A 121,896-nucleotide genomic window follows, 5' to 3' on the forward strand; every position below is an offset into this window, starting at 1 on the left:
TTGTTGTTGTTGTTGTTGTTGTTGTTGTTGTTGTTGTTGTTGTTACGAAAAAAGTTTTGTAACTTTTAAGCGTATTGTGATTATTGGCTACATAGCATTTCTTCATACTTACTTCTGCGACATATATTCTTTCGGCTACTCTTTTCCTTCATTTCTTTTTTTTTTTCTTTCTATTTTTTCCATTTATGCACGAAGGAACTGGTCGTTCTTTTTAACCTAAAAAAAAAAAAAAAAAAAAAAGACATTCGCCGTATTTACAGGAAAGTTCTCCATTTTCATCCGCTTTTCTTCTTCGCCCTTTCTATGCACTTGATCCTCCTTGTGCGTGGAGGCACAAATCTGTTTCATCATCAGTGAATAGAGAAAGCTCAGCAGGTAAGCCTTATTTTACGCCTTATGGGCTAAACAAGGAGGCAGCTTCTTCTCTTATTTCTTTCTTTTGTGCTCGCTCCGTTACACCCTATCTTACACCTGACGCTCCCCAGGCATCAAAACAAGAGGGAGATAACCAGTGACAGGCCCGTTGGTTTATTCCCCTTTTCGCGACAGTGAGTTCGACTTGTTATCGCGGAGGCCAAGCAGTTGCGGGCGACAATCTGAGCGGAAAACATTTCGGCAAGGGAGCATCGAAAAACATGTTACCGGCCCTGTGTTCTGAGATCTCCGATCCTCAATTATTCCACACACACACACACCCCTTCCCTCCTCATACCCCATTATCTTCTTCTTTCTCCCCTCTCTCTCTTTTTTTCTCATTTACTCATTCACTGACTCACGGCCGTCCCTACAGAGGTCGCTGCTCTGCATCCCTCCGAGCTCCAGATCGCCCCAAAGCCACCCCTCCGGCCCAGGTTCCTGCCTCCCTGACACCCCCATCCTTTCTCACTTTTCAGGTCCATTCTTGCAAGACGTGTGAGAACTGCACCAGCGGCACTGCTGCATTCGAATAAAAAGGGCAAAATTAATGGAAGGGAAACTTCAAAGATATGAGCCTTGAGAAGAAGCAAAATGGTGAACTTTCTCTGTCAAATTTGGTTTGGGAACAATTATGTTTTTCATCTTTAAATTTTTACCCCTCTAGAATGAAAGCACGGCATCTTTTTTTCCAATTTTCCTTCTTTTTCTCCTCGATGATAGCCTCGGTATCGTCTCACGAAATCAGTTTTGAGTGTTGTGCTGCAGTTCTACTCAGAGCACCTTCAGTGAGCACAGCCACTTGAGCCGCCAGAGGGTTTACACTCATTGGACGAAACCGAGTTGTAAAGTTTGGTGTGGTGTGTAAAACTCGAGACATTAACCGGGTAATCTCCAGCACAGGGAGGTTAATTTTCTGTCTTGTCCAAGGAAAGTTAAGTGAACCAGAAAACACTATTATCGGTGATTTGCAACCGTTCACAAATTTTCTTCTCAAAAAAACATAACTGACAATTAATCATGGTTTTGAAACTTCGGCATGGGAGACAAAACAAAAATTAAAGGGTGTGGAGGAAGCTTGTGAGAATTGAGGACTGGAGAACTGAGGGAAACATCCACGCGTGTTCGTGCTGTGTGTATATGCGTGGGTGGTGTGTAAAATATATGTCTGTAAGGAAAGAGACTGAGTTTAAGTCAAAGAAAACAATTAAAAGAGAGGGAACAGAAAGTAGATTACATGGCATGGTGGGTGAATAGACAAAATGGTATTTTTGAAGACACAGGAAACTATTATATTGAGTATGCATTGATTGAAAAAGTTTTATCTGGTTCCGTATACCATATGACACAACGAAACTGTCACTGAAAGGTTTGGTCTCATAAAGACAATTCTTGGAAACTGTTTTTCTCAAAATTTTTGGTTGATTATTGCAGCTTTCCCCTTGTTGGCACCTTTTCTAGTCGGTCCTACTTTTTGCAAGAACTACAAACGGTTAGCGACATGAAAGTGTCAAACATGAACCTAGGATGGAAGGTCCAAATGAACATGAAAGGGAAGGAACTGGCTGAAAGAAGGACATAAAATGCAATCAGTTAGCCGGGATGGGGAAACACTGTAACCTATTTGAGTGCCTGCTCTTCCAGTTCGCCACCCATCTGCAGACAGAAGAGAACCTTTGCGATGGTGACTAGTTTTTGCTGATGTCCTGATCCTGTTATGCTTTCATTTGATAATTCGTTCAGTCTGTGTCTGAAGGTCTTTCCCCTTGAACGGCTGGGGCCTTGCTTTGCATTAGAATTGGACCGCCAGCTCGACCAGTGCTTGTGAGACCATTACTGTCACGAATCCTTCTGATTTCTTGTGTGTGGGTGAGGGTCTGCAATGGCTATCGAAGACTGAAGCTCCGTGATTTCAAGCGATGGATTAACTTTAGTGAAATTTCTACTGTAGGTAAAAGCAGCTGGGCATGAAGATCCAAATACATGGAGAGCGAAGGATAACCAAATAAAAGATTCGCTACTATTCAGACAATTTAAGTGGACTAGACGCTTCTTGAAAGACTGCCAGGATGTCTGGCTACCTTCAGCTTCAATAAAACCTTTACTGTAAAGAACTAACATTAAAGCGATAAATGAAGGAAAGACAGTGAAATGTATCCAATGATTTAAGAGAATGCAAAGAAAGAGAGAAGAGGCAGGCGGTTCGACCTGACAAATCGCGATCAAAAGCGTGGCGACATTCCCCCATCCCACCAAAAAAAGGCTTCGAGGCATGCGAGTTCATGCCAGTCTCATCATCAAGACATAAAAATGTCAGCAAGGCTCCTTTACTGTTGGAGTTTATAGTGTGTATGAAAAAAAATCCTCTACCCTTTCCACGCCCACAAATTTTAAGGACAGTAATTTCGCACGTTTATTTAAACTCAGAGGACGGTGCGGCATCTTGCTCAAGATGTTGGATCCAATTCCATTTTCTCTAAAAACTGTGCATCGAGATAAACGAATAAGACGAAAGGGTGTGTCTATGTTGCAGCCAGTGGAACAACAGTCTGGTGCACGAATCCCTTTTCGTTGTCCAATCTCGCTTTAGGAAATTTAATTGCAGAATCCACTTTTGGTACGGGAGGATGGACGAAAAACATGGAGTTGGACAGGGGCCTTCATGCCAGCCTGCCGGCCTGTCGTTATAAAGTCCAACTGCCGCGGGATGATAAAGAGCTTACGTCCCCTTCTGGACTGGATCTGGTACTGTATGTGTAAGAAAGAGAGAGGGAGAGAAAAAGGGAGGGGGAGTAGGGAGTGTAGGTGGTGGCTTGACGTAGAAAAAATGTTTTTAGTCAGATGATTAGTGGGGAAAACCCGTCATCTATATAATGTGTAATTATTTATCTTTATCTATCTACTTAACCAAAGGGAGACAATAAACAGTTTAATATATGGATTCGTGTATTTAAAAAAAAACTTATATTAATAAACATACATCTATAAAATAGTAATGGAACTATGAAACAAACGACAAACAAGAGAAAACTCTTCAACATTCTAGAAAGGTTTTGGGGAGAGAAAAAACATTTGAAAATTTTAGCAAAATCTGTTGGAAACGTGGGAGGAGGTCACCCTAGAAAGAGTCTGAAACATTGAGACTTTCTTTCTGGACCTATGTCCTTTTTGTTTAAACTGCTCACTATGCGCTCTTCTCGAGGGGTAAACCAAAAACAATAATCGATCAACATTTGTGTCAATAATAATAATAATAATAATTAACAACAACAATAACAATGGGAAACCTTGTTGCCTATTAATTACCTGAGTCTTTGAGCTCGTGTTCTCAAACTTTTCATGGGGCCGGCCAAATTACTCATTATAGTTTTTCACTCGAGGAGTTGAACATCTGTGAATATCAGCTCGGGAGGCCGACTGTCGCACAGTCACGTGCCGATGGCCTCGCGTGGGAACGAGGGATGCTTTGCGCATGACTGCACGCGTGCCGTGACTGGAATCGTTAACTCACTCCTTGCTTGTTCACGAGTTTAACAAAGCGTGTACTTTCGGAGGGGCTGTCACGAAAATCAATGTAAAGACACGGAAAGCAACAGGGTGTAGCTGCTCCCTCCCCTGTGATGCAACAACTTTCTAGTGTGTCACAGGTGGCAACATACTTCCACACTGTTCTTTCTTTCTTCCCTTCTTTCTCCTCAGTCTTTTTCTCTTCCTCGTTTTTTTTTATTTCATTATTTGAGGTATGAAACAGCCCTAATCTACCCGATTTGTCAGGGCTCTTCTCGTCCTTTCTTGATACTTTTGTTTAAAGACTAAAGTGAGCCAAAAATTAAATTAACATTAACGTTCACAAACATGACCCTGTCATTATTTCTTACAAAAATGATTAAGGAATTTTCATTATTTCTTTAAAGAAAAACACGTTGGCGGACCTAAAGTCTAACTGAACACTTCAGCCATTCTAGAGCTTCTCATATGTTAATGAGCACCACCCTACTTTTGAGACATTGCTTCCAAAAACCAGGGTTCAATTTTCAAATGTAAAACACTTGCGCCTCTTACAAAAGAAACAGTTTCTCGCTCAGGTTTTAAAAATAATTATATTAAAATGAGTAAAGCGCACTTCTGTAAAAAAAAAAATTGCACTTGGGTTAGGCTTTAAGATGTAGCGAAGAAAATAATTGTTAAGTTTCGATTTCGACAGCTCCAGGTCTTCCAGTAATCCCTTCTCAAAGAATTGTACTTTTGTTTTTGGTAACGGCAGCAGTTTCGTAAAACATATAATTTGTTTTCCTGCTCCACAGTGAAATTTGTTTTTATCAGATGATCAGGGATGGTTTAAATAACTAAGTCCTATGCGATGCGTTAACATGCAAGACCTGATAACAGTACGGGATAGGCCGCTCACAACAGAAAAAAGAGAATGGAGGAGAAAGGGAAAGAACTTTTGGGGCTTGCTAAAATTACCCTTGGAGCTGCAGTGTATACATGCGGATGTAAGAGAAACCTCTCGATGTTGCTTTTTCCCCTCTGGGTAAAGACCTGCACAGCACCCAGCTCAGCCACCAAAAGGAATCGAGACCTCTAGGATTTGTTTTTCTATTTTGTTTTGTATGTGCGTTTCTATTTTGCAGTTGTTTCTCAATATTGCGACTGGCTGTTATGGAACAATTCTTGAGTTTGTTAACTGTGAATGGTCACTAAAGATTTCTACAGTAAACTATCTCGCTCGAATCCAGAGAGAGAGAGAGAAAAAAAAATAAATGTTGGAGATTCGAGGTTTTACGACAACCGAGCAACCATTATTGTATCGTGGTAGAGCAGCCGGACCTGTAGACAGGTGCCATGTGAGGAAAAAAGAAAAGATTGCCTGAAAAGATATATAAACCAAAAAATACTTTATTCGTGTAGGTGAAAAAGGGCGACCACTTCGCCGTCTCACTGCCCAGGATAGAGAAAGAAAGGGAGGTAAATGCGCGAGGTCTGGTAGAAGAAAATGCGAAATCTTCAAAGCAATCTTGATAAACAAAATGACTTCACTGTTGCGGATAATGATTGACTATATTTAGAATATCACACGAGGATTTAAGTTTCCCTGACCACTGTAAAAGCTGGTGTTTACTAATTGTAGAAAACATCAGGAATGGGCGAGAAGGCAACGATGACCTTTTCGTATTCAGAGGCAAACTTTTGTTGGTGAAGACGATGTTCATTCCTTCTGTTCTGTGCTCTTCTTCTGGTGCCTGGCCTTAGGCATTGCTGTTATCACATCAGACAAAACCGCTCCACGGTCCAGCCGCCGTTCACAGGTAAATGGCGAGAAGGTGGGATTGTTACGAGGTGTTTAAGCCAGCTGCTTGTTAGAGTTTTCTCCAATATTAGTCCAAACACTTACACGGCAAACCCGGTGAAATGACCATTTCTTCACAGGTTTGCGGAGAAAGAGTCCTGAAAGAGAATCAGTCAGGTCGAAATGGCGGTTTCAGGACTGACACTCAAAGAAACCACGCTCAGTCCTATGTGTGGAGGAGAGGTACAGCCAGACTGCAAACTGAAGGACGAAGCCGGTTACAAGTGCGACTCTTCTGTGAATAGAACGAGCATCCGAAATGAAACGCCATTCAGCCACGCCGGACTCCAGCTCGGATGTTCAAGCCACACATGTGCGCTGGCCGGTCTGTCATTCCATTCCGGGGGGAAAGAGTCGGTAAATCAGAAGAAAAAAAGTCTCAACCGCTTTCTCCTTTCCATTTTTTTGTCCAGACAACATTCTCGCCTCTCTTTAATCAGGCCCACGTCCAGAGACACCGGGGTATGGGTGTCCGATGTCTGCAGCATGTCCGATACCATCAAGTGACATGTCTGCTTTCGGCGCGGGGAAGAGAGACACGTGACATGGGGGACAGTCTGACGTATTACTGCCTCTTTTTGAACAAAGCGCATGCGCAGTGCGCAAAAAGCAATTTTTTTCCCTTTGTTGAGTAACAGCTTAAAGCGTACTCCTAACCACCGGCTTGTTGCCATAGTTTCTGTTTCATTTGTGCTACAAAATATTTTTTCAGAACCTGCTGTCCATCATTGAGGACTTTATATAGAATGATTGCATGAAGGGGTCAGGAAAACAAGTATCCGAGTAAAATAGACCATGCCCGCTACTTCAGATTGTGAAACAGTTTATATGACAATATTTTCTAAAACATTTTTATTTATAAAACAAAAATTTATTATTCGTGATTTTTAAAATATCATATATGTGACATTTTCAGTCACTGTCTCTAACACATTCTTAAATATTTTTGTATATGGTGTTTATTATCATCCACAGTTTGTCTTGTATACCATTCTTCCTTGCTGTTGAAAGTGAGAAGGACAAGGAAAGAGAAAAAAAGGAATGAATAATGAGAGAAAACGACGAGAAAGAATAGAAAAATATAGGAATAAATATTGAAAAAGAGAAGGAAAAAAGGCGAATAAAAAAAGAGTAGAACAAAAATGAAAAAAATCAGAAAAAATGAAAAAAATTAAAAAGGAAGAGACAAAGATAAACAAAAGAAACGAGAGAAGGAAGAAAGAAAGAGAAAAAAAGGAAGAATAGATGGCAAAGAAAGACAAAGACAGCAAAGAGGGAAGACATAGAAAGAAAAAGAGGTACAGAAAGAAAGAAACAAAAATGCGAACAAGAAGAAATAGCAATCAGGAAATGAGCGTCAGACGCCGTTACAGCGACGCCAAATAATCTATTAGAGACAAGAGGACGAGGCAGGAGTCAGCGAGAGAGTGCACCAGCCTGCTGACGTGGGCGTAGAGGTAGTCGTGGGCACGTGACTGTAATTCCAAGGGACGACTACACTTGTGCTGATGGAAACAGTTCATCGTCTGCTGGCCAACTTCCTGCCGTCTGTTTTACTGCCATTAGCCCACTCTACCAGACCCGCCCGACCAGAACGAGAGACTATTATTTATACACAACTTTGTCGAACACTGTTACATACAGACAGGAAAATATCATTATATACTCGCAAACATTGATTGCAGTAATTTGGTACAGATAAAACCAGATAAAAATAGTGAGTGAATCAAGTTCAGTCGCTTCTTCTGGAAAAGATTAAAATACCCAGAATATGTCCACCTCTTCAATTTTTTTTTCTTTCCCATCATCTTTCAAGATTTTGTTGACGACACTCCACAATGTCCTAATAACTGTCGTAATAAAATGTCGCCATCTTGGCTTTCTAGTCAGCACAGACGTCTGTTCGTTTTCTGCCAATCCCTCAAAGGGAAAATCTGACCTTTAAGGTCTATTTCTGCAGACGCAAGGAAGTCCGGAACGTTTAGAAAGAGCTCTCATTGTCAAAGGGAAACCACTCTAAAAGAACTACCCCACTGTAAGCTGTAGGGAAGCGGGCTTTTCCTCTCTTTTTTTTGAGTGGCAGTTATTTGATTCAGACAAACAGTTTTATAAATATTTCACAGCCGAGAGAAGCAATCTTTCAGATAAAAATGTCACAGACAAAGAATAGCTACTTTCTCTGATTTCTTAAGGTCATTTTTATCCACTCGTGAAATCTCGTGCAGCACGCATGCGCAGAACGGCCCTAATAAATGATTTTTTTTCACGTCAGAAATTGCCATAGCAAATATAATTTCAAAAAAGACGGACAGTTTTTTTTTCTGTCGTTATTTTTTAAACAATGATTGTCCCGTGGATGGACTTCATTTTATTTGAAGTCTTGGCGTCAGTGTTTTAATGAGCCCACGGATTGCTTCAGTAGGCAGGCCTCGTTCGAAAAGATGAAGTGGAAGCCACTCAGCAGACACCAGCGCATATTTGCCCACAAGGCCTTGCGAGAAGTGAAGCAACGTTGTAGAGAACTGAGACATTTTCAAACTCTCCAATTGAGAATTAAAGCCCTTTGGAAATATCTGACATCCTTTTCGACAGACATCGACCCCGTGTTTTCTATTTCTGACTATTGCCTTGACCTCCGCTCCTCATACCACTTCTCCCTTCTTCACGAATCTTGCAGAGACAAACATAGAAACAGTTGGTTTTTTTCAAGAAAAGAAAGCACTTGAATTATTTTTTTTTTTATGTAGACTGAGAATGCGATGCTAAGTGAACTGAGATCTCATTGGTTGCCGTGGGACCAACCAAAAAGCCCGTAGCAAAAAGGAGCAAAGGTGATAACATGTCCTCTCACTCTTCTTCCTTCTTCAACACCCCCTCGTCTCCTTTACTCTCCCCCGCTATTACCTCCCATGGTCTCTTGTCGAGGGTTCATTCAGCGTTTGAATGTCTGATAAAGGCCAAGGGACAATAATTCTCAAGGTTCGCAAAAGTTAAGGAATTCTGACGTTTTGCCTGAAAATTTTTATTTAATTTAGAAATCTCATATAAACTCATGAATAATTTTACCGACTAAAAGCTAAAAGAGATTATACATTAACCCGACAAAGTTTTTGATTAAAAGGCACAAAGCATTAATCGCTATTACTCCCTTAAAATAAGAAACTAGTCTACTTCAATATATGTTAACTTTGCAAATCGTAAATCATGCTTCGGGTTTATCTGGCAATTCTCTGAAAAACCAGAAAACTACACTGTGATTTGGAAAATGCTGACTAATTTGCAAAATATTAGCCTCGACGCAATTTTCTAGGTTTGCAGAACATGCTGTCAATAATTTGACACATTCTATTCATCAGAAATTGGATAAACTGAACAAGACTAGCTTTTCGTGCAGAGCTACAATTTTTTTTTTATGCGTTCACTGAGCAATCTGACAGCCATGTTGAAAGGGCGGAGGTCACATTTATGTCTTCCTGCGTTTTGTCTGACCAATGGCTAAAACATGATTGTTCCAACATTCACAGGTTTCGCTCTAGTGAACGATTATTTTTTTTGAAAATGAATTTCTTAACTAGGGCGAGAATTTTTTTTTCAGTTCACTCCCCCTGTTGTGCGGGATTATATATATATAGCATATATAAAGCATCTATTATATGTATGTACTATCAGTTAAAAGGGACTGAGCTGCTTTACCGAACATAAATTTATCCTGTAAGTCTCTTTGCTTTGAAACCCTTGAGTGAGTCATACATCGTCAAGGCCTCATTTTTGTCTTGCCATTGGAATACTGAGGTTACAGTGGGTCTGGAAAATGTGGAAGTGTTGAACTTGAGGTGGAGATGTTGGTACATCCCTGTGAAGTCTGCAGCTAACTGTCTAACAAGACTCGTGCGCCAGTCAAAAGACCAGGCCGAGCCTGTCCGAGCCTGTCCTGCGGATCTGTTTGTTTTGGAGCTGGACGACTGAGGGCGCACGTCGCAGCACGTTTACCTTCCACCGTCTCTCGCTCTCACGCCGCCTATCTCGTCTGTTTCTTTCATCGAGCTTTCTTGATTTCCGAATAATAGTAATTGAAGGAAAAATGGCATTCCGGTTACCCTCGCAGATCTTACAGCGGCTGAACCGCGTGCGATTACATTTGTTCTGAAGTTGGCGTAGCTTGGAAGAGGAAGTCATTGGCTGTGTGCTTCCATATTTGATTCTGATTGGGAGCTTGGGAAGGAGGGAAGTCGAGAGCGGGACATTTGCATGCGTTTGTCTGTGTGTGTGTGTGTGGCGGTGATATTTTTCTCGTTTTTCACCTTCTCCTATCTTTGATCATTGCAAGAGAGAGACAGAGAGACACACAAAGAGTTGAACGGGTGGCGTTTGACAGATGCAAACGTATTGCCGTTCATTATCTGCAGGCAACGAAAAAAAAAATGCAAATATATAGCCCTCGACATTAGGACCGTGCAGTCAATTCAAAAGTTGACGGAAATTTAGCAATTTTCAATGCCCTGGATTCTGTCCAGGTTTTTCAGGAAAATCATTTGCCTCCAACCGCACGTCAATAAACCCGGGTACTTTCAAGCGGCCTGTTAGACGGGTGTTTCTACGAGCGAGCATCACGTATCATTATGGGATTCAAACCAGCTTTTGTTGATGAGAGACGGGTTTTGCGGGAGTCAGACATTATACCCTGATATATCTTGTGCCCTTTACATCAAAGTTATCAGAGCTTGGTATGGGTTCTGCGTCTGCGCGCAATCGGTTTATAAAAAATACTATCCTTCAAATATAACTAACGACATCAATGTCATTCCTTCATCATGTGAGCATTTATTGGAATAAAGCTATTTTTAAAATATTTTATTTTATCATCATCATCATGATCATCATCATCAAGGTCTCTACATTCTCTGCTACGCATGGTCGTGAGCGGAGAACATCAAAGAGTGAGAATAAAAGCATATTGATTTGAAATAATATACTATGTATTGTAACTAATAAAAAAATAACGGAATACCATATAGATCAACAGTAAACCATTATCTTGTTAATTTTGTACGTGCGAGCGCTGGAATGTAAAGCTGGTCTAGTTTCATGTAACTTATTCTGGAAGTATAAAATAAAATAAATCAGTGTAACCTGGGCTTAAGTGCACAATGTTAAAATTCAAAACATTTTTTTCTTTTCGCCACTCATACTTCAAGCCAGTCGCAAATAACCTCTCTCTTCTCTTTCTCTCCATCCTCCTCTCCTCCCTAGGGCAATACTCTGACTGATAAATTTTGCAAAGATGGCCATACCGCAGGAATTTATGCAGACGTGAGAATGTGTCTGTGAGGCCACGTGATATGTTTAGTGCGCGAGTTGCCAAAGGTCATCTAATATCAGTCGCTGGACTTGGGGCAGCGCTCGTTGTCATGACGAGACACACGGCAGAAGCACTCGCCTGTTGATAATACTAATAACATCCATTCTCGCTTGTTTACTGGGAAATAACTGTTAGAACGTTTCGAACGTTGGCTCAGTTTCAAACATACATAATAACTTTTATCATTTATGATCCTGGGGACGAAATGTAAGTGGCTCATATGGTTTAATACAGGGCAGATCTTTTCCTTTATATTCTTTACATTCACTGATAACCAGGCACCTATCTGTACGGTGACCAAGGAGTTTAACGGTGACATACCCTGGATGCAGCATTTACCCGCCATTTCCGTCCTCTCTTGCTTCAACCGGGTATATACTAACAAACAATAGATGGGAGGAGCTCGGGGAGAAAACACGTTTGTTGCGAAGCGTTAATATTTCAAACGGTTTCGTTTCAACCGGATACAATAACCTAAAGGTCATTCTGTGTACTGTTTTGTTTGCTTTTGTTCACAAATGCTTGCATGTCTTGTGGGGGATGGTTTCAGTGAGAGAGAAGTACAAAGAGACAGAAATGCTTTTGTCTGCATGTTCAAAACTGTGTAAGGTAAAGGTCGTTTTTTATTCTTTTCAGTCGAACTTTTTGTCGGGCAGGTGTCCATCTTCTCCCTCTCTCTGCTTACCTTCCACAACTCTCTATACAGTCAGGTACCAGTTCCTACCAGGTAGGTCGACTGGGGAAAGCTGGCTTGCTTACTCGGATATCGAACCAGGATACCTCTCAGTTCCGTCCCCAGCGCTCTAACTTCTCAGCTATTCCCTTCCCCGAAGCTATGGCAACCCGTTGAAATCCGTTGACAGGTAATCAACACAATCTCTAATCATCAGCAATCATTTATGAATCTCCAATCCAAAAGTGTACCGGCATTCGAAACACCAGGAGACACAAAGGCAAAATCGTTTTAACCACCTGTTTTCAAGTCCGCACATTAGGTAAAAAAATAAATAAACCTGATTACTCGAAGCGCAGGACTCGCTGGATGAACGAAGTGACCACAGAAGATTATTTTTATTTTTGCTGGAAATAACTGGCTTGTTTACAAGTTCACACAATTGTTCAAAAGCTCGTTTGTGTCGGTTGACAAATACCGCATGACTCATTCATCGCAGCTGTATTATTATTATTTTTCTCTGTTGCAGGCTTTGCCAATCTCTTGAGGAAGACAAAGACGGGAGCGCCGTATAATGGTCGTGCACAGAAAATTTCAAATGAATGGCAGACAAAGACCTGGAACAAAATCGTGCGTTTAAAGGAAGTTACAAAATACCTTCCCTGCCGGTTGCCATGGTGATCGTTCATATTTTATGTGTGTCCTCTGCTTTCGGTGCATAGTTTCAGAAGACTAAGCAAGCGTGTTTTTTTTTTTTATTCTCAAAGAGAATAAGTCCTGACGCATGCGCAGTTCGCAGTCGAAACGTCCAGCGTGACGATGACCAAAGAGGAAACAGAAAGTCACGTGGGGTTTGATTGCTTAAAGTGGATGAATTTTTTGCCCCTCAAGTTTCTGCTCGATCTTATTGTTTCCTCTATGTGGCCCCATGTGCCTGACTGATGCCAGCTGTTTGTGGTTTATGCCCAAGTCAGCAACTAACCCTACAGGCAAGTCACGTGAGCTGGAAGTGAGGACAATCCTCAACCTACGATAATCACTTTGTGACAAAGACAACTGATGGGGGTAGAGAGAGATAGAAGTAGGGGAAGCTTTCGAAGATATGAACATAGAGATACAAACAATTACTGAACTATTTATCTGCGTCTCAACAGCATCTGATGATGTGTTCACGGCAGTAACAGGCACAAAGAAAGGTGAGTATCACTTCATTTATTTATTTGATGACATTGCTGCATCAAGGGACTAAACGATGGAGGCCTTCCTTGGATCTGATCCTTCATCCTTTTGGGTAAGCGGATAGCCGAGAAGTCGAAACACTGGCGTTCGAATCCAAGTGTGGTATACCACACTGCCTCCTATCTATCAGACAGACAGGAATGGATACCTTACTCCATAAAATGTTGGAAAAAGTAAAGTCGGGAGAGAGACACAGGGATGGATTCAGCCCTCACAAAAATCTGACCCGAAGAAAAACATGGTCTATCATCACCTCACATCCCTCCCCCAAACGACCGAAAATGAAGACAATCTTTCTCTTATCATCAACGTGTTCCTTATTTTATTCCTTCCTGACTTATCTTTTAATCTAATACATACATAATTTAATTACCTGCAATAATTGTAGTCTCAACTTATTTGCCATACGTTTTGTCCTACTAAAATTTTTCCTGCCTATCTTGGTTTCATGGGGAACCGGAAAGGTGAGCTGAGCAGTTAGATAACTAGGGAGCCCAGAGTTGTGCCCAATGGCCGATCTGATACCTGGATGTTCTCTGACATGAGCCCCATCTCCAACTGTTGAATGGATTGATACCTGACCCCGAATAGGGGTCAAGCTTAATACGAACTTCAGTAAGGCTCAATCCATTGACAGTCTTTGCAAACAGAAACCTGGCCCCAAGATAAGTGAAGTCTCTGACATCTTACCTTGATGACCACTTTCATCTTCTCGCCTTCTGAAGTCGCTTACTGCTATATCTTAAAACCCTAAACCCTTCATGCTAATGATTTGTCTATTTTTATTATTATTATTTTCTGAAGTGAGGCTAATGTGTTCACAAGATTCCAACAATGCGTCCGACTGTTTGCCGTGAAGGAAGAAAAATAAAATCAGTTTGAAATGAAAAAAGTAGCAGACTTCTCCTCGCGCCTAATTGGCAACGCTGGGTGTTTGGACACTGAGTCATTAACACAATGATGCCTCAGTGACACATCAAAGGTCGTTGGTAAGCTGGCAAAGTGCCAATGTATGTAACATTCACAGTCCCAGTGTGGTGTAAGATGGATTGCCAGACAAGATTGTGCTTAGCTGAGCATGTTAACCAAAGTTTCAATGTCTCAGACCTTCTTCCCAAAGCCGTTGCTTTCTTGTGACCTTTGCACAAAACTTTTTTTCAAACATGTGAAACCTTTGATTAAGAGCAGCTGTAACTAAATTTTTATTTAACTTAGTTCCATAACATCCGTAAAATTGTATTAAAAACTAAATTTGGAAACAGATTTTTTTCCCCGTATGCAGAAATTCACAACTTATGTTTAGTATTTTGGGAAGGCATCAATCCCGTCGGCCACATGAGGCGCAAAATCCTCTGTAACGGTCTGAAATATCTCCCAGCCAGTTGTCACAGGTAGTTGTGAAAAGGTAACCGAGTGTTGGCCCATTGCAAAGTAGGATTACACCAGCAAGACGGGTATCCGGCCTGCAACAGGACCTTGACAAATATCTCAACACCATCGGCTTTGCTTTAATCTTCACGTCCGTTAAGACGGGAAACAGATTGGTTTAGGTGAATGAAAACAAAGTGGAGAACAACTGGATTTATTTCACTTGCTCTTTTGTTTCCTTTCTAGTAAAAGAAAAACAAGTCTTGGGTTCAGATTACAAGTTCCATCGCTCCAGCCCAGTGCCGACATTAAAGAAATAACAGCCAGAACCTTGGTCCACCTGCAATCACACTCGATTTCAGATTAACGGGGATCTGTGATGACCATGATTATAGCTATTTTTAGTTCTACCCGCGCACAGCCAGTTCCAGCCGACGCCAGGGACCGCTACTTCGTTTTTCAATTGCAGATCAGCCCAAGCATAAACAAACAAACAGTCCGCCCTCGCCACAATATCTCGGGATCGATGAAGGTAAGCAGCATTCGTGCGTGGAAAACGGCTACCGGTCACCCTGGATGTTTTATTCCGAACTTGCATGTAAAGCAAAATGAATATTTAATAATTTTTTGTTACAAAAGCGATTTCTTTTTAATGAGTACTTTTCCAAGCTATGAGACCCCGTCATTTTAAACATTTGCTTAGAACGATTCTAGAACTATTTTATGGTTTGTATTTGTTTGTGTTTGTTTGTTTGTTTGTTTGTTTGTTTGTTTGTTTGTTTGTTTGTTTGTTTGTTTGTTTGTTTTGGTTGGTTGGTTGGTTGGTTGGTTGGTTGTTTGTTTGTTTGTTTGTTTGTTTTGGTTGGTTGGTTGGTTGGTTGGTTGGTTGGTTGGTTGGTTGGTTGGTTGGTTGGTTGGTTGGTTGGTTGGTTGGTTGGTTGGTTGGTTGGTTGGTTTTTGGGGAGAGAGATTCTGATTTTTATTTTGAGATAAACTTTCTGTGAATGTTGTAGGAACTGTGAAAAACCCATCTAAGTATAGACTTGTTCAGATCAGATTCATTTTGGGAAGTAGCAAACCTTATTTGAAGACATGACAAAATTGGAAGTCTTTGAAATAATATTTTAGAAATATTTCAAACTGTTTTTACTAAGTTTAAAATTAAACCTGCCTATAAGTACTGTTATTCCATAAGCCTCAAGATTACACATGAGCATTTAAGTTACCTGTACACTGTATACTTATTGCAAAGGAGGTGAAAAAAGATATGAAGGTTGCAGTGATTCTTTCATTCTCTGCAAAATAATAGCCCTACATCTGTGGTCTGTATTTAACCATCGCAGTGAACAAATTCTTTGCTAAACGTGTTTTACTTTTCAGTGATTGTATCAGTGTGGTTGTCTTGAAAGAATTTTCGATGAAAGAGGTTTCGAAGAAAGAATCTCAATAAACTTTTATCTGGTTTCGAGGAAAGCATCTTTCCCAGGCGTGCAAGCTTGGTCTTTGTTCTGATACTCTCCCAATCGCTCGTACTTTGCATGCGTGTTTCTTTGTTTTCTATCCAGCTCCGTACAACTGGCAAACAGGACACGATGGTACACAGAATCTTCCTCATAACTTAACAACTTAAAAATTAAAGATAACGAATAAGAGATAAGAGCAAAAGTTTCTTAAAGTGTTTCTAGGTGCAAGAAAAAGACACAAAGAAACAGTATGAAAATTAAATTAAAAGTAATTATTTTGTGAAGAAAACAATTTATTTATTATCATTTTGAGAATGAATGGCTGAGAAAAACAGCCAATGAAAAGACGCCGAACAATTCTATGCCGATGCTTTCATAAACTTTTAAGCCGGAGGTTACGTAGCACTAATTAGCAAAAAGAACCAATCAGAATGCACTACACATTTCTTCAAAATCATATGACAGCGAAGCTGGATAAGTGTATTTAAATCCTAAATTAAATGCACAAAGAAAAACATTGGAACAAAGATACAGCCGTTCATTAGATGGAAAATACAATGATTGGTCAAAATAATAAATATTAATTAAATCTACGGAAAATTATTGAAACATCTTAAAGGATGAAAAAAACTGATTGACGAGAGAAAACTACACGTGGCTTAAAATTTATTAATTTGTTCTTTAAGTACTTCGTTTCAAACATACAACTTTTCTTTTTACCTATAACGACAAAATATGACCGTTTGCAGCCTTAAAGGTCAGTAACACTTTTCTTGCCTTTTAGATAATATATTTATAAACAGCAATATTTTAAACGATGGAATAGTCCAGCTAATGTCATGTACCACTTACCTTCCCGAACAAAAAATTTCTTCTACGAAGCCTCAGAGTGCTGACGTCGGGTTTCAAGAAAAGTGAAGCTTTAGGTCTAACTTGTTCCTTTTTTCTTTCTTTCCTGCACCTTGTCAGAGAACGAACTACTGCTGGTGGGGCAACAACTCGAAGTCGTTGGGGGACCAAAGTGGTTGCCGTTGTGGGGACAGGTCTTTAAGTTTTGAGAAGTTGGCGAGTGAGGTTTGAACGGCTCACGTCTGGCGGCGGACGAGGCGCACGGCCAGCATAGCTCTGCAGCCCCCTGAAGCAAGCAAGGACCGCCAGCGGCGACAGCGGCAGCGGACACGATGATGCGGCGGCCGTCGTCGTGCGTCGCATAAATAACGCGGCGGCTCGCAGCGCGGCGCTTGCAGGGGAGGGACAGCGCGGCAGGCGATTAGACGGTGCGCCACGGCCGACAACAATGTGCGAGAGGGCGCTGACCACCCTTTTACCTTATATGGGTATCTTGCGCATGCGCCCTTCTTCCGCCCACGACGGTCAACGGTATGGAGGGCCCCCACCGACCAGTCCTCCGTCCGTCCACCATCACCGTCTTCACGGTGTTTCGTTTGTTCTTTTATTTTTTATTATCTTATCCTAATTTCTTCCCCATCTTCCATCTTTTGCAAAACACTATTTAGTTTTGTATCATCAGAGCACGGCCTATGAAACAGTCACGAGACAAAAGGAAACTAATATCCACCCCTCCTAGTCACGCAATAATAGAATTGGCATCGTGCGATCACGTAAGTCAGTCCTAAGTCAATCCTAAATAAAATCAAGCAATTGTTTGATAAAAAGTGAGAGCGTGGGATGGAGGATGTTTTGAGCTGCGATTAGGAGAGACTAGGGCATGATCGTCGTCTCCCGTTATTCGGCGGAGGTCTTCAGCAAATGATTTCGCCGCACTTTAGTAATTCAGAGACAAAGCGGATGAAATGACCAGTTGCTTTGGCGGGGTCACAAAGGTGATCTCGGGTCACTAAGTGAACTAGAACTGGAAGAGGTCAGATAGCCAGGATTTGGAAGGACAGAAACCCATGAAGGCCACAAGCTGTGGTACAGTGGGGAGGACACCAAACACGAGCATGACATGGGCTTCCTTGTACACAGGGAAGTGGTCCAAGCGACCATCAGCTGTACATTAGTTTTAGGCAGGCTGGTCTCCATTCACATCTGTGCCACGCCTCACAATGTTAGCTCCCCTCCACTTGCGAAGACCACGAAGTGGAAGAATCCCATGAATAGTTAGAAAGAATCCTAAAGGCAGCACTGAAAAGAATATCCTTGTCAAGCTTGGCGACTGGAACGCCAAGATAGGTCCAGCAAGAGGGAGGAACAATAGACAAATTCAGTCTAGGAGAAATAAACGACATTGGCTTAAGGCTCCTTGAGTTCGCTCAGAGCTACGGGCCATGGTTAACACCCACATCCCCACAAAGAGTCTAGGAACTAGTACTATCCAGTTTTATAACCTGATAAAATACCTTCTACTGCCAGTATCAACAAGGCTAAAGCGAACACAGCCTGTTACCAAAACTTTGTTTTAACGAAGCTGGAGTTGAAGCTTGAAGCCGAAGTCGAAATGCTGGACATCTGCTTTTAAATCGCGAGACTCAAGCGTCGCGAAAATCTTCTGGACCAAAGTTGGAGACATATTCGCCATCCTTAGCATGGTCGGATGTGGTGTAGACATCCTTGCTGGAAACATCAAAGCAGTGCTGAGGAGGCAAAAGAATTGTCTTTAAAGCTGATCATGAAACTCTGCAGCTCTGTGGCCAAAGTCGGGTCTTGAAGAACGAGAGGAAGAGCGGCGCTGAAGAGCAGCTGCCAAGAAGGTCAACAGCGACTTCATGAATAGCTGGGACACTGGATCGAGGAACAATGTCGAGAACTAAGGAGAGGAGTGACATGGTTCCACTTTCTACTCTTAAGTACGAGACACTCAGCGGAGTTTTGTACTTTCGGCAGTTTCTGAGTAAGGTATTCAGAGCAGCCTGAGAGCAAGGATTATGTCAAGCCTAGACAACAAACCTCTGGAACAAAGGCACAAACAAGAGAGTTGGAGAGAGAACGAGGCGGATGGTGCTGATCTTTCGTAGTTATTTATGTAACGGACAGACTGGCAAACAGCTGACGGTCTATCAAGTGTCAAGTCAGCAGTGGCAATGAATCCAAGATTTCTGACCGAGGGTGCAAGAGTAATATTGTCTTCATCCACTTATTCAAGCGGACTGACGAGATTTTTAATTTGAGCATTTTAAAAAGACAGCTATGTCTGATGATTAATGTGTATGAAGCGAAATTTATCAAGTAATGTAATGGAAAGAGGTTTTTTTACCCTTTTGTATACTGCTGATAAATCAACTCTCTAGTAAGGAAGACTCGAGCGCCTCCTGTTTTGGATGTAATTGATGGGATAGTGCTCCTATTGACATCCTCCATTCTGTTCCTCAGTGGATCACTATGTAATGGATGCTTTGTTCTAGTCAGGAGAAGTAACTCTCTTTATACCTTCAATGGAATATATATGATTGGTAAATGTTCCTGTACGGAGTTTATGTCAGCATGGAGGACATCATAAAACGTACAGTTTGAAGGGAGATTACCTGTTTGCTGTTTGTTAAAACCTGCCTTCTTATGACTTTTATTTTTAAAAAAGATTAAGAAAAGAAAAATAATAGTTTAGGATTAGCGTGGACGCCTTGTATGCACCTGTGCTTCTGTGTCCCTGACAGTGCCACCCAACCTTTAATGTCACAGGCTTCTATAGTACTGATGGCATAGTCGCAGTCATCGGCGTGTGACTGATGACCAACATAGTGATACTGCATGCATATTGACAATGGTTCGTGTACAAAATGAACTAAATGGACCCAAGCTCTGAGCCTTGAGGGACCATAAAAAAGCGGAGCAGGATGTGATGTTTGACCGTCGACTAACACAGTCTGAGTTTTATCAGGCAGATAGGAGTCGAACCATGCTCGTGCGGATCCATAAAGTCTGTAGAAGGTGTTAAGTCTTTGAAGAAGCATGGAGAGGTCGATAATGTCCAGTGCAGCAGACAGGTCAAAGAGAGATAAGGTAGCAACATCGCCACTGTCGAGGGCAGATAGTATGTCGGTGGCTACGTTGACGATAGTTATTTTGATACTGTGAAAACATCTACATGCCAGCTGAGGGAGAGGGGATGAGTGATGTGCTTGTAAGACCATTCAAAACTACTTTCTTATCTTATAGAAAAAGACAAGTTGAAAACTAGGTGGTAGTTGTTTAACACATTAACATCAAGCGTGAACTTCTTAAAACAAGTGGCCTGACCAGGGCACATTAAATAAAGATGGAAAATATCTGTCGACAAGGGCTGACATTATCAATATTTGTGATGGCAGGAAGTGAAACGTCTCGGCACTCAAGAAGGTGGGTGGGCGATGGTTCTAGCTGGCAACTTGTTTTGGCCCTGAGAATGATCACCTTTAAGTCGCATCCTGACAGAAAAACACAACATCAAAGAGGGCCTCATTGAAACCATCGAAGCAAGTGCAAAGAGAGCGCTAGTAGCAACCAAGGGGGAGAATTCTTTCACACAGTAGTTTGTATTCCCCTTTTTACCTGTGCTGCTCAACATCTTGGAAAATATCTTAGGAGGGACTCTACTTAACCACACCTCAATTTCCTTCGGTGGTAGACCACAATGAAATGTGCTTTACAGAGGACATTGGCTTGATGGATGGCAGTATCAGTGACTGGCATGACCTGACAACAAACAGCACGAGGGCTTATGGGATGGAGACCAGCATTGACAAGAGCTGGGTCTTCCACCAACGACTGTCAATGATAAGTATGGTCCGGTTCTACCATTAGATGAACTAGGCAGTCGCCCAAGCGCAGTCACGGATGAGTGGAGGGGCCCAAAATATTGCCTGCTGGGTTTTTTTAAAAAGATGAGCCATTTATTACATGCATTGTAGACTATACGGTCCATGACTTGCATCCAGTGAAGAGAGCCAATGATGATATATGGTCGTATCTAGATGGTCCACAGATGAGGTGAGCAGCGTTGTTCCGGATCCTTTGTCCAGAAGATACTTGGGAATAATCAGAGCATTAAATCTTTTAGCAAACAAATGTAAAGGTAGAAAAATTATGGAATTAGTTGGAAGGGTGCCTGTGTGTATGTGTATGTGTATTTGTGGGGGGGGGGTGTGGGTGTGCTTTTTTGGGTTTTTTTTCTAGTTGATTACTCCTGTGTGAGCCAGTGGTCCGCGGACCACACTTTGAGGACCACTGGTCTATATGCTAGAGGTTGTGATACCTGAAGGTTTAACCAGTACAAAACAAGACCAGAGGAAGATGCCGGTTCTGGCCCCACCCACCCTTCACCACCACTACCAATCTTTACTTATTTCTCGATGTTTTGTTTGTTCAGTCTTTTTCTCATGATCTCCCCCCTAATCCCTTCCCCGTTTTCCATCTTTTTTCAAAACTCTGTTCAGCTGTGTAGCATCAGAGAACAGCCCATAATTGACCAGCGAAGAAGAAAGAAACCCCAATAGTCAACCATCACTGTCACTAAATAACAGGAAGGTAAAGCAATATAGATTGGTGTCGCACTAATGCCGGAGGTAAGTCCGGGTCCACATAAGTCCGTAACCGTTCACATAGGTAGATTCTAATAAAACCAATTCAGTCGTTCATAAAGGTATACAATTATAAATGAAGGGTGAGAGTGTGGTCAGGGGGATGTTTAGATAATTGCTTATTAAAGGACACGGTGTTAGCGACGGCTACGATTGGAGGGAATGGGGCATGCGCACCTCGTCCCTGTCGGCGTAGGTGTTTTCACAGGTGACAAATCCGAGAGTTCGCCGCGCTTTAATAATTCAGGGATAAAGAGAAATAAATGATCAGCTGCTTTTGTAGGGTCTGATAAATTTGATCTCGGGTAGCTAACGGATGCTAAAGGCTTGTACTGACTACGAACTTTCATCAGCACGTGGAACATCTGCTCGTGACAAAAATGAGGCAAGGGGAAACAACTCACCTATATATGCTCAACCAATAAAGATGGGGCTTCGTGGAACTTGTCCTGTCTTTGGAGATACAGAAACTGATGCAGGACGCAAGCTCTGGTAGTAGTCATGAAACTAAACACGAGCATGGAATGAGCTTCCTCTTTGCTGGGAAGTTGCCAGGGCAACCATCAGCTTCACAGTAATCTTTGGGAGGCTTATCGCCACTCGCATCTCTGCCAGGCCTCACAATATCACCATTATCCATGTTTATGCTCTGACCTTCACGAGCAAAGACCACGAAGTGGAAGAATTCCATGAACAGCCAGAAAGAATTCTCAAGGCAGCACCGAAACATATCCTTGTCGTGCTCGGCGACTAGAACGACAACAAAGGCCCAGACCCATACATACCCACCATGAACAGGAACAGTAGACGAGGTGTACGAGAAACTGATGACAGAGGCTAAAGGTTCTGGACTTTGCTCAGATCCACAGGCTTACCATGACCAACATCCTTATCCTCCCAAAAAAATGAGTTGAGGACAGCAACTTTGCTCGCCTCAGATGTTTTTTGATTTATAACCAGATCGACTTTCTTCAACCTCCAAGCAGCTCCAGCATCAACAAGGCTAAGACGAAAGGATATCCAGGCACGAACATAGACGGCAACTATAATCTGGTCTTAACAAACCGGAAGTTGACGCTGGATGTGAAACATAGCACTGTAAATTCCAGAACTCACTTTGAATTGGCAGAGGCTGTCTTCCGAGAAAGTTGGTTATTTTTACCCTGGAGTTAATTTTATCCTGGAGTATTTTGCCCAGGAATATTGTGGTCGCTCGTGTCTCCAAGAGGCAGCACCCGTGTGTTCTAGAGTCTGTCCACTAGTGGAGGCGTCAGTGATTTCTTTCTTTAGACAATTTGTGGAAAATATTTATATAATTTGTTAAATAAATGCAACATCAGGCTCCAGTGACTATAATTAACTTATTGTAAAATAACATTATCAAGTATGGGTATTAAAAAGTGACCTTGTGCTGGACTGTAAACTTTAGTATTCGTTGTTAACAATCAAACTGAGAAAAAGAAACTTTCTTTTAGAATATTTGATAATTAGAGTTGTTAAGTAATTAGTAACTTGCGGGATGTATTTTGAGAATTAGTTTTCCTCAACAATTATTGTAGAATTTTATTAAATATTTTACGGCTGATCACTGTGACTTACTACTGCCCACTACACTCACCTCTGCTCCCCTCCACCCTTCACTTACCAAGGAAGCACCCTGAGAGAAAGAGGCGCCACAAGGTCGGGGCTTCTATCCACTACCTGTACCCGACTTGGTGGCAATACAATCGAACGTGATTGTCCCACGTTAGCTACCCATTTACCTTACAATAAACAGACACAAACGGTCAGCGGTTCCCAGCCTCGCCCGATCTTCGGGAAGATAAGGGTAGCGAGACATTCCTGGTCCTTGTCCATCCCGACGGTCTGGCACCGCCAAAGGACGACCGCTGTGTTCACCGACGGAAGGCCACCAGTTATCACAGCCACCCCTCCTACTTTGTGACCCTCCGTTTACCCGCGCGTTCGCTCGACTCCTGTAGGAAGTGCAGCACCATCGCTAGAGTTATCTCATGACAGTGTGGCCATTGTTAGTCTACACTTGAATTGTGGGAGATGTTCCTGTCTCATGTGACCACAGTTCGGTGGCGCAGCGGTTAGCGCCTGTCACCTAGACCGTGAGGATTGTCTGCCCGGGGTTATCCGGGGTTATGTGGTATCTACAAGGCTGGGTACAGTGTCCTGATATTATCTTAGCTGCTGGCTCAATTTCTTCCTTCTTCCACCTCTTAAGTCACCACATGACACAACACAAATACTATATATATATATAACATATACTTTTAGAACAATTTGGAAATACAAAAACGAAATCTTCTCTGATGATTAGAGTAGCAAACTTATTGACTTAATCTTGGAGTCGCATTAAAAGCTTTTTAAGTTTCCTAATTTGTAAACAGTGTTTACTAAACTATTATATATAATCTTTACTAAAATATCAAACCATGCAATAACAAACATCATGACTTAAATACTTAATACTGTACATAGTGTTTAGCAAACACAAAATAACAGACTTCCTGTTGGCATGTAAATATTGTATGGTGGTATAGTTTCATGCGCAATCAAATTTAAATTATACGCACCTTTGTCTGGTTAATACGGTATCTGGCTTAGGAAGCAAGATCAAATATATCTTCTTTGAGAAAATGTTTGAGAAAGTGTTATTTTATTAAAAATTGTGCACTTTTATTTAACTGATTGCATTGTGATAAAAAAAGTTTTGCAAAAAATCTTTGAAAAAGCGTTTAAATTATTTTTTTAAATGTTTGTGTAGTATTGTTTGTTGTTTCTTCGGAAACAAATCATTATGCTGAGCTCAATCATGGGCATGGCCACAAGTACAACAATTTTCTAGCTTCAATTAGGTCTGCATAAACTTTTCTTACAAAAAAGAGACAGCTGTTCGATGGAAGTGACATTGTTGTGTCTCACTGCCATGCAATATGGAATACACCTTTCACCAAGTGTCTGTAGGTCATTTCCAGTCACGTGACACAAGATCGATGAGTCCGCAAAGGGCAGCGCATGTCCTTTTTATATAAGTTGTTGGATTGACAGGCCCTTTTGCTGGGAAGTGGCAATCAGCATGTCGGCGATGAGTAAAAAGGACATGCCGTCAAGCTGCGGCAATGGCAGTCGATGAGCTGTCTGCCAGAAGGTCACTTCCGATTGATCAGACTATTGACACGTGGTCTGTGGAAATGGAAGTCTGGCATCTGGGAGGCTGCAGCTTGTCCGCTGCATATCTTGACCTCCCGCTGCTACCTGGGTAGACAGGGGGGCGAGGGCATCTCATCGCCTCGTTATCTTCATCATGGCGCAGGTGGACCGGATATTGACTTGCGACAGTTCCTCGCTGACAATTACCTGCAGGCTCCCGGGGAAAGCGTTAGTTCGTAACGGTAGACTGTGGAGACATGCAGGACGACACGCAAAGGGAGCTAATTGCTTCTGCAAGCAGAGTTACTTCCAAGCATGCGGGGTTCTTGTTTTTCTGATTGCTCGGGTCTTATTTTTGTTTTGTTTTGTTTTTTGTTTGAGTTGTTGTTGTTGTTGTTGTTGTTGTTGTTGTTGTTGTTGTTGTTGTTGTTGTTTTATTAGTCACCTTTGTTTTTTTTTAATTTAGTTTTTGTTTGTTTGTTTGTTTGTTTTTTGCTTTTTTTTTTTTTTTTTGTTTTTTTTTGGTTGAGTTTTTTTTGTTCTTTGGTTTTGATTTAAAGTATATTTTTCATTTTTCTCAAAGCGTGATGTTCAGGGTATCATTTGACATCCTGTACAGGCAAAATAATAAATTAGGCGTTAATCATTTGACCATATCATTGTGTTTTAAAGTGTGTCTGTTAAGTATTGTTTTATAATTATTCTGCAACAATTTTACAACCAATAAAACCTATGAAGAAAAAAATCAGATTTGTCCAGCCCTTATCCTGTTTGTGGCATCGCAAAAAGCGCATATGTTCGAGTTCATGTTGTTTGTTCTGACATAAAACTGCGGATATGCTAGCATTTTAAAATTATCTGGCCATAGTAATCAGACATGTATCTGTATAGGCTTGTATTGTGTAGACTGGAGCTACCGGGAAAGTTGCGACCATGTATTTATTATTTATCTATTGACATTCATGTCAGTATTTTGCACTCTTCAACTTTTTTAATTGCACTTTACATCACGATTATGAACAAAAGCTTGTTTTCCCTGGAGGTACGGGATTGGGTTTGGGGCCAGGCACCGAGCGGTCACAGCACTGGAGGGAGTGGGAGGGCGCTTGTTTTATTCTCATGTCGATGTGGTCGATATTATAGCATGTGATACACGGAGTCTTTGTTTATCTCCGTGAAGTACAAGCTGGCTGTCAATAAACATGGTGATTCGGACTGTGGCTGTGTCTCTCACACCTACCCGACCTGCCTAACTCTGTATCCTGTGTGTGTGTGTGGTTTTTTTTTCTTTTGTTTTTTTTTTTTTTTTTGTTTGTTTTTTTGTGGTGTGTTTGTGTGTTTTGTATGGTGTATGTGTTTGTGTGCACGTTCCTGCAACCCCGACCGCAACCGCATATCCATGATGTCTACCGGTTTCTGTATCGCTGTCTCTGCCTGCCTCTCTTGTTCAAATGCGTTTGTCATTGGCACTGACTTATTGTGCAGATCGCCATGACAACTGCTGTTACCCAACAGAAGCTACCTGCAAGCTGGACCAGATAGGTTCCCCCCCCCCCCAAACCGACTCTCAACTGTAATGACAGCAGTAAGAAATAAAATGTCTTTAAACAGACAGAACTCTAGAAAATCGAAATCCACCCGAGGACTCGGTCGTGGCCCAGAAAATGTAAGTACACGCCCTGCCGAGAACTAACTGTTCCTCAACTCGTTAGTCACCTTTGTGTCGGGTAATATTGATGATTTACTGTCGAAAATGTCAGCCTGTGATTTTTATCTCAAATATATCGAGCTTTAACTTTCCATGCATGGTTGGAAGCTGGGTAACTGATAATTCTGAATGTGACCAGTTTGCACGAATGTTTTATGGTTCTATGGTTCCGGCAAAAAATTTAAAAAAAAGCTTTCAAGGGTCGAGGATCAGAGGTATAATCTTTTTAGAGAATAAATGTTACAAAATGTAATGTTACCAAATCTGGATGAGTATTGCCAAAACAGCGCAGGCCTGAAAAGATTTCCTGCCCCAGGGGAAACCATACTACGGAAGAGCTTGGAAATAAAATATAAATTGCTCAAAAGCATCACGGAGTTTGCTGTTATGTACATCGTGATAGAAAATAGTTTGTTTTATAATGAAAACAACAACAACTACAACAAAGAAATAATAGTTTACTTTAGAAGCAGCCTGAAAATGTCTGCATCTGCCTGTCCGCGGCATTTTATTTATATAATTAAATTTTCAACACATTATTCTAAGGAGTCTAGTAGTCTGATAGCGAGGAAAAAAAAACTGAAAAAAACTACAAATCCATTTTTATTGTGTATGTTGGGGAGAAACATCTCTGTACTGAGATAATAGCAAAATTTTACGCCATTTAAGCGAGGAAAGATAACCCTGCAGATGGAAGGGCGATAAGTTATTTATGGAATCATGAAGAGAAAACCTGGATGCTTGACTAAAAACTAAGCCGATCCTATTCTTCAAAAGTGTGTGCTCGCTAAATTTGAAACAAAATACCTATTTTATTAAAATTTATAATTTTTATGCAGGTAGGGGGAAAAAATATTAAAAAACTAAAAGATTCTTAATTGAGACTCGTTATTAATGATCGTGTGATGCAGAAAATTGTATTCATCTCCATTATCAGAATTACATTCCTTCCTTTGCTTTCTAGTATAACTCTGAACTTTCTCTCTCTCTCTGCTCTGTTCAACAGTACCACAGCTGTCTCGATTGTTTTAACGATGGCTGTCCCACCACCTCTCATGTCCACACACCTCATTCCATCTCGCTAACATATTTAACTGTACCTGAAGTACAACTCAGACAACGCTCATCGGCGTCTTTCTTCTGTCTGTGTTGACTCAGTGACCGTTAGCAGAAACTGTCCACCTGCTTCTTCTCTTGAGAACGTGCTCGACGCTCGCCAGTCCTTCCCCTCCCTCCTCCTCGTGAATCTTATCTTAGAGAATAAAGAATCATTTGAGGTCAAGATGTGTGACGTCACCGCACGTTCAATCACGCCGTGAGCTGCTGTTTACATCCATGGTGGAGAACCTGTTGACGCCAGGCCGTGTTACAGGTAAACGATCGAGCTTTCTCGAGTGCGGGTTTCTTCTCTTTCACAGGTAAAAGACGATATTGAAATTTTATTGTTCTCACTTTTTTAAAAGTAGAAACGGTGAAAATAATATCCATTGCTGGAATCGAAGATGTTAACCCATCGTATGTGCAGAAAACCATGAACATTCTGAGAACACTGAATATATCGAAAAATCTGTGGATTCGTAAAGGTGTCGACGTGTGCAAACATTTGAAGAAGCTACCCTGACGATAGGACGACAACGATTTCTGAACGATGTGGGGCAGACCTCAAGCGATGGAGGGAACGGTGTGTGTGTGTGTCTGTGTTGTGTGTGAGTCTCTGTGTGTGTGTGTGTGTGTGTCTGTGGTCTGTGTGTGCGCGCGCACGTGAGGAAGCACACTCACGGTGTATGTGTGATTAGCCAGGAGTAGTACTCAGTAGACAGCAAGGGACACACCTATGTCACGCGTTCCCACCTTTGATGAACTGAACCTCCACCAGCTTGTCCCTGGGACCTTTTACTGTTGTACATGTTTTCATTACATGCCCTGGCATTTCAGATTACTCTCCTGCAATCTTTTTACAGCTGGCTATTTGTTTTCCTTGCTTAGGCCCATCCCACCGGCATTATTTTGTACTTTTAAAGATGGCGTGGGGCATGATCGTCGGAGTTCTCTTAGACTTTGGTTTCAGGTTCTGACTTAATGAGGTCCTAAAACTTCATAACTTTTTTTGAAAATATTACTTTTTTCCTTTCGTGGGTTTTTTTTTAATTGTTAAGGTTGTTATTGTCTCACCTGAGAGTCTTGTTTTTTCAGGCTTTTACCGTATTATTACCTTCCTTCGCCGTGATATACTCTTACCTACGGTCATGATATAAAACTCTAATCACCAACCAGCCAACCGTAATTAACAAAATTTTTAAATTTTGAAAGTCTGTGAGTTCGTGATACTGCTTGTCCATCCACCCATCACTAGAACTCCACTCGCATGGTTCGTGTCTGTGTGCGTGCATGCGCGTGCGTTCGTTCATCTGTTAGCATGCTTGCGCGCGCGACCGTGTGTGTGTGTGCACGCGTGCGTTCGTTTGTATGTGTGCTTGCTTGCGTGTGTGTATGTATTTGTGTATGCATTAACGTGTGTGTCAAGGGATGAGTGTATGTGTGTGCGTGGGTGCGCGAGTATGTGTAACCGTTAGCATCCTCACAAGAGGTCAGTAGCGTCTGTGTGTGCGCGTGCATTCACGTGCAATTGTGTGCTCAGTAAATTTGCAGTCGCGCTTCTTCAGCAACTTATAGCTAATCAATTTACCCCCGCGGTAACTTAATTTATCTCGCAGATTGCAAAATATCACGAAAAAAAGTCTCACTGACAAGGAATAAATTATCTGCGTTCAGAAAACAGGATCATTGACCTACCTCGGTAGGAAGGGTTGGAGAGGAAAGGTAAATATCACACCTGATCATTGAACAACTGTTGCAAGTTGCCCACTAATTTCAGAGTGCATGCCGGTACATTTGCTGTGGGTGCCACAGGTAGTCGACACCACAAAGTGAGTGAATGTAATTATGGGATGAAACTCCAGACATCAGAACATAAAGGTGTTTGGAAAATGTTTCCTCAAAGGATCTGTCTTCAGATCATGTTTCGTGTGTTGCTGTCTATTAAACCCGGGTAGACAAGGGATCTCACTTGAGAAGACTGTATGGTGGGAAATATATTAGTTAAAGAAAGTCAGAACAAATCGACAAAAGTTATGTTTAACACAATTATTATTTTTCTTTTAAATCGTACCCAAAAAAATCTACCTGGTGTAGCAATTCTGACTTATTGCTTGGTAATATTTATATCATTTTGGTAACGCTGTTTCATTTTCTTGTACATAATCCTTGGAATAAAAGTTCAGCAATATATAATATTTCGGTTGTCTTGGGATGGTCCAGTTGCTTCCCTAGAGAGAATGTGTGACATCCTCGTCCTTGGGAAGGTTCATTATGGACATGAAGAACGAAGGGCTGAAACTTTTACTGTGGACATTTATTTATTTATTTATTTATTTATTTATTTATTTATTTATTTATTTATTTATTAAAATTGCATCGCATAGTACTGCATGGTTTGTGCGATTCATCTGTCACCTGACATGTTGCTAGAAGTTTGTTGTTGGTGTTTACAGATGAAGTGAGAACATTATTAATCGCATCCATTGGGAAATTGAGAACAAAGGACAATAACCGTTATGTCATTAGGCAATTTTAATAATAGGTTTAATTGAACAAAGCTCAACCGCTAGTATAACACACTCTCTCACACTCATTCTCACACACACACACACGGTTTATTGAGACCTGGAATGTTTTGGGGGATTACCAAACTCCTGAGTATAAATAAAGGAAAATATTAAAAAATTGAAATCTTTAAAAAGTCCCTGTTCGGAAAAAAGTAACTGTTTGCAACATTTCAATCCATGTATTGATTTAGATTAATATTGGAGCAGTAATAACATACTTTTTGAACTAAACTGACCCTGAGAGATAATCTTGTACCTTCTATGGCATCGAGACATGAGAAATTGTGTTTTCACAGTCTTAATTACTAGTGGACTGGAACATTGCTAATGATTGGGTAGAGTTGAGTGCAAGATACAATTTCCTCAAATGTGGGTGGATGAACACCCTCATGCTTTCTAAATATATGTCGCTACAAATATCAAACATCTACATCTACATCAAGAGGTTCAAATCTCGATGTTACGATATTCCTCATTAACATATGTTCCCAGGTCTCTCATTACCTGGAGGCCTTCACACCCACCAATGCACTGCCATGTCTGTGGTGTTTACCGTTTCCTCTACATCTGATGTTTGTGGCCGCATGTTTGTTGCCACCTTTTGTTCTTCATCTTTATTCAAGTTACCGGCAGGAATGTTTCTCTGTGCGTGGGTTGGAAGTCTAATTGTATTGACTACCAGGTGCAATTAGTTCAAATCTTTTCACACTAATGTAAATGGACAAGAGAGAGCTACTCACCCTGCTTTTGGGAAAAGGTCTCTGGGACTAAATTTTGCCTATTTATTAGAAGCACCCTACTAATCCTTTAAAATATTTCATCTTTCTTGTCTTATTTTTTATTGTTGTTGTTGTTGTTGTTCTTTTACCTCCTGGATGTTCGTAATGAGTGATCGACATTATCAAGGAGTTGTCTTATTTAAAGACCTGTCTACCCTATAGTAATTGGTGGAAATAGCTAATTTTGGGACAGCATAATTACTCATGCGTGACAGAATATTGGGGTTCATGCTAGAAATAACTTCAGTGTGACTTCAAACTGTCCGGTCAGTCAGTTGCTGCACGCACGTGACCTTCTTACACAAACAGCAACATCATCGTCTTAGTCGTTAGTCTTGTCAATATTCCTCGTCTGATTGATTCTCAACATTGACAAAGAAGGAATGTTAATGGTTTTTTATTACATCTTTACCAATACAGCATAACCAACCAACAACTGTTAATGTGTTGGAAATTTCCTTCTCAATTAATTCTTAAAACTTTGTATTCAAGTTACCAGCGCGCGCGTGTGTGTGTTTGTTTGTTTGTTTGTTTGTTTGTTTGTTTGTTTGTTTGTTTGTTTGTTTGTGTATATGTTTGTGTGTGTGTTTGTTTGTGTGTGTGTGTTGGGAGAGTCTGATTGTACTGACGTCCAGGCGCCATTGGTTGAGGTCTTCTGTAAATGGACAAGACATTTTGTAAGAATGGATAGAAAGACAATACTAACCAACCAATTTGTGTTTCTTTTTAAACAGATTACATTTAATAAGCCTGAACACCAAATAGTAATGTCTTTTAATACAAGGGTACAATTAAAACAATCACGAAAATCTATAACATTATCACGGGCGACGGCCTGGGCCATCGCTGCAGGAAAAAGAAGAAAGACGAGAAAATAGTAGATGATAAGAAACAGAGGCCACCCCGTAATTCTACTTTCACTTGCTCAGCAAGGCAGAGACGGTGATTATAGGAAATAAATCCAACAATTTATTCAACAAAAAATAGTATTATCAAACAGTGACAACATAAAGCAGACTAACCTGAATTGGAGAGTTACCCGCCCTTCGTTCTGTCTCTCCATCTCTTCCTTGTCCCTCTCTCTCTCTCTGAATCTTCCAGTTTACTACTTACATTTTACTTTATATAGGAGCTAAATCGGTCACGTGACATCTATAACATCCATAAAATGTGCGTAGTCTTGAAAATCCCAACTGTCATACATCCCATCCTTTTGACCCATGGCACTAAGGTTGACCTTTGACCTTCCTATGTTAGCCGTTACATGAGCCTGTCATCTCCCGACTACATTTAAAACTGTCATTTTGCTTCTGCCTGAACTGCACCCATCTGACCTCTATCGTCGTCGTCGTTGTCGTCGTCGTCGTCGTCGTCATCCATCAATCATCCTCATCCATCATTCATCCATCATCTATTCATCCTCCCCATCCATCCATCTTCATCCTCCATCCATCATCATCATCATCATCATCATCCACCATCGTCATTATCAATTATCAATCATCATCATCTACTCTGTGTGCGTGGGTCGTATACTAAAAGACAAAGTACAATATTTTGACCCATGAACCACTTCAACAGGATGCTAAGTCTCGGCATTTGTTGCGCAACATTCTCGGCTGAAAAATAAAATTGATGTCTCGCGGCGATGTAGGGCCACTGGCATGAACTTTCTCCAAAGCACGTCTGTTTGTGAACACATTGTTTCGCCACATAGGAGGTGGGTTAGGGTTGTCATCTGACATAAATCCCTACATTCTTTCCTCTTTATTTAATAATACATTATTTAACAAGTGCATCTTTTCCTTTAGAGATGAGAAGAAATAGGAAAATATATTCTGCTGGATGTACACACACACAAACATAAGTACAGCAAGAATAATACAATGCAGTACATCAGAGACATAAGTGGAGAAAATTTAAATGTTATCATTTTGTATGAGAGGGATAATGAAGAATATCTGCCTGGGATCGCTTCTCGATAGACCAAGATTTTGCCCACACAGAGAGAGATAAATATTTTTTTCAGGAAAGAAGACAGGTAGACTTGTTTCGGAATGCAAATCTCTTTTTAATAATATGGCCAGCTCCTTTGTTGCCTGTGATTTTGATAAACAAACTTCACGAGTGCAAATCAGTGGCGCGGGACCGGTTTGCGGAGACCTCTGATCAAGTCCGATACCTGAGATTACCTGCACACACTTTCTCGTGCGCACGTGCCGAGTTCCCTTCTCGAAATACCGATATATCTCCATTTCGATTGCAAGGGAAGGCATGTTGACATACCTACCTTCTCGAAACTAGATTTTCTCCTCAGGCCCAGATTAAGCGCGTTTTCTTCCAGTTAGAACAATCAGCAGATCGAATGCTGCCGAGACACAATGTGGCCACCGCGTGCTGACGACGGGCTGCAAACGTGGTAACGGACACACTCAGGGTGGAGACGACCTTCTGGTGAAGGGTAACGGCTGCTCCAGCTTTCAGCGCGTGATGTCATGTTGTTTGCGCGTGCGTAGTCTTAGTATATATATATATGTAGAATTTCGATATGAACTGGTTTATTTTTAGTATTTTCTCGTGATCGAAGAAAGAAAGACATGGGAGAAAATCGACAAAGCAAAATAAAATAGAAACAAAAGAGAAAATTAAATAAAATAAAAATATATAAAAACAGAAACAAACAAAACCAAAGAATAAACAATGAAAGAAAGGTGATGGAAATGGGGGAAAACATTAGACGAGATGATAAGTGAGAAAGGGAGAAATATCTTACCAGAGCTCTAGAGTAGGGAATAACAGGGTCTGGTGTGAAGACAGTGTCGGGTACAAACACCTGATGTGTGGAAGACAGGCACGTGACTGGGAATGGTACAGGCAAGGGACAAACGGATTTCAGGCAGACTGCAGAGTTCACGATACTTTCAGACTAAAATATACTTGAAAAATTATTCAAGTCCTAACAGCTGCTATGAGATGATGATATGGGTAGGTGTTTGTCACATTACCTTTGAAGAATGAAGGAAGGTGTTGGAGAACAAAATAAAAGCTGCTCGCAATATTTCAGAAAAAAAATTCTTCACTTGCCACACTGTTCCACGTTAGAAAAGGACTGACAGCTGCACAATCGTTTTTACAGCTGGAAATATGTCCGAAAAAAAACCCATTGCGATCTCATTTTTGAAAAACTATCTTAACAACGTATTTATTTCCAAGTTTATCTTGCATCTCACGACAACACGTGTCAAATATTGGGTCCACCATCAGTCAGTCAGACAAGGGGTACCTGTAGCAGATCTCACCACCCCAGTCCCCCTCCTAACAGCTGTCAAATGAAGTTTAATTAATCGTATTGCTGCCATAATTCCTGCCACTCGGTGCTCCTCCAGCCTCACTCGCTCCCTTGCTCACGGGATTCCCCTCCATCCGGGCTCCGTTGCGGAGCGGATCTGTTGGATAAAAGACCCAAAATGGCGTCTGCGCACTGACGTGAAGTGGCGAGGCGCAAGTGTTGCCGGGTTCTCAAGGGAGATAATTGGTCGTTTCCGGTTTCTTGATGACTCCCCCTCCCTTCCTCCGAGACAGTACAGTGCCTTGGGACCTTCCTGTTTGGTAGAATGGGCGAGCAGATGACCGTTAAAAGAATAACGCTCCTCTCGAACGTTATAGCCTTTTTATCACGTGATTCTATAAGCTTTCTATGACAAACGCGCTCTTCATATCTTCTGTTCATCTTTGCCCTTCCACCTACAACTTAAATAACGTTTTCTAAAAGAGAAAAAAATAGTAATCATAAAAGAAAAACTCAACAAAAGATACAGAAAAACAACCTGTGAAGAGCTGTCTATTACTACTTTATACCAAGTCTTGTGATCATCATCAGATGAACACTGAATGTGGGACTTTTTTCCTGACGGGATGTTTGAAGGTTTTTGGTAGAACTGTGGCTTCAAACTTCTTAGAACAATGATTCCAATAATGTCACGCGTTTAACTCTCTCGGGGAGCAGAGAAATTAATTATGTATGTTAGATAACTTGAACTTGAAGTCACAGCACTTTCTGTACTGGACAAACATTGGAATACTAGATAATAAGTCCTGGCAAAAATTATACACGTAGGTGTCAGGTACATATGCGAACTTTAACTGTTTGCCTGTTGTAATTAAGGTGACTTTTAGATAGAAACTGTGTAAGAACAAAATAAAATTATTTTCTATGTTTTACGTTAGACTGGTATTTTGTTTCTTTTTTATTCGACCTCAGGTGGTTTTCTGTTATTTAAACTCTTAGTTATTAATTATTTCTGGCACATTTTAATTTAATGTCTTTACTCCTTTATTTAACATTTTAGTGGTGCTCAACAAAAAAAGCATATTTTGTACAGTCAAATCTCCCTACTATGCCACCTACCGGGACCGAGCAAAAGTGGCATAGTAGCGAGAGTGGCATAGTAGAGAGGGTTCGTAAAAACGGCTTTATTTGTTCAAGTTACCCGTCAGTCCAAAGCAGGGGTGGGCAATTAATTTTCCCAAGGGGCCGCATGAGAAATTGGGATGGTTTTAGAGGGCTGGACTAATATAGTTAACTCAGTTTACCTAATACTGTATGTATAGTATATATACTGGCGGGCGGGCCGGTCAGAGACAGGAGGCCTTTGCCCAGGTCTGGTCAAAGCTCTCAAGAATCGTCGGCTTCGCTAGCTGTCTCCTCTCATTCTCCCCCTCACCTCTTCATCCTCCACCCCTCCCAACCACATCCGCGCACCTGCATCCTGTCGCTAGTCGACCCCCTCACACCTTCCCTCTGTCACGTGGCTGTCACCGGCAGCGACCACCACCCCCACACACACACATTGCCAGCCTCCATCCTCCCTGTGTGCGTGCTATGTTCCATCCACCTAACTGCGATGTCCCACACTACCATACAGTATAGTAATCGAGCACTGCGCGGAATTTCACAACTTGTGTCTTTTAACAGTCACACAAAAGTGGCATAGTAGCGAGAGTCTGGGGTGGCATAGTAATTTTTTTTTACATTGAATTTATAGTCGGGACCGAGCAAAAGTGGCATAGTACCGAGAGTGGCATAGTAGCGGGGTGGCATAGTAGGGAGATTTGACTGTATATTATTTCTTGCTTGCTTCTATATTAAAAACCAGTAGTAGACTACCACATGTATTTAAATCCGCAATACTCTAATCTCCACGTTTTGCTCTCAACCCATGCATGGAATCTTCTCATAATGACAAACAAAAAAGCAATTACTGACTGACACCCACTTCCCATTCAAGACCAGGTGAACATCAGTCTCAGAATGATGTGACCAAACCAAGCTCCGCCGATTGGAGACCTCATCTCCTTGCCTATAGGAAGGATTATAGGGCTAGGCTGGTGTGTCTTCGCCTCCAGTCCTGCAGTCTGATGACCAATTGCAGTAATTGTGCACGGCAAGCCCTCGCCAATGGAATCGTCTACAGGCCGGTGCGCGAGGCTGGGCAAATTGTTAACAAGCGTCGCCACTTTGTTCCGCCGACACCACCATCGGGGGCTGGGGGTGAATGGGGTCGGCAGGCGCTGGCGGGATCCCTTCCAGGACCTTGCTGTCCTGAAAGTTCATAGAAATGACACCAGACAGATGTGAATGTGTGTTGGTGTGCCACCACCAAAATAAATAAAAGTGAGTACAGTTACACACACACCACATGGAGACAAAATATGACCTAACTGACCTGTCGCCATTGATTTGAATCTACGAAAATGGAAAGCAGGAACATTGTCGCTACATCCTCCTCATCATCATCATCTTGCTGTTGCTGCTGTTCTTCTTCTTCTTCTGCTTCCTCCTCCTTCTCCTTCTTCTCCTCCTTTCCAGTTGCGCTTCCAGACCATCAGAGTAGCGGGGTTAGGGGTAGGGGAGTCTGAGGTAGCATCTGGGAACAGGCCAGAGAATAGTAAGGTCTATCCCCCTCTCACACAAACCCTCACTCAGCATGCCGGGTCTGGCAGCAAGTCCTGGAGGACCGGTCCACGCTCGCGCAGCAGGTGGGCGAGATGTCCGTGCTCGGACAAGCCTCGTTAGTCATCGGCGGACGTAGTGACCAAAGGTCAATGCCACCATCGCTGTGTGACAGATCGGGGACGCAGAATTATTTTTTCCTGCATTGAACTAGGACAAAAAAAATTGTAGCCAATAAAAGTGCAAGGAAAGTGGGCTAAACCTCGTTAACCCCGACTACATCGGGAGGAACACATTTTTTTAATTAGTTGGGCAAGACAACCGGCTAATTAAAGCACGATCATGCCTGGTTTGGACAACAATAAATTAAAAAAAATTGATAGACTTCTAAGCTTTTATAAAAACTTATATACACAACTAGATGTATGGACAGATGACCCGTGAGATAATTATTAGTGTATGTGTGTCTGTGCGTGCGTGCATCTGTTCGGGGAGGGAGGAAAGGAAGTTGTCTTTGTGTTTTGTGTTAAGATGTGGGGGGAAAGGGGGATAAGCATGGCCAGATCCTGTATGTTCATGTTGCCAAGTGTCTACTCAAAGGTACTTGGTCAATTCACGAGTAGACTTGTATGCAACTGGCTATCACTTTGAAGGCACTTGGCAGTCACTTCATGAGTATACTTGAAGACACCTGGCAGTAACTTCACAAGTATAGTTACAGGCACTTGTGACACTTGATGGTCACTTAATGAAGTTGTCTTTCCACACCTGTACATTCGGTTCATCTCTGCAGTGTCAAAGGTAAGTGAACGCCCGTTGAAGACTATTTGCATGTGCTGGACACTTGCCATCAAGTGCACTTCCGGTCCACCGGTCCTCCCGTTGCCACACAAGGTCCTGCACTGCACGTGGTTTGCATTGCTCCGGGTCTGTTTGGCTTCATCGAATTTTAATCACAGAAACTGCACCCATGGTCCACAAAGTCGATAAAACTAATATTTAAGGAAACATTGTAGAATAGTAAAGAGCAACATTTTTAAAAAATCAATGTAATATATCCTCCTATATCCTCCTATAACTTCTAGACTCTGAAAGTATTGGAAAAAAATTTCCATCTCGTCGTCTAGAACCACTGTATGTTTTTAATTTTCCGCCTTGATGGGGACATAAGGAAGGTCGGGAACAGCTTCATCTTGACATTTTAGCCCTACATGCAGGTGATCTACAATCCGCATTCAATCGTCAGGATCAATTTCCTTCTGGTTTATTGGAATCCGTTGCGTGTGAAAATGCTTCCCTCCAGGCTCTTGGTGTCATTAGCTTTCGTTTATTCAAGTGTCATCAAGCTGTTCTATTTTTCCTCCAGTAAAGCATGAGTTCCGCAAACTTGACCACCATCGCAATATGCTTTTTAAAAAACCTTTCTTGGTGACATCACTGAGCGAGTCATCACGTGTCTAACTCTCCGAGAGAAGAATACCGGAGTGCACGTGCAGCTCGAACTAACGCTAGGGTTGACCTCTTTCATGGGGAAGTTTGTGGGAGCACAAGGAGAAGGAAAAGCTATGGGGGCACCTACCTCGTGCACTAAGAAAAAGATTTTGAAACACCCACTAGTCCTTTAAGGACAAACATATTCGAGTTGTGTTAGTCCTTGGCATTGGTTGACAACTGTAGTCTTCACTTTCTGCAAAACCTTCTTCCAGTGACAGTCGTCTTCTGTGTCTAGGTCTCTTCTAACGAGAATCAAACGGGATTTTTTGTTTGTTTTTTTTTTTGTTTTGTTTTGCTTTGCTTTGTTTTGTTGTGTTTTGTTTTTGAGGGGGGTTTTGGTCGGTTTTAAGTTTGCTTGTTTGGTTGGGTTCTTTTACTTTTCCTTCTTTTTTTGGGGGGGGGTTGTTGTGGGGATTTTTTTTTTTTGGTTTTTTTTTGTTGTTTTTTTTTTTGTTTTGTTTTTTGGGGTTTTTTTTGTTTTTTTTTTTTTTTTTTCTTCTGTGGACTGATGCTCTGAAACTCTCTGTCCTACAAAGTTACACGCTCATTATCGGTCTCAAACTTCAAGTTTAAGTTCACTTATCTGCTTCAAAAGTACTGTATGTAAATGTTGCACAGTTTGATATCGTTGGTTTGAGTCAATAAGCAATGATGATTATGACTGGAAGGTAGAAGTTTCGACGAATGATGCAACGTGACTGAATGAAAGTGCTAGTACCTATTGAAAAATCATTATCATTAAACCTAGTTGCTGGTGTTTTATTTTATTTTATTTTATTTTATTTTATTTTATTTTATTATCGTCAGCATCATTATCATTATCATTTTATTTAAAAGGAAACGCAAGATTAGGGTCACTACCATTGCAAACAGCATGTGGCGGACACAAAATAAAGAACAGGCTGAGTGGTTGAATCTGGACGCCCAACCACTGGTTGGTGAGAATCGGTAAACGGAGATTCGTGTGGGAAAATGGATCGCATAACGTTCGTGTAAACCTTAGTAACTGAAATTTACTGACTGAACTACAACTTTATCTTTCTGGGTAGACAGATTTTACTATGAGAATGTACATCCAGAAATATCTGGAACTTATGAAGACTAGAGGTGTGAAGGAGAACAATGGCCAAAGTCCAGATTAGACAAAACTGTCCAGCAACACTGACAAAAATCTTTTAAGATATAATGCGGCCGACTTTGCGTTTTGTGTGATGCTGAAGTCCAAGAACATCTAGAAACGCCATGATGCCTGTTTTCCGTCAGTCACACGGCACTTCGTCCCTCGTCCCTCGTCATACTCCTCTGGCCAGAAAGGTCAGAGGGCACAGCTTCATCAAGATCGCCAGGACATGGCGAAGACAATCCTGGCAGGGAGCAAGCGAAATGGGAATAGTTGCAGATAACATCCAAGAGTGGACTGACCTTTCATTTAGCACATCCCAGAAAATTTCTGAGAACCGCGAGCGATGGCGAGAGTTGATGGGACGATCGTTAATAAAGACTCTTGATCAAGTTCCCTAACCAAATGCGCTAATTACATTTAAACCTTGCATGTGCTCTGGCTTATTTGTATATCTTATCTGTGTTTAAGATATAGTAGCCACCGGATATGAATCCTCAGCCTCTGATGTGTAAAAACAGTTCAGAATTTCTTCTCGAGGAAAGACTTGGCGGAGCCAGACTCCCTTTTTCGTTTCTTCCTCGCTTCCAAAACGGAATCCATTCATCCTTGATCTGGCGAGTTATCGCCCCGTCAGACCAAAAGCTCAGATGCCGAAGGCGGGAGGCGAGACGAGGGATAAGTACAGTCTTCACATTTACAAATCCACCCCCCGAAAAAACCCTCGTCAGCCATGACGTCACGACAACCTAACGAGGACCGGGAATTGCGCATGCTCCTGCAGGCACTTTCCGGCCGTGACGTACGAGTTCTGGACCCCAAAAATACAAAAATGTGAGTTATCTACGGCAGAAAGAAGACGTTGTTTACGTTCGTTTTGTCGAGGACAGAAGCAGGACTAGAAGACGCGAAGGAAGCAGACAAACAATTCTGATTCTCTGCCAGAAACGCAATCAGCGAAAGTGAGCTTGAGAAATGAAACTCGGCGAGTTCTGGCGCCTGCAGCAATGAACGTATATCAATCATAAGTGACTAGTTACACCCTGTTCAGAGATGCTCGGACAGCCACCCGCTCTCCCAGACCATGAGTAAGATATCTGAGCGAATTAATGTTCTACGGTGTGGGACTGCTCTGAGAAAAGTCTCTAGTTTGAAATGAGAGACCTCCATCGACTCTGTCGTTGATGAAGCAATCCAAGATATGTGTGCGTATGAGTTTCTTATTTCTTTGGAGCTGAAATTACATAATAGTCGGCAAACACGGAGAAGGCAATGATATATCGAAAAGTATCGATACAATTGAAGAGTGCAATACTTTTGGGGTTTTTAAGGTAGCTGTACTAGGATTTGTCGACGAAGGTTCGATACACATCGTGTCCAGAAGACAGGATAGAAATCAGGCAGCATTTGCTTGATTACTACCAACCGTGTTTGCTTAAGAATTTCCATAAATCTTTGTCGGTTTACAGCCCTCGTGTCCACAGACTTTTGAGATGTAAAGCTCTTGAATGACATATCTCATGCTAGTCTGATCTCACCGAGCTTTGTGCACCGAGGAGAGATTTCCTCCAACGCTGTATTTTCTTCAGTCTGACTGCTTTTGTCTTCGTTGAGTGTGACAAATGTGCGGCCATTTAGCAAGTGTAACAATAAACAGCCAGCACGTGCGACTTTTTTCCCTCCAGCTACGTCCTACGTCGTGTGGACAGACAGACGCCAGCAGTGAGCCTCGCATCGGCAGCGGACGATGAACAGAATGCATCTTTTGACCCTCGTCCATCTGTCTCGGACCAGCGGCAGTTGCAAGGAGGTGGAGGCGGTTGTTGCTGCTCGTTAAGAAATCGCCGGCACGTATTGACAAACAGTCACGGACGTGGAACCTCAAAGACAAGGGGGAAGCGGCGAATGCCCCATCCAGACCTTGCTGCCATCCACGGGCGATCCGTAATAGCCCGATGATTTCTGGTATCCGGCGGAAGTGGCGGCGCAAGGCAGTGTGGGTACAAAACCGTTCCTGTCTCGACGGCGTCTGCCGCAACTAAGCCGTTTGTTGTTTAATGTCTTCCCTGAATGTCTTTTCTAGACGGCAAAGGGCCATAACTTCATTCCACGCACCAACGAGGGTCGACTACCCCCCACTTCCCCACAGGGTAGGTTGGCGGGAGCGGCGAGGATCTCAACCACACGACCGCCATGTTGTGGAAGCTACCTGAACAGAGTCGGGTGGCCGGACACACCTTCCCAACGACCGCCGCTCACGCCTCCCACGTTCCTACCTGTGCAGGTGTGTGATCACCGTGCGTGGCGAAACGCTAAACTTCAAACAGGGCCGGTCCTCTTGTCAACTGGGACTGAGATTGATGGAATCTCACCCGCCATCCAGCCTCCCAGAAACCCTTTGTCCACGGATTTCCAGTTGATAAATTTAGATTGGCGGTTTTGGACTGTTAAAGGGGCGACCTGCTCATCTGACAAGAACACCTGCTGATGCGGACATAAAACTTTAAGGGAAGGGTGAAAGAGGGGTGAGATGATTCTGGGGAGGGTGTGGGGGGATAGAGAGAGAGATGCAGAAAATATCAAAAAACCACCAACGCCCAGGAGGAGAGGGCTTACAGGACTCTGTAGTCTCTCTGCTCAGTCGTAAGCTTCTTCCTTTTCGTCGCCTGAGCAAATGAAGCATGAATTGCCTTTATTAGTACAGTGAATACAAGCCAGGTTTATTAGTACAGTAAATAAAAGCCAGAGTTTATTAGGACAGATATTAAATACAAGCCAGGGGGCTAAACTCTCCCTTTCTTCCCTGCCCCTTATTTTCTCTATTCTTATTTCTTCTCTGAATTTTTCCTTCCTTTCTCTGTCATCTCCGTTCCCTCCTCTCTCTCTCTCTCACTTCTGTCTTTCCTGGCTCTCCTCTCCCAATGTCAGTTTTGGTCGTTATCAGTAGTCTCCCCTCCCTGTCACACGTCACCAGATGGAGCTCGGTGTCCGTATCAATCAGTCGCGTTCATCTCTGCATTAAAAATCAACATCTGACTGGTTCCCGATCGCCAAGCGCGTTGGTCGTCACGCCTGAGTGACCACAAAACAGGTTTGTGTCGCACGCAAAGCCGATTGTGCGGAGAACAGCCTCCACGAGGCGACAACTCTTCCACAGACACGCAACCGCAGGAGGGAGGAGGCCGGCCAGGGGCAAGAGAGGGAGGGGATCCCACAGTTTAAAACTTGCCGGTCTCTTCACAGTTAATTAATTGCCGGCAAGGGCCTTCTCCATCACTTGGTTTGATGATGATCATTTTCTTGAATAAGGAGGCAGCCAAACAAACAAACAAAAAAAAAAGACATGACAATAATAAAAAAAATTCTTATTCCTCAGGTGAAACAATTGAAACAGTGAGCTATGGGAATTATCAAAAGAGACAAAACTGAGGAAAGAATGAAAAAAAAGACATGACACAAAGAGGGAAACAGAAAAATTGAAACCTTAACAAAATGTTTTGTGATTGCCGGAAATAAATTTCTATTGACAAAAGATGGATTTCAATAGATATTTTGCTTTGTTTGGGAATCAGGTACAGACTAACATTGTTATTTTACTTCCAGCGTTTGTTTTCCTACAAAAAGTCGAAGAAAAACCATTGACCGCCTGAAGGTTCTGGTTCTTGGATTAGCATTCGACGGCGGAAGCTGAAATTATAAAAGCTTGAAATATTAACTTACTCCATGGCTGTGCAACCACTGACTAAATATCGTCTGTGCACAAAGATCGGATGTTGTAATCACGGTTGTCTCATCGACACATACAATTATGGAAAGAGGTTGAGCAAACAAACAGAGAAATAGGTTACAGTAATTTGTACATCGAAGATTAACAAGTGTTAGTTCTACTCATGGGAAGTAAATGTTTGTTGCTGCCTCAGGAAGCAGATCCATACACTGCCTGCGGTGAAGCAGCGGCCGAGCGGGTGGAGGGGACAGACGGGGTGGGGACTGCTCGCCATCAGCTGACATCAAAGTCCCGCTACATCCGCCGCCATCTTTACTGGCCAATGGCGGACCAGACCAAGGGAGGGAAGTACTGCGAGACTGGACGAGGAGAGGGGGATGAGGGTTGGGGAGCAGCCGACAATTCCCACTTTAAGATGTAGGTGACAGTGAAAAAAGATATCCAATTCTTTTTGCTGGTTTGTTGTTATTTTCTGGAGATTTTTTGGCGTGGGTAGGACGGTAGGGTCTGTCGCTTGATCCTTTAAATGATTTCTTCAATCTCTCCTAGTTTTTACACTTTTACCTTTGTTCTGAACTAGTTCATTCTGCACCACAAAAAAAAATATTATTTAATCAGCGGATCACGCTACACTTGTACTACCTGGAAATCCTCCGAATACAATAAATGCCTCTTCACACGAAAGTCAAACTTTACATTTTTTCCTTTAACAATTAATATTGCGGGGGCCGATCATGTTGTAAGAAAAAACAACCCCAAGACGATGCATACCTGTTCAAGAAAAGGTAACTCTACCTCAATACTGCAAGAGAGAAAGAAAGAGGAGAAAGAGAAGAGACTAGTCATCAGTCTGTGGTAAGGGCATGGAACTGGAGCTCATTGGCCTGACAAACACATCACGATCTATATCTATACACATCTTGGCACGACCTGACCTGGGAGGAGGAAAGGAGGATAGATAGAAGGTCTAGTTAAGATAAAAGCTCGTAGGAGTCGGCGAGAATTTCATCATCACATCTTGCAATGAAGAGTCGTGATTCTCCGTAAGTAGGAGTGTTTGTCTGGTCCCACCCGCTCCTCCACCCCACTTCAAATGTCAAGCGAACCGAGACAGTAATAAAGTTGTTGTCTTGAGGAGCTGGTGTTGAAATTTGCATCCATCCTTAAATGCCGATCTGGGTTGTACTCGGGACTGTGTGCACCAACCCTTACACCCGGACTCATTTTCATCACAGGTTGGGGCGGAGGGATATGCCTTTGACCTTTAGCAGGGGATGAATAATGAGAATCCACCAAGCGGACGGTTGGCAGCATCTCTCCACATTCAGTTCGAGGCCTTAATTTCTAACATAAACTGCTAAAATCGCTCCCCAAGGGGGGAGCTGTGATTCGGTTTGCCCTGGTGTCCTCCCGTGGCAGACCTCAGGGGTGTGCAGGGGTACCCTGCAGCGGCGGATGTTAGAAGGGACTTGCCATTCTTTGGGAGGATGCAACCTCAGCCGGACTTGTCTTCCTCAGATCGATGGAAAGTTCAAACAAACTTTGTAGGCATTGCACAGGCCTTCCAGGCATCGCAGTCTTGGGGAAGGAGAGAGAGAGGAACAGAAACCGAAAAATAGTCTGAATGAAAGCCAACATTTGGCAAACAAAAATAACTTTCGTTATTTAATTTTGTTATTTTTAATTTCGTGGTGCGTTGTTTTTAAATTATGTTATAAAAATTCGAGATGAAATGAACTCTTGAATCAATTTATGTTCTGGGGACCTACTTCAAAATGAGGTCATGTCTTCCTCTTGCTTTCTGAGCTCGGCAAGGTTCGCCATTTGGCCACCCGAGTTGTCACATGCACTTTAGTTTTCTGACAAATTTATCTGATTTACTTAATAAAATTTACTTATTCAACGATCTAAAAAGGCTATGACTATTGAAATGGCCTCATGAAAACTTTTAAAAGTACAATTTATAATAAAATTCAAGATGAAGATGCAAATAATTAAGCAGAGAAACAATGACAAAGAAATAAAGATATGTCTTAGTCTTATATATATTTTTTGTACAACTATACATCAAGAAACTATACAATTAAGTTCAGAAAAATCACTTAGGTTTCAAAAGTGAATTAACATAATGAAGCATCAAGATAATGTGTCATGTGGTGAAAGAATTTTACAGAGGTTAGTTTTAAAAAAGTCTTAAAGTTCTGACAAAGACAAAAAAAAACAACACAAAGTCTTCAATGGTTTAATCCCAAATATCAATGAGAAAATCCGAAGTATCAATGATGCAGCCATCGCCGGCCCTTAAGAACTCGCCGCTGCTTGTTGACCCGCCAATGATTATAAACATATTAAACGTTTAATCCAAGTAGCGGGCAATACAAAGATTCACAACAACTGAAAAGAAAAGAAAAAAAATTGTTGAGGCTGGCGAAGCCATTCTGCTCTAATGCCCAACCCTCTCTGGTATTATCCGAGTGATAACACCATTCCGTCAAGCTGCACTAAAATCACGGAGGAGTCCCTCGCTTTGCTCGGCAAACCCAGAAGGACCTGATCGCGAACTTAGGCTTGCACACAAACTGCACGAGGTGAAAATCCTTGTGAAAACAGTTCCGGGGGCTCAACGACTTTCAGGCTCACCCTAACGTGTCGCACTGAAAAGGAGACCTTTTGATCGCCCCTCGACGATAACCATTGAAAGCCCGGCGATCTAGGGACCGATGGATTTAGTTCCAAATCGTTGACAGGGAGGACGGAGGGTGTTGTAGGATTAAGGAAGGGGGTGGGGATGCTGAGAAGGATGTTGAATGGAAGCCCTTGGGTGGCTCAGCGGGTTAGATCTTAGAGAAGGGTAGCATGGAACGAGAGAGAGAGAGAAGTTCTGGTTTCTGGTTTCTTTCTCGTGGACATGGTACTTCATGGCGGAGCCAAGTCCCAGAGAAAAGAAACTCTTGTCAGGAGGACTTTTCCCTTGATTACCAAGTCGGGATTAGAGACCTGTTTGATGAAAGACCAGATAATGGTTTCTCGGCAATGCGTTTGGTGTGGGAATGTGTTCCATTCTCCAGTCTGCGATGTGGAGGGCGCTCGACGAGGTACGAAGGATGGCGGGACGAAGATTCATCGCCAAACCTGGAAGACCATGATGGTAGTAGCATCAATAACGATGGCCTGGAGGGCCGCCTAGTGAAACCAGGCGAACATTGACGGTAGGATGCATGTCCCTCCCTACACACGCACGCACGCACCTCCTCAGTACACGTCTGACCTCTCGTCAGGGACGTGAAGCGTGCTGGTGTAGAGGTTAACACATCCAATAAAACGTGACTTTTTGGTCGAGGTGTTGGCTTTCGATGTCTCACCTCGGTTTAAAGTGTTCGGCAATGCGTAAACATTTGTAAGGACGATGAAAAAACAGACGAGAACAGACAAATAGACTATGAGAGGTAGAATGGTCGACATGATGGACATGGTAAACAAATAAACAGTCTAGGTATGCAAAAGGTAGAATAATTGTCAAATAGACGGTTAGACCATAGACAGACTAAACTATATGATTAGAAAGTAGACTTACAGAGATGTGACAGTAGGATGGACACAATGGGGGGCACACACAAAGCACTCCTTGTTGACAGCGTGAAGAATTACAAAATGACTTGTTTTTTATTTTATTTTTGTTGCTGTTTTTAGGCTGACATCGCCATAACAGACCAAGGCTTGCGTGGAATCATTAAACGCTTTTCAGAAATCTCTCGAGGGTTAAATTTCAAAAAAAGCGGATGTTCTGGGTTTACTGCCCGCTGGAGCCCAGGTTGTAACTGAATTGTAGTCGCGATGACGGCAGCGGAATGGAAACGTGGGCGCCTCGGCCCGAGAAATAAAGTCCCCTTCGTCATACTTTGTATCAGGCATCTACACAAGCCTCATCGTCGTGGTCGTCAACCTCGTCGCCACCGCCGCCGTTATTATTATAATTTGTTGTTGTGGATGTTTGTTTTGGTGACATTAAACAACAATCATCGAGCGACGGAGATGGCGGGACTGGCGAGGGCAGGCCAGGTGAGAGTAACGTTCCGCTGCTGCGTGGAGACCGAGATGCTGGAGAAGCCTGAAGATAAACATGACGAACGCCGTGATAATAATTGTTCTCGCGGCAACAGACCTGACGCTCGTTGTTATCACACATTGATGACGCTACTTCCGCTGAACGGACGATGATCCCACCGCTTCCTAAACATGTAAATAAATAGCAAACGGCTTTGTCGGCTTTGGATTTACGCACATCTTTACCTGAATGTCTAAACTTTAGTTCCGGTCATTTAAATTTTCGAAGTTTTTTTTTTTTTTGTCTGTATCTTAGATTATGTTACGATAATAGGAACATTTTTATTTCGTGTCAGAAATACCAACAAAAGATTCGATCTAGTCATCTGTCTGTCCACTAAGCTAGTTAGAAGAGAGAGAGAAGAGAAAGTCGGAGGAATATCACACACCCTGCAGGACAGACCCTGCCATTCCGCCGTCTTTATGTTTTTCTCGGAATACCCAGAACTTGCAGGAGGGCGACACCATCAGCAGTCTTGCCCCCTGTCTCCCAGCCCTTCGCCAGCCCTTAATCCAATCGTGTCCAGATTATGCCATATTCGTCTTTCCAACTAAATGTTTGTGTCTACGTCCATTTCGAAATCTCCCCATCCCCACTTACTTCAGCGACCACTTACCTCCCCTTCCCTGTAGATGTTCTCATCTCTCGGCGTCTCCCGAGGCGATCTCTGGTGGCTTCCCTTTGGTCACCGAAGAAAGAAAAACAAGAGTTTTCGTTTCCGCTTTTTATTAAAAAAAAATATGTTTTGCTATTGTTTTTATTGTAGCACACTCTCGTGAAAGTCATGATCATAACATGGAAAATTCCTAGCAATGGATTTGAAATTTATCTTATCTCTACTTACCTGTTGTGATTGGCTGAACTGTGTAGTCTCATAAGTGTGAAACTTTAATCGTCTTGTAATTGGTTTGCTTGCTTCGTTCCTTCGTGTTTCGTTTGTTGTTGTTGTTGTTGTTGTTGTTGTTGTTGTTGTTGTTGTTGTTGTTGTTGTTGTTGTTGTTTGGGGGGGTTTTGTGTTTTGGTCTTGGTGTGGTTTTTTGTGGTTTTTCTGTTTTTTGTTTTGTTTTGTTTGTTGTTGGTTTTTTTGGTTTTGTTTTTGGTTTTTTTGTTTTTTTTTGTTCCGTTTGTTAGTTTGTTCGTTCGTTCGGTGTTGTTTGTTGTTTGTTGTTGTTGTTGTTGTTGTTGTTGTTGTTTGGGGGGTTTTGTGCTTTGTCTTGGTGTGGTTTTTGTGGTTTTTCTGTTTTTTGTTTGTTTTGTTTGTTGTTGTTGGTTTTTTTTTGGTTTTGTTTTTGTTTTGTTTTTTTTGTTCCGTTTGTTAGTTTGTTCGTTCGTTCGGTGTTGTTGTTGTTGTTGTTGTTGTTGTTGTTGTTGTTGTTGTTGTTGTTGTTGTTGTTGTTGTTGTTGTTGTTGTTGTTTGGGGTTTTTGTGCTTTGGGTCTTGGTTTGGTTTTTTGGTGGGTTTTTTTTTTTGTTTTTTTGTTTGTTTTTGTTTTGTTGTTTTGTTTTGTTCCGTTCGTTCGTTTGTTAGTTTGTTCGTCTGTTCGGTTTTGTTTATTTTTGGGGGGGTTTGTTTGTTTGTTGGTTGGTTCGTTTGTTCGTTTGCTCTTCGTTCGTTCGTTCGTTCGTTCAACCAGTAAGGGAGGACCAGTTGTAAGGCTGTACTGCATATGTTTGAATGAGTTTGTGTTTCCGACTTTCACTCCTCAGCTCCTATTTTGTAGAATCCAAATAAACTAACGCAGGTCTGTGCCTATTACTCGTGAAGGAACTACTCTGCCCTAAGCAGCTCTATCAGTTCATTTCAAAGCACCCAGTTAAAATGGCGGTGTGGTTTGTGAGCGCTGTTCACGGCGCATCGTCTGACTGTCTTATTGCCCTCCTGGGGGCGCGAGCAGTGTGCGTGACGGGGCCAAGGGGCTGCTGAGAAACAAATGGCCCCTCTGCCCGACCTTTGCGCAGGCGCGGAGCACGCGCTGACGGTCTTGGGCCACCAAAGGAAGACATCCAACGGCAATATCTTTCATCCGCAATCTCGTTATTGCTTCCTGCACCGCCCGCCTCTGCACCAACTTATTCTGACGTCATTTCCGACAAGCGTTGTTGTCTGGCTGCTCGTATGAGGCGGGTGTCTATGGACAGTATGCACGGGCTTCCACCCTACTCTTCTCCCTGCCCCTGCCCCTCAAGTCTCTATCACCCCTTACTCACCCTCAGAAATAAACAACTGGAATCGTATTAGTCGAAGACTATGAGATGTTCCTGGAATTCTCTTTTCTCTTCCTTCCCGCTGGACTCTGTAGAATTTTAATGGCGGCAAAAAAAGATGCTCTATACAGAGTTTTGTCATTCACAGAGGTCCGTATCTACTTATGGAATTTTTTTTTTTTTTTTGTTTTTTTGCTCATTACATTCATATTTTTTCATCGGAGTTTAAACATCGTAAAAGCTTGCTTGTTTTAGCGATAGGAAAAATACCTGTGACCACCAGTTTGTCGTACCCATGAGTGGTTCCCGTGACACCTGTAGGTCTCAGACTATTAATAATAAAAACAACAGCAAAACAATGCACACACATATTATCTCATCTGGACAAATTTGTTCTTGGATGACCCTTTCGTTTTCATCCTACCAGAAAAAAAGAAAGGCAGGACAGGACAGGGAATAAAAACTTCATAAAATTTTATTGTCGTCAGATACGCTACAAGAAGCAGTTGCGTAACTAAGAGCCCGGCGATTATCTTTGTTCTTTATTAGCCGTTGACCACATCTTTCATCAAACATTATTTTTAGAAGTGACGTAGACGCGGTGCAGTCACAAGATGCGGTGGCGACACCAATGAAAGGTGGGAAAGCAGCGACAGCCGGAAGTGCCGCCACAATCTGCAAGTCGTTTCACAGGTGGCGCTCAATGCATCAATGACAAAGCGAGGCAATCAAATGCGACGTTCCTGAGGAAAGCCATCTGTTATTATCTTCTCTTTTGTCTGGGGAATATCGTTACCCCACCGATGTACAGGAGACGCGGACTTCCCACCCCACCACCATCACCACCACCACCACCACCACCCTTGTCTCTGTGAATGATTCCACCACTTAGTGAGCTGTGTTCAGGACGGAAGGGAGTTCGATAACCATGGCGTGTGAAGTGAATTTAGGAGCAGTTGTTGAACTTGTACACTTCATCGCACGAAGGCGAGTGTAAACCTCGTGTAAACGTGTTTTGTGACCTCAACCTCGACCTGCCCTCGATGTGCCATGAGTTTGCCAGATCGCTATCGAGCTGAAGCACCCGGTGTCGTTGCCCAAAATTTGATCATGGGTTGCTCTGCTGTCAGCTCTGTTGTCTGTAAGAAATGCACTTTAAAACATGCACCTGAGAGTTTGGGGTTCGTGAGCACTTTTATTGCTGGTTTTTTGCTGAGAAATGTTGTGTCCATCGAGTTCCAGTTGTCCAGCTCTCACCCTTAGACTCCATCTTTTCCCCTCAAAGTGACTCCTTACCTTTGTTGATCCTCCAGCTGCGTGTTTCCCTTTTTCTGTCTTGTATTTATGTGTGTTTATGTGTCTCTTCACATTTGTTTGCCGACATCATGACGATGATGATGTCTGCTTCAATGTTCTTAGTTTCCTGACTTCTACAAATGCTCTTTAATGCTTTGCCAGATAAATTGTCTGCTCACTTAATCCACTTAAATTTGAAGATAATGTCTAAATAATTCTAACAAAGTTCTACAGTAATTTCTTTTTTAACACCGTTTTTCACGATCCTTGATAAAGTGTTGGCCTGTGTCGGAATAAATGTTTTATGTGAATTATGTCTTTATTTGTTAGCTTATAAGTATGTTAATTTTACATCAGTCCAATTTATTATGTTATTATTTTGACAATTATTACAATGCCCAAAATAAAACTACCTTCTGCGATAAAGCGGGAAATTAATGGCTTCCTCTATATTAGCTGCCATTCAAGTTCCTCCACGTTTTAATTTTGACATGTAAAACCCCAGTCTCAGTGTCCCCCATGGTTATATTCCCAAGATCCCCAATTCACCAAAGTGCTTATTACACTTTGTTTCCCCACAGCTCCGCACCACAGTCTACTGCAGCAGGCATTGATGATATCATCGAAAGCGTTATCACCGGATGTGCCATAAAACAAGTTTGCACAATCAGCCTCCGATCTTGCAATGGCTGCGCGAGTTAAATGGGAAATAACGCGGTCTTCCCCTTATCACATTTAGAAAACATTTAAGTGCCATCTCCGTGGGCTCCAGTAGGAACAAAAGCAGTCGACAGAAGATCATGAAAAATAACTTTCACCGCGGTATTTGAATGGTGCATGCAACGCCAAGTTTAATGCATCATAGCTGCGAGGTTCTGATGGCGGGTACCTTCAAGTGTTTGATACCCGTTTATTAACTGGCTTATTGTGTCGGCCATGCGCCTGATTTTTTTTTAGGGGGATGGGGGAGTTACATCTGTAACAAGATACCTGACCGTTACGTTTCATGTTTTAGCAAACACCGTTGTAGGTTGGCATATCCTACATAACTGTTAATGGTGAATGAATCCTTTTGTAACGATGGATTAGGACGGATCAGTAAAGATCGTCTCGATTGGTATTCTTTTATTATTTCAGGGTATAAAGCAAATTCTTTGACAGGAAGTTTTCAAGCCGTCATCATCATCATGATCATCATCATGATCATTAATCATCATTCCTTGACGTACTATCTGATCATCATAAAAGCTGATCTGCCGGTACCAGTCGTCAGGGGGACCTGTCGCCGCCCCCACCCTATCGGCCGACCGGTCGTCGGGGGACCTGGGTAGTCGCAGCAGCTAACAAGACTCGCCACTCAGGTCCGTCTCGAGAAGTGGAGAGCAAGCCTGCAAGAAACGATCAGTCGCCATCCAGTTCCTCGATGTCCACCTCGATGTCCGACCTCCTTCTGAGATGCAAGAGGCGACAGTGTGCATCTTGAAGAAAGCCCATTGTTGTCTGAAAGATCTCCCACCTGATTACCGACTAGTGCGGCGCTCCTTCAGTGTTGAGGCGATGGTGGATGAACTTTCAGTGTGACTTTGCTAAGATGGCGAATACAGAGTTGTGTACGTTGTCAACCCAAGGAGACTTCCTTCAGGCTGCCACTGACTTACGGACATGGAAGGCCGGTGACATCATGGAAAGACATATTATCACCAAAACGCCCGCCATCGTCAAACGTAGTCTTCTTAATTGTTTCAAATGATGCCAATACAAAAGGTTAAACAAACAGAAACATCCTTAACAATCGTAATAAATCTTTATGAGCAGAACTCTTGTCTGTTAAGATGCAGCGTAACATTTTAATAAACATGATGCCAGAATACAAACTGATCAAAACAATTGAGTATATATAAATACATAATGTATATTTTTAAATAAATATATATATATTGGGTGGAGATTAAGAGCAATTTAAAAGGCGCACATTTTGGAAGACTTTACATGATATAACCTAATAAGAAGTACGACTAAAAAGGTCTATTAATATATTTTAAACATACTTTATACTGTCTCTTCTTAATCTTCATCTTCATCATCTTCGTCATCAAAACAATAATCCTACATTAACAGCCGCCTACATGCAAATGTGCAACACCAGTATTCGATGAACATACATGCACGCGTATACACATACACACGCACACACACACTATATATACATACTCATATTTTGTTTCCTTATAAGCATTCGCACGATTATTTTTTAAAGTATTAAAAAACAGTCCCTGATATCAAAGCCCTGAACTGGTCAAACTACCAGAAAACTATATTAACGAGGCAAAGTTCATTTTTTGTGCTTTTAGATTCATGCTCTTCCACAATCAAGCTAAAGCCATCCATGTAGATACGTGTGAGACTTGAACCCTGCCCCGCGGTCTCGCAGTGGAGAAGACAGACAATAAGATAAGGCGTTACAGGATTCTTCTTCCTTTCTCTCACAAACACCAATGAGAAAGAATAAATCAAAGTAACACCAATAACCGGGTCCTTCGATGGCCTTCTTGCCACACTGAAAAGAAACTAAACATGTCACGGTAACGTGACGAAGACGGTTGAGGGACGGCAGTTATGAAGCGAGGGTAAGTCGTAGCTCTGTGTAACAAGGGGAACTCAAGGAAAAGCGTCTTATTTCCAAAATTATAAAGCGACTAGGGCAACCACCCCAAGCCCCGCGCCTGAGATTCTTTTGTCACCGTCAGTTCATCACACGGACCAGTGTCCAGCGTACTGCTGCTGCCGCCTCTACCGAAGGATCTGGGTACTGCTGTATAATTTCGGAAATAAGACGTTTTCCCTTAAATTTCCCATGTCGCCCCAGGCCAACGACTTGCTTTATAACTTCGGCCCCTGGAGGGAGGTAGAAGCAGAGATGGGCCGACAAGGTCCACAATCGACGTAAGTTTCTAGCTTAGCGAAGCTTTCGATGAATGGCCGACATGACAGCGACTGATGGCAAGATCTAAGGCAACGGCCAGCAGCGCGACGAAGAAAGATGGCCGCCAGGTCTTTCCACTTCCGCTCGCAAGATTATCGGAGGTGAAGCAAGAGCCACAGCACAGCTGTCGCTGCTGGGAGGTGCATGGCTCGTCCTTGGGGGGGAGGTCGGTGCACTCCCGTGGGACGGCGTTACCGTACTCGCAGCCTGGAGTAACAAGGGAAAGGGAGGACAAGAAATCAGCCATGCGGTGACGTGCTGTGTGGCACTGTACACAAAGTCCTTCACAAAGGAGCTTCAACACCAGACACGCTTGAACCCGATTCCAGAAAACATGATTCTCCATTCGTGTTATTTCTAACTTTTCTTTCATTTTCTTTCTCATCTTCCTCACACATTTCTCTTCTTTTTTATTTTTCTACCTTTGTCTATTTCCTTTTTCTTTCTTTTATCTTTGTTTCTCTATTTATTTTTTCTCATTCCTTTTCTTCTTTATTTCTCATTTTTCCAACATCGTCAGCTTCTTCTTCAATCTGTTACTTTTCATTGCCATTAAAATCCCATTTCTTCTGATGATGCTGGTCTCTCGCTATTTCACTGTATTTAGTGTATTCCACTTTCATCTTAAGACTTACTACCTGTCCTATCTTACCTCTGGGGAAACGGTCGTCACGCTGTTCCTGACAGCTGGCACAGCACACAAAAGCCAAGGTCGTGTTGTAACAGCCTTGAACTCCACCCTCAGAATGGCCTGGTTGCACTGAACACCGTCCACGCCCCCTGCCGCGTCTGTGCACGTCCACTGCGTTGGGTTGAAGCGGCACGTTCCGCAGCAGTCGCGTGCGTACGGCGTCCCGTCATGGCCGAGTGACTGGCAGAGGTCAGCGCGACAGCCTGGAACGCCATCGCCAACCGGACAACCTGCACGTCACCGAGTTGCGACCAGAGAACAGCAGACATCAGGTGGTCATCTTTACTCGTTAAAAATCCGATCCTTCCAGAGGAACAAGCCAATCTGAATATTGCTGTTCCATGAGTTTTTTTCGGAAATGGGTCAAGACACAAAAACTGTCCCGCTAACGTATTGCTCTGGCGAGCCAATGACACCACCAAGCTCCCTACCCGCGAAGCATCTTACAGTTCTATGCCTTTTACTCTTGTTAGGCTGCTGAGGCTACTGGACATTCTGTCCCGTCTACAGACTACTGACCAGGGATGCCGATTCCCGCCGCTTGGGAGCGCGGCGCTCTGCACGTGCCGCAGCAGATCTGTCGCACTCTGGCGTTGTTGCAGAGGGCGGGACGAGCGGCCACTGCCCGCCGACACTCCTGTCCGTTGATCCGCACCAGCTGGTCGCCGAAAGGACACGAGCCTGTGCGAAAATCACATCACATTCTTAGCACAAAGTTGTTTGTTGGTGCGGAGATTTGTTTGTGTGCAAAACATACCTTTAGTACACAGGAAGTTTTAGGAAAACATCGTGCCTATACTAAACAGATTGTTTGTAGAACATCATGCCCTTAGTACAGATGCGCGTTTGTGAATTAAATCATGTCTTTAGCACACAACTGCTATGTGACTAAATGTCAACAATCAAATATTTTGCTATCTTCTAGAAACTTTCAATCTGATGTGCTCAATCTTTCTTCGGCAACTTTTACCTCATTCGTGAAGCTGTTAATGGCTTTGTTAACTAGATGCATAATTTCAAAATATTTTACCGAAAGCAAACGTTTACTAAATGGACACTGAGAAAATTGTGCCGTAGTCACAGGGACGAAAGCTCATGATAGGATGTGAGGTAGTGAGATAGAGAGGGGCAGCAGAGAGAGATCTGAGATCATTAAATGCCTTCAACAATATTTCAGATATTAATTTGTTCACTTAAATCTTCTATCATATTCTACCCCAAACGTTTGACTTCCATCTCTACAACTTACCGATTACTGGCGCCCTCGCATTAGAAACGCACTCCCCGGCTTCACACCACTAAGACAAAAACAAATTCCGTTGAAAAAAAGTACAGATAAAAGCATAAACTAATAAAATTTATTTCTTTATGTTACACCGAAATGTCCGCTGATGTTCTCTGGTACACGTATTTATGCTAACTTCTCAAACGCTTTGGCTGTGAACTGATCATTTTGCTTAGGTCTGTACATTCTTGGGTAAGCATTATCTTTAGTATAGTAAATTTATTCCACTAAATAACTGAAAAAGGCGTGTTACGATCTATCGCTTTATGTAACAATATAAATTGTTGCTGATTCATAGATTTATGCTGTTTCAATTCCACAGCATTCTCTGCCTGCGCTGATTTTCTTTCACATTCACCATTTAGTTACTAAAATCATTTTGTCCCCAGTATTCTTTCTGGAGAATGATATATGGGAAATAACTCTTGCATACTGTCTCAATAAAGTACTTTTGATTTTTTCCCTTTGACTGCTGTCGCACTTCGCTACACTCACCTAGTCGCTACTCTCAATTTGGGCTTTCGAAAATTACCCTTAAAAAATGGCAGACCACCTTCATTTATTTGCATCATTACTGGTGTACTTAACTGTACAAAAGCTACCCCTCTTTCCATATTTTCAGACGTTTATCAGTGTCTCATGGTTTACAAAAGTTTACCCGGCCATCCCACAGCTGGTGCCCGGCGCCGCGTGATGCTGGAAGCAAAGTCTCGCCTCGTGTTGTTGGGCGACAGGCAAAACATGGACGTACAGATGTCACTGATGTCGCCAAAATTTCCCCCCTTTTGCCACATAAGGGAATTGATTGGTCAGTTAATTAAAAGCCATCTTGTACAACAGACTTTTAACCAGATTTAGATGGAAGGACGAGTACATGCTCGTATAAATGTCAAATCTAATTGGTTAATTAACCATGACAGTGTAATCAAGCTATCGATCAAAGAAATATTCCTATAAATAAATACCTGATAGAACTAGACTGGTATTGATAATTAGGACTCATTGACACAATAAAATTTTCCTGTTGTTAACTAGTGAACTTTCACTAGCATGTCTATTCACCGACAGTTTTATTTATGCCAGTATCAGAGCAACTACTCATTTAGCAGTATCGAGACAGATACTCACATGGCAGTACCGGGACAGAGGACCGTACATGTGTTGACACTGCTGATTGGGGTCGTACAATTGACCTGCTACCACTCCAATGATATCTGGAACCGCAACCTGTGGAAGCGCCGTCAGCAGGCAGTTGCGAATACCCCTACACGGACACACACACACATGCATTCACTGGCTTCCTGACAACAGGTTGCTCCCAACTCGCGGTGAAATCATGACAGATAATTCCTGACTTATGTACAAGTAAAATAAATAAATCCTGATTCCATCTCAGGTCAAGATAAATCAGTCTATTTCACGCTTTGAAACAAAGCAAGTAACTCCTGCTCAATGTAAATTTAAGAAGAAAGATCATTCTCGACTCACGGAGTAATCAAGATGCGATTGACGAAGTGGAAATCTCTGTAGCCGAGCAAGGGGAGAAAAACCAGGGATGACGCAGGTTCTGAGGCGTCACTCGTGACGTAGTTCCGGCCATGAGGTAACGGTCTGCTGCACTGCACGTGTTTCCTGTTCCGTCATGCTCTGCGGCAAGACTGTGAATAGAATTCACATATTCTATACTTACAGTAATGTAAATAATGCAAAGTGTGGCGATGTGGGTTATTTCCCGTGCATACAATGAGAAAGGGATCAAGAGGGCAGCAGGTGAAAGGATAAAGGTGATCATCTAGCTGTACTCAGGCCAGGCATGTCAATTACTCACTAAGATTGACTTAAAATGAAGACGCAGATCCAAAGCTGACAATAAAATCACAGCTGGGAGAGCTTGCGAGACAGATTACCTGGGCAACCCAGCTAGTTAATGATTTTTTACTAGTGAATTAATGAAATAATTAGAAAACATTTTGAAAATCTCACCACTAAACTCTCACTCAAGACTTGCATCAATCCATGAAGAAAAGCATATACGGTAACAAAGAAAACATGTATACGCACATATGCACAAAGGTTCAGATATACATATATACTGAAACATATTCGGTTCCAAATAAATATGGCAGCATGCAAAAAATAGGAATGAGCAATGAGCACGAAACTGGAAGACAGCTGCACAAGTGATGCCAGTCAAGAAGCTGGCAATGAAGAATTCTTGTCGGTGTAGATTACCTGTGGCCGAGTTCGTGTGCCGCTGTCAAAATGCTCTGAAAGCCCCCTCGGTCCTCCATCACAGATGAGCTCCACCCCCCACCTCGGCACATGGTGGCCACGCCTGCACGCCCTGAAAAAACACACCGTCAACGTGCCGACAGCTGAAGGAAACTATTTCTCGCCAAACTACACTAAAATCACGAATCTGTCAAATATTGGTAAACCTCAAGGATAAAAAATAACATCTTACCTACTGTATAAGGAAACAACACTCCAGAATCGTCGGTGACAAGGTCGTACCTGGAAAACAACCGCAAAGATATATATAGTAAGTAGTTCAGCTTGGCTGGAATACGAACCGCACACTGTATACACACGCAGCTGTACTAGGTCCTACCTGGATATCACAATCGGCCTGACATACGTTCCATACATAACTACACTACACAATAGTGATTGTCCGACAAAGTCTTATGTAACGGTCAAATAAACAACTTGTCAGAATCAGACTCAAGATTTGGCAATACAGAAATAGAAGGCTTTCAAATGCTGACCTCAGCTCCATCAGAAGCTCGTGTAATCACTGATCGATCAAATCCATCTCAAGACATAGCTCCTGACTCAAGGTAAAATAAAGACAAAATTCACTATGTTACGAGATAGTGGGAGGGAGAGAAGGGGTGAGAAAGAAAAAACCTGACCCTGTAAAGAGCATGGTGTGGTCGTGTGCAGGAAGACCCGCGGTCGTCGCTACCCATCGGCTGAGGTTCTGCAAGAGCGCGGCGGGCGTCCACCTGGCCACCTCCACCAGGCTCCCGCGCCCGCTCCGTCCAGGTAGAGACGTCAGGGTCTGAGGAGAAGGTCAGCCTCGAGTCAGTATAGCCACCAAGGGGCGTAGTGTGAGGAGGGGGAAGGGATGGTGAGCTGAATGCTGACAAGTGGTGTAATGTTGATGTCTGATGTTTTCAGTGGTTTAATGAAGGGTTACATCAGTTATCGTATTGCTTTTCCATACACAGCATGTTCCGTAAATTCCGCAAGGTCAGTGTGAACTAAAAGCATGTTTATGTATACGAAAACTGAAACAGACCTTCATGCATCCCGATCCAGATTCCTCTTTTTACGGTATTTACCTCCGCGATGAAAAATCCCACAGGCCTCACTGTCAGGTTCCAGTTGTTGGTGTTGTCGGTGTTGTACTTTTGTAGGGTTTTGTAACGAGCGTCTACCTGGAGGACAGAAGCATTCATTGCCTCGGCTTATGAATAATATTTCAAGATCCGAGAAAGGAATATTGAAAACAGTGAGCCAGACTGGGAGTAAGTATGACAGTATGTCTCTGGCTACCAGTTACATGATCTGATTATACTTAAAGCTTAAAATATATTAAATAACCTATTTATATATTTATCTACTTACTCCGGCCACAACAAGCGTGAAGTATTGTTTTATGTCCTGCAGAGTGGTTTCTCTTTTGGTCAGATCGCCTCTTGCAGCAGTTCGCCCAAACCACCTAAACACACACATACAAATACTGAGCTTTCACGACAGCTGTCTACTAAAATTTATCAACAATGATACATATCCATTCAAAATACTTGTATAGGAAAATGAAATATACCAGTGGAGAGTAAACATGATAAACACGTATGCCCATATAAATAACGAAGCTTGGTTTACTGTACCACAAACAAACAAACACATAGCACTGTATAAAATACTGTACACAATTTTACATACGTGGTATATAGCGGTGCGTCTGTGACCACCAGGACATCTACGAAGTACTCGGGAGCCACCCCGGGTGTCTGAAGGCAGTAGGTCTGACAACGCTCAACCATGGCAAAAGTAACTGGTCTTCACCCACGACGAGAGCTGGAGAGGAAGACGCAGAATATATATCATTAGTCAATACTTTCTAGAGCATTTTTTTCATGTTTCAGATTCTTTTGTCTTTCATTTTGCTATTTAATTCGTATTTCTTGTGCATTTTTCCCGGTTGTTGATGACGTGCGTTTTGTGCACTATAGTGTGTACCTAGCGTTTTAATATTTCACTTTCTTATGTTTTTTTTTTAACAATATTTTTTGTTGGTCTTGCGCTGTGATGTTTATACAGGTGCTAAATTGATTTACATTCAACTTTCGATTCCACTGGACTACACCAGGTACTGGGTGGCAGCAATTGAGATAAAGCACGTTTGGAGTCATACAGCGTGCCATGGAACTGCGTGCATTGCCGTGCAGCGACGCGACACAAACTTATAGTGTCGTACAGCAAGGGGATTGCAGCTACTTATAAGTCTGAAGCGATTCGATAAGCAGAGACGGCAAATTTAGCGACAGAAAATGGAGAAGTCTAGCGAATACTTTTCTTGATGCGAACACACAAACACGCAATTATGCAAACATACCGCATGCTCTCATACACACACATATATTTCAAAAAGTAATTGTAACCGCTGTCGCTTGTGCTTCAAAGAGATGAAACTTTGATTGTCTAACAAGTGTCCTCTCAAAACACAAACACTTTCAGTATGTAAAGTGATGTTTTGTACTTACACTGCCACCTACAGGCCAAGCTACTTACTCTGTCACCAACAGTAGGCGCTTTACTTACTCTGGCAGAAAATCCAAATCTCCAACACGTAGCAAATAATCCATGTTTCTGCTCCCATGGTGACGGCAGATGTGACTGACCGCACTTACTCCTACCTACGCACGAGGCGAGGAGGAGGACGTCTGACAGTAACGCGTGTCGAGGACGTGCCATGCGGACTGGGGGCTGGGAGGATGGACGATTGTAGCCAGCAGCGTTTACAAATAACTTTATACAGAGGTCGTGCTGCCGCCCATGCTGTCCACCGTGAACAGTAACAGTGACGTAAGCTGACCAGCCTTATAAAGAAGACGGCGACCGGGGCCATGGGTGACGTCGATGACACGCAGCGCTGGCTGACGTCCTGGTGACGCATCATCACATGGCTGCATGCTGAGGGACATTTTTGCAGATCAGGTCAGCATCGCTGCCCATTTCTATCGGTCTCGAGCAGTCTAAGAAATGTGGTAATTTAATAAGATTTGTAAATGAATGGAATTCGTAAAGAATTTTACTAAAAAAAATAATTTTCATAAAAGACGCTTTATTCGCAGCAAGTAAAACTTAGTTTTCATCTGAAAGTAAGTTATGGTGACTGGTGGTAGCGCAGAAACCGCTGGCTCGATTTCTTTTCAAAGGATATGTTGTGACATAAGCTAATTAATTAAAAGAAACACATAAAAACGGTAAATGCAGATAAAAGGACCTGGCACGTAAAGTCATAAGTATAGTATAGGTATATTCACAGCTTGTGAATCTTTCACTAACCGGTAGCTACACAAACCCTCTTTCACTCCACTTACAGTAACAAATCGTCGAAATTACAGCAACAGGTAGACTTGGTGACAGCACGTTGACTAGGTGACAACAAATGGACAAAGTGATGACACATCGACTCGATGACAGCAACACGTCGACGATGAGAATACTTCAGACTTGCTGACAGCACAGCGACTTGGTTTCCTTGCGATACTCCAGTGGTTTGTGCCAATCTTTTCCAAACTTGACACCGGCTGACCTTCACAATTGTTTCGGTTATTGACTATTATTAATGTCGAGTCTCCCTTTCTACCCACTCCAACCCTAACTTTTGAATTACAGACCTGACTACTGATAACCATCCCCCCAACCAAATCAGCAGTTAAGTTTGCGAACGAATTTTTAATTTGTCTGGCCTGCATTGTACCTGGGTGGTGCCTCGAGCCAGAGTCTTATCAATACAGAGCACAAAATGAGGGCACGTGACTGATATGGGCAGCACACCAAAGGCACTCGGCGAACCCAACAATACTGTAGTAAGATATCTTTGATTTTCTGTCCTTTGGTTAGGTGCTTGAACACACTCACAAAGAAAAAACAAACACACGTAAGGGCTCATACCCATGTCAGAAGAACGAGTTGTCCTTATCGAGAATGACAAACGGTCAATCTATCTTTAAACGTATATAATGAATATATATATTATAAAAATAAATATTCTAAACTCTCACACTTGACCGAAGGTTGCGTCAGCAGTCACAACAAGCAGATGAAAACTCAGCTCACGCGCGACAAACAAGGAAACAGCACGTGCAGGACAATGAACCTCGCGCTCCAGGACCAACCACCACACAACACGGAGACCAACCACCACCACCACCACCAACCAACACGGAGACGTCGGCGGATGCCACGCCCCTGATTGTCTCACCTGTCTGACGTCAGACGGCCCTGAGTTTCCTTGTCCGGTGTGCTCGTAACAACAGCATGCTGCATTCAAATAATAATTCGCTCAATGAATGCCATAGTCTCTCTCATGCCTCCCGGCCTGACGACTGCAGCAACAATAGAGCTGTCTACAGTCTACTTCAAGAGGGACAACAATAGACTGGACTCCAACAGCGCGGGTCCCTCGAGTCTCAATGTCACGAACAACGATACTTCTAAAGCATACGGAAAGTGCAAATCACTTGAAGGCGAGTGGGAGGAGCTGATGACATGTTTACAAAAAAAAAATAAATAAATAAGTGTAGTCAGCTGGGTGACTTTACAGGTAGACCTGGCTGGTAGCTGGGCCACCCACAGCAGTGAGAAATTAAGCAATGGTTGAAAGGTTATCGATGACAGGACATGTGCAGGAGTGAGAATGTCTCACTGGTCAGACAAACGACATTTCGCCGGACAGGTAAAGACTGAACGGCTCGACCTGCTGGTGGATAACAACACTACACAGAGAACTCGAATGGACAAATTGTTGGTGTGACACACATTCCAACTAATCTCTATTTTCATCTCCCCGTCCCACCCTCAACACACACGCCACCTCACTTTCTCTCAAACGCACATTCTTCCATTCTCTCTCTCACACGCACACAGAGTGCACGGGCGTGGACTTACAACTATCACTTTTTAAATGTTTTTTTTTTTTCGGATGACTTTGCAAAGCTGATACCAAACTGAATGAATACTCGCCCTGCCTCACTCTCTCTCAGATGCTAGTAGGCTTTTATCTCGAAATCGAAACGTTTACTCAAATTTCGGGAGATAGGTTTGTATACTGAGTTCTCCCAAGCCGTTTGAGGGGGGGAGGGGGGAATGCACCACGGTAGACCTTTGGACTTTCTTCTGCTTTGTTCTACAGAAGCTAGGAATGATGCTATCTCTCAACATTTATTACACACGCAACGAAAATGTCAGCCACCTGATTTTATCATGCTGTCTCGGTTCATTAAAATTTCTTTTGAGTCCAACGCTGTCAACGTTTTCTTTACGTACAACCCTTCTGAAACAACCGCTTAACAGAACTTTAAAGAGGTTGCTCAACGCACTGCCTGACGTGTCAGTCTTTCAATTAAGTTTTTAAAAAAACTTCTGCAGTTTATCACGCGTCTTGTGCAAATGATTTCTATTTTTAGAGACGTGACTACAAAAGGCATGCTATTTAAAGCAAATATATGCAGACAATGGTGAAACCATTGAAAATTAGACAAAGTCTACTTCATTCAACATTTTCTAGGCAGTAAGCGCTTATAGAATTGCAGATTTGTTATAAATGAAATGCATTATTGTATGACAGACAGCACCACAAGTAGATTTCTTAAGTACCTACAATCACACTTTTAAAAAGCACACCACACAAAACAAATAAATGTAAGAAACTTTCTGGTAAACATGTTCTTCTTCACAAACATTAATTCTTTTTACTCTACACAATTTTTTCTACAAACCTATTTAGGAAAAAAACAATTTTGATTCTATATATTTCCAAAAAGGATCGTTAACTTGAAAAAAAAATCTTCACATGTGAAATGCTTTTTTGTGCCAAGGCACCATTCAACTAAAAGTACCTTTAAAAAACTATAATGAACGTATTTTTTGGAATGTCAGTAATCAGTAAATTTTGAAAACTTTCCATACAAACATTTTGTTTATTAGACAATAGTCCAAACAAAGGTAAATTAGCTCTTTATCACAACTGAAAAAATAAGGGGATAATTCAGGGTAGGGGAATGAAAATGGTAACTGCACTGTAGTCATCAAACCCTGTAATCATTACGCCATTTAAACTTTACTTACTGTAATGTAACTTACATATGCTACATAGGTTGATCCAGAGCTGTAGCATCCAGTGCTACCCACCAACTGTTCTTCCATTCCAACAATTACAATTGTAAAATATTTGTATCATGTTGTAATAATAATGTAACAATAAGGAGGGCTTGTATAGCAACAGTCTCACACTTATTTGTAAATATGTTCACCATGCCTTAACAATACATGTAGAAAGAACAAAATTTATATATTAGGTTTTATGGTATTGACATAAGGCACAGCATGGCAGACAAGACAGTCAATGAATGGATATATTATTATATAAGGCACAAACTATATTAGACTGTCAGATATTTCTGATAATGTAAAATTGTTGGCCCATTAAGCCACAAAAAAAGAATAATATGCACATCACACCAATGTATCACCTAACTAAATGTATGGTAACAGTTAAGTAATATGTAAAGTTCAGCTACAATTTGTAAATCTTCAAAATACCATTGTTCCTGCAGCAAGCGGACTGGACTACTTTTCAAGTCAAGCCTATAACCCAGAAGCTGGTCGACTAAAACACATTACTTTGATTCTGCTTTATCTGAGGTTACACAAAACAAACTATCAGAATAGAGGAATATGCTTGCCTGACATCTATTCAGCCTTAACGTGGTGTGAGTTTTATAAGGTCAATATATAACTTTAATATATCCATTTAAATGAGAAAAATGTAAAAAGTGACAACATTTATAACATTATGGGAGATATTGATACATTAGATTCTCCTTTGGCATCAGCTCAGGACCTTAAGTGCTTTAAACATGTCTGAGTAAACTTCTGACAAGTCAGGAAGTAAATGAACTACTCATTTTTGGCAAGAATCAGCAACACCGTGATCATAATCTATAGAAAGTTCCTCTTCAAATTACAGCTGTTAAATTTCTCTCCATACTTCAGTTCATCTTCTTGACTAGCATTTCTTGTCATGACTATCACTGTCTCATTTCCATTTTTTTTTTTTTTTGGAAGAGGATGTCTAGGATGAAATCTAAGCATAAAGTTTGTTATAAACTTGACTACAGACGAGCACTGGGAATTTGTGCAAACACTCCTGAGAGTGAGGGAGTAATATAGCTAGTCCATAGCTAATTTTATGAGCCACTGCTTGCCACAGCTAAGAGAAGAAAGTTGTGATGAGTTGCTACACCAACAGTTTTGCCAAAACTATCTCTGCCATGACAGCTTTATGGCCTTAGAACTACATCTGTTGCTGTCTACAAACTCTTGCAGTCCCTAGGATGAGTGGTAACAGCCAAGCACTCAAGCACCAAAATCAGCAGTACATTCTGGATCTCTTTAAAAAAATGGTTAAAAAAATAGTAGCTGCATCATAATATTGGTCGGCACAACAAGGAGAGAATAATATTTTAGGAGGCTTCTTCTCAGCCCAACAAGTTCCAGAAGCTATCACAGCAGGTACCAGCAGCTAAACAGTTGAAAACCATTCCACCAGAAGAGGGTAACAACCAAGCTGAGTGAAATGATGGAAGGGGCGAGTCTTAATCCACTCGTATAGATCTAGAGTTAAATACCGCATGTGGCAAAAAGTCGTCATGATGCGTGCAAACATCAGGTTGGGATCTGGCCGGTTCCGTTTTAACAACTGCATCAAGCACTCTGCCATTTTCCACTGAATGGCACTTACTTTATGTGGCTCATCTAAATCTTCAGCACCTGAGGCACACAAAATCCAGATATTAAATGACAGTACTTGTGTATGTGTATTAAGAAATCTGGTTTCCACAAGTACATTAGGTAAATGTTTAATGACAGAATGGTAAATCATTTTTGAAAAGTGTGGGTTGTGAGTTCAGATCAGTTACCTTCAGATTATCCAGAAAATGCATTTTTTTTTCTCTGTGGCACCTATTTAGCTTGCCATTTGGTGGTTTGGTACAAAACAACCAGCCAAGGGCCAGCACCATTAACATTTTAAGCTCTTTACTCATGCCTTTTTGGAAAGAATTTTGGACTAACAAAGAGCACTAACCTGAAGTGACAGCAACCACTGCCTTGAAAAGAATCATCTCCTCATGGGACAGTCCCAGTTTTTGTATGGCATTTGCACATTCAAACCGTCTCTGTCCTACAGTTTCATTACTCAAGCTGTTCATCTCATTCAAGCTAAAAGTCTTTCCCCTTCGAATAGTTGCCACCTTCAGATCCCAGTTGTATGCATGGTAAGTCCCAAGCAAGGCATTTTCAAATCGATTATCTGCTGACAAGAGAGTTTCAATGTAATTAAAACTTTGAGGACAGATAAGGAAAAAATATTAAAGCTTGATTTAATAAGAAGAATGCTATTAGTAGGCCATGACAAAATTTCTTATGTTTAGCATTCTCAGTTTAGAAACATTGCTACTGTGAGTTTAAAAAAAAAACTGATGCTTTTGTGAGTTTGAAAGCAACAAGGAGTGTAATGATCAACTTTTGATGTGTGTATAAAAGTTAAAATAATATTTTGTTTATAGACATACAACTCAGACATATCAAATCAGTTGCAGATAATCTCAAAGTCTTTCACAAGTCTTTTCTCTTTAGACAATAGCATATTATACAAAGATGTATGTTAACCTTTGATTAATCGGATCTGATCATTCAAAGTAAGACTGGAAAATCCTGGTATTATCTTGACAAAAGAGATGTAGCGTCTAATACTAAGGTCAATGACTTCAACCAAATCGTTGAAAATCATCTGTCGTCCATCTACATCCAGACCAGTTGACCTGAACACCTCCTGGTATTCTTCTTTCGACAGTCTTTGCATTGGACCAAACATTTCTTCCTTCAGTCTGCATGCTTCCTGAAGAGGAAGAAACGCTTAATTACATCTGTTTTCTTACTATTGTACTTAAAAAATTTCAACCTAAATTTAGGTGTTACTTTGAACATATTTAAAATAATGTCTCAATAGTGCAAGTAAAATATTCATAACTGGTATTATAATATATGTACTAGAGTAAAATAATATATAGTAGTGTGAAAAACAGAATGAATGCAGATGAAAAAATCAATGTGAGCATATTAAAATAAAAATTAAACTGAAGATATTAAAATAGAAATTAAAGTGAATATATCAAATGCGAAGACAAGAAAAAATAATAGTAAATTTCATATTAAAATAAAATATTTGCAATAGACTTATGAACATTTTAAACTTGCTTAAGCATAAAATTAGACATAGTATGTCTGCTGAAAAAAAAAAAATTTTAAATGTGTCCATGTCATATTTCTTTTCAGATCTTCCTGAAACAGTACTAGAAACATTGTAATTATTAATTTTCCACAACAGACATCTCAAAGTCTTACTCACATAGCAGGCTTTCTGTTCCTCCAACACCTCCTCTGGGGTGAACCTCGTGTCAGGACAAATATTGTGTTCATGCACCTCAATCAGATCATGAATAATTCTGCTCAGTTCTCCTTCACCATATTCTTCTGAGTTGCTTCCTAATGCAGACTCTAACGACAGTGGTGAAGCAAATGAAGAAGGCGACACCTGTGATGACAGTCTTGGTGTATCATTTGCTACTGGCTGATGTGACACTGGAGATGATGTAGAAGAGATACTGGATGCAGAAAAATATGATTCATCAACTAGACCCTGATTTTCCAATAAGTTGTGCTGAGAAGATGTCATGAGCAAAGAAAAAGGCTGCCTGGTAAGGTCATGATCGCTGGACTGTTCTTCGTTGGCCGCACAAAACTCCTGATTCAAACTTCCTGATAATACTGTTGTTGACATGCTTGAGCTTTCTGGTTGCAATGTAGACTTGGGAACTGTGATAAAGGATATATGAAATTAGAGCACATTTCAGTAAATGTTTTCCAGCTATCAGTGAAACTGCATTCTTACAACGTAAACCAGTAAAGAACTTTTTGAAAGAATTCTTTCTGTACCTGCATCAGGCATGGGAGAAAGTGCCTTTTTAGCTTCCAGTATGTCCTGGGTACGTTTTGCATGTGTATACCGACCTGTTTTGATAGCTGTGAACAAATAACAAAAGTCTCTTCAACGCCTAAACTTATGATAATTATTTAGCAAACTAATTATTGGAAATATTCCTACGCATTATTAAATTTGAAATCTATTTTTATTACCTAAAGTTATTTATCAATCAGTGTCAATGCTTACTGATGCATTTTTATGTTTTGTTACCAATATGACTGTTTTATTTATGCTTCTTTAAATTTATCAGATAAAAACAAATCACCTCTATTAGCTATTAGCTCACCTTCTTTGGACATGCCCACTGCTAAACATTTTTCCAAACGGCACTTTGGACAGATTTTTCTTTTTCCTGCATGTATGTTGCAATTTCCATTACCCAAACATTTGTAATCTTCCTTACGGACGAGACTTCGACGGAAGAATCCCTTATTTTCAACAGAAAATTATAACAATATTACTTTTTTTTAAATGCATCTAAGATGGATTCATTAGGATGCTTCTCTCTGCCCTAGCAGATATTTCTATTTCTTTTCACAGTTTTTCTTTCTTGTTGCTACTCAATTTCCCTTGGGTAAGAATCATGCCCATTGTTAACAAGTAAGAATGGTAAGTTCAAGGAAAAAGGTAGTTCTATGACCTTACAGTTGTAGGGGAGCGAGGTATTACCAAGTGTAGATACCTCACGTGTACCGTATGTCCACCTTCTATAAGGACAGGGACTGTCTCTCCCTTGCTGTCTTACCTTTCCGAACTCTCTATGGGGTTACATTTGTCACAGGTTGGTCAACTACAGAAAAATAGGCAGCATCACACAAGTACTGAACCAGCTCATATGGAATTAAGCTACTGAGTGTAGACGCCGTTGTTCTAACCACCAGGCTATCTATTTCCGTAAGTAACAATAAAATGACTCATAAAAAGTCTCTCACAGTTGCTAACTCCTTCCATGAAAACAAAAACAAGATGGGTAGGTGGAAAAGATTTTCCAAGCTTTCTTTTATTCAAAATCAATCTACCAAAATCAGAACACGTAAATAAAAATATAATTCAAAATAAAAACTTCAAGGAAAATTAAAACAAACATTGTGACAATAAAAAAATGTACACTCACTTTGCATGCTTCACAAGTATTGACACCATAATGAAAACCAGCCCCTGGTTCTTGACACACTCGGCATGGAGGAAGCAAGGATGTGTTGGTTGGGGCTGTACGGACTGGTTTCTGCAGGCCAGCATCTTCATCTATGTTCCCTTTTCTGCGTTTCTTGGGAGGAGTTGTGTTCATTCTGCTGCAATGCTGGTGTCTAAGATGACAGTTTACAAAACTGTATCTTCAGTTTTTTATATATTACAGTAAAAACATGTTATACAATTTATTATTCAGTTTCTGCTTCAGCCAGTTTAGTTTGATGATTCTTTCAGTGTTTTTATCACATTTAACATGTCAAATTTATCATTATTATTACTAAAACACATAATATCCGTGAAACAAACCAATACTATACTCACGTATTGATACTTGTATCGTCTTATTTTACATGTAATCAACTCTAGCCTATTTCCTTATCACACAGCATACAGTTGCTTATTAATATTCTATATTTTTCTATATTTATATCACAGGCACACACAAGCGCGCGCCTATGCATGCATAATAAAGGTGAGAGAAACTTTAAAGTCGGAAACTTCTGCCTGTCCCATATTTCCACTTGTAAACGTTCTCCATACTGACCCCATGCCAAAATCAAAATGTATCGAAAAAACCTCTACCTACATAACACTTACCGATGATCTTCAAACAGGAAGAAAGAAAAATATAACACGAACGTAAAATAAAAATATAACACCTAGAAGCAAATGTACATTTAATCTCCACACACAGGAACAACACGCACAGTAAAGTATTTCCCAGTGCACGGGCCCTTAGTGGAAATAGGTCACTGCCCTTAGAGTGCTCTCCTCTTGGACATGCAGACGACGTGTATGCGCGCGCGTGTGTGTGTGTGTTTAACATGCGAGTGTGTGTTCCATGCGTGATGCGCGCGTGCGCTTTGTCCACTAAAGATAAATAATAATAAATGAAAATTTGTAAAGCTCATACTCGCACTCCTAAGGAGCATGCTCTTAGCGCTTAAGAACAAGAACTATCCAACATGGACGGCATACGAGGAACAGGAAAACAAACAACATATAAGGGAAAGTCGATCATGATCATGGAGTTTAAAGTTTAAACAATTGTTTTCTTGGTGTGTTTCTCCAAAGCAAGTTTATTTTCCTGTTTTAAGATGTTAGGAGTGTTTCTAAAAAAAAAACTTCTATGCAGAGCAAACTTGCAAATAATTTGAGAGAGGCCTATATATGAGAAACCCAAGGACAGATCTAATGGCCGAGCGAGGTTGTAGTGGGGTGGAAAATTTTCTTTTCCCATTTACTGCAAACGTCCAGTGGTGTCACTTGGCTTCCTGTCCTTGCTCCGCGCCAATAAATTAAACACTAACAGGAGATGGAACATCAGTCTGATGACGCTGGGTATATCTACCTATAATGTATACGTTACCTAACAGTTTAAATTCCTGGTTGGGTTAGAAAAAAATTAATTGCTTAGCAACCTGTCACAATGTAATACTATCCACCTAAAGATTCTATAGCATAGTTTGGTTAACATCAATGCTAGAATGTGATTTACTGTGGATTTCTCCAGTTGGATTAAATGTTGATGCTGTATATCACTTTCAAAAACAGAGAGGGTGATTGCACTACCATGCTATATCATTCAGATCATCATTTTTAATTCTCACCTTATCCTTTTACTTGCATTGTGCTCTTGTTCATCGCATTCATTTGACATTCAAAAACAAAAAACAACAATTAAATTTCTGATTTAATCTTGGTTTCATTTTGAAATTACAATGTACTCCTTCCCTGAAGGAGGTGATGAAAACAATGAGGAAACTGGCTAATAATGATGATCTGGTAACTGAAATGTTGAACAAATGAGAAGGGATCTATCTGGATGAAGTGTGGATGAGTGATTATGCATGGATAATGATTGATGATTTTTACATAACAGTAAATGCATGCACATGATAGGGGTGATTGTGTACATGTTAAATGTATAATGTTTAATGTAAGTGCAGGCAAGTGTACATTTGCTTGTCAAAGCTGACAGTACATGCCTCATTGAATATGTTTAAAATGAAATACCTGAATGCATGGGAATGCAGCACAACAATGAGTAATAGCATTCAGATGGGAGGCAATGAATGACAAACACGATTTTGCTTCACCACACTATATTGCTCTTAAATTTAGGCTCATATTTTCAAACTCCTGTGGCACTGAGGTCAAGTGCTTAGCAGGAAAAATCCACCCCACCCCCACAAAAAAAGAAGTAGCAGGAGATAAGATTACAGTGTGAGAGCCTCTGCTAGTGCTAAGGCCACAACACAAGGTGTAGAATGAAAATAAAATTCACAGAATTGAGTGTGCAACATTCATTCCATTTCAATAGCATATCAGTATTCTTTGTACAACTGTACATGTAATAACAAATCTTCCCACACCCAGTAACAGAAAACTATAACATTGTGCCTGAGATGAATTCACCTGTCATACAATCTTCATTGCCATCGTCATAGTAACTGGTTAGAGTGAACAGATTTTCTTAAAATGTTTTTTCCAGAATGCTACCTGAAGCTACTTAAGAGGTAGCAAAAATAATCACTTGCATCCACTGGACATCCTATCCTGCAGAGGCTAATGAGTGATTCTTATGATTCTTTAAAATTCACAATTTACTAGTAATTATAACTTTTTTTTTTTTTTGCCATTTAGTGAGAAAGCAAATTTCAGTTACAACTTATGTCCTGTTTTCTATCTACTGCACATACAGGTGGTTATGCAAGGCATAAGGCTTTGGAGATCATGAAAAGAAAAAAAAAATGGAGATCATCAAAAATGTCTGTAATCGCTGATCATCATATAAACCTACAACATTCAAAACAAACAACATGAAATAAATCCCTCATGAAAATGAACAGAAAGGAATATCCCAATAGGTAGACTTTCATGGGAGGGGCAAATATTTTTCATCACAGGCACCAACAAATCCCACACACATATCTGTACACACTGATAATGAGTTTCACAAAACGTTTCACTAAAACTTTCATAAAACCAACTGCTTTTACATCATGCATTTGCTACATAAATTTAAGGGTATTCTAATACAGATGGAATGTGGAACAGGACAGAATGAACAAAGAGCTTGTTAACCCTCTGAAGGCCTTTGAACAAGCTCACAATAGCACAACAATCTGAGAAGCAAAACACAACCATATTTGGAGCATACTCTCTTGTAAGATGTACTGAAGCATCAAAAACAACCAAGAGAAAATAAAAAAGGATCTGCTGAAGAAACATGCACTGCAAACAACAAATGATTACCAAAAACAAGTCCTACCAATAACAAAGCACCAAGACAATGCCTTTTCTTCATGACAGTAATTTCAAACTACATTCAATAAGCATGTTACATTTTATGTCATGTAAACACTTCTTCCTGGAAGATTTATCAAGTTTTCCCCGAATACATGAAATGATGTTTTTTCGATCAATATACACTGTATATAATGTTAAATCATGAAGGCAGTCAGTAACTCCAAGAACTCTTTCAATGATTTTTCTTTTTGCATCTATGCAAAAACAGGCAAAGTGGTTTTAACTATACCTGAGTTTTATCATTTTAACATTTTAAAATGTTTGTAGAGGTAATAAAATGGGTATATCAACTATATATTTTCCAATGTATTGTATAGACAACAACGTAATGTTTTTAGCAAGGTCACAGCAATTTTATGCCATAGCCTTAAAAAAAAAAAATCTTGCAATGTTTCTGTCTTAAAGCCATTTTATACAAAAGCTCACCGGGACAATGAGATATGCTGCCTTAAAAAAAACACTGTTACTATCTAAATATTGACAAACAAACTACAACAAAGTTCCTTCTTGTGGGTGACAACACAGACCCACTTCTTCCCAAACCAAAGAGCTATAGAGATATATGCAGTCTGATCAAGTTAGGTCATTGCTTCAATGTCTGCCTTTTTCTTTCAGCTGCCATATTTTACATGTTAACTGAACACCCAGAAAAATAAAGCACTCACCAGTGAAAAACATGACTAGTTATTATTTTCCTGCCCAGCAATATAACAAGGAGTTACATTTACACTGGTTATTACTCAAAAGTTATTACCTTGTGTCATTTAGACAATGGTCTGAAGCAGAGCTACAGAAAATATTGTTTTTTAAAATCGTTACTCTTTTTTTTTATATAATACCAGTCAGAACTAGACTTGCAGAAATGCATTTGAAAGAATTATCTAACATACACATATACTAAAGACCATTTAGCACTTTTTCCACTTCTTTTCAATATGCAGAAAGTTGAAACCATGACTATGAAAAAGTGAATGATTTACCTGAGTCCTTTTAAAAATAATTGTATCAAAAAGGAATGAGATGCTATTTCTATATGTCTTTTATGAAAATTTATATTTCTGGACTTTAGTGACAAAAAGTTACCTCCCTCATCAAGAACAAAAAGTAAAGCAATGACATTTAGTACAATGGCTAAATTTAAGAACGCTTACATGTTATTAAAAAAACTATTTAAGTGCAGTAAAGGTCAGATGTTCGCAATCAGTCTTCAAAATATTTACACTGTTAGTCTGAACTTTATGTATTGCCTAAAGTAAATTAAAATAACATCTAAATGATTAGAACTATTGCAGATTTACATTATATGCAAGCAGATGAATTGCTCATGCAGCAATATGTAGTTATTTCCACTTATGAAAATTAGTTATATAAAATAACAAGAGATTACCAGTTCTTGCAACAGGAATTTGGTGGAAGGCTTTTTAAAGAGACAATGCATTCATGTGACCTAACAAGGATGCTGCTTTGTATGCACAGGTACCAATAATGTCTCTGCAACACTCTACACTACTACTGATCAAGCAACATCCCAAGTTCCCAAAATCAGCTACACTTCTTTTATGCTGATTCATTCTTCTCACTCTAACACATTATAACGCATTCCTTTATAGTGTCCTTGCTGATTAAAATCATGCCTTCCAGCCATCTTGACATGTGAATTCACATTTCTATGTGCTTGTATCTCTTTTCAAATTTGTATATAAGTGCCTGTAAATTTACACAGCTTACAGACTGTGTTCAAATTTATGGCAGCTTTATGAACTGAAGAAAAAAAAGGGTGTATACAGACTAACTCAGCCTCAACCCTGGATCCTACAGCAGCACACAAATATTCAACCCACTGACACAGGGTTACTGTGAAAACTAGGAAAAAATATACATCAAAGGAGGTGAGGAGGGGTCCAGGAGAAAGTGCCTGATGAAATTTTTACAATGCCATTCTAAAGTAAACATCATTTAGCAGCCTCTAGAAATTTCTGGAGACAGGTGAATCAGCAGTTCAAGTGCATTTCCACCAGCAAGTACAATTAGAACCAAATAAACAAAAATTATCTTGGCCATAGAATTAAACCTGCTAATAATTAAATGAAATGAAACGAAAATAATTATTTTCATACTGGCCAAGAAAAATGGTTGAATTTCAGCAAATCAAACAATTTTGTTGAGCTGTAGCAGTCATGATTCCTGTCATCTAAGACATATAATCACCATGCTGCCACAGCTTCCCTGGTTTTGATAGCCTGAAGAACAAAGAAATATCAACATAATCACCCTTCTGGTGAAAATAAGAAGATAAATCTTTATCCTCTGCACAGCAGTACAAATAAAATTCTTATAAAGATGTGGAATTGAATATTAGAACCATGACAAAATATAAGTGAATTTAAGTCCAGGTCAGATGATATGATTTGCAATCTTACAGTTACTGTCATTTCAATGTGAACAAGACATACACAGCTCTCTTCAACTTCTGTTCAGTTTTAAACTGTTTTCACTCTTTGCAGTGGCTCAGAGTTACACATATTCAACAGACCTCTCCACATGGAGTGTGCAGCCGAAAGTTGCAGGCCACAGAATATCACACCAACAAAAAATGTCCATATATTTTGTTAACATCGCATACAGCACTAAATTTCTCCAGAGTACATCAGTTCTGCATCACTTTTGAAAAACGTCTTTGTTTCACATATGCTTGGCACTCCTTTGTTAACTGTACAGTCTAATTCTTCATGTATTCTTTTGATCACGAGCGCAGAATATCTTCCCCACTCTTCACAAACTTCTGCAAGCTGTGATCACTTATATGATAAACCCACAATGCAGGCACTTGCACAAGAAAAGGTGAATAAAACAGGCAGTATACTCAACTTTGGTCCCTACATCCATCTTAGAAAACTCACAATCCAGCAATGAATTCTTTGAAGACAGAAGGCGGAAGAAATGAAGAATAGACAGCGAGGTGGGTAAACTGTTTGGTGTTTTATGCTAGGCCAGCAACTGAAGCTGTATCACAGTAAGATAATTAAGTCCTATAAAGAAGTACCATGTCCAGAGAGAAATTAGTACACAGTGAGGGGCGATAATTTCAATGTTTGATTCAGAAGAAAATTGCTTTTCCTCCTTCCACAATAAAAGACTGACAGTGCTTGAATACCACCAAGGGTTGAAACATATGATATTTTATGTTTAAATCTCACATCGAGAAGTATACTTGTTTAGAACAAGTGGATGTATCTTCCGTTAGTACAAACAATATGCAGCTGAAGACCCCTTGTAACAATATATCTGTGCAACACTATGTTATGAATGATCAAGCAAGATGAATAAAACATTTGATTTTGTATGGTGTAAAAAAAATGAGCAATGCAAGTGAACAACAACAAAAAATCTCAGAATAACATTCTTCAAGACTACCCACTTAAGAAACACTAAAAGAACAAATTCTGACACGCTGAAACTGTCATTGAACTGTCAGTCTCTCTCCAGCTTTGAACTCAACAATTAAGGCTCTCTGCAACTTTTCATCAAAAGATGGATGACAAACATGGTGGTGCTATGGAAGGAGACTCATTGTCAGTTACTCTCTTTACAAATTGTGCTACATGACAAAAATTAGACTTTCTTCCAAGTTTTCAAAAATATTTAGACATCCTAGATTTCATCTACAAGGTGATATATACTTTGCTTTAATTACATCACTTCTTCTTTCCAGTCAGTGTCACGACTAAATTCTTTATGTGACTGTGAACGTAATAATGTTGGGATGGTGCATGATTCTGAAAACTTAACTGCTTTCTTTAAATAGTTTTGCACCTTCTTCTAAAGCACATTTCTAAAGAAATAGTAAACACAGGATCCACAGTCAAAGAAACATGGAAAATGTAAGCAATAACTGTCCATGCCATACTTACACCTGTGAACAAAGTTTAATATTTTGATGGATGGAATTTCACTACTGCAGCATCATCGGGCACTATAGTGACAAAAGCAGAATTAATTTAGACTAAAATATATAAAACGAAAAACTGACTGAAAAAAAACCCTGTCTAAATATGGCCAAAAGAGAAGTGCTTCAAAACTGTATCACAGAAGGCATCAACTCTCAAGATGGAGTGGGGAAGGGGGATGGTAGAGAACCACCTGGTAAGCAGCACTCTCATAGAAGTAACTGCACATTAAAATTCTTTTAATTCTTACATGTGAGAGGAGGGAATGGTGTCAAGATTGCACAAGTATTGGTTTACCTCCTGTGTGGAATGAAGAGGAAGAACTATGTATACAGTTAATTTTCAATGAAAGAAGAAAACGAATGCACATTGTCTCCACTGGCCTGCCTTATTCATTCAGGTTTTCCCAAAGTGCTCTCGCTAAAATCCCTGGCAAACAATGTGTCCACACATCTGTTCACCGCTGTAATCACCAATGTCCTGAAAGTGGTTAAGAGTTTTTTTGACTCTGCTAGTATTCTATGCTAAGAGAGGTTCTTTGATTGTGCTTTGCAAAATGTCTGGTTTGCAACATGGCTAGGCACTCATGTGTAAGTGTCAGCACTAGGAACACTTATTGTGAAGCAATATCCGCCACAGACACATCACACTCCTCAAAGCAAAATCTAGTGATGAGCCCAATGTTTAGGAAGTCTGATGCTTCAAAAAGTTCAAGATGAGGCTCATCACAGTCAGTAAGGCAACACTTCCATGATAAGAGGGTTTCTGAGAAATACTTCGTAAAGCTGTGTGCTGTGCATGGTCTGGTACTCGGCTTCATTCAGGTCACGCAACCCTGTGAGGCAGTCAATGATGCGTGCAAAAGTGCACATGGCTGCTGCATGTGTTGGGTGGCTCTGGTGCAGCAAATGAAGGAGACAGCGCACCATCTTCCACTGAACTTGATTCACCTTTTCTGGCTCTTCCATCTTGCAGCGATCTGCAACAACAGCAGCTCCACTTTAAATTCTTACATAACAGCATGTTGACAGTGAACACTTTCTCCAGTTTTTTAGAGAAAAGACACCAAAAAATGCTGCCTCAAATACTGTGATCACACATCATGATTAGTGTCTGTAAAACAGTCTCTCTACCTCCTGATTGTTAGGTTTTACATGCAGCACACCCTTCTAAACTGAGTGACGATTCTTTTTCAATGCATGATACAAAAATAATAATTTTTGATGGTCAAATTGTAATGATGAAAAAGATCAGTCATTCAACAATGAACAGAAAAGGTAGCATAATGCAAACTATATAAATGAAATAAAAACATCTTTTAAAATATGTAAAAGATTAAGGTAAATTTTAGCTTTCTTTCAACGACATGCACTCTTGTCAACAAACAGCAGTCTGACTAATAATATTAAGGTGTATTATTTAGGAAATGTGCATACCTACACCCTATAAACAAGGAAAAATGTTGTCAGTACAAATTAACAAGAAAAAATGGTTAAAAAATTAGTTTGTTATGCCACAAAATAACGAAAAACAAAACTCAAACTTAACAAAATGGTCTAAAATGAAATATAAGCAAGCTCCATTATCCTCTTTTAAATGCTGTCTTTATAAGAAGAATCTTCGTTTTGAGAATTATATTTTTAAATTTTATCAAAGGAATCATGCAATCAAATCTTGTTCTTGGTATTTCAGCGCTGATTTGGCTTTTATCATAGTCTGCAATATCTTTTACAAGATTTTAAAAGATATGTTGCCTTGTTCACCCCATTTTATTGATGCTACCTGTTCTGTTCATGGCCAATTAACTGATCATTCTCATGGAGTCAATCTGAAATCCCATTCCCACATTCAAAGCTCTAGACACAGTGAATCCTTTACAGTTCAGTCCTCTAAAGCCACTAGAACATGGGACATTATTCTTTACCAATAGCCCCTGAAGTAATGCCAAAATAACAAGATGCCTGGAAGTTGCCATCAGCAGAAAATATATTCCAGGGGTGCCCAATCTACAGCCCACGAAAGTGCCTCATCTGACTTACTCATTTTAACCAGACACAACATAATTTCATTTTTAACGTCATGATTCTGGCAAAAACTCCATGTTCTGGCCTGCAAGATTTTATATTATGTACAGTTTGGCCCTCGTGCAAGAAAAGGTTTGGCACAACTGATCTAATCCATCTAAAAATAACATACCACCAAATGTCAGGCAGATGGCCTTGACCATGATCATTTCTTCAGGCGTAATGGTCAACTTTTTTAGCTGCTTTGCCAGGTCAAAGGCGACGTCTATGTACCGAGGATTCCACACCCTGTACATTTCCTGCCGTGTGAAACAGCGTCCGTTGGGCATGACTGCCACATTCAGCTCACTGCTGTACCCAGGAAAGGAGCCTAGAAACCAGAATTCTATTCGAGCATCTGTTAGGAGAAGAAGATCAAAGTATTTCAACTGCTGACCATAACTTTTTAACTGTTGACCAAGAAATGTTAATAATCACATATCTGTCTGTTCACTTAAATATGTTGTCATTGACATGCTGGGTTAATAGCTAAAAAATGTTAACAATGACACAGCTAGTTGTTAACAAATGCAGCGGCAGAAATATCCAAACTTCTCAACAAAAGTATTCTCCCCTTTACATAATAACTTATCCTCATTAAAAGTAAATAAACAAGGAGATATATCAAATGTGTCTAATTACTCTTTCTTTCAGTACAGCTTGTGAACATCTGCCAAAAAAGAAAACTCACATTTAACGAGGTTTGCTTGATCATTCAGTGACAAACTCCGAAAGCCAGGTAAATGCTTAGCAAACGAGATATAGCCCCGTATCCACTTTTCTGAATTGCGTACATGAAAGTTCATTATTTCTCCACGGTTGTCGATGTCAATGCCTGTTAGGTCATAAATTTCTTTGTGCTCATCCTGGGAAACAGTAATCATCTTTCCAAACATTTCCTGTTGCAATCGGAGCTCCTCCTAGACAACAAAAAAGCAAAACATCATAAATGCATCTGCTGATCCTTCTACAGAGAAATGAATATCACAACATATTTAATTTTCTTGTTGCACCTTAAGCGCTTTTGCTAAGTATGTGAATTAATAACTAAGATTTTGATCTTATTAATAAAAAACTATGAGTCTATGAACTGATGGATACAGTTCACCTAACCCCACTCACTGTTTATAAAAGCAGTAGTTTATTAATGCTTCAAAAGGAAAAAAATAAAACTGAGCAAAAGGCAATTTTTACCACAATCCCTCTAACCAGGAAGGCCCTAAATGAGATCTTTTATATCTTCCTAAAATGACTTTGGAGATTTCCTTTGAGGTTGGTATAAACAAACAAACATGATGAAGTAGGGCTGGCATCCATTACTAAATGACAAGACGATTAAAAATCAGTTGTGAAACGTTTGCTTTAGCTGATCATAGCATGTAAGAAAAAACTTTTGCCAAATCTAGATACAGAAAAATCAGCAAGCTAGCTCAGATTCTGTAACATTTGGTGTCTTAAGCTGGTTACTCACAAGCTTTTGTTTTTGCCGATCCTGAATAAAACTGATTGGTATTTTGGTTGAAGATATGATGTACTCATCATGTGCCTTCACTATCTGCTCTACAATTTCATCAAAATTGATGTCTTCTTCCTCAAGACTGTGTTCAGATTTCAGCAGTTTCTTGATTTCCAGTGTATCTCTAGTCCGCTTGGCATGTGTGTATCTCCCTGTCTTAATTGCTGCATGTGAGAGACAGAAGGGCAGTTAAAAGGTTTTTAATATAAGGATAGTCAGAAAGATCAAATTTCATCAATGAAAAAGGAATAACACAATCAGGTCAAACAAGTATATTAGCAGAGTTATATAACTGCTCACCTTTCTTAGACATGCCCAAAGCTATACATTTTTGATAGCGACAATATCCACACAGATTTCTCCGTTCACCAGTTACGTCACATTTTCCATCTCGGGTACAGACATAGGATGCTCCCCTTTTCAAGGAGCGCCTAAAAAATCCCTGAAATAAAAATTGATTTTATTTTAATAGTAAAAAAACTATAAGCACGCAAAGCCAGTGCAAGACAGATATAAAATACAGTTGTATATTATATGTCAGTAATGAACATATTGTTAACTTTAAATATGACGAATACATGAATATATGAATACATAAAAAAATAAGAACATGCGACATATGTGTACAAACATTTACAATGTGCAGCTACAAGCCTGCATGCACCCAAATAAAAGAGGCTGAGGGTACTTAGAACAAAATAAAACAAATTATGAAAACTATATTTAAAAATAATGAACAAGGAAATATACATGCAATTCATGCATGCACACACCTTGCAAGCTTCACATGTGTTAAGTCCATAGTGAAAGCCTGATGCTTTATCCAGACAGATGCGACATGGGGGAAGCAGATTCCCTGACAATGTTATTCCTGGGGATAGAGATCGTTTGCACCGTGGTGACAGTGGCACCACACCTGGTGACTGGCACTCTGAAGGTGGTGAGAGAGCTGGTGACAGGGTCATGGTAGATGAGCCCACTTCTGTGAAAAACACAACTTATGTCACACAAAAGAATGGATTTTTTTTTTTAAATCAGCTGCATATTACAGATACAGACCAGAAAATAAGATCTCAAAGTTACAGGACACAGTTCACAAAAGTTTAATTGATGGGCTAGATTGTATGGATGTTCATCTATCTTTTGTGTAACGATTACAACGTACTATTGACCCAATTACAGTGAAAAATTGCTTGCCAAAGGTAGACAAGGAGTACTTGGACAAGTTAAGAGCCAATCTGACACCTCCAAGTGTGTGCTGGTTTCTATTGGTGGATAATATTGGAATGATAAGAAAACTGTTAGAGTTTAGGCATTTAAAAAGGATGGAAGCAGCCCAGTGATATGCCCTGACTGAAAGTGAGCAAAAAGTTTAAAGCAGACATTTACCAAAATATTTACCAAAAAAAAAAATGTTTTAATCACATGCTTAAAAGCATTGTAGAGACTGTCTGTCCATGGCAGACATGAGAGGTAAGGAAGTTCCACATCTTTGAGGCACAGTAAGCAAAAATACATTGGCTATCATTTCCATGCACAAAAGTGCACAGAAATTTCAGAAGATGAACAGAATTTGTGGGTGCTCTTATGTGTGAAAAACAGATATCCAAGCTTATTGAATAACTTAATTTTTTGGCATTCTAGGAACCAAGCCTGTCTAACATCAGGTTTTTCTGTGGTTATGAAAAGGGCTGTTTTTTCCCATGTTTTCTTTGGTGCCCCAGTCAGTGTTAATAAGTCAGGATGTTTTAAACCTTCTAGTCCTACACACATGAATACTCTGTTAATCATACAAGATTAGAATGTACCAGTTTGTGGGTTTATACCTGTTTTCATCAGTGCCGATGCTTCAATGACCTCACAATCACAGACGACTGTAAGCAGTGGTGAAAGGGGCTCAGCCTTCAAGATGGGGAAGTTTGGTGGCAAGTCACTTGTAAGAGATGCTGTGTGGGTGGCAGCATCGGGCGACATCTCCTTGTATGATGAGTTGGCACTAACAGACAGGCTTGTATAATTTCCAGGCTGAGATGGTGAATATGAAGGCCTGCAAGGTGAGTAAGTTGAAACTTCTGCTGGAATTACCTCCTCTTGAGAGCACATAACACTAATGTCCTTCATCTTGCGACCTACCATTAAAAAAGACAAACAGCCACAAGGATTAATATTCAGCAATACGTTTAGGAAAAATTAGGGTCTTTCTAATCATAAAATTACAGGTCAAGCCCCTGATGCATGCATTTGTCGTGCTGTATAATGTATCTTTGGACCAGCACTTCTACCATGGACATAAAAGGAAAAAAAACAGAGGGTTTTTTTTTTAAACACACTATAAACTGCACAAATAAATTGTAAAATATGACAGCAATCCCATTATAAGCATTATGAAGGCTTTCTGAAAAGAGCATTCAGTTATGTGTGTGACCACTAGAGTGTCTGTGGATATGCACTAATCAATAAAAAATCAGGGAGAATTCTTGTAGGCTGTCACCATACAGTTCAAAACATTATACTTGTGAAATAAATCACAAGAAATAATCAATGCTGTCACAGAAGACAGTGAATTTAAAAAAAAAAAATCCAAATTTTGGAGACAATCCTTAAATGTACACCATATAACTCTTCTAAAAATATGTGTACATTTCAAAGATGTTGAAATTCTATACCACCTTTATTCCATTCTCATCTTTGATCTCCTTGCTTTGCTGAGATAATCCAATAAAATCTGAGTATCTATGACTTTAAAACTTTGCCACAATGCCACAACACCAGGTACCATGCATGTTAATTCTGTATCATTTACTCTGCTGTAATCTGACCTGTCCATGGGCCATAGATACCCTCATTCAAGGCAGTCACACAAGGCAAACTGTAGCCGAGTGCTGGGTACAGACTTAGTCCATTTTCTTCTGGTAGTAGCTATGACAAGAAGAAAAATGAAGAAAACCAGGGGCTCAACATGCCTACAGCTGGTCACATGCCACTAGCCAGCAGTTCACCGATCAAGGTCTCAAGAGCACAGCTCTCTTCTGCAATGCAGCCCTCACAAGTAACACAGATAGTCAGATCAGAGTACTTGACCGAGTTTCCTACTGTGCACTCTGCTATGTTCACGAAGCCTCTGGATACACAGCATGCAGTGCCTTCTAAATCAGGTCATTACAGCTTTGACATGAAAACATGGTTGGTTTGTTTGTTTTCTAGATCTTTCTCTCTCTTAAACACACAGATTTGTTTCTGAATAAACTGAAAACCTCCAGTGACTTAATGCTATTCAAAGTACAGTTTACCTACTCAAAGTGTAGCCATAAGGTCAGCGTGACCTTAAATGACCACAAATATCCAGCTGTAATACGTCATAAGGGTTTTTACCAGCACCACCCCTACCAATACCTTATCTCTTTTTACCCTTCCACCTCTCCAATCACAGCGACATAAGCATGCACAGTACTTTAAAAATGGGGACTGTAGTAGTGGGATGAGAGGGAGTAGTAGGAAACTGTCTTACCTCATGACAGCTTCACATGTAGGTCAAGAGCAAGAAGTACTGTTCCTCACTATGATTCTTCAACCTTTCCCATTTTTAGCATCTCCATCAATGTTTCCTTCTCTTTAATAACTGACTAATGATAAAATGACCAAAGAAAGATCTCAAAGCACGACCACAATGGTCCTGCATCTTGCTAGAAATCTGGCTGCGACCAGAGCAAATGCTATATAATGTAACTGTCAATTTCTGTTGTGGTACATTGCTCTAATCTTCAGAACGTAATAACAATTGTAGAGCAGACATCAGCCGTGATAAGGCAAGGTGGACCTTTATTAGTGCTGCTTATTTTAGGAAATAGCTGAGTCCCTTTTCTACTCCCTTCCCCCCAACTTTCTTTCCCTACCACCAAATATTTCTTTTCCCTTCTACATCCTCTGCAGCTGATTGTTTTTTACTTTTTTCTTTTCTTCTCTAGAGCATTCTGTACTAGCTAAACGATCTTCTCTGGGAAAATCCATATGGCTACCATGCTGTCACGTGTGCCGCTAATCCTCCAGCTATTTTTATTTATCTCTTTCGTGTTCTAGTTTCCCTATCTAAGCATCAATGTTCATAGCAACAGCTGTAGAGACGAGGTTTGTGTGTCTGTCTCGATCTTCAACCCATCTAAGAGGCATGTCTCTCTAGCCTTAAAATGGAACATAACGCTTGTCTTCAAAAGTCTAAGCTTCATAAACTCTATTTTATGTGTGGACAATTAATGACCTGTGACAGCAACGGTATCCCATCTGGCTGACGTTTTGTGTTCGAGAGCGCACAATCCATTGTTGTCGACAACACAATCCACCCATCTAAACATGCAACATCTGCATGACAGCACTAAAATATCCTGAAGCTCTGCTCACGACCTCATCCTTCATCAAACTATACCCTAAGCCACATGCGCAGTCATAAGAATCAACGCACGTCTTTCCACTTACCGCTGCCCCGACATCCCTGCACTTACGTATGTACATTCCACACATTTAAAAAAAAAATTGAGATACTCGGTGTCGATGTAGTTGAATGGGGTAGAAGAGGGTTGAATCTACATACAATCCTTTCCTTGCAGCATACCCACAGGCCGCGTTTCACCGTTAGGTAAACAAGGGATTATTACACTGAGTATATGTGTGTCGGGGGGTGGAGTGGTATGGCGGACGGGAAGGATGGGGTCTGTGCTTTTTCAAAATGACAAATAATGTTAGAGAATTGAGTAAGCGGTTGCTCATGATTCATGCAAATTGTAGCTACATTAAGTTTATTTCACACTTGCAAGCCCAGCGTCATTAAATTTTGTTTCAACTTAAAGCTTTCTGAATGACAGAAATATGTCGCGCCGTTCAACCAACACGCTCTTATTAATGTTAGATAATAAAACATGTTTTAAAAATCATTTTTTAAACTGTAAGAAAAAATTATTGCTAAATACGCCATCGAATATCGTCTGGAAAGATATAAAGACGGCAAAGGTAATGCGATAGACGGATGTAACTGACAGAATTAGTGGAAAACATACTTGGAACGACTGCTATAAAGACAACTGATGTCATCAAAGATGACAACTCCATTCTTGATATCACTCTCACTGAGCTACTCCAATAAAAATAACAAAGATTTGTTGCCATCAAAGGTGGGAACTTATATTTTCATCTCCCACCGTTTTTTTTTTTTTCTCTCGCCTTTTCCAGATCTTTCTTTCCCTTCCTCTTTTTCTTTTTGTTTTCCATCTGTTCTTCAGGAGTGTGTAAGGAGAGAAAGGTGCCTCTAACGGCACTGTGGGGGCCGCAGAAATGACCTGCATTTTTTTAAGAGGGAAAAGAAAACTATTATTCTGTGCATACATTTTTACACATTTATCAACAAATATTGGAATAGTGGTACATTTTGTATTAGCTATCTTTCCTCAGATGAGAATGTTAAATATCTAGGCTTGCATAATACCAGTGAGGATTGTTATGATCTGATTTGCGACCTCAAAGCAGCAGTGGAATGTTTCTCAAGCATAAAATAAGCCCTCAAAAAAGACGTTCTAATCTTTATTGCCTAGTATAAATTATATAGCCACTGTTCCAAGTGCGCGGTGTCTTTCAGAATTTTTCTGACCTTGCCAGTTTTTGTAGCTAGTGCTAAATTTAGTTTCTCAAAGGGGAAATTAGTCAAAAATATCTGAGCCCGATATTGCTACAAGATTTTTTTTAAAGTTATTAGTTGAACGGAGGAAGCTTGGAGCCACATAATTTTTTTTAAATTGCAACCAATTTTTTTATATTCTCATATCAGTATACTCCAAAGACAGATAACATAAGCAGGATTAAATCAGTGGAAAATAATAAAAACTAAGTGACAAAAGTAAAATTAAGTGGCGCAGCAAATTAAAATTTACAAGCCACATAATATATAACAGTACTGAAAAGACAAATTACATAACAGGATTAAATCGGTGTAAAATAATTAAAAAGTAAAATTTAGTGGTGCAACAAATTAAAAATAGACAAGCTACATTAAGAAAAATTCTAACACTAATACAAAGTATAAAGCAAAAACAAAATCTCCAGAAATTCACGATGGTAATTATCCATTTCACCAATGACTACTAAGTACGAGCTGCAATATCCAAGTGATGTCTAAAGTATCAACTCAAAAAAAAAAATCACTTTCATTCAAAGACTATGTTGTAGGCTCTAATAGTGAGGGATAAGATATCAGTATGCTACAAGATTGGTTGGGCTGCATGGCCACTACATCCATAAAGAACGACGTGGCAAGATGCACTAGAAGAACTTTACACAGCAAAAAAACCAAGGGAAATTTTCAGCTTCAATTTGACGACAAGAACATAAATTAATTAGAATGTGCTACAATTGCTTTTGCAGGATATTTTTGGTGGGTTAGGTGGTGAAAGTAATGCGGGGCACAGCACTCGTCTTTCCCTGTGCCCTAGGGCACAGCGCGGCGGCCCTGCATGTCTACTTCCTGTTTTGCAGAAAATCTTGCAGAGACGCAATTCACAGGTCAGCGAGACAAAATCAGAATTTTGGTTTAAGTCTTCCTTCCTGCAAGGCAGATCCTGAGAGAATGGTAGTGATGAAAAAAAAAATAAGGACAAAGAATAAGGGAGTGGATATCAGAATTTTTTATTTCGGTAGCATTCTGTACTAGAATCTAATGAAGATCATCTTTCGCACAGACATATTATTCCATGGCCGCCATGGAGGTTTATTTCTGCTTTCTAACAACAAAGAGGTCGTCGGTCTTTTTTTTTTTTTTCCTGCTCGCATCATCTACACCTTGTTGATATCTGTAAAGCCTGTTTACCTCATCGCATGTGCACTTAACATATCAGTGCGGTTACATTCACACACAAGAATGGGGAGGATTTTGAATTCTTGCCATGAGCATAAACATCACACAGCACATAAAAAGTATTGACTAGCCTGACTTACCCTTCTGTATGGGAAAGGACTAACGAGAATGAGAAACTTTATATTGATGACAGTAGTAAAAAAAAAAAAAATTAAGCATCATGATAGGCTAGCAAAATGTGATTTGCCGTGTTTGATGGATCTGACATCTGATTATCGCCGCAGTACTTGGATAAAAATATGTCTGCATGTTATGCTGATAAGACATTTTGTCTCCCAAAATCTTTACCACAGACTATCAAGGAAAAGGTCTGCATTGTGAGGGTAAGGAGCTAGAAGAAAGACGAGAAGGAAATAAAAATGCCCAGGCTTGAAGATTTTTGTTTCAAAATACCATGATTGAAGGAATTAAAAAAAATACAAAACTCAATAAAAGGACAAAAGTTTTAAAAAAAAATATTCCATATATTTCCTTTTTCCTAAACAAAACATTTTCACCCGAGGTATCTCATTGAAATAAAGAGCATTAACATCTCTCTTATTCTTTCTCTCTCTACTTCTATGTATCGCGCCTCTCTTACTATAGCCCCCTCCCATCCTCACTATATCCCTGTGAGATAAGCTGAACTGTTTTATTATTATTTGTACAACTCTAGTGGGATCGTGTCTATACTCTTTCACGATGGTTTACATCAATGCAGTCTTTGATTAGGAGAGTCAATAGTGCGCAATGCGTCTTGGGGAGGACCTTCAAAGAACCGAGGTATTCCGCAGGAACCTGCTCGCACGTCATCAGTTTCTACAAAATGCCACAAGGTCTCTTCACCTTTACCGAGAGAGTGGAAAAACCGCAGTCAGGATGGGGTGGTTGGAACAGGGGTAAGTACGACCGCACGTGTAAAGAAAGAGCGATGATAAACATTGTCCCTCCACCCGAGCCTTGTTGCATTGGTTGCCTCTGCTCTGCCCATACAACTCCGCCTCCCCAACCCGTCTGCGACTTTGTTTTGGACCGACTTCAGCGACCTTCTTGTTCTACGCATGCGCAAACATCCGAAAGCAATTGCCAGCTTCACCTCAATCGTTTTTCTGCTCATTTTATAAGCAGCAAAACCATAATTCTAACCTAAACCTTAAACCTGTACAAAACCCCAAGGCTATCTTAATCATAGATGTCAACCCAACACCTTAAAACACACATACATGCAAGCTAATCACCAATGTCTTATGCACACTTGTTAATTGAGTTTACAAGTTAAAACATACCCGCAGGCGCACACACACCTTCTCCATCACAAGAAAAGAGTAAAAATCAAAACGCGAATAAATCATAACTAAAAACAACCCGAACGAGAAAAAAAAATATCGCACCTGAAATTTTTTTATTTCAAAACTGTTCGCCCTACCCACTACGTACACTATAGCAGATTCAGTTGCCATTTAACATTTCGAAGTATACTACATTTCGACGAAAAAGACAAAACTAAAAGGAGGTTTGCTTGCCAAAACGTCGTTAGTTTTACGGTGCATGGAAACCCACTTAATGATATTGGGTCTGGTTGATGTGCTCCTAAATTCGGGCGAAAATTACGGTAAGATGGGCGACACCACCATTACATGTGTTTCCCCCAGTGAAGAATTTTTTTAAGCCGTTTTGGCTCGAGACAGTTCCACCTAACCCACCGACCCAATTGCCGCTGCATCTGTCGCCAAGTTTACAGCAGCATGGCCTAACAGTGGTTGAAGCCATTGCTGCTCTGCACGTGGCTTGCAGCAGACAAGATTCTTGGTTCTCGCCGACTACGGCAAGGACAACCGGTTGTGAAGTGGAGATAGGGTTACCTCCGAACACAGACAGAAGGCTATGATCCTTGCTCAGAGATCGCTGTTGTCATAGGTCGTATTCATGAAGTGAGGGAAAGTCGCTGTCCTAGAAAAATCAGGGGAGGGAGGTGATGTTTTATGCAGAGCCAGCAACTATAGCTATATCACAACAAAACACCCAGCCCTGTAAGTGGGAAAATCAACAGAAAGTGTATTGCCTCAGTACTTATAAAGCAGCATCAAGACTTCGTGGATGTTGCCTTACCCCTAAGCCCATAGTTATAAAGTTGTGGTAAAGAGTCCCTGTGGTCAAGAAATATTCCTTAGCTTCATATGGCTATTCTTTGTGATCCTTTTTTTCTCTTCGCCAGTTTTTGTATTCAGTGAAGAATAACAGTTTTTCCTGTGGAAATTATATACAAATTATCTGACATCAACAAAGCTGCAAGAAAGACTGGTTTGGGTGGTCGCCATGTCCACTGAGCATGGCAACTTTACTGAATCGCAAAGAATATCCCTGTTTACATGCCGCTAAAAGCAAAGAAAGTTAACTTTAAAGCTTCAAATTGATGACCAAAATATATAAAAAAATATTTGTTGAATGTTATAAGTGATTGATATTTTGGCGGGTCTGGAGGATGATAGCGCGGGGCAGCACTTGTCTCTCGCCATGGACGTAACATAGCGTAGCATCAGTCCTGCATATGGCCCCACAAGTAAAAGCTCAAGTCCTCAATGCGCAGACGGGGGCAAACATCTGTAGACCACACGAAGTTTCCTGTCTTACACTCGTTCTACCTCTAGGCCCTTGGCATATTCTTTCTATTTTGCATTCACGGTTCTATCATTCTCTGGATACCGCTGATTTTTTCCCCCAGTGCACCTCCGCCTTCATTCTAAGTTCTAAGGAAAGAGAGAGCTTCTGTGTTTCATCCTCTGTCCTGGGTCCCAGCCGGGCTGTGATCCTTAATCCGCACCCTGCGACGAAGAGAACGCGGAGGATTGCAGATGGAGGATTTTCTGTGATCCAATATTTAAGGCAGGTGGATGACAGTCCCTGCGACACAATGTTCCTGGCAAGTAGAAGCTCACAATCTTTCATAGACAAAAATCAGGGCGCGTTCTAGCATCGATCAAAACACCCGACGGCGGTCGATGAAGAGATAACATTCAAAAGTGATGGTAATTGGTTTGATGGACGTATTTCTTGTAACTTTGCCAGCGGGGAAACTAACAGTATCTCAAAACTCGTGGCAGATGTGATAAGTACACGAGATTTGCAGGAAATGGCTTGATGAATGATTTCTGCGGGTCGAGAGGCTGTTGGCAGTAGATATTAGGAAACAACAGGGTTACTACCCACGGCGATATCTCAGACAACTAAATGTATTTTGAGTGTGAGAAGCTAATACACTAAAAGTTTCCTTCAGAATTAAACAGCACGCAAGGTCAAATGATTCTAACTACTTGATCACAGCCGCTCGTGAAGAGCATAGAGGACAATAGTCTCTTACACCCCCACTTGTAAATCGAGCACAAGTATGCATTACCCGCCCACCCCTTACACAGCACGTAAAGTAAACCTTGGCCAGGAACACTTTTTGTGACAAAAAGAAACGAAAAATACATATAAGAACATATTCAACAATATGCAGGCAGATAACATCAAGACAATGATGTCTGTGCATCCGGGGTGGAGGAACATTTGGGGAGGGGGATAATTTTCTTTTCTTTAATGGGTCTTGGGTAACTGGGAGGAAATGCCACAAATTCACTACACATCGACACGTGAGTAGGCAGGAAATCACCGTGCTGACCGAGGCATGCGACTACCAGCCGCACCAGGACTGCATGCATGTTGTTTATCTTAATGCCCCCCTGGCGCTGTGCTGGGCTCCCTTGTGCACGTGATGTCATCTATATACACACATGTCCGTGCAGTCATTCTTCGACACAGCTTTTCTTGATTCACGTGACTGAATGGGTTTCTCTGACAAACGGTTGGCAGCACTTATCAATACTAGGTCTTGTAAGACCCAAGACCTGTTCTAGTTACACTGTTGCTGCTAGGTAACAATTATCGCCCACACCTAGAGAGTTTCGTGTGAATGTTACCGGTACCCTTTGTATTTCACTAGTCTTATCGCCACGCCACCAAACATAAAAAATAAATAAAGGCGAACACCACAGACTCAATAATCTGATAAGCGCGTGACATGAAATTTCAATTTGGTTTAATGAGTTGTGCTACCCAATTATGATGTGCTTCAGAAAAGTTAAAAGTTCGGCCTGTTAAGCCAAAGTATTCGAGCTACTAACATATTTTTTAACTCTGTAATTTTTTTTCCTTGGACCTAAAACAAGCACTAACCTTGCAAGTGTAAAAAGCTTACAATACATACAGTGAAGGAATCAACGGAGTGAAATATCTCTGTTCCTACCGACCAGCGCGCCTACTCCTTATCAGTAACGTATAATCTAGACAAATTAACGGCCGTCTCTTTTTCTCTGACTTTTTTGGGATTAAAAATCAACTGCAAGAAGAAAATAAAAAAGCAAAGATTATGTTTGGATATCTACAAATGCATGTATTCGATTTTTAAAGATCTCTTCTTGCAAGTATAACGAAAGAAGGCTGAAAGTTACACGTGATGAGTAGTGAAAATATATGTGTCCGAATGTGTTATAGGCAATAAAAATAATTTTAACAATTTATGGTACTGGATAAGAATTATCTTTTTAAATATGAGGGGAATATTTCTTGTGAAAGACTAACCAAAAATCTCTTTCAGTAACTTTAATAATTTATCTAAATATATGGGTTCCTATCTAAAGAGGATAGGTACTGCACAACCTACAACACTACCCTGCTCACAAAGGTGTCGGGAGCAGCATCCAGACCCCACGATCACTACTCTTTTCTTTACACTAGGAAACATCTGCTACCTAATACGTCTGCAAATGTAAAACAACATTGCGGGGTCTGGACACCGCTTTGCAACTTCGGAAACATGAGCCTATATTCTTGTCCTTGAGTTTTGGCCTGACGCTCGCTTCATATCTACTGTTGACCTAACACCTGAGGGTCGGCGAAGGACTGCCGCCAGTTTTCCGTTATCTCATGAACTGCGCAGCAGTCCAACAACTTCGAAATTTGACAACGGAAGTAGTTCATGATTTCTGCAGCATTATTGATCAGTCAACAATGGGGAAATATTGAGTGCCTTCAAACTAGAGACGGGGATACAAGGGTGTTAAGTGCTGAGCAGCTTCCTATTCCTAGTAAATGTACTAAGGAAATGCGAACTTTGGCCCATTTAGCACGCAAGCAAAAGATAGTAAAAGGAAAACTCTATAATTTACGAAGAATTCATAATATATTTTATCGTTAAAATATTCTGCTCCATCCTCCCCCCCCCTCTCTCTCTCTGACACGCGTTGACACACGCACAGGGGGATGCAACTCGCGTCTGCGGTCCTTCGGCCATGATTGATAGACTTTCTTTTGAAATATTTTAGCATTGAGACAATGAAGCTAGCTGTAAATGTGCAGACAGATGTATATAAATGGCGAGAAATCGCTCGGGTGGTGGGAAGAGATAAATCCACCCGTTGCAATGTTTACAAGCGATTTAAAATGAGAAATTCCGTGGAAACGAGTACTGCGGTGGCGGCCTGCCAAACTGTCATCATGCGGAGAAGCAGATCTCATGTGAAATACAATCCAGAATTTGAAAAACACTTGCGAATCAAATGTTGGTTTGCATAAAAAATATGTATAAAACAATATACTTCCTTATATTCTATACTGAACCGTTTTTTTTTTTACACGTCTGGCGTTGCAGTGTTTATATATAGACGTCATGCTGACTGCAAAAGTGAGTAGCACCATTTGTGTGTCGCTCTTATGATAAAAATTAAGCCTTTGACAAGGGACAACATTACCCTGTATAAAGCCTTCTAAACACTGTGACATTATAGACTTGTTATACAAAATGTTTGCATTGTTAGACTAGTTCATTCTGTGGTTACCTCTAATATACACCAGCACATGTAACTTAAACTGTTTGCCCGACCTATCTGCTATCAAGCTCATCGTTTTTCATCTAAAAAAAATTTAAAATGCACCAGCATGTGCATATACACAGAGGGGGGGGGGAAGAATGGGGAACAAGCTGAAAAAAATGGCAAAGAAGGCTGAAGGGGATGCTGAGGAAAAAAATTAAATATAAATGAGGAAGAAAAGAAAGAAATACCTCGAAGATAGACAAAAATATCGAGAAGCAGACATTCTTTTATTTCATCCAAGTATAGCTACAAATGAGCTGGGAGAGGTTAACAGTGTGAGAGACAAAGTGAGAGAAAGAAAAATGAAAAACATTGAACTTTGCTTTTTTTTTTAAATAAAACTTGTAAGTACTACTCTAAACAAAGGACATAGAAAAGATAAAAGAGACAATGAGGACTACTGAGAGAAACTCTTCCGAATAAAACACTCACTCTCTCAAGAGAACTCCCTTTCTCAAGAACACTCACTCTCTCACAAATAAACATTCTTACTGTGATGTAAATTCAGCAACGTCCCATGATGACTTTATATATAATTGTGAAACTGTATCAATTCATGACACAGTGATATCTGACAAACAATATTTCACTGGTGATTATTGACAAGTGGATACAAAGTTAAGATACAGAGTTTATGGTAAACACCTGAAATACAAACCATTTGATAACTGGTCCTTCAAATCATCAAGGTTGCAAATGTTGGTAGCTGTCCTATTCTGTCCATCCAAAGACACCTGCAGAACCATGTGCTCCCTTTATGGCAGGTCAATCCATGAATCAATATGGCACCACTATTCCTGAACTCTACCACGGATTCCACACATTCCTTTTATCCGAAGGTTCATTTTTTCAGGAGGCGCAATGAAGGTAGAAATCCACTGGAAGGTAAATCCTTACTGAAGTCTTGAACGTGATCCATAAACATCAAAACATGTTCACCTAACAAATCAGACAAAGCAAGAGGTGAGTGCATTGTCTTCAACCTAATCTGTAAAATAAATTTTATTACAGATATATATCAGTTTACAATTGTAAAATACTACCACTGACATATGTTTATACATGAAACATCAAGATTTGTAACAATCTTTAAGCACAAGAGGATATCTAGAACAATGATGCCCTTCTCAGTTAAAACTGTTTTGCTTTAACAAATTATTTTCTGAAAATACTACTATTTAATCATTATTATATTATGAAATTAGAAAATGATGTTTTGATGTAGCTTTGATTTTGTGTTTTAAGCCTTACTCACTTTCAACTGATCATTAGCACTTAATGAATTCTGACTCAGAAAAACTCTTCACAATTTTTTTTTGTTTTTTGGCAATGTGTTGTCAAAATATTTATCAAAAGCTAATTCAGCAACAACTGTTTCTTGGTTCATTTAAAAGGTCACAGAACATATGCAAAAAAAGTCTGTCAATATAAGATTTAGTAATAGCATGCAGTTGTCACTGAAATCATCTTAGACTCAGCAGATGCAGAGTTCAGAAAAACAATAAAAGAATAGATATTTATCTAATTACTTTATTTTTTATTCAGCAGTGTGACCTACTTCCTGACCTTAGAATGACAGTGTACTGACAAATGCAGTTGCTGTATTCACCTGACCTGTCTCTATCACTAAAGATTACTGCCATACATGTGTGTGCAAATCTCCACTGATATCACAAAGGTTAAGCAGCCACAAAAGTATTCCCTCTGTTCTCCTTTTCCAATCTTTAGTACTAGTGCATTGCTATCCCAGATTGTGGCCAACTGTTTAATACATCATGGTTCTTAGACCAACTAAATACTTACACAGTTTGGTAACTAGAATTCTTCTATGCTGTGATACAAATAAATGAAATCCTGTGTGTGTGTGTGGCACAACATAAAAATCATTCTTGACTCTTGATTATGGCCCATAAAAACTACAAATTTCCTACTAGTATTTTAAACAAGTTGTAACTTTGCCTGTGGCGTGTATGTGTTGACGCAAGGAGGTGTACCGCCGGCGCTAGGGGCGCGCAACCTCGTTGCGTATGTCACTTCATGTTTACCTCGTGACCACACAACAATAGGAGGATTTGTAATGCAGTCGTTCGCAATTTGACACAATATACAATAACACAATAGATACAGCTCAACTGGGGTAAGCGTGCCGCACATCACAGTCACAGATTATTTCATGCTATTACTTCGCTGTTGACTTTACTGACAAAATACAATAATAGGTCAGCGGGTGGGATAAGAGACTTTAAAAATAAATATATACATGTAAATCATTGAATCGATCACACATCATATAAATATATCCTCGAAGATTGCTTTGAAAACTGCTACTAAATTAAGATTTATGACTTGTAAAAATATTTTAAGTGTCTGGCAATGATAGTACAAGGAAGACGCACAACACTGAGCAGTTGCGCAAACATATTTCGTGAACACGTCCGCTTGCCTCATGTTCGTGAGGTCACGAGCAACAAATAGCATCCACCAGCCGAAAACCAGCGGCTATATGTGTACGATTGTTATGATTTTAGTTTAGGGGACTCACCTCTTTAAAGAAGAGAGGCGATCAGATGAGACTACGCAGCAGAGAAGGCGGAACATGTAACCTCGCGACTCCAACTCTCTCGCGCTCGCCTTCCAAGTCCTTGACTACCGCGCTGACCTCCTTTCTAGAGAGCTACTTTGTTTACTTTGCCTCGTGCCGCCCAGAGCTGTTTTTAACTTCGCGTGAGCCGGTTAAGCGGATCAGTCATCAGTCTGTACCGCCATGCTTCATCTGGTGCAGGGAGAGTAAACGGCGATAGTCTGGTGAGTCGAAGAGTAGAGAAGAAGACCTTCATTTTGCATCGATTGGAATGCCGAGGGCTCCCGGCTGGTGTCTACCTCGCACAGTGTGGTGTGACGTAATGTTTGAACTGCAGAACAAAGATGTTGGTGGGGTAATCGAAACCCGTGCAGGGGCTGGGAAGGAGGAGTGAAGGGAAGATAGTTCGCAAGATTGTTGTGCAGAAAAACGTTTGGCGATTACTCAAAAAACCAACGACACAAAACTCAAGATCAATATATTGGGTCGAAACTAAAAGAGTTATAAAATCATGTTCATGTCTAAGCTCTAAAATTATCATAGTTTGCAGCAGTCTATCAAAAACTTGCAGACCTCATGAAAGTGATTTCCCTCTCACCTCGTTAAAGCTGGGCTAATTTTAGATATAATCATCCCATCTACAAAAGTTTCTTTTGTTCTTTCTCTCCCTTCTTCCCCGTTGAGGTGAAAAGTGACCTCAGTTTCTCTGTATGTACTCAGCCTCACAGCGTTTGTCGCCCTTTCTCTCTTTTTTTTTTACTCCGCCACCAGCCCTAGTACTGCTTAGCAGGGTAAAACGTTTCACACAGCGTACAAAAAAATAAAACAAACTGTTACAAGCCGTACTCGAAATCCATTCCTCACCATAAAGCTACCTTAGATCTGTTCTTTCAAGTAACACGTTGACCCTCCCTTCCTTCCTTTACTCATACTCCCCACCATTAGTCAGGAGGCCCGGTTGCGCAACCGTTAGCGCCTGTCACCAATACAGTGAGGGTTCAGCCCTCGTCTCAGGCACGCTGTTCTTTCTCTGATGTGGCATCTGTTTACAGGGCTGGCTGCCTCCCTGTGATATATATAGCCTTAGTTTCTGGCTCGACAAAACTATTAGTATTCTCCTTTCCATAGAAACCTCCTGGCAATATATCAAGAAAGTTCAATAGTCAGTAGCACCATCGAATCCTGAAAACACGTCTGAGCGAGCGTGATATAAATGATGATGACGTTGATTTTGAGGGAAAGTGCTTCAACCTAGTGGTGATTTCGCACTGATGGGGGTGAGGATCTTTGTGGGTGTGGGCATGGGGAATGTGGGTGTAGGGAGGGAGTCAGTGTCTTGTGACGCGGCAGGTGCTGTCTATTTTGTTTGTGCTCTCTCTTCGTGGTTGGGATTAGGTGTGCCGAGTCTGTTTTGGTGATGTACTGTTCTGGTGCCTTCTTGTTGCTGCTGCCACTTGCTAACTGTGCTTCAGAGGCATGTCTGGTCCGCCGTGGTGGTGTACTGTGCTGGTGCCCTCTCTTTTTTTCTGCCACTTGATACCTGTGCCTAGGAGGCCTGTCTGTTCTGCCGCGGTGGTGTATGGTTTTAGTTTTTACTTTTTAGTCTTGATTTTAGACGGTTTGGTGTCTTTTTCTTGTGGGTGTATATTTTTTTAAATCTTTTGTCTATCTTATGTAATATGAAATTGGGGTGGCTTGTTGCTGCTGATGCTACTAATAAACGTCTATTGTGCCACGGTTCTTTTGGAAGGTTGAGGCAGCTATTAAGGTTTAGTGCCAGTCTATATTTGTCTAAGAAATGTTTTAGTTCTTCCCTTTCTAATTTGTTTTCATTGCACTCCAGCAGCACATGTATAAATGATGATGATGGTTATTATTAAATATATGGGTTTCATTTGCTTGTGTTTATGAGGGTGTTTTAAGGTAGTTGTCTTCATAAAGATGAGTAAATATGATCTAAATGAAGGAACCCTACCTTGTTATCATTCTCTAATCATTTCTATGCCGTACGTTCTATAGCCCCTCGTGCCACACTCTATCCAATGCTTTTCAAAGTTGTGGTACATATTTTTACCATGCTGAAGGTGCTTCTCGATAAGGACGACTGTTGTCGACTAGGGGTATACAAAAGGCTTTTAATAGAAGTAAAGAGAACGCGCGGCGTTATATTTATTCAGAAACATCGGTTGGATAACCAGAGGACGATATCTCGAGCATTTATAGCTCTATAAATCTTCAACAAGGGCCCACAACCAGCGAGCTGGGTTGTTCTCTTGGGTGTACAGTGACAACAAATGAAACACATGACACATGTTATGACAATGCCAGTCGATTCCTGATACAGAATACCCTAATACCCTGGGTAATCTCTTCGTGAAAATGTTCTTCTTGTAATTCGAAACAGTATAAAAAAGTAATGTTGCATTGACAAGGCAGTTTTTGTTACAGCGTTATATATAACTCCCTAATAAATGTAACCTGAGCAACAACACATTACATATATTAGAAATAACAGTAGTTGAAGTGCGGCGACAATGTCAAATATTAGAGACATGTCATGGCAATGACTTCCTAGACAAAGTGCATGCGCACTCTCTTCAAAAAGCCATGAAATGTTGCTAAAAGTGTTAGTCGATGTCTTTTTAGGCGAGTTGTACACAAAGACCATAGTATTGCGTACACTTGTGCACAAAAGAAGAACTCCACTTCTTGGACAGACAAAGAAATACATTGTCTTGATTTGCAAACTACTCCCTCCCGTAAATTCGATTTTTAAATTAAATATTTCTCCTGCTTGCATAAAGACTTTAGAAAACACAACAGCATTTAGAGCAAATACTTACAGAAGTGCGCGAGTGATCGAGAGAGATTGAAACAAGAGAAAAGACAAAGAAAGTAAGGAATACAGAGGTCGAGTACCATTCAGATGTTTAAATCGGCGAGTAATTTGTACCGTTGTTTATTCTGGCTTAAAGATTTATTCTCTAGCATGTTTTCTGTACAGTTATCGAACTATAATGGTCGCGAGGACTATAATTTGTTCTCTATTATTTAAACAACGACTATGTTGTTATCTACATCAATCAGAGTTGAAGAAACTCGCCCTAACCTCAATGTTATGCCTTTCATTGTATGTGTTCCTAAGTGCAGATAAATGTGTATTTCCGTCGTTGTGTTCTCCTTTGTGCGAATGTTTGTTCTTACCTTACCCGTGGGTGCGTGTGTGTGTGTGTGATATGAGTGCATCCATGTGAGTCGATATGTTTCCATTTTATATCGTGGTAAGAACCGGTAGATATGCCAGAAATTGATTCACATACAGCAAAATCTTTCTGAAAATATATGAAGAAATGCTGTAAAATTTGACCAGATGTTCGTTTTCACCCATTTATTCCTCGCGTTCCATTATTAGAACAAAATGGGTTGTTTTTTTTCTCTCTCTCTCTCTTCAAATTCTGGTTTCTTGTTTATCTGTAGGTTGCGTACATAAATTTGATTGATTCACAAATTCAAATATTGTAACGTCCTGCATAAATGGTTTAACAGTGTGTGTGTGTGAGTTAATATCTTACCTCGCATCCACACGGCACCGGGTCAGACTCCAAAATGGAAGCTCGAGCCGTCAAAGAACAGAATGACTTCAGTACGTTTGTGCGTCCTCACACTTTTGCTCCAAAGACTCGTTCCTTGTAATTAACCTATTTTGTTCTAATAATAATTTGTCGGAGCGGTCACGCCGCCCTGGAGACCTTACAGCAGATGCCACGTCTCCCTCATCCCCTCGCCCCTCTCACCCGTAAGTCCTACGTCATCATTGCCCGTCCCGTGGTTGGTGCTTTTGACCCTCGTAACACTGACCCACTGGCGCAACAGGTCGCGTCTACCGGCTGTTGTGTCGCTCCGCCTGTTACATATAAACCATAATGACTTTAACAGTCGCAGGGAGGTGGGGGAGGGGATGGTGGTGTGAGAGAGAGACGGGGGTATCAGATGAGGGTTTTGACTGTCTTGTCGGACGGTGGGTCGTGTTACGTGCCTCGCCACTCGGTCCGCGGCGTTGGTTTCGAACAGAATAGCTGCAGGGAAGCGCAAATTAAAACAAACGAGATGACTGTGTCTTCAGACTTGTTTCACCTTCCACACCTCACTCACCCCCTAAATAACCTCCTCCATCTTCCTTTTTTCGCTTTATATTTTCCCCTCCGGTGTGCAAATGCGTGCAAGTGGTTGCTCATCAGCATGCACTCTTTCATTGTATAATTTGTCATCGTGTTGATACTTCAAGGCTTGTCTTTTACCCCTTGTCGAAGAGGCTCTTAACATGTCAGTCTAGAAGTCGATTATTTCATTGTTACAGCCACCATATATTGGCACCGTCGCGGTCTGCTTTTATTATTATTATATTCACCACAATAACGATTTTTATATTTCCCATTTCCAAACATCAAGGAGTAGGCTAAGCGCTTTAAAAAATCCACATAAATAGATCATAACCACAGGAATAACAGCAGTAGGAGGACACAAGGTAGTCATTTCAGGAAGAGACGAAGTATAAGACTAGATAATAACGGCAGTAGCAGGAAGATGGGTTGCTGGAACGGCAGAAATACTCTTTGGGTTAAAACCTGGAAGTACAGCACCGACATCTTTACAGCTGCTGGCAGCACAACCGTTCCTGTGAGGACGCGCGTACAAGCGTGACGTCTGTATGAAAGAAAGGGAAGATGGCTTTAGAAGGATTGGATCCATTTGCGGAGGAGAACTCTAAAGAGCTCCGAGTCCCTAGCCTCTCCACAAACAGAGGATAATGAGGCTTCACTTTGTTCCTGTTTCTGGTCAATAGGGGACAGAGATCGATATTCGATCCTTCCCAGTCTGGACTCTGTACCTCATGTTCCTACATGGCACCACCCGACCTCAAACGACACCACTTTCTGAAAATTGACAGTTTTTTTTTTTTGGTCCATGGTCTTTGCTGTCGGCGAGCTCATGTTCACTTCCTTCTATAAGGTGATCAATGGCATCTTCTGTGGATTCAGTTACGTGGACGAGTTCGGTTCTCGATCATATAAGTGTTTATGAATGTCAGTATGTATGTATGTATGTATGTATGTATGTATGTATGTATGTATGTATGTATGTATGTATGTTAGTTGGTTCCATTCTGTGGAAGGTAGGAGGGAAAGAGAAGTAGCCAAGAAACAACCCCTTCTTTTGCTTTTCTTCTTCTCTTTCATTACCTTTTCATTCTTTCTCTCTCGTTCTTTTTCTCATGCATTCAGTCTAACAATTTCATTTCCCGTTTGTTCATTTCGTTATGGCTTTGATGGATGTCCTAATATTTCTCGGTCATTTATGCACAAGTCACTTTGTGATGACAAGTTTATCTTAAAAAATTTGTGGCACATTTACAAATTAACCACCAAAAGTCTGTTCTGTTCAGTTCAGCATAAGTACATCGTAAGATTTGATTTAAAAAGGGAGGTGGTAACAATGCCACTGACTGTCTTAGAAAGTTCAGTACGGCGAAGGTCAGATATGGTTGTTGTTGTAAACTTAAACGAACGAGGTTAATTTTTTTAAGAAAAATGATATCCCACACTGATGTGCAAGAAAGTAAACTATCTTTTTTGTTTTTTGGGGTTTTTTTTTTCGTAAATAAAAGTACAAACAACTCCCTCGTTGTTTTCATTCCTAGGCTTCAGGTAAAATAAGTCAAAGACCTTCCGTAGTTTATTAAAACCAAGAGATTATGATAACAAAATAGCGACCACTCTACAATGTTCTCACACTAATATCTTTGTTTTTAGAGCATTTAGTTATAATAATTACAAAACTACTCCTAAATATAGAAACTACTATTTAATATAAAATACATTTATTTTGAAAGAAATATTTTTTTCCATGATAAAAACGCTAGACAAAGCATCTGTTGATAAGAAGGAAGAAAAGTTTCAAGGACCAAGATTTTATTTCAAGAATTCACCAAAATGTAACTGACAACAGCTGTCGAGGATAATTTCTGAACAAAGAAGGATGTTTGATAAACCATTTTTTAACAGTTTCCCAAAGACCGTGTTGTCTAGTGCGCCCCCTATCACCCACCCACACACGTACCTACGCATGCTCTGCGCCCACACATATATAAGGAGCCGTGCAGCGGCACATTCACATAATAAATCTTGATAAACTTGAAGACTAAACTGCAGTCAAGGACGAGTAGGACGATAAGCGAGGAGATAATCTGAAGGACTTCAGTAAACGTCAGTCTCACGCGGAAAAAGCATGCACTGTCCTCACTTTTTACCCTCTTCGGAAAGTCTGCCGTGCACTCTTCACCCGCTGTCCATGACTTGTGACGAACAGAAAAGTAGCACACTGAGACCTCACCAGTTGACAATGTAGATCAGCCTTCCGTCACCGATAAACACGATAAGTGAGAGTTTTGGGAAAGGGTTTTCGGAGGCCACTGAACTGAAGCGTGTACCCAAGATGGGCTGGGTACTTTCGAACCACACTTTCCACTCTAGTCTGGACATGGACTATTGCGGGAGACAGAGTAGTACGACTACTGATTGTACATCTGGTACACTGCTCATCACTTCTTCCAAGCTCCCACCATCAGATGGCCGAGACACGCGGCGGTACCTCGCCTTGTGGGTCGTGACAACCCTGTAGTTCCCGTCGTCCTTCCGTTCCAACACGGGAGGAAAAAAGGTCTCTCTCCCGCCAAAACACTACCACCCGCATCCTCCCCATTCACCAAGCTGGCAAATGCATGCAAAAATTTCTATGGCAGTATTATCCCTCCTGCACATAGCCTTTCTTTACTGTTTTGGCCCTTTCTTCAATGTCTCAAAGCCGCCTTTAACTGCAATAATATCCTTTAGAAATACAGGTTTTGCTGACTCATTTTTCTACATCACATTGACAGTTAGGTCACTCCTGCTTGGCAGGATTGTACAAATAACAACTTAACTGCTGTCAAGACGGTGGCAGAGAGAGAGAAGACCATAAGTGTGTTATCTGCTGCTGATCCGAGATATCACATACGGATCTGAAAACTTTACTTTTTCTCTCCCGTCATTTGACTTGACGATGCATCAGTTCTATTGACAGTATGTAGCACTTACTAAGAGTAAGACCTCTGAAAGGTCACATGGTATAAGAATTAGATCGCACAAAGCTTACAGGAAAGAAGCCATGCACTGGTTCACCTATTGATGAAATGCTTCGTATAAGAACTTATAAGCCGAATTAGTCAAAGCCATCTTTTAAAATTATTAAACCCGTCGTTCGCTTTGCGTGTCAGTTAAAAGAAATTGAAAATACGCACATAAATTTGATTGGGTACATTGTGTCAAAGGGACAAAACAATGTGAAGAGCAGGATTCTGAAAGAAAGTAAACCATAATATGTAAATGATTACTTTCAAGTGTCTATGTTTACCTTCAGTAGTGTAATCTGTTAAGCCAAACCATTAGTTTGATAACTTACGAAGAAGGCTACATTGAGAATTAGAATGATGACAGATGTAGTATCATCATTTAAGCATTAAATATTTACGATTTGTACATAGCTAAACTAAAATAATAAGGGAATAAATTCACAAAATGAAACAACCAAATCGATAGCAAAATTCAGAAAAAGACTAAACATCTCAAATAAAATAAGTAAAAGAATGTTTTGAAACATACTAAAAAGCATAAAATATTTTTTCCTTAAGTCTCGAGATTCTCGTACTGTTGTAATGTGAACTAACAATAGGTGATGTAAGAAGACTGTCAATAGAAATCACATTCTCACAGATATGGCAACCGCGATGGGAAAGAGAGAAAGAGAGAAAGAGAACTGAAATCAACAATTAGTTATTACGGATCGGTTCTGTGTCTCGATACGAGGCCTTGCCAAGTGTCAAAGGTCAGGCATGCAACAAAGAGCCCCTGTTTCGAAGGAAGACCATTGCAGATGTTGTTCCAGCTTGAATATTTTTTTTGCTGGGGAGAAGGTTTTTTTTTCATGTCTGGATCAGGATTTAGCTTTTGTATTTGTTTCCACCCGTGTCTCTAGGCAACATTGTGTGGTTTGGCTCGCCACATCAAATACACCATGTGCTGACTGCCCCCTCCCTGTAGCTCCCCCCACTAACTCCATCTGCACGCGTCAAGGACGCAGACGTTTACGCGAAAGGTGTTGACAGCTTTTCTGTTTTGGAGGCTGGTGCTGCCCTTGTGTTCACTGTATGTTGACCCATAAATATTTGTCACACTGGCTCAACCACCCCCCTCTCTGCATCCTCACCCGGCTGCTGGATCTCGGTCAGTGGGCCATCTTGAATGTCCACACCAATCAGGATGTCCACGTCTCAGGTTACAGCTAAAACACGTTGCATGGGTTTTTTCTGGTTCATTCCATCAAGTTTTTAACAACACGTGCTTAGCTCTGGTCATCTGCCTTTGTTCCCCGCCAGACGGCGCACCAATACCTACGACTAGCGTTAAGTTCACACACTACACACAGCTTTCAATTAATAAAATAAACAATTGCGTGCTATGCTCGGTACTATTTGCTATGACATGTGATGTTATTGCATCAGTATGTGTATGTAAAAGAAGATATTATTGGGCAAAAAAAGACATAAATCATCAATACACAAGCAGCAATTATTTCAACACCGTGGCTTGCTGTTAATACTCGGATACTTACTCTTGACGACGCAGTCAGTATTCCACAGTCCACGTGTATAATTCAAAGTTCACACGTATCATGCACAGTTTGCACATATAATTCCAGTTGGTAGCCTAGTAGATATATAATCCACTGTCCGTGGAGAAGCTATTGTTTGAAGTTTGCTTCTCATCGAGACGACTTCTGCTCGCCACCCCGCAGAGTCAGAACGTGAAGAGTTTATATTAGTCTGATGCTGAGCTGCCTCATCATACACGTGGGTTTCCCCTAGTCAGCCTTTGATCTCGGACCGATTCAGGGAAGTTAACAGGTACTAAACTTCTTCGACCCGCGGCCCGTGTTGAGGGCAGGGTGTCCAGTGTCACAGGTCAGATTTATGGGCCCCGCCTTGACCATCCCTTCAGGTCATCAACAGGAGCGGTGGTAACTTGACCAGTGCACTGTTGGTGGTCTGTACAAACTTCACTAAACTCATCCCATCGCTTGCGGTGCTCGACGTGAACTTTTCTGTCGTTTGCCTTCTAATTGTCGCCGGGCCATTAACAATGATTAACTAAAATTCTTTCGCGGGCCAGGTAAAATTTCATGGCGGCCCGAGGGCCGTGTGTTTGACACCCCTGCCTTAGAGGGTTGAGGAAGGCAAAGCAGCGAAGGAGAGAAAATGGGCACCACCCTCGAGTAAAAGCTTGCCCCTAGAAAAGTGAGATGCCGCCTGAACACCTCACCCCCAGCCCCCCAGCAACCTGAAAAGGTTAGAGTATGACTTTTACCACACCATTGCTGGAACAATGCTCTTGAAGCCAAAAAAAAACAAAACAAAAAAAACCTGTGTGTGAGAAAAAGCGAGAGATAAAATATCCTTCTAGTTGCTCACATTAAAGGTCAGGTGTAGAGAGATCACTGATGGAAGATGTACTTCGAGAATGAGTCTGAAACCAAGAGGGCAAGATTCAGGAAAAAGTATGGTTGGGTTTGAGAACCTTGAAGCAAGGGGCGAGTCAACGCAAGGTACTGCAGTCCCGAGCACTACTGGCACTACCTGTGACAGGTAGACGTTCACGCCACGTCCGACAGAAGTCGTCGTTCTCAAAAGGAACATGTCTGTAGAGTCAGCCCATGCTTCAAATGGCTGGAGTGTGGAGTCGAGCTGGTGTTTTTTCGGCGTCTACACGTGGTATTGTTCATCCCGGTGCTGTCCAACAGTGTAGTCGGGTGATCAAGCAGCCGTCAAAGAAAACATGTGTATGTCCCCGGACCGGGAATCGAATCTGTGTCACCAGACATTTCTCTCTGGCGTGGGCTGGCAGATCGAGCGGGAAGTGACGACGGACAGTCGGACAGACGGTTGAAGGAGGAAAGTCATCAACATGTCGTGACTGTCGAATGGAGGACTGCTTCTCACCTCAACACAAACATGTTCACACAAAGGGATTGCCAATGCGAGAACAGCTGTAACAACTGAGTGGTGCGTGTATGTACATTTAACGAGAAGTAACAGCACCGTCACACCGGAAGTGTGACAGCACCTGCTGTCTGTCTGCCGAGACCAACGCTTATTAGCCTCTTGCGAAGTTCTCAGCTTGTAGTCTCGGTGAGCCTTAACAATGAATGTGACTAAACCGGAAGCTTTTTATACACCAGCCTCGTATTAGTAATTAACTTGAAAAAAATCGTCCAGCAAGCAGTCCAGTAGAACAAGTTCGTGATAGCACGCACAGTAGTTCTGGCACACCCTTTAGATGGGTTTAAACTCAGAAATATTTCGACACGGATAATAGATAATGTATTGATAATGTAAACTACAAAAAAAATCAAACATGTCAATAAAAAAAGTATTTGTAAATAATAAACGTTGCGCAAATAGAAGTATCATTACAGTTTTTAATCAAAATTTAATATTTTCGCTCATACCCTTAGACACGCAAATAACCCATTTCACACATTTCTACGTGTTCCACAAGCTGTCTGTTGGATGTGGACTTTTCCAGCTGGATTTCACTAGTCTCTTGCGATCTGCAATCAACTGTGAATGCCTTTCAGTCTTAATTATTGAGAACCCGTTCAAAAAGTGCCACAAACTCTGTTGAATTTTATGAAGGATCCTGAAAGGCACATCTCTTCTGCACTTTCCACAACAGTTTCTTCAGCCACCACGAGAGGAACAGACTTTCCCAGTTTCCCAGTCCAACCGTAAATCTTCGAATCATAAGAACCTTTCGGTATCTAATCACCCGTGAATTACTTTGAATCTCACATAATCAAGAACCTTTCTCGGTCTGTAATTAACCGTGAAATACCTCGAATCGCATATGATCATAAACTTTCTGGTTGGTCATTAACTGCGAAATACTTCAAATAAAATAAGACCAAGAACCTTTCGATGTGTAATTAGCCGTCAGTTACTTCGAAGCAGAGATAACAAACGGTCATTTCGGTAGGTAATGAAAAGCCTGTCTCTTTAATGCACAACTAAAAATGTAGAAGTTCATGAACGATCCTGCAAAATCCTATATAGGTCGTTCTCAGCTGGAAAAATATTTAAACATTTTTTAATATCACCGCATACTCAAAAAACTTTGCCGAACGTGGTAGACAGGTAGAGCATTGGTCCACATTTGTATTGTTAGCCATTTCACACATTTCAACATTTTCCCCAAGCTATCTGAAACCCTAACCCTAATCCTAACCCTAACCCCGAATCCTAGGTAAGGTCACAAGAATGTAAAATGCTTTAAAAAAACTTATTTAACAAAATTTCACTAATTGGCAGACGAAACACGTACATTATCAGGTTCCCGGCAAACTTTGTCGATGAGTCACGACTTTTTAAAATATTTTGAGCGATTTTTTTTATTATTATTATTTTTTTTTTTTGCAGTTGGTGTTGCTTTAAAATGGAGAACAAGCAGGTGTCATCCCTAATTTCAGCTGTAAATCATGCAGAATGTAGTTTTTACTCTTTTTTTGCACCACAAGAACACTGTCCATTTGAGTCCCCATTGTCGTGAACTTTCTTCAGGCTCTTTCACGTGCATCTTAGCTCCATCACGAGGCATTCAGCGAGTGCCTGCAGTGTGTTCTCACCTGCCGACTGCTCGACTTCTAGAATGTGTGCAGGGACTAACGGACGCTGTGACCTGCGTTGCTCGGCATCCACAGCGACCTGTCGACCTGCGATGTGTGTCATGACCTCTTGATCTTTTCGGAGGGTTCGGTGACCTGGCGATTGCTTGCTGCTGAGGCTCGACGATATTCCATTCAAAGCTGAAAGGACTGTGTCCTTGTTATTGCTGCTGGGGATTTTTGTGTGATGAACTTCTTTAATTTTGATGATAAAACATCTGAATGTGTATCTACTTTGTTGCCCTATACAATCTCCAGAGGTAATGAAGGAATCTGTGGGCATTGGCAACGTCGTTTGTAACGTAAGAAACCCTCGTGTGAGGAAACTAAAGAATATTAACACTTCTCGTAACCGGGAGAAACTGCTGACTGTTGTTGCAATTTCTTGTAATTTGAGGAAATTACATATATTGTAGTTTCGTGTAACACAAAGAAGCTTTTCGTGATGTGGGAAAAACTGCAGACTTTTACAGCTTTTTCTCTGCAACAGCAGAAATCTGATGACTCATATTCTTAAAAGATACTTCTTGTGATACGAAAATATTGCAATGAGAGATCTTCGCTTAATATCATACTTTTCTCTTATCCCCGACGAGAAGGGAGGACAGGAGGGGGCTGATGTACCCGGGCCCACGGCTGTGAAGGTGCCGGGCCTTGATCAGTGGATTTGTTCCTTCTTTCTTTTTTTTCCTTTCCTTTATCTTTTAAAGAAAGGTTAATGAAACATAACTAGGGATTTTTTCTATGGAACGGGGTACTACAAGTTTGATTCTTTTACATTAGTTTTCCTGATTTACTAACCACTCACGTGTAAACAACTCAATGCTCAAGTAGTGATGTAGATCCTAGTGCACTTGTCCTAAAGTATATTTTACCTTAGTGCATCAAATGTAGATATTGACAATCTTCAGCATATTATTATATACTGGGAAAATAACTTACGATAACAATTACATTATAATCTGCCTTTGGGCCCCTGCTGGCTCTCGGCGGGGATGGTGGTCAGTCACCTTTCTTTATTCAGATCGTCATGAGGCACGTGGTTAATAAGCATCCCAGCTGTCACACTTCTTTCCCTCAACCAGTTTACAAGAAATTGGTTCAAGTCGATACCTCGCCACGAAATAACTCATTCTTCTCTCTATGTTGTTCGTGATCTCTATTCTCCAAGCCTATAATCAGTCGTGACAGAAACGCATATATCTAATACATCTATAACTGTTTTAACTTGTCCATTTCACAAAAAGTATTCTGCCAGGATCTCCTTTCTCCCTCACACACACGCACGCGCGCGATCATGGGCATTCATTTGTTTTGGGGTCATACTGTACGGTTCTGAAACTTGGAGAGTGACAAATACCATCACCTAAAAGTTCCAGATTTTTAGCAACCTACGCCATATTTGAAATAAGATGGCCTGAAAAAGATCTCCAACAGCAGGCTGTAGTTAAAAAAAAAACAACAACAACAACCAAAATGCTACTAGCAAGACACCAAGAAGCGCAAATGGCGCTGGATAGGACACACCCTGTGCAAACCAGCTGACACCATTGCCAAGCAGGCACTTGACTGGAACCCTCAGAGGAAGAGGAGAGTTGGGAGACCAAAGCAGACTTGGAAAAGAACAGTAGAGAGCGAGGCAAAGGACTGGGAACCACATGGGCCCAACTGAATGGGCCGGCCCTACACCGGGTCCGCTGGCGAGATGTTGTTGCGGCCCTATGCTCCTCGAGGATAGCAATGACTAAACTTAACCCTTGTTTTGGGCAGTGGATAATCTAATGGTTTGAGCAATTTAGTCCAAATATGAAGTCGCGCATACTATTTCTGTATTTGTATGACTCGGTATGCTTCCAACAATTGACTCAACTGTGGTGCTGGATAAAAGGTAGAGCAATGGAGACGAAACGGGATCATCGTCACAGAAACCCTCCGTGAACAAAGTGGGGGCTTTGCCATGTTAATTGTAGACTAATGGTGGAGCAAAGAGAGCCCCTCCGGACAGTACTTGGGTACTTTGCATTTGGTATTCTGCTCCCTCTCTCACCATACCTCTGTCCTGTGGCTGTCTTCTGACCTTCGTAAAACATCCCCACCACGACCTCTACTTTCTAGAAAATTATCTGCTAAAATTATAACTTACAATCTAACGGCTACACTCACTGACCATGCGATTCGGTCTCTGAGCAATCACAAGTACCAGCTTAACAACTCTGAACCTAAAGTTGTTATTATCAATGTCTTTTGTTTTTATTTAGGCCATTCGAGAACAAAGGTAAGGAATTAGTTGAAATATTTATTCGTTGAATAATCTATTTAAATATTAGTTTTCTATATTGCTACGCAAATGCATTAATTTTATGAAATAAAAATGGAAATAGTCTCCCAACGTTTCTTCAAGTCTCTTGTTCAGCTCTTTATTACAAGAGAAAAAGTCTCTTTTCTTAGTCTGAAAATTGACTTTCAAAAGTAAATTGTAGTTTACAGATACTCTTCAAAATTAAGGCATGTATTATGTGTTATGCCAGTTTATAAACGACCAGATATTTTACGACTTTTGAATAACCCATTCCTCTTTCCCCCATCGGTTAAGCAATTTCTCAAAAGAAAATCCCTGTCCAGCTCAAACAATAAGACTGTGGAACTCCACTCCCACAAAATATTTAATTTTTTTCTCGGCTTTGTCATGTGATGATATAGTTAAAGTAGAATGAAAGAAAATCCCGCGGCAACCATAAAGCCCCTTCATCTAGCTAGATTGATATTAAGGACAAGAGCGATGGAATCTTTAATAAAAAAAAATAAATTTTGCAGTAAACACTGTAGGTGGTCTCCGAAGGCAGGGACGAATATGCTAGGAGGGCTTCTGGTCTCCTGGAGTTGATGCAGCAGTTCTCGACATTTCTGGGCCTTTCACTTCCTCTGAAATGTGTTTGTTGTGAATTGTGGTTTGTGGATTACCTGAAGAATTATCAACAGCACAACATCTTGTGAGGATGCTCTTCTGGTGCAGCTAGTGTGTGCACGAAAACCTTGACCATCTTCCTGCGCCATTGACGTAGTTTTACTATGAGCAAGTTGAAACCACTACAGCTTTTTTGTCATAGGATGATGAAATTCCACACTACAGCATCTTCTTTTGTAATGTAAATAAATTAATGCTGTTTCATCTTCTTTACATGTTGCGCTACACTGTCATCACACCCTTCAGTACATAAGCACCCTGATAGCCTAGGAGGTGACTTTCAGTAAAGGCAGTTTATTACTGAATAGGGCGAAGGTTGCTGTATCCTGTATGACTGGGGAAATATGAGCGCGAGGTGGGTGAGCTCGGAGAAAGAGAAGGAGATACAGCGAGTAAGTTAAATTGTGTTTCAGGATCTTGACTCAGCGAGATTGTTTCTGTTTGTAATGGCCAGAGAATGATTTGTAGAAGCATTTCTGACTTTATGTACCGACATACTCATGACATATTGTCTTTTGTGGGACATTAAATATAAACATACAATATGGGATGGTACTGCACGATGAAGACTATTATTATTATTGTTTTTATTACAACCATCCATACTACTAGTACCATTTACACCACCAATATCTCTACCAACAATGATGCCACCTCCAGTATGTACTATACCTCTAGAAACTGTGGCACCATATCTACTATACTATATCTATCCCAACAATAGCACCACCGGCACTATACACTAGACCTCTACCAACAACAGCACTACTGTTACTATATTATACTATCCCTCTACCAACAGTATCACCTCCTCTATACAATATACCTTTAGAATGACACCAACATCCACTAAATACTATACTTCTACCAACAAAAGCACTACCGTCACTATACACTATCCTTGTAATAATAATACCACCGACACTATACATGGTATCTCTATCGACACTGGCACCACATCTACTATTCACTATAGGAAAGGCAGAAGGGTGAAAAACAGACGAACAAACGCGTGCATAAAAATGGCAAAGGATGTTGCGTAGAACCTCGTGTAGTTATGCATGTGTTGGTAGGTATATCTATGTGCATATTAGTTCGCGCCAAACTGCTAGACATTGGCTCAGCAACAGCAGTAGTCGGACCCGATGATGTGTGTTTACCTCACACGGTCTTTGACCTTTTGAGCATACAGGGGTCTATATTAGACTGTACCTCCCACCCACCCCCTTCTCTTGTTACGTACACTGTGCCTTTGACCTGCCTTCTGCATGCTCGCAGTATATCAGTTTGCTATGTCTACTTGAATAAGTATAATTGTTTTCCATAGCAAAAAGGTCCTTCTACCTATCTTTGCTTAGTCAGTATGAATACATAATGCGACACTACAGTCAGGTACGTTTATGCAAGCTGCAGACAGTTTAGCTATGGAGTACATTTTATTTTTGCAGCTTGTTTCTTTTTCACACCCTCTAATGTCACCATTCACACATCCCACTTTATCAACAATTTGTTGAAAGCTGTAATGATGATGATGATTTCTATAACTATAGAGGACAAGGTGCGTGACACTCATCTAAAATAACAAGTAGTTGATTGTGACTGCATACATGCACTTTATTAATGTTAATTAGAAATGATGATATATACAGTATATACCATGTGCACAGTTTCAATGTGATTTCATCCTATCACTTGCGCCGACGACTTTGCGAAGATACTCGATGGCTCTCTGCGCCTCGCGACCAGTCGAACCTTCGGCCTTTCGCCAAGAGAAAAGAGGAATGGGGATGTTTGTAAAGCCACCTGTCGTGGCGCATGGACAGGTTAAAAAAATTTTTTGTTGCTCTGAACGATTTTCTTGATCGGATGAAGAAGTCGGCGAGTCAGGGAGTGCACTACAAAGCAGATGCGCGGCTGCTGGCGAGAAGTGAAGTGAGGAGACAAAGGTAAGCACGGGCTGGAGTACGTGGGTCACTCGTGCCGTTGGAATCAGTGATACCACCGATGTATTGAGCCGTTTCAGATGACGTCATCAAAACATGGAGGGCAGGTAGTCGCCGGTCGCTCAGTCCTAGCCCTCAGTCGAAAAGGAACACCCTAAACTGAAGTTGGAAAATATAAACATGATTATATTTTCCAACTTCAGTTTAGGGTGTTTCTCACAGCATCTGACACATGTTAGGAGTGTCAGTCTGTCCACTGACCCACTCGAGTGTCATGTTTTTTAGGGTCTTTTTAACCTGACAAGTCATTTCATAACGTTTGTCTCTTCAGCCCGACTGTCATAATTATTAAAACATGCCTAACTCAGTTTGAGAAAGCCCTTTAGAATAAACAGAAGGGCCACCTTTGGCTTTGAGGGACCGATGTGAAAGTATGTCGGGACACCTGTGTGGGGGGTTGTGGGATTGTTTGTTTTGACAAGTTGCGCTTGTGTGTCACAGTAAAATTGGTCAATTACTCATGCAAAACAGTTACATATAGTTACGTGCTCTTTGTATCGCACATACCCAGAGAGAGAGAGAGCGCGGGAATCGGACACATGCACCCAAATATTTATGCCTAGTACCAGTCAACATTGTGTCGCCTTGAACAAACTTTATGTGTGTGCCAAAGAGGAAATACATCAACACGCTCGCCCCCGCAGCTCTGGTCACGTGGGGTCTGTTGGCCGTTCGCCCTTTGCTCACTCCATCAAATGCATCGTTGTCCGTTTTCCAGGACAGGCGGGAGGATCCTTGAAATCCGCCTCCCTTTTCTAGGTCGTATACAGAGCGTCTGAATTGCTCTCTTAGTTTCACCGTCAACGTAGATATCATTTTTGTTGTTACCCTACCCTCATCCCGTTCGGTTGTAATTCCCGTCAACCCTGTCACCCCAGGTGCAGGCCAGTCATGGGGTAAGAAACTCGTGCGCTCGTCATGGACGCAATAAGCGGTAAGCGGGTAGCTAAGTGGCTAAAGCGAAGGCGTCCAAACCCGATAATGTGTGCATGAGCCGGTTCGATACCCGTGTGACGCAAACTACTTCTCTTCACTTGACGCAGCTGTGGAGTGGGCACCTTAGAGGGTTGTGAAGAGAGGGAGGCACAGCCCGTGCAAAAAAGCTGGTTTCCCCCCCCCTTCCCCAAGATCATAAGGTGAAGGATAGTTTTTTTTTAATTATTATGATCTCTTTTGACAAGTATAAGTCTGTGGCTAATGCATAATAAGCACATTTCATCTATAGGGTTCATTATGTTGGAGACTTGGTCAATTCAGACACAAGAGTTATTAGCCCTGTAGGGCCCAATTGTTACTCGTGGCGGGCACACGCGCTGTTGTATGCAGAACAGGTGTATGCGGCATACTGATGGTAGCAGACACTGCAAATGTCTGTGGGTCGCTGACTTTCATTCTTAACCATTTCCGCTGACTACCTCCTCCTTTCATACCCCACCCTCTCTAGAACGTACATTTGACGGAATGTTTCAGGAATCGCACGTGCAACATGTCTACCTTTCCTATGATAAACATTTGTCTCGTCTTTACGACAAAAATACCTTTTTTGCGGGCGGACCCGCTTCGCATCCTTCATCGCAGTTCCTTGCAGACGACTTCATCATCATCATCATCATCGTCATCCGTCATCCGTCATCATCAATCATCATCATCATCCAATCAATCATCATCATTTACCATCTGCTCTTTTTTACTTCCGGAATCCATCATTAATTTGAAATCGATGATAAAGCATATTTTCGCTCTGAAAAACAGTTAATGGTTGCACCCAAAGAACGTGTCATCAAAGGCGCCGATATATCGATAGGATATTTTCTTTTCTACTAAAACATTTTGTCTTTTCTCACAGATGCAATCTGTTTGTGGTTTCTTAGTGATGGATTACCCGGCTGTGCGCTACAGAGTGCTTTTCGTGGATTAAAATTTGTTCACGCGTGTGTCGATTAATTAATAAACGATCTGTAAGATCACTAAAGGTCTATTCAGTGCAACATTAGTTTTTTTTTGCTCTCAAGTAGCAGGGTTGAGTATACGAAAACAATTCCAAGACTGATTGAATAATCCCGATATCTTCGGTCTTGCAAACATTCAGAACGAAAGGTCAGAAACTATCATCATGAACCTCAATAGATAACCCGAACTTCTAAAGGTCAAAACTCGTAGCAGACCTGAGACAGTTTCTTTATTCGTCTGCAGTCGTGGCTTCACAATTAACCTCTTTCTGTTCAGTTGTGTTTGTAAAATTCTATTTCGAGAGCATAGTGGGGGTAAGGGAAGGGACATTTAACTCAGATTTCGGTAAATGCAAACTTGTAATGAGCTTACCCAGTCATTTGACACATTAATTTTAGAAATGAAGGATCATTCTGCCTGGTAGAACTACGAACTGACTGATTTTTATATTGCCTTTCGCGTTTAATTACGAAAGAAATATAGATATCGTCAGTGAGACAGAGAGAGAGAGAAGAAAAGGGCATTGAACCAGCGCGCTGTTAGTTCGGAGGCCAACGCTTTAACCACCCGGGTATCCGCTTCCCCCTTTCCCCAGCTTTTATCTTTTTGGGGATCAAGAGAAGCGTAGAGGGGATAATTGCCAGAGACCTGTTAAAACTTTTGCCCCACACTCACTCCTCCGGACGTGACGTATGATGCACCCTCCTACCCACAGCTGGACACCGCCCTGTGCAATCAGGATTGCAGGGACAGCTTGAGCTGGATTTGTTGACCCCAATACAAGGACAAAAGTACTCACCTGCCTTTGACCTCCGGAACACTATGGCCGACGCAGTTCCAGCCCAGGAAGAAGAGAGCGAGTCACCAAAAACAGTCCAGAAAAGGCAACATGGGTGTGTCATACTCGTCCACCCGTTTTGTCCTGTCCTTCCATCTTTTGCACGAGAGTGTGCCAGCAACGTTGCCTGGTGATAGCGGACCAGACACAGCCTACCTTCTGTCAAAGTCTACCTGCACATGCACTTCGTTACACATTAAACCCTCGCCATAGGTCAAAGTGTTGTTCATCCGATTTGTCGACCTCGGTGGTAATCATCGTAAACGCGAGTGACCCAAGAACAAAAACCTGCACGTAGGACACAGGACTTGAAGGGGGATGTGGAGGGATGCTTACAAGGAGGTTGGGCTGGGGGTAGATATTTCGGTTTGTAATTGGTTTGTAAGAGATCGTTATCAAAAACTTTAAGCATATCTGTAGAGGTCATTATGTCTGCTATCAACGGGAACATGACGAGCTGATTGGTCAGATTTGACTATTCTCTTCACGATCTGAACGTTTTGATTGGTCGAACTAGTCCCGCGCCTCTCTCGTCTGTTCGTCCTTAAGACACGAAAGTCAGTTGATAACCCACTTCTCCACTTGTCATCCCTGCTCACTGCTCGCATTATTAACACATTTAAAAACCGGTCTACATGCTCTCTCCACCCACAGTCTGCTTTTAAAAAAATAATAAAAATGATGTCTAATGTGTGCTTTGCTGCTACGAGCAAAAGAAATTCGTGTACGTGAGAGATTATTCGTACAAAGTAAAGTTGAGCGGGAGCAGGATCATGCTCAGGTGCTCACGGCTCAACTCTCTGTAAAAAGATAATTGTCCAGAAACTGTGCTGGAAAAAATTAGCTGTAATTCCGTATTCGGTTCTTTCTAAAGGGCAACGACTGCTTGATCAAGCTTTGGCATCACCGGACCAGTTCTGTCGAGAAGTCAGGCTTTGTACATGGATCCGCCTTGTTATACCACGTGGTACCAGTCCTTCCACTAGCTCAGGCTTTTACAACATAAGCCTGTCTTTTTTTAAAACCCTTTCTGTTGAGGGTGATGTTTGATTGCGTGTATCTAGAGAACGGGAGGGATTATTCATCTGGATTAATAGTATTTTGCACTGAGCTTTACCCAGTCATTAGAATCTTGCTAAAGAACAGGCTGGTTTCAGACCTGAAAGGAACTGTCGCATCCTGAAAGAAAAATATCGATAACACTAGCAAGATCTCATCCACAACTTCGACTTTAACAAAGCATTTGAAAGAGTCTGGCACAACGAGTTGTGGCGTGTGATGTGAAATTCACCATCAAAGAAGGCCTCATTGAAGTAAAGCCTTGCCTTTTGTAACCGTCTATGGAGTCATGTACCCGACAGCTGGGTGGACTGAGTGAAGATCGCCGCGCTGCACGTGTTCGAATGTCAGTCTTGTAATCACTCGACTATCCGCTTTCCTTGAAATGTCTGGATTTTTTTTTTCTTATCTTATAAGGGCATGAGAATCATATTTCCAAAAGCTTTAATAATAACATTTACAGAATCTTCTTTATGTTTCGACTTATTGTGGGCATTGTACAATTTGCTGACAGTATTGGTTGTTTGTTTCCTTTGTTTTTATTACTTGTGTGAACCTTGGTACGGTTCTTTATAGTGTTGTATTATGTTATGTCAAGAATTAATAAAATCTTCTTTAGGAAGGACACATCATATGATAGCTGATCTGAAACTTTAGGAACACAGGTAAAGAACACAAATGTAATTAAAAGGATCTTTTTACAGGCTTGATAGAGAAGCAGACGGCCTTATGTTGCCAGAGTTCAGACTCTTGAGACATCAAAGAAAGAACACACTGCCCTGGGGAGAGAGGTCGCCGGATGTGTGATCAACTTCTAGGGCAGATGGACCCATCGAGACGGATTTTTTCTGAATGGCTGGACATAGAGAAAACATCCGAGGTCATTTTACAGCTGGTATCACGATGGAAAAATAGTCTGTCTCCTCTTCCTGTCCCCTGAGGCGTGGTTACGGCAAGTCATTGTTCAGTGGGGTGTGGTTGTGTTTGAGCTTGCTAATTAACGGTGCTTTGGTGGACGATGGTAACGTGTTCGTCCAATGACATTCCTGGCTGTAAGTCACGTGTGTGAATGTATGAATATTAAGTAAGGGAACAAAAACTTCTCAGGCACATCCTCACTGCAAACGGACCACATAGTCGCACCTCTTCAAGGCGGTTCGACACGCCTTCAGCTTTCTTTCAACACCAAGGGATTTGTCTTCCAGACCGAGAGTTGAACCAGAAAGACGAAGACTCCGGAGAGAATTGGTATGCTTGTGGGAGCCTTTTTAGATAAGTCATGTGTGTGTGTTTATTAAATTCTGTTCTTCTTGTACTCACACGTCGTTAATTTTTTATTTCGGAGTAGAACAGTGGTGTTAAAAGACCATCACACGTGTTTTATTCAGCTTCGTGTGGGAACCTCTTTAGATGAAGACAACGAGGTGTTCGTGTGTGTGTTACATCACCAGTCGTGTTCGTCCGTCTCACACCGTGTGAGGTGCATCCCCGTGCACCAGTACTCGTGTTGTACCTCCCTCACCGCGTGAAGTGCGATACGAGTGCACTCACGCGAGCTTGTTTGCCATCTCGTTTGGAAACCCGACAAGATAACTGTTTACACTTTTCTTTCCCCACAGGCAGATAAGAGATGCGCAAAATCAACAGCCACGAGGTCTGGTAATTGCGTCATTTCTTCCCTACCCTTGTCCCTGTAATTCCCTCCCTACCTCCTCTTTCCCCCCCCCCCTCTTCGTTTTTCTCCTCTCTCTATCCCCATACCCATGCTAAACAGCTTAGCGAGGTGCACAGATATCAAATGTTTGTCCTTTTACATTTGGCACAAGTCATGTCGTCTTTGATAACACACTCCTTCCCTCGCTCGCTCGGTCGCCCATGGCATCGGCATGTTAATGTTTTTTTAAGTATTCCATGGCAGTTGAGCTCAAAGGCCAAGAGAACGAAAGAGAGAAGGAGAGATAAGGATTTATTTGCTGTGCTCTGAAGTCCAGTCGTGATAGTGGAAGCACTTAACGCGTTAAGACAACAAAAGAATTCTTGCAGCTTTTGAAATGAAATCCGGATGAACTTTCCTCAAAGTAAAGGCCTGCATGTTTACCTCAAAACCCTCCAAATGTGGAAAAACATAAGATCAATAGTCATGTTGAAATGCATTTTGAATACAAGTGCACTTGCACATCCAGAGACAACAAGCCACTGAATGTGTGCCATTGCTTTCAGTCTTCCACGAGGCGACATTGAATGGAGGATTTTTATCATTAGTCTATATGGTACAAAGCAAAAAGGACAGGGATGTAGTTCTGCTAGGAGTTTCGGTTAACCAAAAATAGTTAATTAGCACTGGAAGCTTGCTTTAAAATCATTCTAATAAGACATCTACAAGAAAATACCAGACTTGTTTCCATCTAAAGCATGGTGTATCTATAATTGACATATGGATCGGCAAAGAATCTCTTCGTTCTCAAATCAGGCATCCGTCGTCGAGTTTGCTTTACAGGCTGGCAAGTATGTATACACAAAGGCTTAGCAGCATCTTTGCCTCAGAGAGTACATCAAAGTGCAGGAAGAAAGGAACCAGTATCAAAGGGAGCTAACAATGGTGTCATGGACTGCATGGGGGGAGCCTCGCATGTAGCAGCCTTCATGTGTCCTTCGTAAAAACTCCCCAGCTACTCGTTTTTACTCTGAAAATTGTGGGTTCTTGTAGGAAAAGGATATAGGACTGCTTACTCACCTCATCTGGTTTTATACAAGAACACATTTAAACTCTTGCGTTTTATATCTATACAATATCTCGATTACCGCCCCCTTTCAGTTACGACCAAACATTTTTCACGGACGTATTTCGCTATATAAAGGTCATCTCTATTATGAGCATACTTCATTACTTTGTGTTTTTTATTTATTTTTTGGTTGTTGTTGTTTTTTGGTTTTTTTTTTTGGTTTTGTTTTTTTGTGCAAAAGTAAGACTTGCTCTAAGGGTTACCTGTCATTTCGGCCCAAACCATATCCCTCAAATCATAGCTACGATATCGTCCCAACACCGAAAGTCGAATCCACCCAGGCCAAAAAAAAAAAAAAATGAATCGATCTTCGATGACAGGAGAAGATATTAATGTAAAACATTATTAACAGAGCCATGTGTTGTTCGAACACGTTCTGCCCCCATCTTGCTATATTTAGTGGCCGCTCGGCAATACACATTGAAACAACAAATCACACAATGGCGCCTAACACAATTTTTTTAAAGCATGTTTAAACGCCTTTGTCGTTAATATGCTGAGTTTCGGTTAATGTGAAACAGCTGTTACTTCTCTGGCATTCATTTATCCTGGGACTGGTCGATTATACTTTCGGTTGTGGACGATGTTATCTAACGTAGGACATGTGGTCATGTTGGGGTCGATATGGCCGGGGCGAGATGGTTTTTGGTTGAAATGATCGCTCCCTCTCCCTGTTGAATATTTAAATAAATTAAATGAAATTCAATATTTGATGTCATGGTTCGTGGAGTAAAATACAGACAAAATTTTACTCCCAACTAAGACACTTCTCAATGACATCGATGGTGTGGATTTTAGTGGATTTTAGAAAATTAGTGGATTTAGAAAATAATAGGGTGTTACTGTTTTATATATATATATAACAAATAAACGCCAGTTTCGTGGGTGTGTGCAATGAATACAGTTGGATGTCCACAGTGAATATATTGCAGTTGTGGGTTAAGATGTGTGTGGATGTTTGTACATAATATTATATCTACATACGGCCACAAATACCTGTCCTATCTCGGTATAGTGTAGGCTGGTGTAAGGTATAGAGGGAGAGGAGATGGACACCGCCCTCACATAATTTTGGCCCCTAAAATAATGAGGTCTGTCAATCCCCAATCTTCAATCCCCAACGACCTAAAAAAAGTTCGAGGGACGATTTTTTTTTTTTTTTTACATGACTTGACATTTTTTTAAGGGAGAGAGAGATAGAAATTTGTTTTATTCGTTCGTTTCAACATATTTATTTTTTTTAGAGAAAATTGAAAGAAAAAAAAGAAAATGCTTATGTTGCAATAATTTTGTGTAAGACCTTTGCCGACCGGACTACCTGGAGAAAATGAAAAATGTACATCTACACCATGAGCTAAGCTCAGCTGATGGCACACATGCAGTTTACCTGTCGGCAAACTGCTTCCAAGCCTCGTCATGTTGTTCTGACTACTACCAGACATTTAGAAACTGTAAACATGTGAATTTCGACACCTTGTGAGCAACAGTTGCGAAAACAAAGTGAGAAGCTGATGGGCTCCCTGTCACAAGAACTGTCGAATTTCATTATTTCCGAGAAACTTATATTTTCTTTGCTGAATTGAATTCGGATTCCATGTCTGCTTTTTTAAACCAAAAAATCAGGATTAGCAAACAAGAAATTACATTTTTAAAATGCTAGCCATTAGGCCTTCCAGATCTTTCTGATAACCAAGGCTAGCTAAGAAGGAGGAATCATTGATTTACTTCAATATTTTTTTAAACGTTTTATGTACTTTGATCAAGTACTTTTGTTTAATGTTCCCGTGTTGACTTAAGTTTTTGTTTGAAGATCGGAGGTGTCTTGGAGTGGAATTTCATTCTCCTTCTCGTTTAGGGAAAATATTCATCATTGATCTGAGTTGGGTTAGGAGAGGGACGGATGGAGAGCCAGTGGAGGAGGAGGTGGAGGTGGCTGTGGCAGACAAGTGCTTTTTGTACTTACATCCGAGTCGCTGGCTGAGACTACTTCTCTGCATCAGATGAGATGCGGTGTAGACTGGCATCCAGTTTCCCTCCTACATGATGTCGTTAAGTACAATCTTGATCGACTACTTTACGGTCTTGCAGCTTCTGGTCTCAATGATTCGATCGGTGGCACTTGCGAAAGATGAAGAAAGCTCGTGACATTTGCAAAAACTAAAAACAAACAAAACAAACAAAAAACTGATATACCTCTAAATGTATATATGCATAATACAATAAAAATTTCCCTTGTGTACTATACTCCTTCGCACTTATATGAATCAATCCATAGTAAGGAATAATTCTGGACCTTGGGTTATGCCGTGATGCCAGTGCCACGTGTGGTGTCACAAATTATTTTGTCATTGCCTGGCCAGTGCATGTGACACCAAATAATCCATTTTGCTATTACTGGGTTAGTTTGTGGCTCCAGATCATGCCAATGGCCAGCATACAGCACTTGCGAATAATAACTTTGCCTCGTCAACAATGAGCCAGTTGTTTGTTCCTGTGTCTGTGTGTGAGAGAGAGATGGTATGAGAGAAAAAAACACAATTATTTTTGGCCTGGTCCACTCAATAAACAAGTTGCTCGACAGTATTAAGTCTTCTTGAAGCGGGAGCTCATGGCGTCTGCAGCAGCAGCAGCTCTAGTACCTTGGCTTCGCTCTCCTACATCCCCACAATCATCTCCTTTTGCCATGAATCGATCAGGAGAGAAAACATTGATATCTCTCGTGAATATCCGTGTGTGCACATGATGTGAGACTTAAGCCCAGTCTCCACTTTATCATCCATTTATTTCTGGTTAACGCCATGACACTCTTCATCTCCATGTTTTGTTTCTACAGTGCTTGCCACGTGCTTCTGTGATTTTTATTAGGAATTGTTTTAAATGACTTTAATATACTTGTATAGTGGTTATTACTGCATGATACATAAGAGCGACACATTTTGTGTTAAGTGGGGGTGATAACGGGTTTAATGTACTGAGTAGGCCTAATTTTTTGTTTTAAATTGAAATACAGGCAATGTTCCTGGAAAAAACGGTATTTTCTTCTCTCCCATATCCTAACACACTTTCTCTCTATTTCTCCCCCTCTCTTTCAGTTGCACACACACAACGCCTTTTCTCTTCTACCCAACCCACAGCACAATCGCACTCAGTCTATCTCTATGCATGTATCAATATCACTCTCTCTCACACAC

The 121,896-nt window shown here is 41.0% G+C and overlaps 3 protein-coding genes across 9 annotated transcripts; all 3 read right to left on the bottom strand.

Moving 5' to 3' along the window:
• Positions 1–50,909: 50,909 nt before the first annotated feature.
• LOC112560780 lies at positions 50,910–57,052 on the bottom strand. 2 transcript variants are annotated; one of them, XM_025232840.1, is made up of 8 exons: positions 57,043–57,052; positions 56,683–56,818; positions 56,213–56,336; positions 55,519–55,567; positions 54,789–54,950; positions 54,231–54,499; positions 53,576–53,785; positions 50,910–53,140 (listed from the first exon to the last, which is right to left on the bottom strand). In XM_025232840.1, coding segments are annotated over exons 2-7 (789 nt in total). In that variant the 5' UTR covers positions 56,685–56,818; positions 57,043–57,052; the 3' UTR covers positions 50,910–53,140; positions 53,576–53,602. The 2 variants fall into 2 exon arrangements, with proteins under 2 accessions (XP_025088625.1, XP_025088624.1); XM_025232839.1 differs by having other exon boundaries at positions 50,910–53,785.
• A 6,452-nt stretch (positions 57,053–63,504) lies between these two features.
• On the bottom strand, positions 63,505–69,834 carry LOC112560449 (retinoic acid receptor beta-like). 3 transcript variants are annotated; one of them, XM_025232317.1, is made up of 8 exons: positions 69,689–69,834; positions 69,015–69,207; positions 68,187–68,328; positions 67,852–67,938; positions 67,265–67,731; positions 66,526–66,754; positions 65,942–66,166; positions 63,505–65,625 (listed from the first exon to the last, which is right to left on the bottom strand). In XM_025232317.1, the coding sequence occupies exons 2-8, from the start codon at positions 69,186–69,188 to the stop codon at positions 65,378–65,380; spliced, it is 1,572 nt and encodes a 523-aa protein (XP_025088102.1). In that variant the 5' UTR covers positions 69,189–69,207; positions 69,689–69,834; the 3' UTR covers positions 63,505–65,377. The 3 variants fall into 3 exon arrangements, with proteins under 3 accessions (XP_025088102.1, XP_025088100.1, XP_025088101.1); XM_025232315.1 differs by having other exon boundaries at positions 65,942–66,169; XM_025232316.1 differs by lacking the exon at positions 69,689–69,834 and adding an exon at positions 69,413–69,621 and having other exon boundaries at positions 65,942–66,169.
• A 937-nt stretch (positions 69,835–70,771) lies between these two features.
• Positions 70,772–115,483, bottom strand: LOC112559824 (nuclear receptor subfamily 1 group D member 1-like). 4 transcript variants are annotated; one of them, XM_025231268.1, is made up of 9 exons: positions 114,825–115,483; positions 93,374–93,654; positions 81,756–82,058; positions 80,703–80,911; positions 80,230–80,371; positions 79,885–80,093; positions 79,105–79,333; positions 78,547–78,771; positions 70,772–77,329 (listed from the first exon to the last, which is right to left on the bottom strand). In XM_025231268.1, exons 2-9 carry the CDS (start codon positions 93,459–93,461, stop codon positions 77,082–77,084), a joined length of 1,653 nt encoding a protein of 550 aa, XP_025087053.1. In that variant the 5' UTR covers positions 93,462–93,654; positions 114,825–115,483; the 3' UTR covers positions 70,772–77,081. The 4 variants fall into 4 exon arrangements, with proteins under 4 accessions (XP_025087053.1, XP_025087054.1, XP_025087052.1 ...); XM_025231269.1 differs by lacking the exon at positions 114,825–115,483 and adding an exon at positions 95,258–95,492 and having other exon boundaries at positions 78,547–78,744; XM_025231267.1 differs by lacking the exon at positions 114,825–115,483 and adding an exon at positions 95,258–95,483.
• Between the last annotated feature and the right edge of the window lie 6,413 nt (positions 115,484–121,896).

This window comes from Pomacea canaliculata, linkage group LG3 (assembly GCF_003073045.1).
Source record: "Pomacea canaliculata isolate SZHN2017 linkage group LG3, ASM307304v1, whole genome shotgun sequence".
NCBI lineage: Eukaryota > Metazoa > Mollusca > Gastropoda > Architaenioglossa > Ampullariidae > Pomacea > Pomacea canaliculata.

Coding starts and splice junctions, on each gene's coding strand:
- LOC112560449 (XM_025232315.1), bottom strand. CDS start 69,188: ATGAACACAACTCCTCCCAAGAAACGCAGAAAAGGGAACATAGATGAA. Junction 68,329..69,014: donor ATACTTGTGAAGCATGCAAA/GTGAGTGTACAT, acceptor GTTGAAAATAAG/GGATTCTTCCGTCGAAGTCT. Junction 65,626..65,941: donor AGTGGTTGCTGTCACTTCAG/GTTAGTGCTCTT, acceptor TGTGTGCCTCAG/GTGCTGAAGATTTAGATGAG.
- LOC112560780 (XM_025232840.1), bottom strand. Junction 54,500..54,788: donor GGCGGGAATCGGCATCCCTG/GTCAGTAGTCTG, acceptor GGTGACGTGCAG/GTTGTCCGGTTGGCGATGGC. Junction 53,786..54,230: donor TGACGACCGTTTCCCCAGAG/GTAAGATAGGAC, acceptor TTGTTACTCCAG/GCTGCGAGTACGGTAACGCC.
- LOC112559824 (XM_025231268.1), bottom strand. CDS start 93,461: ATGGTTCTGCAGGTGTCTTTGGATGGACAGAATAGGACAGCTACCAAC. Junction 80,912..81,755: donor ATCGGCACTGATGAAAACAG/GTATAAACCCAC, acceptor TGTTTTTCACAG/AAGTGGGCTCATCTACCATG. Junction 77,330..78,546: donor CATCTGCCTGACATTTGGTG/GTATGTTATTTT, acceptor CTGTTGTTGCAG/ATCGCTGCAAGATGGAAGAG.